The 144,179-nt window shown below is 37.9% G+C and overlaps 1 protein-coding gene across 1 annotated transcript; it reads right to left on the bottom strand.

The window, feature by feature from the left end:
* Positions 1–42,833: 42,833 nt before the first annotated feature.
* Itgb8 (integrin subunit beta 8) lies at positions 42,834–120,460 on the bottom strand. Its single transcript, XM_051177820.1, has 14 exons — positions 119,850–120,460; positions 85,196–85,281; positions 78,581–78,755; positions 70,059–70,305; positions 68,564–68,729; positions 67,952–68,110; positions 59,365–59,460; positions 56,125–56,214; positions 52,713–52,847; positions 50,675–51,077; positions 48,060–48,285; positions 46,995–47,101; positions 43,381–43,544; positions 42,834–43,288 (listed from the first exon to the last, which is right to left on the bottom strand). The coding sequence occupies exons 1-14, from the start codon at positions 119,974–119,976 to the stop codon at positions 43,166–43,168; spliced, it is 2,304 nt and encodes a 767-aa protein (XP_051033777.1). The 5' UTR covers positions 119,977–120,460; the 3' UTR covers positions 42,834–43,165.
* Between the last annotated feature and the right edge of the window lie 23,719 nt (positions 120,461–144,179).

Raw genomic sequence — 144,179 nt, 5'->3', positions numbered from 1 at the left:
GAGAGAGAGAGAGCATACAGAGGTAATGTTAGGTGTAGGATGAATGGAGCAAAGAATTTGCCATTTGCAAAATGTGATAAGAAATTATGATTATTTGTCTGAGTTGGATTAATCCAATGAAAAGATCAAGTGATTGAGGATCTGGAGACCCTGCATATAGAACTGGTGACCATTCTCTTCATGAGAGCATTCAGTCCCCAGGGAACCAACACCTCCTTGAGGTCTCATCTTGCCATAGTTACACTTCTGTCTCAACCTGACCATTGATCAGACATAATCACTATGCTTGCTTACTTTCCCCAGACACCACAGCAAAGATCCCAATAGAGTTAGTCCTTGAATATAGCTTCAGGAGTACATTGCATATGGTAAATCATTGTAGTTCCAGAAGCCCATTTCCACATGAACTGCTTTGCCTACACATACTGAATGGTAGTATCATGTGGAGCTATCTTTCTAATCCTCAGCTGATATTTTCCCCTCATCTTTGGGAAAGGTCGACTCTGCCCAATCAAAGAAAAATTTCTGTCCTTGGATATTATATCTTTGTCAAGAAAATTCCTGTGGTTTGGGATTTGTGTGGATTCTAATTAGACTTGCCTATGCCATACCTCCAGTCCTCAAAACAGAGGAATAGTTGAATTCAACCTCCTGCTGAATCTCAAACAAGAGCTTAAAAGACAAATGCTCATTGCCAAAACTGGGGCCTTTTGCTTTTCCCCAGAGACAACATATTAAGAAAGCGCAGTCCTCTTGTATACATGCCTTGGATAGAATTTCGGGCCTAAAAATAACTCTGGCAGAATTTGGCAGTGGAGCATCTGATTCATTTCTGGGCCTGGCTTATTTCAGAAGTCACCTCAGTATCCTTGCTCAGCTGTGTCTCAGCCATCCCATTGATGGTACCAGCTGGACTTAGGTTACTTTTATGTTTCTGATTAACATGCTTTAATTACAAATATCACAGAACAGAAGACTAGCTCTAACAGATGGTTGTTCCTTCACCATCCTGATCTAGCAGTTCTTTCAGTTTGCACTTTTTAACTGAAAAGTTATAGACAGGGCTGAAGAAACCTCCATCCCTAATCTTTGGTCTTCCTCAGGGCCAGCAATGACCAATATCCCAAATATGTTGGGTGTATACAGCTTATTACTGTTATTACATGTACTTTGTGTCCATAAGCACCCAGGATTTTTCTTAATGTTTATATAAACAATATGAATGGATATTAAATTTAATTATCTCTCCATGAACTGTGTGGATATTTATAATCATAATATTCAATTAAAAATGAAAATCTTTCTTAATGGAAAGAAGTAAAGGAAAAGCAATCTTACTTTTACCATTATCTAGCAAACAGTACATCTAGTTAAATGAGACCAAACCATGTTGATACTGTCTTTGAAAATAAATGAAAACAGACATGAGATTACATTTGCAAATTTTGAAAACTTGAATGTGAAGGGAAAGCAAATATTTCTTCAAGAAACTCCAAGAAGGTTGGAGAGATGTCTTAGTGGTCAATGTGCAGACTTCTCTTGTAGAAGAATGGGGTTTGGTTCTTAACACTCTTATCTGGTGATCACATCTGCTTGTAACTCCAGCTCCAGGGGGTATCTGATGCCTCTGACCTCTGCTGGCACCAGAACTCACGTGAATATATTCCTGTCTCATGTTCAAATTATTAAAAATAATGCAAATAAATAAATACCAAGAAATAGTATAAAAACAAAATGCAGGTTTTCCTTGTTATGAAAGCCGATAGTTAACACATGATGACAGCTGTGTCATGGAAGCATTTCCCTAAATTAGCAAATATGGATTTGGGTTTGGGAAGGCCAAAAGCCATATTTAGAATGCTCAACACCATGTACCTATTTTGCTACTAGTGATATTTCATTACTTCAAACATATGAGCATTTTGATAACTCTGAAGTAATTTTCCATGTTGTCTTGGCATGAGCAAGCATCTTATGTTGGCCAGTGGGCACCAGCTAGGTTCTTACAATCATAGGTTTGATATGAATGTAAAACTGTGACATAAGTTAAGGTGGTCTAGACTTTGGGTGAGGAGAATCTGCCTGGAAGAGAACTGAAGTTGCATTACATCACAGTCACCTGATAAATTGAGTCAGATCTTTAGAGTTTGTGTTCCAGGCCAGCTGCCAGTTAAATTAACCACTCAACCAACACCCCAAGGAGTGTCAGTCTAGAGAGTCTGGAGACATGATAAAGAATGGCCTTAAACTGAAGTGTCCTGTTACTTATATGACAATTGATATTTGAAGCAATGCTATCACTTGTGTTTATATACTTCTCATTAATTTTAGTTTAGTGTTAAGTTTTATAAATATGCAACCATTTATTAAATTATTTCACCTTTGTGAATATTTTTATCTATTTGTGTCAATAATTTTGAAATGGACAGTATACTTAGCAACACTATTAAACATCTCAATTCATATCTTCTATATCTCTGAGTATTTCTTTTTTTAAAAAAAAGATCTTAATTTTATTTTATGTGTATGGGAATTATGCCTACATGTGTATCTATGCACCTCTTACGTGCTATGTGGATGCTGGGAACTGAATCCAGGTCCTCTGGAAGAACAGTGGGTACTCTTTTAACAACTGAGCTCTAATCCCCCTGACAATTTCTTAAACCAAGTATTTAAAAATATCTTTGCATTAAAGCTAGGCAATTTTGGTGGTGACTGATAGACACTGCTAAATTTACCCTAAGAGTAGGTAAAATATCTTAATTCTTCATGGTGAGTTCTCTAGTTTACATCTCTGTTGCTGTTCTAACACCATGACCAAACACAATTTAGGGATATAAGACAAATAATCCACTTTTATCTTATGGCTTGTAGTTTCTTGTTGAGGGATTCCAAAGCAGGAACTGAAGTCAGAAACTTGGAGCAGAATTCAAGAAGGAACACCATTTACTGGCTTGCTCAGCTAGCTATTTTAAATATTCCAAGCCCACCTGCTCAGGGATAGCACTGCTTGCAGTGGTCTTGGCTCTCTTACACCAATTAGCAATTCAGAGAATGCTTCACAGGCATGGCCACAGGCTAGTCTACTCTGGGCAGTACTTCAGTTGGGATTCTCTTTTCCTAGGTGACTTTAGGTTTGTGTCAAGTTGACAGCTAAAGCTAACTATGACAATGATTACTTGCATGTGTGTGTGTGTGTGTGTGTGTGTGTGTGCGTGTGTGCATACACATACAGAGACACAGACAGACGGGCACATATGCACGCATGTATGTGCACGTGTGCATGCTCATACACGCGCACGCGCACGCGCACACACACACACACACACACACACACACACACACACACTCACCCTTTAGTGGCTCTGGGAAGTGTGCAACAGCTGTGCTTCCTCTATGGCATAGTGTTTCCTGATGTTGAGCAGTGGGAAATAAAGCTGGTGTCTGGGGAATCCTCTGTCGTATATACAAGAAATTCTTTGGTATCTGGGCACGAATGACTAGTTATGGAATTCCCAATATTATGGAAATATTTAGAACATCAAGAAAGTTTTGTAGTGTTTTGGGCCCTTTCTTATTTTCTTTAAAGTACTTCCTAATATTATTGAATAACCAAGATACTTTTATGGACTACTTAAAAAAAAAAAAAAAGTTCATGACTTATGTCTCCGCCAGCTGAATAGTTAACCCTTTGCAAAGAAGGAAATGGTAGAGGTGTAGTAGTCAGAAGATGAGTTATGAATTGGAATCATCTTAGAATAAGTTTAAGCATCTTGGTTAAGGGGTATGTTATTTAACTTTTCTCACTTGTTATGAAAATCAAGTGAGATGCCTTTTATACAGCACCTGGCACACAGAGACTCATATCCTATTTTGTTTACTTCTGTAATTTCTATATGACCTTAATGAAATATATAATCATAGAAATAAATAATTGCATATACAAACAGATTTAAAGTCAAACATAAAAACAAAACCAAGTACGGGCAAGATTCTGTTCCTGGCTAATTATGAAAATACTATTTGGTAAAGCTAGTTAGCTCATTCACAGGACCCTAACCCTAACCTTCGCCAGGAGCCATTATTTATCAAGGCCAAATAAAGACCTTTCTGTAACTGTATGGTTAGTGGTTCTCCCTTTCTATTGCAACGGAAGCCAGTACATGTCTTGGAATCTTTGACTTTTGTTTGCAAATTACTGTTAATGATTATTTCCATTTATGATAAAACTGGAAACATTTCATTTGTAGGAGGTTTAGACTTTTATGGGTTTTAGAGATGATTTCTAAACCCATCTGTGCTACTGGATTTGGAGAACTAGTCCCTGAAGCTTACTTCATAAAGAAGCTGCACTGATTCTTTGTGAATCACCCCCTTCCCTGCCATCATTCGCTCATAAACACTTTATTCTTTAGCCATTTCACTTTCCTTAGCCCTCCTTAATTTTCAGTGGTCTTAAAGTTTGCAGTGGGAACCACTGGGGAAATACTTAAGACATTCAGGCTTGCCATTACAGAGGCCCCGGTATTGTTGTTATAGTATAGTCCTTGGTCCCTCTCTACACTGCCATTTTGCTTTTATTATACTCATCACAAATGCTTGACTTTAGTTAGTTGCCTCCTGACAGAAATCATGGCTAAATAAAAGTTTATGTACTTTAAACTGGTCAGTGAAGCAGGTAGGTTGACTGTAGATATTCACCTCTCCCTCCATTCTTCAAAGTACAATTTCCCAGTCTCATTGCCACCTTTGTTGACTACCTGTTGCAGCCTCTCCTCATTCTCTGACCTCATTCCCAGGTGACTAAACAGATTCCGGTGGAACACTGTGATGTCTTCCCTCCTGTGGACCCCTTCAGCTGCCACTCCTAGCCCATCCACACTCCAGGGTATCAGCTCAGTTCTCAAAACCTAGAAACACATTTTACCTGGAACCCCTACTGGCCACACTTATCAAGATCCCAGAAAGCTATCCTATCAATCCTACCAGGCAACACACTCTCCTAAGTACCAGAGACAGCAACAGAAACCAAAACACAAAACACCCACCCAACAAAGATAAGACCAGATGCTACACACTAGTGTAAAAACAAAATCAGGAATATTGAGGACAATATGTCTGCACTAAAGCCCAGCAAGCACACCATATCAGGCCCTGAGTATTCTAACATAGCTGAAGCACAAGTTAAAAAAAAAAAAGCCTTTATGAATATGATAGAGGTCCTTAAAGAGAAAATAAATAAATCTCTAAATGAATCAATGGAAATGCAAACAATGGAAGAAAATGAGTAAGACAGTTCAAGACATGAAAGTGGAAATAGAATAATAGAAAGTGGAACTCAATAGCCCACAGACAAAACGCAAACTGAGGGAAATATGGAAATGAAAAATTTAGGCACTTGAACAGGAACCTCAGAATCAAGTCTCATGAACAGAATACAAGAGATGGAATGAAAATATCAGGCATCTCAGTCAAAGAGAATATTAAATCTTAAAAAATTTTGACAAAACAACCATAAAATCTGGGACATTATGAAAAGGCCAAATCTAAAAGTAATAAGAGTAGAAGAAAAATAAAAAAATATGTGAAAGGCACAGAAGATATTTTCACCAAATTGTAGAAGAAAATTTCGCTAACCTAAAGAAGGAGATGCCTACCAAGGTACAAGAAACATGTAGAACACCAAATAAATGGACAAGAAAAAGTAATTGAAACGCTAAACATACACAACAACAAAGAATATTAAAATCTGCAAGGGAAAATGAGCAAGTGACATATAAGGACAAACCTATTACAATTACACCTCTCAATAGAGACTCTAAAAGCCAGAAGGGCCTGGACAGATAGATGTTCTACAGACTTTTAGAAACCACCTATTCTAGCCCAACTTAGTATATCCAGTAAAAATTCCAATCACAACACATGGAGAAATTAAGACATTCTACAATAAAACCAAATTCAAACAGTATCTTTCTACAAACCCAGCCCTACAAGAAAGCTTAAGAAAGGAACTCCAAAGAGTTTGATCACATTCAAATAAACACAAGAAATAAGTAAACCCAGACAAGCAAATCAAGAGAGGAACATTCCCCCAATATATGCACATCACCACCACCACAGTAAAATAACAGGAAGCAACAACACTGCTCATTGATATCTCTCAACATCAGTGGTCTCAATTCACCAATAAAAACACACACACCAACAGAGTGGATGAGAAAAATAGGATCCATCCTGCTGAATCCAAGAAATACACTTTACTATCAAGGATAGATGTCACTTAAGGGTAGAAGGGTGGAAAAGGTATTCCAAGCAAATGGACTTAAGAAGCAAGCTGCTGTAGCCAGTTTAATATCTGACAAAATAGAATTTGAACCAAAACTAATCAGAAGAAACAGGGCAAGACATTGCATACTCATCAAAGTACAAATCCACCAAGAGGACATTGGAATTCGTAAAACCTATGTCCCAAACACAGGGGCACCCAAGTTTGTAAAAGAAATGCTACAACAGTTAAATCATTTATTGATCCTCAAATACTGAGATTTCAATACCCCAGCTTCACCAATAAACAGATAGTCCAGACAAAAACTAGTCACGGAAATACTGGGGCTAACAGACATTATATACCTAAATTGACCTAACAGATATTTACAGAACATTTCACCCCAACACAAAATAAAGTATCTTCTTCTCAGTACCTCATGGTCCAAAAATGACCATATACTCAGGCACAAACCAAGTCTTAACATACAAGAAAAATGAAATGACACCCTCTATCCTATCTGACCACCATGTTTGATATCAACAACAATAACAACAGAAACAACAGAAAGCTTACAAACACAGAAAAATGCACTACTGAATGAAAAAAAAAAATGAGCCAAGACAGAAATAAAGAAGGAAATTAAAGACTTTCTGGAATTCAGTGAAAATGAATATTCAACATACCCAAACTTCTGAGCCACACTGAAGGTAGTTCTAAGGCAAGTTCATAAGTGCCTACATAAAACAACAACAGCAACAACAAAAAATAAAACAAAATAAAACTAACAAGCAAATGAGTATGAGAATACTAGTAACAGCACACCTGGAAAGTTTAGAACAAAAAGAAGAAATCACATCTCAAAAGAGTAGATGTGAGAAATAATTAAACGTAGGGCTCAAATAAATAAGACAGAAACAAAGAGAACAAGTCAAAGGATCAATGAAATAAAAAGTTGGTGTTTTGAGAAAATAAGTAAGCTTAATTAATCCTTATCCAAACTAAAAGATGGAGAGAGAATATCCAAATTAACAAAATCAGAAATGAAAAAAGAGGAAATAACAATAGACAAGGAGGAAATCCAGAGAATCAGAAGAACATACTTTAAAAACCCATACTCCATCAAATTGGAAAATATAAAAGAAATGGATAATTTTCTCCATGCATAGTATTTACCAAAGTTAAATAAAGATCAGATAAGTAATTTAAACAGACCCAAAACCTTTAATGAAATAGAAGCAATCATTAAAAGTTTCCAAACCAAAAAGCCCAGGGTTTTAGTGAAGAATTCTACCAGACTTTCAGAGAAAAGGTAATGTTAATACTCCTCAAATTATTTCACAAAATGAAAACAAGAGAAACAATGACCAACTAATTTTAGAAACCACAGTTGCTTCATATCAAAAATTCATAAAGACTAAGCAAAAATAGATTTTTTCCTTATGAACACAGATATATAAATTATCAATAAAGTATTTACAATCAAGTCCAAGAACACATCAAAGAGATTGTCCACCATGATCAAGTAGGCTTCATCCCAGGGATACACGAAAGGTTCAGTATACAAAAATCAATAGATTTAACCATATAAACAAATAGAAAAAATATTCACATGATCAATTTTTAAAAATGCATTTGTCATTTTTTTCTTTTAAAATTGATTCTTCTATCATGCAATATAACTGAAACATAGTTTCCCCTCCCTTCACTCCTCCATCCCCCTACTGCTGATCTACTCCCTTTCCTCCTTTCCAAAAAGAGCAGGTCTCCAAGAGGCAACAACCAAACAGGGCAAAACAAAATATAGTAAGACAAGGAAAAAACCCTTACACTGAAGCTGGATAAGACAAACCAACAGAAGGAAAAGAGTCCCAAGAACAGGCAAAGGAGACAAAGACACACCCAGTCCAACTGTTAGGAGTCCCACAAAACCCCCAAGCTAACCGCTACAGCTTATTTGCAGAGGGCATGGTATAATCCTATGCAGGCACCCTGCTTACAGCGTTAGTCTCTGTGAGCCCATGTGTGACCTGCTTAGTTGTTTCAGTAAGCTGTGTTCTAATGTACTTCATCCTCTCTTATAATCTTTCTACCTCTCTTCCACAGGATTCCCAAGCTCTGAGGGGAGGGACCTTATAGAAACCTCCAATTTAGACTCTGAGTAATGTCTGGCTCTGGCCCTTGGTCTCAGCATCTACTCCCATCTACTGCTGGAGGAATCCTCTCTGATGATGGCCAAGGCACCAATATGAGTATTGGAGAATATCATTAGGAATCATTTAATTTTTTTTTTTTTTTTTTTTTTTTTTTTGAGCAGCCATGTTGACGCTATCTTGGGTTTCTGAGCCATCCAGTCTTTGATTTCTGGCCATCCAAACAGTGTCAGTCATGGGCTCCCTCTCTGGAGTGGTCCTCAAGTTAAATGACACATTGGTTGGTCACTCCCACAAAGTTCTGTGCCACCATTGCCCAAGTACATTTTGTAGGCAGGACATATTTTAAGTCAATGGTTTATTATTGTCTGGGTTGGTGTCTAAATTTCTTTTTCTGTAACCTACAGACTACCTTTCCATGACAAAAAGACTAGAATGCAGGAGTGAAGGCTCCATGTAGGCACAGCTCTACCTCTTCACATTTAATGAGCTGAGTGAATATGGTATTGTCCTAGGCATTGGGGTCCCCACTGTCAGTTTGTGGAGAGCAACTGTTTGTCATAACATCAACCTGCATTGTTTAGGGATCTCAACAGGACCCTGCCAGCCAATTACTAAACTGAATGCCCCACTGGAAGCCTTGAATGGCTACAGAAGATGACCAGTTCAAATTCCATATCCTCCATTACTAGGAATCTGGGGTCACCCTCATAGTCTCCAGTAAGTTTCCACAGTACTAGGTTTCCACACTACTCGTGAAAGACCTCCAGTTCCAGCTATTTCTCCTCACACTCACCCTCTCTCCCTCTATTCCTTCTGATCTCTCCTGCTCCTGTCTCCAAATATCTCCAAATATCTATTCTATATGTCCTTCCTAGGGAGATCTATGTGTCCTCCCTAGAGCTCTCTTTATATAACCTCTCTGGGTATGTGGATTATAGCTTGGTTATCATTTACTTTAATGGCTAATATTAACTTATAAGTGAATAGATACCATACTTGTGTTCCTGATTCTGTCTTACCTAATTTAGGATGATTTTTTTTGCTCCATCCATTTTCCTGCAAATTTTATGATATCATAAATGTACTGCATTGTTTTCTTTATCCATTCTTTGGTCGAGGAACATCTAAGTTGTTTCCAATTTTTGGCTATTATGAATAAAGTCACTATGAACATAGTTGAACAGGTATCTTTATGGTAGGGTGGAAGTATCCTTTGGGAATATGCCCAAGAGTGGTGTAGCTGTGTCTTTTAGTTCTTAAGAATTTTATACATGAGTGTGATATTTATTTCATTTCTACTTCTTCCTTTCCCCCCTCTATTTCACCTATGTAGTGTAAATGTCATAATTTAGTTCAGATTAGCCTATGTAATTTTTCACAAACAACTTAATTCTCAAGAAAGACTTGCCAGAGCATTAAGAAGACTGTGCAAGGTAGCCAAATTCTTGGGAATGAAGGGTTTTTTGTGCTTTCATTATGAGTCTATCTCCAAGTTTGGCAACTGAATCTTTCTGAACTCGAGAGTTGACTTTCTGAAGTTTTTTTGTTTTAATTTAACTCATTAATTGAGGTACAGAGCTTGAACCCATGGCTTTGTACATGTTAGGGTATGGATATAGGATATGCTGATATTGGGTCTACATTATCAGCTCATTTTTTTTGTCTTTCCAGAGTGGGCATTTTCCTAAGTTTAGACTTTAAGAATAAGAAAGCAACAAAAATAATACTAGTTGAAATAGAAATAGTTATAATTGGTAAAACTCACATACAAGTTCATGATCTTTTATTGTCAGAATATTTAATGTATTTCTTAATTTGTAACTGGATGATATTTTTAAAACAGAAACAGTGACATATTGGAAACTAATCCAATACCTAATTTGATGGTTAGGGAATAAGTCAGGCAGCATTAAAGCCAAGCATTCAATAATTGAGAAGATGCCTTGTTCCTGGGGAACAATATTTTATAGTTCCCCAGGAATTTTCACCTGATCTTATGATGAAAAGGATTTGAAAATTTCTAATCAAAAAGACCACACATAAAAGCAGATTGGTCCTATATGGTACAAAACACTTCCTCTAAAATGAAAATTCTCTAAAGTTTAAGGTAAAGCTCCTTAGTTAAACACCCAAAGGAATCTCTTCTCTGCAACCTTTCTAATATTCCCATGCAATATCCAGAATCACAAGACTCTTGGAAAAATGAAGAACTTCTGCCTTGACTCTCTGCCTCATTATGGCTCAGAAACATGGAGCCATTTGGTTGTGAACTCACACTCTGAAGTTGTGCTAAAATAGATTCTTGCTCCTTGTTTTCTTATATTGTCACAGTCTAACACATATGACACAGTACACTTAAGACTGTTAATCAGCTGGTTAAGGAGTGTGTCCTGTATTAATTGAACTTGTGGGGCTGTGTGGGTGAGACATGCAGAAGTGTTGCTATGACACAACATAAGACTTGACCATCCATCACTGGCTTTGAAGATGGCTGAAGGCCATGAGCCACCCCCCCCCCCAAAAAAAATGTGAGTAGCTTCTTGAGACCAGAAAGCACAAGAGAATAGATTCTGTACTTGAACTTCCTGAGAGAAATACTCCAACTAGCTACTGAAATTTAGACCATTAGGAACTTCTGAATCATATAATATATGGTCCTCTTTTGGAGGTTGGGATTGCAGATGGATACCAGCATAGCCAGCATACGAAAATGGTAAGATAATAAATTTAAATGCTTTTAAGTCAATTCATGTGTGGCACTTTTTTTTCACAGTAGCCATAGAATACTAATATAGTTTCTAAATGGATCTTACTGTCAATAGCTCCCTAGAGACATCTTCTTTATAATATAGTTGAAAGATTTTATTACTACTTTTAAGACAAAGACAATATCCTTAATACGTTTTTCTAAGTCTGCCCATCCTTAGCTCTCTAACTTTCCATGTACCCTTCAGTGTTTGGCATAGCAGCCTTCTTAATTTAATTAACTATTTCATGTTTTGAGAATTTCTTACATGATACTATATTGTTTCCACTTGTCTCTCTCCAAACTCCAACATCTACACTTATTCCTATTTCCTCTTAAAGACCTCTTTTTCTTTAATCATTATTTTTACATATATACAACCTTTGACTCCACTTAGTGCTACTTATGTGTGTGTACAGCTGACCAATATGAATTAGATAAGCTATTGGAAGCTTATTCCCAGAAAAAAACAAATAAAGCTTTATCTTCACTCCCGAAGCCATTGCTTGCCTGGAACTCTTTACCTAGGGGTAAGGCCTTGTAAAATGCCTCCCATTTACATCGGCTGGTCAACTGGTATTATAATTCAGGTCTTATTTAGATAACTGTCTTGTTAAGATTTCATGAGCTATCACCCTTATCATGTCTGGCTGTTGTCTTTGTTCTTTGGCTCTTACAATCTTTATGAGACTTAGGTATAGGGGTTGTTTTGTATTTGCATCAGTTGTAACTGTGGTTATTGATTTTTGACTCTCTTCCTACCAGCCCAGTCTATCCTTGCTCCTGACACACTATTGGCTGTTAAGCTCTTTATTAGACCATCAGGTGTTTCAGACAGGCAAGGAGGTAAGGAATGACAGCTTCACAGAGTTAAACAAATACAACACAAACAAAAGACACATCTTAAAATAATATTCTACCACGTTTGTTTTCATTCTATTAATCATTTTTTAAAGTACTTAGTAATGAAAAATAATTGATTTTCATCCTGTTTTGGGATACCTTTGGTTTCATAGAGTCTCTTACTTTCTGTTTTGTAGTGCACACTGGGGGAATCTGCCTGAATCTATCACAGCCATCAGGACCAATCACACACACTACCTCCTTACCACTTGCAACTAAGGCTCCCTTCCACCCACTCTTCCTCATCTTCTGTGGAAACTAACATGTCCCAACACCATTCTACTTCTAGGAACAGCCTGCCTCTCATAATGACCTACCTGAGTCTGGGGTGATGGAATAAATATTTGTGTTCTCCAACTAAAAACACTTGGCAGAGCCACTTTCAACTTCAGCTCACCTCATAGAGAAGCCTTTGTTTCCTGTGCTCATTGCCTCTTTGCCCACCTGGCTGTCCATCCCACTCTATGTGCTAAGCCCAAGAAACCTTGGCAGGAAACCCCCCAACATTATCTCTGCTTATACATATGATTATGACATGCTTCTACATAAACAAACATTGAGCGATTATATCCCTTTTTATTCTATCTGAAGCTAAAGAAGCCCATGGAATGGATTCCATTATTTGCTTACCCGTAGATTTGGTATGCATTTCTCATTTGTATATTTACCTGTCTGGGTGCCTTTTTTTATATTGTAATATTATCTTATCAACATATTCTTACTTTAATGTGCCTCAGCCTCTTTGCAGAAGATGGAAGGATTTCAGAGAAAAAACAGCAAATACTTAGGAATATACTCTTGGATATATCACTAAACACAGACTTAAGATTACCCAGGGAATGCTGAAATTCCTTGCACTAGGAGAAGATAAATGTGTCCCAATATTGAACATTTCAATCATCCCTCTCCAGAGTTCCATTGTGTGTGTGTGTGTGTGTGTGTGTGTGTGTGTGTGTGCGTGCACACACTCCTGAAATTTCCTGCTGCTTAAAGTGAAGTTGAGAGCACTTGCCTTTTCCTTTGAATTCACCCCCTGACTAAGAACAAGCAGGGAGAATAACAAAGCTAGCTGGGTAATGGGAAATTCAGGAGGCAGATGGTTTCGCACATTAGTCGTCCCTCTCTGAGACAGTGGTCTGTAAATTACCTTCATGATGGTTTGCTTCTCAGCACCGCACGACAGTTGTCTCCTAAGAAATGAAGCATACAGCGGTAAATTGCTCCTGTGAAGTGGCTATGACTCTTCTTTTCAGTTCCTTATTTTTAAACTCTTGTAACTGACGTTACCAGGCACGAAAGTAGCATCAGAATTGGGTAAGAGAACATTTCAGTTCATTTACATGCATCTGATAGGTTATCATTTTTGGCAAAGAGCTTAGGGAATTATGTTTGTGCTATCATTTCTGATAAATGGTTCCTTGATCCCATATCAAAGGCATTTACAACGTCTGAACTTATCGCCTCATTTGAAATTTCATTTCAAAAACTAAAATCAGAAGCATAAGCTTCCTTGATAATGTTGGGGCAAATGCCAGGTTATCTCTTTTCCTGAAGTTAAAGTCTTTTTCAGAGAACACTAAATCCCTTGAGAAGAAAACTCTTGCATAGCTAGAGGCATAAGTGATCTGGCACCCTTTCAATCAATGAAAAACAACTTCTCACACTGAAGAGCCACACATGATATAATGTGGATTTCAGAAAACATTATAACAAGTATATTTACCTGAGCAGTGTTTGAGCATTGTAGCAGAGAAGAAAGAGATGGAGTGAGGCTAGAGCATCAGTAGATGACTTACTATCTTTTTGTTACTCTCTATTATGAGTGCAAATACAATTTCTTAAAAATAGCTACTTTTCTGTTGCTGTGATAAAACACCATTACCAACACAAACTTAGAAAAGGAAGTTTATAAAGTTATAAAAGTTTATTTGGGCTTCTGATTAGGGCCAAATAAGAGTCCATCATGGTTGAGGAGGTTTGGGGTTCTGAGCTCCCACCCTCAACTGTAAGCTAGATGAAAAGACAGTAGTCTGGAAATTGGGTGAGGTGATAACCACTCAGAGCCTCAAACCTCTGGGGACCACTTTTTCAAATATCAGCCTATGGGTAAGCTCTCATTCAAACTACTACAAATAGAAAATATAGGAAAAAAACGGTTTTCTTTTTTTCAGTCAGCAACTTACATATGTAAAAATATCCTCAAAACAGAGCAAACACAGTAAAAGAGCTAAGATATGCTAATAATTGCTTTAAATCAGTCTATCCCAGTAGTCATCTTGAGGAAGGTAACTTTCCCCAGAAGTCTAGGAGATTAAGGGAGCTGCTTAGAAGAGTTAGGGTGGGACTTAGAACATGGGCAACAAACACAAATCCTGATCACAGCACCAGATAGCTTCCTGGGAAGATGACAGGAAGAATAATGCAAGACAAGCACTTGGCCTATAGGAAAGCAAGATAGGCAAGACAAAGACAAGGAGGATTCTGGGAGATGTAGTAGAGAGGAGTCAAGATGTAGGACATGAGAGGAGTAAGAGGTCCTGATCCTCTCTCTGGTAATACCACATGGAAACACTTAGATTGATAGAAATTAGTTAATTTTTAAGAAAGAGCTAGCCAATAAGAAGCTCTAGCCTTTGGCCAACAGCTTTACAACTAGTAGAATCTCTCTCTCTCTCTCTCTCTCTCTCTCTCTCTCTCTCTCTGTGTGTGTGTGTGTGTGTGTGTGTGTTTTGGGACTGACACAGCTCTGGGACCAAGCTGGCAGAAAAGTGCACATAACAAAATGGCACCTACAATGTGTGTACTAAGAACTTCCACTTAAAACTTGACAAAGGCTTAAAAAGGGATTTTAGAAATAAAAGAATAGAAAGAAGCAAGGCTTCTTGGGAGCAGATTTTTTTCTCAGAGGGGCTCTGTTTTGCTAGAGATAAGCAGAGACTCACTCGGCTCCTTTAAGGTAGGTTTCCTGACTCAGCATAATTAGAAAAAAACAAAGGGCTCTTTTAAGAGGCCCTGCTAACAACTGAATGGTGTACACAAAAAAGCTAGCTAAAACAGCTGCTGCTTTAATTTTAACAAGTTGTTGTTTAACAGATAAAAGGCTCATGACTAGAAAAAGAAAGATTTCACTTGTTATTCACTGTTTTGTATATAGTTTTGTATTAAGCCTAAATCTTTTCTTTAGACTAAAAGGGGAATTGTAGTGAGGTAGTCCTTCTGTAGCACTGACCACGCCCATTGGGGGGTGGAGCTATGGGCGGAGGTGACCTGAGGAAGGAGGTCGGAGGGGGCCAGGAAGGCGCTCTCTTTCTGGCGTGACTCGGACAGGAGAGGATTGGGTTGAATTTCCTGGTGTTCATCTGTCTAGGTTGTAAGTTATTTCTCCCTGAATAAACATCTATTCGGCTTATTTGTTTATCCTGATCCTTATTTACCGCAATAGATTTCAGTAAAGACAGATTAAGATGAGGAACCTCTAAAGGTTTACAGTATGTTTTAAAATATATGTAGGTTTGGGAGAGGAAAAGATGCAGGATCACTACATTCAGTAGCAGAGGCTGGAATGGGAAAAAAACTTAGAAAAAGTTTGAAGATTGTCATCGATAGGTATGTGATTTCTGTGAATAAGAGTTCTTGGAAAGAGACCATGTCTACAAAGGCTGGTTGACTGACCAGAAGATCTCCAATGATGGGAAGAAGTTTGAATATTGCCAGACTTTAGCCCCATTCAAAACATTTACTACCCTCCTCTGTACATGACCTAACATCTTTTGTGATCAATTAGAGAAATCCTTTGCAATGTATGAACAGCCACATGCCTAGCAATACTGTGAGATGCTTAAGGCCTATAATTGATGTCCTGTGTTGCTGTAACCTGTTTGCCTTATATAACTACTCATATGTGATTTTTTATGAACTTTTCTCTTTGGTTATTATAAAATGTTGATGAAATTACTACCCCTCTGGAACATAGTATTTGCGGAAACCTGAGTCTGTGTTTCCAAGCCATGGGCACTTATATTTGGCTCTAGAATTACCCTTCTCTTGTATGCCTTTGAGGTAAAACCTGTTTCTGTTGCCAGCATTTCCATGGGTGAGGGCAATACAATGGATTCTGGTATAATTAGGTTGAACTCCATCAACTAATGACACAGCTCTGTATATGCACCATTCTCATTTCAAACGTGAGCTACAGTTCATGAGAATCCAGGCCCTCCAACTTCTGACCAACTGGCTGCAAACCCAGGAGTGTTAGAATGACTCAGGGAGGGCAATATATTTATGATTGTGGTTTTATTATAGTAACAAGGCACACAGTAATGTCAGCCAAAACGAAAGGTGCATAGGGCAGTGTTGGTTCCGAGTCCCCACCCCACAGAACAAGACATTCCCTCACAGCTCAACTGTATGTGGCTGCGGCTATCGTAAGTTAAAGCTCTATTGTGCAGATGTGTAGATAGCCTCCCATCACAGAGGCTTGATTGGTTGAATTAATATCTGTTTAGTTGAGCTTAAAGTTTAGTTTCTTTTCTCTAGAAATTGTGTTCTCTCCAAGCTCAAAGCCACAACTCTATAATCACATGGCTAGTCTTTCCATTTGAGTAGCAAGATTCCCCACTCCCATCCCAAACCACCAGATATAATGACTTAATCAGTCACTTAGCATAAGCTATCAAAGAACCAGGTCATCTCATAGGCATAAACAGGGCTAAGCCTGGGATTCACTGTCAGTGACACATGCATCTGATCATTCTGGAAATTTCAAGAAGTCACCCCAGTAACCTGGGACTAAGGCCAAGTCAAATTCTTTTGTACATAAAAGGGAGCCAAAATAGTCTCTGTTACATAAAAGGGCACCATAATTTACAGGTAAATAAAAGAATGTAGAGGTCTGATACATTTTAAATTTAGGTTATTTTAATAATTATATAAATAACATAGTTTATATATAAATTATATTACATCATATAATTTATACAAAGAATACAATGCTCTTCGTATATAATGAAACTTTGAGGCAAAGAACTGTTAAGTGTTTATTTCCCTTGTAACAAAAGTACATGATGGAGAATTTTGTGCTTTGTAGAGTTTCAAGTATCCAATATCAACTTTCATTACAAAGCATTGCTTGAATTAACAGGTTAGTATAAGATGTGGGAGGTACTGGATAGCTTTGTATTCTAGAGAGAGTTAGTTTATCAAGTTTAAGTTCTGATTTATTTTATAGTAATATCTTTCTGAAGATCTTCATTCCATTGAAAGATATTTAAAGATTAGTATTTTAAAACTATTATTAAGACAGTGATATTCACAGAGTTTGTATTTTAGTTTTAATTTTGAAAAAAGAAAACAAATGACAATTCTAGATGAAGCCTTAAATTAAAAGCTATACAAGAGTCCTTTCCACTTCCCCCTTCTTTCCTTTTTCCCTCCCCCACCCCCATTTTCTTTACTTTATTTCAACTCTGTTGTTGGTAAGAGATAAAATTTTGTGTGTGCAGACATATTTTCTTCCTGATTGACATTTACACTTACTTAAAAATCTTTTGGTCTTGTACCCAGAGTTATCTTGTTGTGCTTAGTTCAAGCATGTTTTGAGAAAGCATTTCATACATGATTCTAATAGGACAGAGACTACTGAAGATATTAGTACATGCATGAGTTGAATGCTAAGTTTTAGAAGCTTGAAAGTACTTCATGGTGTACTTGTCTAATAATCAAGTCAAGAATCTTTTACTATTCAAACCCCATGTATGAAGCTCTGGGTAATTCAGGAAGACTGAGTACTGAGCCAAGCTCCTGGTCCAAGAATGTCTTACTCCATTCTGTCTTGTCATCAAGTACAGTGAGAGCAGTAGCCAGATTAAGACCTGGGAAAGGGCCAGCTAGATAAATGGAAAGATCAGAAGATCAGGGCCTTACCTCATCCCCACTACCCACAGAGGACATTTCATTTTGGCAGTTCCCCAGCAAGCTTAGCAGTTTTGTTTCTGTCCTACCTTCAGAGCTCAGGGAGAAGCCTGAACCTTTTCTTTCTTAGAATCTTACTTTTCCTTCTCTGCTTTCTAAAATGATCTAATGAGTAAGTTTTCAGTGATAAGCTAAGAATGACCAAGAGAACCAAGTGTACACTTATGTCCACCCCTCCCTGCAAAGGATATTGAGGAGATAGTTTGGTTCCTATGAATAACTGCTTAATGATAGGATTATATGCATCAGTTTTGAAGATGATTCAATTATAATATAGTTAGCACAAGAAAAGAGTAACATAGTTAGACTTCTAAAAATATATTGGTTTTAGTAAGAAATTATAAAAATAAATTACTTTCTGAAATCCATATTATAACTAGATAGAAGATAGGATGATAAGAGTTTTGGGTCAAGCTCCTGGTCAAAGAATGCCTTATTCAATTCTGTATTGTCATCAAGCATACATAGTTTTTGGTTGAAAAGCTAAAAGGAAAGCTTACAGTGTAGCTATACAGTGAGACTTTTTTTACAGAGAGAAGAGAGGAAGGGGAAAAGAAAGGGGGGAGGAGAGACATGATGTTCACTTGGTTTCAGGTAAGTACTATGTACTTCAGATCTATAATCTATTATAGCTTATGAATTTTCACTTTCTGCCTCAAGAGTGATTCTTAGGACAGACACCCTATGGATCAGGTTTCATTACCGTAACAAAGGGAACATTGACTAGGTAAAGAACATAACTCATGCAGGAAACACTATCATGTTTTCATAGATCAGTTGTTGCTAAATTATTTTTTAAATCCTGGTATGTTGCCAGTTGGACTCTGTGTATGTGCACACACACACTGTCATGCTTGCATGAGCCCACCTGTTAAATAATGAATGTCTGTAATCCCAGATGAGCTCTTCTGTTTAGGCAAATGTGAAGGGCAGATATCTTCCTTTATTGTTCTATTTGTTTTTGTTTTGAGGTAGTGTCTCTCACTGACTCTGGAGCTCACCATTGTGGTTGCTGGTTGAGCTCCAGAATCTGCCAGTCTTTGCCTTCCCAGCCCTGGGATTACAGACATGCACTGTATAACAGATCCCCTAGGTGTTGGGATCTGAATGCAGAACTCTATAGTTTCACAGCAAGCACTTTTGTCACTGAGACACCTTCCCAGCTCTGCAATAGGACTTTAGACTTGTTGCACAACTCTGAACTTCACCTTGAAGAAGGAGGACAACTAAACACACTTTGAGGAAAAATGAAAAGAGTTTTTCCTTCAGATGCTTAACTGCCTTTATGGAAATGCCGCAGTTGTATGAGAGTAGACTGACAGAGGGACATGTTGAGTCAACAACAGAAAAATCATCCCAGTAAGTGTTGACATTTCACACATGGCAATTTGACTCATTCCGAAGACTTCCCACAACCCAATAATTCATTCATCCTCCAGGGCATTTACTTTTGCCAACTGGAGTAGAAACTGTCAATTTCCACACCCCTATGCGGTCTTGGTTCTTTCTGATGGGAGTTGCTTCCTGTAGTCTCCACTTCCCTCCCCTCTTTTGTGAATAGCTGTGGAGAGTCAGGTCTACACTGATTGCAGGAGCTCCCAGCAGGCAGGAGTCCCAGTTACCCCTCTTCACTATAAAATCTTAGTGTTGTTGCTAATGTAAGAAAACAAGAAGTTAATTATAGGGAGGAGAAATGTTTTTAGAAGTGTTGACAAAAGGGTACAAAACATAATATTAACATTTGGGCTTTAGACATACTTGATGATTATGAATTATTGAATTATGATCTGACTTTATTTTCTAGGTTTTCTTAGGGAAAAAAATCTATTATTCAAGATAAGTCTTCATTCCTTATCTGTTATATGATATATATTTGTGAGGTTGTTTGAAGTATTAAATGAGATTTAATAGATAAGTACATAATTCTTGAAATGCAGAAAGATTTTATAAAGTCTAATTTAAGATACTATTATTTCAAGTACTAACTTTAATAAGTGGTGGATGCTTTTAACATTATTTTGTTTTAGATTTTTTTTTATGTTTTGTGTATGAGTGTATCACATGCATGTATGAACATGGATCATGTCCATGACAGGACCCAGGGAAGTTAGAAGGAGCAGTATTCCTTGGAACTAGAGTTATAGGTGGTTGTGAACCATCATGTAGGTGCTGGGAGGCAACCCTGGTTCCTCTATAAGAACAACTGGTGCTCTTAATTACAGAACTGTCTCTTAACTCCTAGCATCACTACTTTCTAAAGGTTGAACATGTCATAGAAATATGTAAAGAAATCTTGAGTAAGGTCCAAGTGAAGAGAGGCAAATGGTTAAGTGACAGGTATTTATTCTAGGTATCTCATATACACCTGAAATGTTAAGCATTTCAATCATTACTTAATATATATAGCTTATTTTAATTTTTATGTGATGAAACAAATGCATAGAGAGACTAAGGGATTTGGTAATCACACGACTAATATTATAAATTTTATTTCTCAAGGAGTTCCAGTGAGCACCAAGAATGTATTTTGAAAATTACTTTGAGTATGATTCAGTACCAAAATAATTTGAACTTCTGTGATTACTTTGTATTAATAAAAATATTAAAATGATTTTGGTATAAAGTGATAACTTCTTTTATGCTTATTAGACTTAGTAATAGTGTACAAATTAACTTTGGTCACTGAAGTAAGTCATTCTGTTTTATCTAATTTCTGTGCTATCAAGAAACTACAAATAAGTGTTTAATGAGAAGGCACCTAAATGACAGGTGCATGGATTAAAAGAGCAGAATTATTTATGATAAAAGTAGTAAGCTGTCAGTAAAGAGGAAAGATTTGGGATCCATCATGAGTTTATTTCATGCAAGAAGTTTTAAGTTGGTATACACAGGAAGGACTCTGTAGTTACATTTATTGTTCAGATGGGCAGAGCATTTACTCCTCTAAGTCAGTGGGTCTTAATTTGCCTAATGCTGCAACCATTTAATACAGTTCCTCATGTTGTGGTGACTCCCTGACCATAAATTATTTTCATTGCTACTTCATAGCTGTAATTTTGCTACTGTAATGAATAATAGTGTAAATAGCTGATACACAGGATATCTGATATTTGACCCCTGTGAAAGGGTCATGTAACCCTAACCTCCCACAAAGGAATTGCACCCCACAGGGTGAGGACTGATGCTTTATGCCCAGAGTTCATGTTTTATATATCTACCACATTAAAAAGAAACCTGTAAAACAAGCCTACCTGTGACTGTAATTGTCTCTTTTTCCTAACAGAGAAATTTTTTTCTCAATCGAGGTTTACTTAGAAAAATTAAGTATGCCAGAATCACCTGCTTTGTGTGGCTTCCCTTTGCTGAGCTCATGCATTTCCTTCTGATAAACTACTTGAATCCAATAAGTGATATTGATTAAAATATAGAATGAAGATAATTGTGCATTTTTGTTGTATTACTTCATTTCAGGGCTAACGAATTCTAATAACAATTTTATAACTGCAAAACAAGTAAAAAGATGGACAAAAATAATTCTGCATAAACAAGATAGTAAAATGAAAGGTTCATAGCCAAAGAGCATCAAAACCTGATGGATTCTGTAAGAAAATTGGCCTCTTTATAAAAAAAAAAAGTCACATATGTAGGTGGTGTTTTCTTGCCCTGGGAGCTGATATCAAATTACCACATAGAGGCTTATGTTAATTATAAATGCTCAGCCAATTGCTTAGACTTTTTACTTGCTAACTCTCATACTTAAATTAACCCATATTTCTTATCTATGCTTTGCAACTTGGCTCATGGCTTGTTACCTCATTTTCTATATATCCTGCATCCTTGATGGCTGCCTGGTATCTCCTGACTCCACCCTTTCCTTTCCATCCTCCTCAGTTTCATTGTCCCATCCAACTTTATCCTACCTTGCTATAGGTCAGTCAGCTTCGTTATTAACCAATGAAAGTAATACATATTCACAGTATGTAGAAGGATTATTTCACAGTAAAGAAATGCAGGTAAATAGTCACCTATTACAATCAAACTTGTAGTCACATTATGTTTGTTTCCAAGGTCAAACAAATACATAGTTTAGATAGACAGGTAGTCTTCAAAAACATCAGAGATCTACAGTAAGATGCTTTAATAATGTATTTTTTATGACAATGAGACATGTCTGCTCCTAGCTGCACCATTCTACTTCAGAGAAGATGATGGGTATTAAAGAAGATACACATGAAGTTTAATTCTTTGTGGCAAAAGTTAGCTATTGGGAAGAAACTGCCTTTGCCTCAACTGCTGACAAAATGCTGTTCAAATTGGACAAGCAGAACACAAAAGAAAGTGACTGTCAAACTTTGCCAAGGCAAGATGCTTCTCAAGAAAGTCTGTCAGATATGGTAGACCAGTAGGCCAGAGTTGGATGTCCCAACATTACAGCAGAATGCTGGGTGTCTGTCCCGGAAGCCTGGTATCCTTGTCATTAGGTAACATTTTATCCTTCTGGGGTCTTTGATACATTGAAGACTAAGATAGTTATAGTTTTCCTTAGTTATGATAAATGGTAAATTACGTATAAAACTTTAGACTCACAACGATAAATAATAGAATATTTTCTCTAATTATGTCAAATATAAATGGACTGGATATTGCATCTGTAATTATTACTTAATAACTATTTTGTTATATATAATTTTACTGTGTTAAGGTTAAAACCTTCCTTTTTAATTATACAAAAAAGAGAGAAATGCATTGGAATAATTCTTCTGTACACTGTGTATATGTGATCTCCAGCAAGTCAGGATAAAGTTAGGTGCAACAATCAAGCTGAGGAGAATGGGAAGGAGAAGGGTTGAGTCAGGAGATGCCAGGAGCTACAGAGGGAGCAGGACATACTGGAGGACAGGTAAAGCCATGATCCACATGGCAGAATGTAGACTAATAGACATGGGTTAATTTAAGTTGTAAGAACTAGTTAGTAATAAGCCTGAGCTATTGACTGAACATTTGTAATTAATATTTAGTTTCTCTGTGGTAATTTGGGAAGTGGCTGCTTGTTTTTTGGGAGCAGGCAGTTAGGGCAGGAAAATTCCACCTACACACAGATGTGGGGAGGTACTTTGGCTTAGATTTTGAGTGAGAGGTCCCAAGTATGTGTATAGTGATTTTAAAAAAAATGCTCCCCAAAGGAAGTGGTACTGTTAAAAGGTATGACCTTGTTGGAGGAGGAGTGTCACTTGGTGGTGGCCTTTAAGGTCTCCTTTCCTCAAGTTTCTCTCAGGGTCACATTCAGACAACTTCCTGTTGCCTGTAAATCAGGATGTAAGAACACTCAGTTCCTTCTGCAGTACTTCTGTCTGCATGCTTCCTGCCATGACAACAATGGACTAAACCTATGAACTGTAATCAAGCCACTGCAGTTAAATGTTTATAAGAGTTGCCATGGCCATGGTATTTCTTCACAATAACTAAGATAGTGTGACAGTCAGTAGCAGCATCTGGGGATTGCAGGAATTCCAACACATCAGCCATTTTTCTGCTGCAACAAGAGCATCAAGGCAGAGTTGACACTTTGGATGCATAGGGGCAACACAGGGAAATGACCTTGATGGAAAGGTAGTCTCTAAGTGTACAACCAGGTGAGCTATCCATGAAGTCACAGAGCAGAACAATGCAGAGAGTAAACTAAAATCTTTGAAGTGCATTGAGCCAGTGTAAAACAGTGAGATCAAGATCGATACAAAGGGTGGATGAAGACAGAATGTAGGGTTAGAAGGACCACACTAAAATAATTCTCTCACATAATGTTTCTGTGTCTTATCTTCATCTCTGAATTTTACCTCTTCCAGTTTTCTGTATGATTATATAGACAGAACTGAGGGTGACCAAGGAACCCAAAAATATGGGAAGCACCAGAACCAATGGATTTTGGAGTTTTGGAGGAAATACAGAATCAGACTGGGATCTCCCTTTTAGCTTATTGGGAAGCTGTGGATTCTATGGATGTAACACATAGGTGGGAACAATCTAATATCTCACAAATACTCAGTTTTTCAGAGATATTGTCTTTGGATCTCGTGTCTCATTAACATTTACTATGTCTTTTGCACTGTGCATCCCCATCTTTGTTTAAAACTTAGGTCTGACATATCTCACAGACCACTAACTTGCATCTGTGTTTAACACTGTTTCTCCTGTGTCTCACAAGACACTTTCATACTTACTATTTATACTTGATGTTTCTTGTGAGTGTTTTCAAGTCTATTTGTTCTCCCCATTTTTATGATGAGGACTGAATCCTCTCAGGTAATAAATATAGCAAACACCTCAGAAAGAGGAGGATATAGACAGAGACCATGCTGAACCTAGCCTTCTGTGTGTGGTGGAGACTAATTCTAAAGTGTGCTAAAGCAAGGGGGGCTTAGCAGAGATGGCAAGGCTATCCTCTTCTGTAGGGTTTTTCTCATATATACTATTGGCTCCAATGCTATGGATTGTCCTTACTGTTTTTTAGGGATGATTTATAAGTGGTCACCGAAGGAAGCCCTACACACAGCTGTATGCTTTAAAAGCATCCCTATTGTAAACTGTATTATGGTGTTTATTCTTCTACCACCATATCGTCCCCAGGACTGATAAATTATTTACTTAATGTTGACAAGGATAAACTAAGAAAACATGCCAAAATTCAGATACTCGGAGGACTGAGGAAAAGGGAACACACAGGTTTGTTTTTCTTCAGGCAGATGGCTCCAGAATCTCTCAAGGTAGAATTAAGACTCACAAAAATTTTGATTGCAAGTAGTATAAAATTGGGATTCATAATGTATCCTATCCTATAATCCCTGTTGCAACTAACCCACATTTTCTGTTCAAGGTATACACTTGATTCTGGGTATTCAGTGTTGTTAAATTCCAGCTGAACTTGAGTTTGCTGAGTTCCATAACAAGAGAGAAAAATCCCCATTCTTACTTACAGTATAAGACTTTATTATTTGTTTTTCATCTTGGATCATGGAAATCACCAAAGTTTTACCGCTGTGACTTAAGATGCTGATTGGAGGGTTGAAATTGTTCTGAATCAACATTGGGCAAGTTTTGCTCTCCCAGGCGGTAACTCTAGTATATCTACACACTACAACAAACAAATTTTGAAAGGAGCTACTTAGATATTTGAAGTTTTATATCCAGGAGGCTGTTATTAAGGCAAAAGCCCAAAAGCATAGGTTACAGGACACCTCCTAAGCACTGCCAGCTTCACTACAGGAAACCCCCGCTGTGCCAAAGCTGTCCTGATCAGTTTTGCATATTGTTTTAATTCTCAGAGCTTGCTTGACCAAGGTGCTTTTTATTTTTAAGTTTTAATGAAAACTGGTTTGTTGTGTTTTAGGGGGATCTTCTCAACAAGCAGTAGGAGAAAATGTGCAAAATGATTTTAACAAACTGTGGGCTATACTTAATGATATTTATGTATTTATAGACCAAACATTTTAGTACTTAACTGAGTAGCATGTTTCCATGGATAGACAGAGTGAGTGTGGTTTTGGAGCAGAAGACTACAAAGGAATGGATTCAACACAAGTATAAAAGTATTTGGAACACTGTAAATAACTGAAATTCAGAGACAACAAATAGATTTTATTTTAAATCTTGCTTATGCTTAGCAAAGATCTCTATACAAGAGGCTGCAGAGTATTTGAAGTAAATAATTGTAACATTTTAACTTATTTTCAAATACATATTTTTGTAAATGATTTTGGAACAAACAGGAGATTCTTTTTATCTTTTGCAGTAAAACAGAAAGAAAAAAAATAATGATCACAGTGTTTCAGAATTGTCCTTGAACAGGAAGAGTGGGAGGAGGCTCCTCCGTGATTATAAATAAAATGCAACTGTAATCCCCTTACAACTGTAGAAAGCTGTCCCCTATACTGTTCTGGGAGAAAATGTCCACTGTGGCACCAAATATTCTCCCCTGCCTCTGTAGTCCTCTCATTTTGGGCGGATGGGTGTTTGTTTTATCCACCCTCTGTCAATTTCTGCTCAAAGTAGATTAGGAGACCATTTATGTCTAAAATATCAGGAGATAAGAGAAGAAGCTCCATAGAGGAGATGGAAGTAAAACCGGATGGACCTCAAAAGGAGAGAGCCTCCCTGGAAGTGAGTGGAAAAGAGCCTTGCATGTCAGTGGGCAAGCCTCAGCCAGAAGAAGAGTACAGAACCTGGAAATGGAAGGCAAAATTCTGCTGTGGAGAAGTTTCAAGACAGGTGGGTCACTAGAGTCCAAAACAAACAAACAAACAAACAAACAAACAAGCATCAATTCAAGTTCCTAAATCAAGAATACCAAACACAATCAGAATACTATCCAGTGATTACATTCAGTAAAGGAATGAAATAAAATTGAGCATTTGTTCTGAAAGAGTTCTCAGTACATTAGGTACAGAAGGAATTTTCCTCTCTACCTGTGGAGAGCCTACAGCTAAGAACTTAATGGTCAAAGTCTGATGCCTACATCTGAAGGTAAAGACAATTTGCAGATGTTTGCTTGCCATGTTTACTTTAACACTGTCCTGGCTGCCATGGCCACAGATGATGCTTCTTTTCACACTAAAAGCAAAACAAAGCAAAACAAACAAACAAACAAACAAACAAACAAAAATGGGAGGAAATCAAGAGCACAGAAAGAAAATAAAAGTTACACTTTTGAGTTAGATCTCAGAAAGAAGCAGTCATGCTTAGTGGTGAAGATTCACAAGCAATTGCCCGGGGAGGGACTGTTGGAGGTGCAAGCACTTGTCTCTTTAAGGAGATAATTACTTACCCTATCTCATTAGCCTGTTTCCAGGTGAATCATGGTTCCAGTGGGATGGTCTCCTAGATGGGAGATTGACAGACTCAGTTGCATTAACTCTTAAGGAGGGAGATTGTATGCAACAGTATGTATGTATGTAACATTTTAAGTTTTGGAGCATGTAGTGGTTTGAATGAAAATAGGCTCATAGGGAGTGGCACTGCTGGAAACTGTGGCCTTGTTAGAGTAGGTGTGGCCTTGTTTATTGAAGTGTGTCACTTCAGAAGCCCAAGCCAGGCCCAGTTCCCTCTCTCCTCCTGTTGCCTGCTGATCCAGAGGTAGAACTCTCAGCTACCTCTCCAACGCCATGTCTACCCGAATGCCACCATGCTGATAGCATGATGATAGCAACTGACTTAACCTCTGAACTGTAGCCAGCCCCAATTAAACATTTTCCTTTCTAAGAGTTACTGTGGTTATGGTGTTTCTTCAAGGCAATAGAAATCCTAACTAAGATAGAACAGATCAGAATGTTGTTTCCCTCTAGGGCCAGAAGTAAAGCTCAGATTTCAGATTCCAGAAGGAAGTAAGTACCTTTCCCTTAATGGGCTTCCACAAAGCTTTTTTATATAATATTTTAAATCTTAAGGAGGGTGAATTTTAAAACTTCCCTTTGAAGGGGAAACAAGATAAGCGGTAAAGCCAAGTAAGAGGCAGGGGTTCACACTGTGATCTCTAAAGCTTCTAGTAAGTCTGTCTACCTAACAAAAACAAATAGCTTAAGGAATGAAGAGTTTATTTTGTCTGATGATTCCAGGTTACAGTCTATTGTGATAGAGACAGCATTGTGGTCATAGGCAGCTGGTCATGTTGTCCTTGTTCAGGAAACACAGGCATGTGATGGAAAGGAGCTTGCCCTCGCTTCATTTACTTTAGAAAGGACCCACGGACCCCATAGGATGGTGCTGTACATACTCAAGGTGGGTCTTTCCTTCTCAGTTAAATTTTTCTAGAAACACCTTCATAAACATGCTCAGAAGTTTGTTTCCATAGTGATTCTAAAACAAGTCTCATTGACAAGATTTTATTTGAACAATTTCCAGAAGAGAATATATGGATTTTGTGTTGTCTATTATTACATAATAATCTTTTTTTTTTCTTGAGACAGGGGTTCTCTGTGGTTTTGGAGGCTGTCCTGGAACTAGCTTTTGTAGACCAGGCTGGCCTCGAACTCACAGAGATCCACCTGCCTCTGTCTCCTGAGTGCTGGCTATTACATAGTACTCTAACCATAAAAGTTGCCCAGAATAACTGTAACTACACACACTTATTATCTCATACTATTCATAGCTCAGGCCTCAAGAACATCTTAGTTGAGTGATCCTGGTTTCCATTGAAGATGTAGTCAAGAAGGTGATCAAGGCTAAAGACTCCGAACTAGTAGTTGGAACTTCAGGATTTGACTTCCAGACTATTCACTCACATGCCTACACAAGCCAGTATTGGCTAATGTTGGAGGCCAGCATTCTTCAGTTCCCCTATGGGGTTATGGGAATGTCTTCATAGCATGGCAGCTACCATCAAAATGAGCAAGCCAAGAGAGATTAGGGAGACAACAGTAATACTTTCATGACTTAATCTCGGAAAATTTCTATGATATCCTAATAGTTATAATTTCAGAGGGAACCACATAGGGGTGTGAATCATGGGATCACTTGGGGTTTATCTTGGAGGCTAGCCACCTTGGTATCAGAAAATACACAAAAAAGACCTCAGTGTTTTAGCTGAATGTAACCTTTAGATATGTGTGTGTGTGCCTGTCTAAGTGTCTGTTTGTGCACAACTGTCTGCACACAGAAGTCAGTAGTTGATGTTAGGTGTTTCCCTCAGTTGCTACCCACCTCATTTTTTGAGGCAGCGTCTTTCACCTTTCACTGTCTCTGGAGTTTACTGATCTGGCTGGACTCTTAGCCAGAAAGCCCCTTCTGTTTCTGCCTCCATACAATTGGGATCACAGATGCACTGTAGCATGCCTGACATCTTACAAAGGTGTTGGGGACCCAAATAATTCAGATGGTCATTTTTGCATGACAAACGCTTTACTCACTGAGCACCACCCTGAATCTATAGGGATGGCTCTTAAAACTGTGGCACTACTTGGCTCTACTAAGGATGCCAAGCACCTGGGGCACTCATACTTTGCTACTAAAAATGGAAAATGGCATTGCCATTTGCAGTGTAGTTTGATCATGTCTTACGTAGTGATGTTTATGCTTACTCTACTCCCAGGCATTTAAACAAACCAGATGGAAACCCATCTCTAAAAAAAAAAAAAAAAAAAAGAGTTTCGCTCATAATTAATTACCCCAGATAGAAATATTTCAAATACCTCAAACTTATTAGGCAGGGCCAGTGAAATAACTGGGATGGTAAGCCTGATGACTTGAGTTTAATCTCCAGCCTCTCCAAGTTGTTCTCTCTCCTCCATACTTACACCCTGGCAGCTTCCCCCTGTACTAAGTAAAACATTAAAATAAGATGAAATAAAATAAGATGTTAGGCACAAGTGGAAAATCAATCTGGTGTTATCTATAAGGTGGGATTTTTGGCAGTTCATAAGTAGAAAGGAGGTGTGTACACCTGTGATCACAGTTAAATTTCAAAATCAGTATGCTAAGTGAAAGGAATAAAAAAGCCAATGGAAAGGGCTGTACAGGACACAAGGGCACAATTCCATACTACATTCTGGAAAAGAGGCTATAGGATCATTGGTGGTTGTCAGGGACTGAAAGCAAGTAGGAAGAGAAGATTGACCACAAAGACCCTCATAAACTCTTGGAGCTGTTGGAAATACCTTTTGCATTGCTCATAGTAAGGAGTTCAGTGCAATATATGTTTTAACAGAAGATCTATCTAACCATATCCCTGAAGTAGTGATTTTTCCTGTAAAATACTCTCATAAACCTGAGTTTAAAGACAGCAAATGTAATTTAAATATCACAACAGAGTCAGTATTCCAGTGATTTTTTTTTTGAAACACATTTTAGCATTAGGTGAGATGATACTATTTTTAAGGGAAATTATAATAAGAAAGCTATTTGGCAGTGGTGTATTAGATTAACCAGAGGTTGTAGAATGGGAGGGTTTCTTTAGAGAAACAGAACCTATGGCATCTGCTTTTCTTAAGCCAGAAGCCAGTTGCTTAAAATGCAGTTAATATGGAGGTCTGGCAAGTCAAAAATCTGATGGGAAGAAAGATGTAGCCAAAGTCCAATGGCAGTTGTTGGCCAGTTGTTGGCAGAAACAGGATGAGCCCTGCAGAAGGTAGTATATTAAAAGTATTTATGTCTCTGTGAAGTCACACTTTTGATCTGGTCAGGCCTTCATTTCACATTAAGAACAATCTGGAAGCGAAATTCTCACCTAAAAGCACCTTCACAGAAGTATCCACAATAATCTTTGGCTAGAGATAGGGGTGCTGTGTCATGCGATTAACTACTATAGGAGGGTACTGATTGACAGCGGGAGGAGCTAAAAAACTTCTGAAGTATCAGAAATGTTCTGAATATGAGTTAGGATGTTGCTGTCCTGGGTGCAAACATTTCTCAAAACTCATTCAGCAGTAAACTTCATTTTTGCACTCTGTGATAAGTTAATGATATATATATTTTTTAAAATCCGGGAGATGCTCTGTGAAGTTGTCCTAAGATGGGTGTGACAGCCCACCTATCATACAGAGTGTGTATGTGTGCATTTGCTTGTGTGTTCATGTATGTGTACGTGTGTGCATACATTTATGTGTATACGTGTTAGTAAGTGTGTACATATATGTGTATCTGTATGGTGGTGGGTTTGGTAATAAGTGTTGATGATTTCACTTGAATCATTTTTTCTCTACTTGTCTCTCCCCTTTTCTTGAACCACCCACACCAGTATCAAACTCTGAAAGTCACCTTTACTCACCACCACTTTTAAGAATCCGTTTATTTTCTGCAGTTCTTTGGAAGTATGTGGGTTTCTTCTATTCTGCTCTTTTCAAATTACTAATTAGACCATCATTGCTCCCTTTACCAAAATAGAGAGACAGAAATGTATGATCTGTCTTACTAAATGACTCAGGAGGTAGGAAGAAATTTAAATGACATTTTTTATCTTTTGTTAATGGAGGAAATAGAAAGGAAGGCACATACAGGTATTATTCTAGTCATCTAATTTTACTCAGCGTTCCACATAATTTTTCTAGATGAAAATAGTGTCATGGGAGGACAAAGCAGTAGCATCTTTAAGCATGCTAGCAGGTCTTTTCACAGTTTACCCAAAGACAAATTCATAGCATGGTGCTTATTTTAAAAATTGAAAGCATAGAATTTGTCTAAAAATACTACAATTTTCAGTCTAGAAAAAAGAATCTAGGAAATAACAAGCGAGAGGAAACTGATATTTGAAGAATCAATTTGCAAACCAAGGCAAATTGAAATGTACAGAAATATAAATTCTAATGAAGTAGAAAGGATAATTTTATTAATTTTTAATTTTTTAAATATTTTTTTGGTCAGGTAATAGAGGGTTGTGAATCATGTCCAAATTATTACTGAGAAGATTCTGATTATTATTTCCAATTATATAGCAAGCTATACAGTGAGCATAGACATCTAATAAGAGTTAGGAAGAACATACTCAACTTTGTCCCATTTTTTTTTTCCATGGGACCTGACAGGATTTAGGCTATAATGGCTTTGTGTGTATTTAGAACTGATTGATGGCCAAGACTTCTGGAATGAATCAGGCATAGGATTTCTCCGTATCCTAAATGTTAGGAATCTATTGATGATCCATTTGCAGCTTGATGCTGGTAGTGATTTATCCTATTTTATAAACAGAGAACAGTAGAGGTGGATTTCTAAAATAAATAAATGGATGAATAAACTTGTCTTTTTTTCTTTGTTTTTCTCTTCTCCCCTACTCCCCTTCCCTACACACTTCTCCCCTCTGCCCTCCTTTCTCTCCCCTCCCCCTCTCTCTAGGTCCAAAGGGAGGGAGCTAGGATTTCAATACCCTTTATTCTGAAAAATCTGTGTATGACAGTTGGGGATCTTCTTAGTCTGGCACCCTGATAGCTATGAGCAGTGCTCCAGGTCAGACTAACATGTGGATGCCAATGCCGTGTGTCCTTATTTATCTGTTTGGCTCCTGATTCATTCAGAGATGCAGAGTGAACTTTTATGACAACTTTCTCTGTTCCAAACTTTTCCTGAGGCATTAAACACTAATACGTATCAAGAATAATTAAGGTATTATTTCCTCAAAAAAAAAAAAAAAAAAAAAAAAAAAAAGACCTTTGTGAGAAACTTAGATTAATGCTCATTCCTTGGAAACTCATAGTTTAAACAAAACAAACGAATAATGAAAGAGTAAGGGAGGAAAGTCAGTCCATTATACTTGGTTGAACTCAACAACTGTGAAAAAGGGCAGAGAACATGTCTGGTAGTTTGAATAAGAATAGCCCTTATAGGCTCATAAAGAGTGGCATTATTGAAAGGATTAGGATTTATGATCTTGTTGGAGTGGTTATGGTCTTATTGGAGAAAGTGTGTCACTGGGGGTGGGCTTTGAGGTTTCAGAAGCCAGGCCAAGTAACTCTCTCTCTTCCTACTGACTGAACTCTGAACTCCCAGCCCCTCTTCCAGCACCATATCTGCCTGTGTGCCACCATGCTTCATGTCATGATGATAATGGGCTAAACTTCTGTGAACCTGTAAGCCAGCCCCAGTGAAATGTTTTTCTTTGTAAGAGTTTCCCTGTTCATCATGTCTCTCTATAGCAATTGAGACCCTACCAGGAACTGGAGTATTGCTGTGATAGACCTGCCCCCCCCCTTTTTTTTGTAAGAAGGTAGACTTTGGGATGTATGCAGATCTATACTGAAAAGGAACAAGCAAGCTGAGAAAGGAAAAACACAAAATATACAGTTTGAGAAGGAAAGGAATACCAAGAAGTGAAGTTCGGTGCTCAAGGAGATACAATAGATTTAAAGCAAAGAGTAAGTATGAATGGAATGGAATGGAATAGTGACCTCATAGCAAGACCCTGAAAAAGAATTAAAGAAAAGTTTAGGCCTGGATGTGGTGGCACATGCCTTTAATCCTAGGAGAAGAGGCAAGCAGACCTCTGAGTTCAAGGTCAGTCTGGTTTATGGAGAGCCAAATTTAGACAGTGAAGGAAATCATTGAAAGTATAACGCTAATGAAGATGTAATTGAAAGAAGGGGCTATGTTGCAGCTCTAAAAAGAGAAAAACTTGTCAGTTTTGGCCATGTGTTCTGATTTTAGAATGAAGGATAGACAAAAAGAATTATGGAATCCCTCTCTATGACTGAGGAAAGCCCCTGAGGTCAGGAGTGTGTCTGTGGTGTCCTGGATTGGAGGGCTACAGGGGCCATTGCCTGAAGCTGTGAAGCTGAAGCCTTGATTACCTCGGAAATCCCAAAATGTTGGAGACGCCGGAGTTGTGAGATACTTGCCAAGGAAAGATGCTAATAGTGAGTGGAACCAGCCCTTGAGAAAGAAGTATGTTTCAGAATCCAGAGTGACCTCAACTAACAATCTAAGCAATAGTGGAGAGAGAGGCTACCTTAAATGTCCTTCCCAGATAATCAGATTGATGACTACCTTGTATGCCATGTTTTAGTCTTCATCTAGTAGCTGATGGAAACAGAAGCAGACACTCACAGCTAAATACTCCTGGAATCCAGTTACAGAGAGGGAGGAGTGATGAGCAAACGGATCAACAAGAAACCCACAGAATCAGCTGACCTGAACAAGGGGGAGCTCATGGACCCTAGTCTGATAGCTGAGAAACCAGCCTAGGACTGACCCAGACCCTCTGAATGTGGGTGTTCATTAGGAGGACTGGGCAGCCTATGGGGCCTCTGGTAGTGGATCAGTATTTATCCCTAATATGTGAATGGACTTTGGGAGCCCATCCCACATAGAGGAATACTCCCTCAACCTAGACACATGGGTGAGAGCCTGGGCCCTGATCCAAGTGTTATGACAAACTTTGAAGATTCCCCATGGAAGGCCTCATCCTCCCTGGGGAGCAGAAAGGGGATGGGATGGGGGTTGGTAGGAGTCAGGGAAGGAGTAGAGGGTGAAGGAACTGGAATTGGCATGTAAAACAAGCTTGTTTCAAATTTAAATAAAAAAAATTATAAAGAAAAATAAAAGAAGAAGTATGTTTCAGTCAATAAAGCTGAAAGGATTTGGAGATCTGAAGAGCACTGAGTTTGGAGTTTGCCCAGCTGGGTTTTGGTTTTGCTTTGGTTCAGTATTTTTTTCACTATGCTCTCTTTCCTTCCTTTTGGAAATTTAATGTATAGTTTGTGTCATTATATGTGATCTGCCTTTTGATATTGATTGAATCCCAGAAGGTACTTTTAACTTTTAAATAATGCTGAGACTGTGAATAGACAATGAGGATGTGTGAAGTTAGACTGAATGCATTTTTTTGCATTGTAATATGGCTGCAAGCCTGTGGGGGCCAAGGAGTTGAATTTGGTGGGTTGAATAGGAAATGGCCCCCATAAACTCAGAGGGAGTGGCTTATTTGAAAGGATTAGGACATGTGACTCTGTTGGAGTAGTGTGACCTTATTGGAAGTGTGTCACTTGTGGGGTGGGCTTTGAGGTTTCAAGGGCCCAACCCAGGCCCATTGTCTCTCTTCCTATTGCCTGCTGATCCAGATGTAGCTCCCTCTTCAGCACCGTGTCTGCTTGCATGCCACCATGGTTCATGCCATGATGATGACAATGGGCTAAATCTCTGAACTATAAGCCAGCCTCAATGAAGTGTTTTCATTTATAAGAGCAGCCATGGCCATGGTGTCTCTTCGTAGCAATAGAACACTGACTGAGACAACTAGATACCAAAAATTTGTGTTATGGACTGGTTTCCTGGTGATGCTACTACTGGCTCAGGGGCTCCTTGGTGAAAGCCGGGGCTCATAGATGATAATGAAATTAATATGGGAAAACATTGGCAAATTAAAAGTTTTTCTTAAATGGGTTATTCTCATTTTAGTGGTGGTCACAGTGAATTTTATAGGCACAACAACAGTGTAGCACATAACATGAAAAAACCTAATAAAAGAAGAGTTTCTCTCTTCCCAGTATGGTCTGAGAGCTTGTGCAATTAAGGCCAGAAGTTTCAATGTCATTGATTCTCAGTGCAGCAACTTCAATGTGCTTCAGGGAATACAGAGCAGAACACAGGTGACTTCTGCTTTTCTCATGCAGTGCACAATGGCCTATAAATATGACTAATATGTCCACACTAAACACATATTGTTGCTCTTTTCAATTGTATTTATTTTACCAATCATTGAAAGTATGATCATTGACGTGGTTTAAAAAATTCCCTGCTTTAGTTTGGTCTGGCCAAATATTTTGATAATGTGAGAATTTAGTCTACAAGTCAAGGATTGGCAAGAATAATGTGGTTTGTGAGACCAGTCTGGGAGTTTGATCCCGTCTGGACAGATGCCAGGAGTAACTATTGGACCTGGCATTAGAATTCTCATGGAGCAACTTCTTTATCGCCTACATCAACTCAGTTCCCAAGCTTCCTTGAAATTCTCCTCAGGCAGTAGCCAATAGTCCCTCTCTGTGCTTTTATCTGGATCTTTACTTTCTCATGGAAAAACCCTGTGCTCTTTTTTTAATGGACTCCACTTTGTCACAGTTTGAAATGGCCATCCTTGTATCTTCAATTCACGGGAACCTTCCCAATATGAATGTTTATCCCCTCTGTCTTCTTTTCATCTTTGTTAAAAGTGGACAAATCTTTCCCATTAAATACATATGTTTTGTTTTCTGAATCCTGAGGCTAATAATGCTTGATATTTGATATCTTATTCTGCTTATTTTTCCTTAATGACCATCATTATGGCAGACTTATGGGTAGAATACAATTTATCTCTGAGTGCAGCATTTTAAGCTGGGGCAATACAGTCAGTAAAGTGCTTGTCTTGCAAACATGAGGATCTGAGTTCAACTACCAGAAAGCAACTTAAGGAGAAGCTGGTGTGGTTGCATGTACTCTGTTATCCCAGGGTGGGAGAGGTGGAGACAGGCAGATCCTGGAGGCTTGCCTATCTAGTTATTTGGTGAGTTACAGGCCAGTGGAAGACCCTTTCTCAAAAGTAAGATAGATAGCACTAGTGGAATGACACCTGAGGCATCTGAAGTTGTCCTTTGGTCTTTATGCATGAATGCACTCTCACACACACACACACACACACACACACACACACACACACACACGCCAGCAACATCTACTCCAAATTTAGTTTTAAATCTTTCTAGGCAGAATGTTTGCTATATGTTTTGAAGAAAACGGTGCTTCTTAATACATATAACACCAGGAAGAATAACAAATACCTAGTATTTATCATGTGTTTCTTAGCTACAGATGTTTTCTGAAAAAAAAAAAAGCCAGTAGTGAACTGGGTAGTTGTTTTGGAAAATTTATTTCCATGTCTAGGGAGTTTTGAGCTCCTATAATACATATGTACTACTTTCATAGTAATAGTTTTAAATCACACAGAATACAAAATGAAAATATAAATATGCTTACATGTGAAAGTGATTGCCATTCAGAGGTTAGAATTTGAATTCTGTTTTGAGTTTGTATGCTTTTTTAAACATTAGTATTAAACAGTACTTGCATTTAGTAGCAAAGGGAATTCATGAGAATTAAATACTTGATAGTACTAAATAATAAGCATTTACTTTTAGTATTTGTACCTTTATAGTTTGTGCAATTATATTCCAACCATGATTTTTCCAATAATTCCACTTGGCTCCAAGTTCTTCATAGCCTGGGACTGGGAGGTCACTGCCTTTCTTTATCCTATATGGTCTCTGAATGCAATTATTACTCTCTCTGCCTTGTGGCATCTTAGTATACATAACATTTTAATTGCCTTTTATTTCCATGTAGCATTTTTGTACACCTAGCAGCTCCTCTACTTTAGTCATTGAACATGTCTTCTGGCGAGCAGGAACAAAATAACCTCTGATAGCTGAACTGGTTTAATTATCCTCAGAATACATGTGATCACTTGCGAAAAGAAAAGTAGACCTGAGTATGGTGGACACTGGCCTGGCCATTTGTTGGCTCGATGCATTTTTGTAAGTTCCTGAACCTTTGTGTAACTCAGTTTTCTTCTTTGAACAATTAGGGGTAAAGGTATCTATATCAGTGAATATTCATTGAGACAGCTATATAGTAAGTCAGTTATTTGAACACAGGTTATCTGCTGTCAAGTCAAATGGTTATAACTACACTGCTGACCTGCTGGGGATCATCTGCTGAGGTGAGCACAGTCAGGTAAAGAGGAAGCTATCCATCAGTATCAGGACAGGGTTTCTTATGCCAACGGTATTTCTCTAGTTGTCCTAGACAATGCAAAGGGGAAAGAGAAAGGGAAACCAGATTTAAACCCATCACTTCCTCTTTCCTTCACTGTTTCGACTTTTGGCTATAAAGGAGTCTGGAAATTGAAATGTACTCTATTGAAACACAGGAGGAAGGTTCTGTGACTACAACAGGGTGGGAAGCACTCTGACCCCCAAAGACTGGGTGTAGTTCAAACACAACTGGCCTGTGAGATTGACTTTCTAGTACCTTCTCTCTGAACTTTCCAATGTGTCTCCTATCTAATGGTGCATTACGCAACTTCCTCAAATTATTAAGAGTTCCTTAAAGATTGTCTTTAGTGTTTAATACATCCTCCACCTTTCTGTTTTATTCTTTCCCTTAGGTTAAACAAAAGAAAGCCACTACACCTTTAAATAAATTTAGATTGCTTAGTGGTGACAGTCTAGAATGAACAATCAGACATTAGTACTGTGGCATTTGTGTTAAATGTGTTCTGTAGCTGATGGTAACAATTTCTTAAAGGTAGAGAATGCCAGTTTTAAAATGGACTAATTTTTTTTTATACTCTGTCATTAGGACATTCCTTCTGTTTCCATCGTTAGGCACCACTCCTCAGTGATCCTCATAGCCTAAAAACAGTAGCTTTTAAAAATTATTCAGTGTCCTCTGTCAGTGACAGTATGTGACTATTGCCACAATTTCTCCCTTGTCAGTGGTGTTTCCCGAGGCTTAGAGGGTTGTTAAGCACATGGAAAATGAAGTACAATTTTATATATTCTTTATGATTTTATTAGAGCTTTACAACTTTATTTTAAAACATAAAAAAAGTATATCGATTAACACCTACATTTAAACAGACTGGTTTATCAATTAAATTCCTTGTCACAACTGTTATAAGCTCTGTTAGAAAAATAAACATCTCACAACAATCTACAGTGTCAGCTTTTAATAAATACATAAAAGAGAAGTTAGTAGTCAACCAGTTATGTGAAGAAATTCATAGTATAGTACACAAAATTGCCATGTTTATCAGTCTTTTGTATCATTTAAGGCGATTTCACCTTCCATATAATTCAAAGCCAGAAACAGCACAAAATGTGTTCATGAAGAATTTGTTTTTTCTTTGAGCTATTTTATATTCAAATATTTTGATTTAAAAATACATTCTATATTAAATTTCTTTTTACAAAGGCAGTATTTGTTAAGTGAAACAAAGATTATGTTATTGATAATTTAAAAACATGTCTCATTATTTTTGCCAAGATTTACAAACCTTAATAAAGTAGCTAGCACATGTAAAATAGCTTTAAAGGTATGTTAAAATACACAACATGAACTTCTATATTAATATGTGCAAATTTATACTTTCTTATAATTTTAGAATGAAAATAATTTTACTCAATATTTTAATAAAAAAAAATCTATGTACCATAGCTGTCATTGTTCAGACTTGCTATCAAAATCACATTTGTCTGTGTAAAGTCAGTAAAAGTTCTTTACACAAATCACATGATTTCCATCCTTGATGATTGCAGTTTCTTTTTTCTTTTATGCTGATGTGTTAGACAATTGTACTGAAATTGGTTGTGAAGAAATATAGACACCTGGTTGAAAGAGTTCGCTTACAAGGATACATTTTGTGCAGGTAGACACAGGATAGTGTTATTTCTCTCACATATTTGATCAAAAGCTGCCGGGTTGACAATTGTTTCACATAAGTACTATATTTTGGCTATGCAGTTTTATAACAGTCATTACAGGGGCTAGAGAGGAAAGTTACTAAAGCCAAAGAAAAACATCAAAAGAACAGAAAGGATAAAGAAAAATAAGACAGTTGGGGGACTCGAGAGGAAATCTTTTCCACGAGACCGATTAGTTGCATCATTTATTCTCTTGCAGCTGATATCAAGTATACAAATTGCTGTGAAAACGATGATGTTTCCAGTTAACTTATTTAAAAGTGAGATGATTTCAAACAATCCCTTCAAAGAATTGAAAAGTCTAAAGATACTTAAATGAAAGGTTGAGAAACCTCTGTATTTCATTAGTTAACTTAGGATTGCCTAAGTCACTGCTATTATTATAATGCATAAATGGGAGCCTAAAAGAGCTTTTGTAACTTGGAGGTTCAATGATCTGGGCTGATAGCCAGTGTGGCCTGCCTTGAGTGGTAGGTGGTTCAGTTGTATTGTAAACGGCTTTACATGTTTGAATTCATAAACACGTATAATGAAAGGAATATCCTTGTCTGTACCGCTGAATATTTAATTAAGTTGAAGTAGTGTAGTGTTTATTCCGACACAACTTTAAACACTGCGTTGCACATGACAGTTTCAAGAGACATAACAATTTTGGAGATGTTAAATTGAAAAAGTGTGTGTCCTAGAATCAGCTAGACACACAGTTGGTATGTTCAGTCAGTTATCATAACTAATTTGCCATGTAGGGATTATGGAATATGAAAAGAGAAGGATTTTAAGGATCATTAGTTCTAGATATCTTTGAAAATGTTTGCATCACATGAAATGAAATGACGTTTTAATGTTTGTGAGCACATAAGGATAGCTGAAGACTACGTATCAAGAGTAAACAAAGAGGATACAATATTCATACGGTTGAACTTCCTAGTGAGTTGCTACCTTTAAAAGAACACAAATCACTAGTTGTGAAAATTTAAAATTCTTTGTTTTTTTTTTATCAGCTGCCTTTGTCCAAATGAGGGTTAAAATTAATAGGTCTTTGGAAATAAAGAACTTAATTACTAAACAGTTATTTTTCACAACTTGGCTTATTGGCTTGAAGCTTATGACCAGTTTCTAGAGAATGGGACAATCAGGAGCCAGGAAAGGAGGAAAAGCCATTGAGTATAATCTATTCTACCAAGTAACAGGACAAATATAATTCTATAGAGAAAGATATTCATAATCTGTCAATAATAAATGATTTCAGTGTCTCGTGGATGTCTGTTGATATATACAATAATATAGTTAATGGAGATTAAGTAAATAAAATATTTGAAATTTATTCTTTGGTGGAGTTTTGCATCTGATGTATACACAATTTTAACTTTTTGAGTTTTGGAAAATTTGCCTCTAGAGATATCTATTTTCTGTTATTTTTATAAACTCAGTTAAATTGAACATTTGGAACATAATTAGATTTTTAGTGACTCTTTAAGTCTTTAGAGAATGTCTATGGCTTAATAAATAGTAGAAAATATCTAAAAATCATCAAATGTCTATAAATACATGTATACTGCAGTGTAAAAATGTCTTAGAAGAAACAACTTGTATATGTAGTGGATGTATGGAACATTTCTGAATAATTACACATCAGGGCACAAAATGCTGCCATGCCAAAAATATCATTCAAGGTATTAATTTTTGCTAGCGATTTAAAGTTCTATTAATTGCATTTACTATCATCAACTCTCAAAAGACTCTTGCGGTCATAGAATTTGAAAATAGTCTCTAAATACATAAATTATGTAATCTGAGAATACCCTGTTTCCCCTTATCTATTAATTAATTCTATCTAGTCAAATATTAATTTTCTTCTCACAAACTATTAAACAGAAGAACATCAATTATTCAAGTAAAATATGAGCCCTACAATCTTTTAAGAATTAGTTCTTTAAGTTAACAAAAAAAGAAGAGAAAAAAAAAAAAAAAAACCACAAGACATTCCATGTGTTACGTGGGTATTATCACCTGGCACTGAATTCCTGGGAAGGAAGTTTGTCTTTCCTGTGGCAACAACCTTGCTCCATCTTAAAATTAGTGCAAACTAATGAGGGCCTAAAAGAGTATAAATCCTTGCTTTTCAAGGATTCCCTTTAAGAATGTTGTTTTGCTCATTACACCTGAAAATAATCTATTGTTCATAAACACTGCTCAATTTGAAGTTGTCAGCATTTGAATAATGGATATCTTCCAACTTTTGTGTGTGTGTGTTTGTGTGTGTGTGTGAACTGCCAAGCATCTGTTAATTTATACATTTATAAAAGGATACTGTATGTTATGGGCAGCAAAATATGATTTTTCACACCAGGTTTAGTGACTACACTTTCTGACACACACCGTCATGATATGCAATATTTTGGCAATGCCCTCCCCAATTGAAGAAGAAAAAACAGTTCAAGTCAGCAGCATCACTTGTCATGTTTGCTGGCTAGAGAATAACAAATAGGCTTTCCAGGCCCTTAGGGTGCAATACCTAATGGAAGTTACTCTTCATAAAAAAATGCAAATATCTAGAACTTTCAAGTGCTAAGAAGAAGCAAACTTGGGAGAGATACTATTTTAGATTCCTCTGCTGTCACAGGTAAAACATGTTAGAATTCAAGTACCAAGCCTCTACATCAAGGCTTTAAGTTGAGCCATGCACAGTCCCAGGAGGCTTGTTCTTGTAGGCCACTGTGTGGAGGGAAGGGCTGCACCAAAGACTTATCAGAAGATGGCTAATGAGAAAAATAAGCTGCTTACACACAAATTTGTTTAGAGTACCCTTTTCTACTTTGCTTTGAAATCTTCTCATGAAAATACACCCAGGATTTCAGTAAATCCTATTTTAAGTTTTGCCATGGACATTTCGCAGATTGAAGAGGTAGTGTGCTATTGTGCAATGCTGGCCTGTAATTACATGGCAGATCTTCTCTAATACTGCCACTTCACTGCTTCTGTGTTTTCGTGAAATCACTGAAATTTCCCTAGACTCAGTTTCCTGGCTAACAAAAAGGGGGTGTTAGCTTATTTCCAAGATATTACTCAACCTTCCCCAACTTTGTGCCTTTGTGGATTCTCATGGGTAGGACTGGGATGAGTCAAAGAATGCCCTTAGATGGCACAGAAGGACAAAAATAGTACAGCTTTTCATTTGGAAAATGTTGACATCAACTTGGAGTGAAAATCAAGACAGCATCCTCAGGAAAGAGGGTACTCACTCCACATGAAGCAGTTTCGTAGACACCTTGTAGATTTCAGGCTACAGGTCAGATCAATGAGAGAGTGAAACAATACATCCAGTTTGACAGGTAAGAAAATACAAAATTCTCTCTTCCAACAGAGAAGCTGTGGACTTAGATGACACTTTACAGTGGCCCCTATTAACATTCAGCTTTTAAAAACCAGTATTCTAATAAAGTGACATTGTCCTATAGATTTCTACGGCAGTAGTAACTTAGCACTTATTTAATCCAGTCATCTATGACATTATTAACTTATTCCAGAAGGAAGATTAAAAACAGAATATAAATGCAAAATAGAGAAGATGTTGGAGTCAATATTCATTTTGCAAAAGAGGAGAAAACAGAAACATACATGCACCAAACCACACAGTTTCAAAAGCAACATGTCTTAGGGTTAAGGTTTTACCTATTCACCTCCAGCTGAAGTGAGATACTAACCATTATTCAGTTGGTTGTGAACATGAAGACAATGCCAATTGATGTGGTTGACTGCTTTCAGTGACTCCTGGATGTTCTCCATCAGTAGGTTGTGTGCAAGAATCACTGTATAGTGGTAGCAACACCATGCCAACCTGTTTCACAGCACTGTGGGAAGTGCAGGGATGACAGGTACCTGTAAAGTGTAATCAGTGCTTTCCAGATGATCTACATTCTACGCTGATCTAAATAAGTTATATATTACAGTAAAGTGCTACAACACTAGTATCCAACAGTAGTAAGACACATAGTTCTCTGAAAAGTTCAGCAGCTGTGTGAGTCACACGGTTATGAAGACACTTGCCAGTCTTCATGGCACAATCTTAAACAACTTGTCTCTTCCTGTGACCTTATATATTATACTTTTTTTTTTTTTGGAGCAATTGTGTAAAAAAAAAAAGAATCCAGTTTCCAACAGTGTTGTTTTGTTATTGTTATTTTTTAAAAATCTTTCTTTAGAAGTTGCACCTGAATGTCTCATGAGCATTTAGTTTGCTGATATCCATTTTTATTTCCTCAGGCTTTTCCCTTCTGTAGGTTACAGTTCTTGTGCAAACACTTTGCAGAATCAGTTTATCCTTGGTGAAGAAAAAATATTAGCATTAGTGAAGAAGCTGAGTATTGGACCAGGACAGTAACATACTGACAGCTATACTTTGAATTCACTAACCTTTTTAGAAGCAGACATTCTGTAATCTGATGAAGATTTTATCTTATTACTATTCCATTGTAGTATCACCTGTCTAATGATAAGGACTTTAAGCAACCCAATCAAGAATGTGACTATGAATATGATGAAAAATATTCGCAGATAGCTTGGGCCAGATAAACATTCTGCAAGAAAGAAAACAAGTTGATGGGATACAAAAGAGTTTAGAAAAATAAATCAAAGTTTTCTGTCAAATAAATGATGTTTACATTCCTATAACAGAAACAGAGTTATTTACAAGTCTTTATTTTCAAAACAGGAGGCTGACATTACTGCTTACTCAAAACAGTAAACTCATCTTTGGACAATATCCACAGTTAAAGTTTTTTATATATACATAAATTATTTGAGGCTTGCTATGTCCAAGTCTCTTACCTGCATTTAAGTTTGTTTACAACTGTAACAGCTGTAGTGGTGTGTAATGTTCAGCACTTTGGGGAAAACATGATTAAAAAAATATTGAGTAGCCCCAAGCATTTAGCATGTGTTTCTCTTTTTATGCTTTCTCCTACTTTGTTGTTCAGCAGTAATGGAAAATAAAGTAAACAGTTGAAGAAGCTAAACTCAATACCAGTCTAATAGGAAAATAAATATTTCCTCTAAACCCTGGTGTGAGATTTCATTATTATTATACATCATGGCTCCAAGAAGTAGGAGTGTTGGATCTTGGACAATACCCAAATATCTTGTCTCACTTTTTACTAATTAATTTTACTAATCTAGTCTCTTTGCCTGCACAAATGCATTATGTGTTCCTCCAAGAACAAATAAACACTAGCTGAAGAAAGAAAAGCCGTGTTAGGAGAGCGAGCATGCTAGACCTTTGTTTTAGCATCAGATCTCTGGCAAACTCTCACTGGAAAATTTGCAGGCTCTATGCTTGCCCAGAGTCCACTTTAATCTCTGAGGAACATGGTTGCACAATAGTGGGTATTCCACAGAACTCACAAGCTGCCCTAGATTCATAAAATCACTTCCTGGACTAAAGCATGTGTTTCTCCACCCCATTCACCAGGCTTCAGGAACCTTGTCTGAATGAAGCAGTTGCCTCTGAAAAAGCCTCCAGGGAGAGGACTGCCAAGGCTGTGAGCAGAATAGCATTCAGGTATGGCTACTTCAGGCCTGAATGTCTAATGATAACTCAGTATTCCTGTGTGAGGTTTCAGTAATGGAGACAAGAGGTCTTTTCCAACTAGGTTGACTTAATAGAGACCATTCCTTGTGATTCGTGACTAAAAACCCTGAGGAGGTAAAGACACACCTATTCTTACTTATTGGAATGGAAACAACAGATGCTAGTACAGTATAATGCTTCCTTATTAGAGATGTCATGGGGACACAATACAAAATGTGTGTTCAAAGGTGGTGCTATTTGATCTACAGTTTCCTTCAGGTTAATGACCTTCATGGTTTATGTTCTGACAGACTAATGTCCCTTGGCTGACTTAGTCTACTCTGTCAGCTAAGCTGATCCTCAGAGGGGCAAGTGGCTTGATCCCACTCCTGGCTTTTTGCCTGATTGGAGCTTAGCCAGAGAGACTGAAAGAAGACCCTGTAAGTGTGATTGAGTGGACAGTTAATTGAGGTGCCTAACAAATGCCCCTTTCCTCTCCTTGCACAATAGTTGTCAAGGGGAGGGAAGCCCTGTAGCTACTGATACATTTCAGAAATATTACTAATGTGTTATCCAGAAGACCCTTTGAGGGTTCAATCTGCATGCATTTCCCTATGTTGTTATGGTTGGTTCAACATTTACCCCTGGTCATGCTTTTCTTAGCTGAGGTCAGGCAGGGCCTTTTTCTAAGGAGTTATAAGGGAATACTGTTTGCAACAACACTTAAGTCAGAATAGTGTTTACTTAACATAATTAATGACATGTAGGGCCCTTCTTTATTAGAAGGCACTTGGCTTTCTGCAGAGATTTCTGCAGCCTCAGCTGGCAGCACATGGGACTCTTTTCTGAGCCAAATTCACTGTGGGCTAAGATCAACATGAATGGGAATGAAATATGGGAAACTAAGATGTGCAGGAAATTTCTACTCTGCTGTTCCTCTGAAGGCTGTTTTTTTCTATTTCATGAAATAGTAGAAGCAATTGGTATGTTTATAAAGATCTGACTGCATGATAGCTTCAATTTCATGGGTGGTTCTACACCTTAGACCTGTGCAAAGTGGGCTTTGGGTTTTCTTTGTGGGGGGAGGGGGCATCCTAATAAACTTGTTTAAAAGTATTTTTTTTAATGTAACTCACATCTTTTCCATTTATACACTACCTTTGACTTGGGGTACTGCTTTTATGCTCATTGGCTCATTTTCTATCACATAACCTTTCAATGTAGTTTATTTTATAGATGAGGTTTTGTCTCAGGGAAGTTTCACAGATGGGATGGTGTTTCTTATTAAGCTTTAGTCCAAGATCTTGAGCCTAAAACTAACACATTCTTTCCATTTTGTCAAATTTAGAATAATTGAAGTTATATCATTTTTCTTTTCATCTATCTATCTATCTATCTATCTATCTATCTCAAGGTCTCCCATGGCCTGTGTGTGTGTGTGTGTGTGTGTGTGTGTGTGTGTGTGTGTGTGTGTGTGTATAACAGAACTTGGTTATATACCAAGTTCTGTTATTTACCAGGGTGCCTAGTTATAGTGGTACTAGATTGGACATGGGGTTTTGCCCATGCCAGCCATGTACTCTACCAACATAGCTACATGTCCAGCCTCATAACCTGTGGAAGTTAGGTATGATGCAACAGCAGATGATCACTTAAAATCTTAGGGTTTCACCTGAAACAGGAAAATAAAGTTTTGATAGATATGAGGAGGGTCAGCAGGAAATTTATGTTATGAAGAAAAACCAAGGCTCCTGACCTCTTAGAGAAATTATTCTACATGGGGAACCCATATTTTGACTCATGGAAGTCTGTCTAGATAATTGGCATGCTCCTTGGTGGAGGTAGGCAGCACAGAAACAGAGCTATGAGAATAAGAAGGGAATTCTGACTACTTTAGGTATTTCATCTTTGGGAGATTAAAAAAAATGGATCACCAACTCAATTCAATATTATATACACAAATAAGTAGGGTTTTTTTTTTTTTTTATATCTGTGGCACGGTGATAAAAGTTGTTTTAAAAAAATGTTTATAATGGCTGGAGATTTCTTGTCCCACCAGGACTCACCACCCTTCTCAGCCCCAAATTAACACATGGATACTATATTAATTTTAAAACTGTTGACCGATGGCTAGGGCTTCTTATTGGCTAGCTTTGTCTTAATTATTAACCCATAACTACTAATCTAGGTATTTCTACATGGCTTTATCTTACCAGAGAATGCCTGGCACATCCTGTCCTCCTGGTCTCTACATCGCATCTCTCTGCTCACCTTTCCCAGAATTCTCCTAGTCCCACCTTTCTCCCTGACTCTGTTGGCCATAGTGTTTTATTCATCAACCAATAATAGAAACATATATACAGAAGGACATCCCCCATCATATAATGAAATTAAAATGAAGCCATTGCTTCCTTCAGGAAGTAAATGATACTTGGCAGACCCAGGATCCTATACGACTTACCTGATGCTTGGTCCACACGATGCTGCTGCATGACAGCACAGGAAGTTTTACACTGATGGAGTACAGCCTGAGACAGATTGTGAGGGTGAAGGCACTGCATACAGTTCCTGTGAAAAAGAAAATAACAAAACAGCAATCATTGAACAAATTCTGATTAGGTCCATTAGGAACTAATTTCATTAGCAAGGCCTGGTGGCCCAAGCCAGTAATCCCAGCAACATGGAAGGCTGAAGCAGGAAGATTATATGTTCTGAGGATGCCTGAGCTACTGCATAAATTCAAGGCCAGGCAGGGTGAACACTGTCTCAAAAGTTAAAAAAATAAATAAATAAAAAATAAAAGCAGGATATGGTGCTTGTTGAGAATAATGTGTGAGACCTGGATTCAATCCCCAGTAGCAAATAACTCAACACCATATATTAAAAAACTGTATTTCTAAATGTTTTAAATAAATTACTATGTATATTTCTAAAATTCTTATTTGCATTACTAATCTGAGAAAGTACATGTATTAAAAACTTGAACAAGCAAACTGGAAGTGCAGTGACATTTACACAGGTTTTCCTTGAGCAGGTCTCAGATTGCTATTGGAAAATATTTTTAGGACAAAATAATAATGTCACTGTCATATAACACAGGGCTTTCCATTTATGCATCCCAAGTGCTTCATAGCAACATTAATTCTTTTACAAAGGTATTGTTATTAGTCTTATTTTTAACCAGAGGCACAGAGAGTTTTATCAACTTATTGCACATCACACAGCTAAATAGCAATCACTAGGTTAGCTGGCAGCATCTACTTTCAGAAAATTATTTTTCAAAAACAAAGTAGTGACTTTATCCAGATTTGTCCTAGTTTTTGCAATGCGACTTACTCGACAAAGATGGGAATTTCAGTATCCCAATTCTTAAAATTTCCCACTTAGTTTATTATTGTTGTTGTTGTTATCATCTTTGTATAACAGTAACTAAGGATCCAGCAACTCAGATTAAAGAAGGCAAAATAAAGAACCAGAACACCTTTCAGCAAGGATTGCTTTGTTCATGTTGCAGACTGAATCGTACCAGTTTCCATGGCAGGGTAGATGGCAGGTTGGGCAGTGCTCACAGAGGCGGCCCATGCTCCTGGGGTCCGTGCACTCACACCTGCCACACACACAGGTGCCTCTCCCACTGCAAACTTGGCCCTTGGAATTGACACAGTGCTGTGCTAAGGCCGATGAACACTGGCACCGATCGCCTTCCCAGCCATTAAAGCATTGGCATCTGCCACCTTCACACTCTCCATGGCCTGCAACAAAGACACACCAGAAGCTCTGTAAGGTCTCTTCTGTTTTTCATGGAAACATGTAATAGTCTGATGAATAAACGGCATCAGCTTTCTACTTGCTTTGTTAAAAATATATTTATTACTTTTTCTTAGTTTACATATTGATCTCAGTTCCCTCTCCCATGCCCCCCAGCCGCCCATCCTGTCCCATTCCCCACCAAAGCAGTGCCAAGATTTAGGAATGTCTGTTCTAAAAGCTGTTCTATTGTAGGTATTTTCCCCCTACCAATATATTATGTTAACATGTGTGGAGAAAGCCCCAACTTTGGTGGCTGTCCAACTTCTTGAATGCTTTTTAATTAAAAGCATAAATATAATGAAGCCATAAAGGCTGACTGGAAATCATCAAGTCAGTGTTTGGTCAATGGATTCTATGGTCTACCCTTGTCACTGTTGCTAGGCTCTCAGGAAAGCTTTGCAGGATGGCAGGGTGGCCATGCTAGTGCTTCTGTGTGTTCAGGTGTGGCTAAAGGTAGGTCTTCTGAGAAGCTGAAATGTGTGTGTGTGTGGGGGGGCATTTATGCAGACAATTAACTTGAGAAAGTCTTGACTACACATTATTAAATGGATTTTAGACTATAGAAAGTGTCCAAAATTTAATATGCCAATTTGCAATAGAAGTCTCAAAAGGAGAGGTATATTTTATGTTTTATATAGTATTTCTCAAGCTTATTTGACTATAAAACACCCTTCTTTTTCGTTTGCTCCTTTTACCCTCTTTATCTCCTTGTACACACTCTCTTTTTCTTCTCTCCTTCCTTCTCTCTTCCCTTCTTTTCTCGTCTCTCTCCCTTCTCTTATTGCTGGATACCTCATAGGTAAATTGTTCCATAGAGCCTAGTGCTGGATCAGTTCAATTTGCTAAGTGTAATAAAAAAAAATGAGGTCCAGGCAACAAATGTCCACTGATGTAGCTAGTATGCTGAATCGTAGCCAGTTGACCTGTGAACATGAGCTTTCATTCCCAAGGGAAAGTGGTAGGGAAAATGCATGTCAGCTTTGTTGCTTGCACTCACACAAGCAATTCAAAGCAGATTTTCAGTTGCCTCTGTGTGTGAGGTATGTGGTCACAATATAGGCAGGGCCAATACATTGACTTTTTGAGATTGTATAGCGGAACTTCAGATTCCCATTGTATGTGAAACCACTTTCAGAGACAGTTCTATTGAATGATGCTGGAAACTTCATTCTCTTGTTCCCTGTAAAATATTTCTTGTCCCTAAGACAACTTCTAGTTTATTCCGAAGTCATCTTCCTTCCTACCACTATTCTAGTTACAGCTGAATAAATGTATGTAGCACAGAGAATTCTGTGTATATAATAGAATAAAAAGACTGCATATAATAGTGTTTTTCTGCCTATATAAGATTACTGCCTATATAATAATAGAGTTAAATTGTTTAGCTTTTGATTTTCATTTTCCAATAATTTAATACATATTTCCTAGCTAAGTGCACATACAAAAAAGGAATCTTTATGATAAGCAAACTTACCCTTTAACAGAAAAAACAATCAAGGAATTCAAATGACAGGTAGTTTATTTTAAAATATTATTTTGTTTTAATTTTTAAATGCTGCTTAGGGTTTTGTGTGTGTGTGTGTGTGTGTGTGTGTGTGTGTGTGTGTGTGTGTGTGTGTGTGTGTGTGTTTTGTTTTTGGTTTTTCTTCTTCTTCTTCTGGACTTTAACCAGTAGGTGGCAGTGAACTGAATTAGCCCAAAAGTAATCTTGACATTTTTATCTTATCCTATTTCATTGCAAAATCTGGTCTGTGTGTGGCCAGAGGGAATCTGCTGGATTACTTAGCAATCCAGCACTCTGTGAAGAATGCTGTCCTTTGTCTATTCTGTTGCTGGTGGTTTTCCAAAAATAAATTGGCGAGGTTTGAATGACTGCAAACTTAAAATACCATATACAATGATGCTTTAAGAATTTTCCAGTGAGTGGAATTATGTTTTGTATAGCTCACTTCCCTTCATCCTGACAGAAATAAACTCCTCTGAGCAAGCAGGAGGGGGACTACTTGTTGGGATGAATACCGCCCCCCCCCCCCAGTTCTTCTAGAAAAAGTGTCAGCCACCAAAAGTAACTACTTTTCTGGTGTAAATCTTTCCAAGATCAAGAGATACATGAGATTCATATTTACTTTTAGGTTTTGATTTTAAAACAGTTGCTGTACTCAAGCTGAAAATATAAACATGATCTTGCATGACCTAATTTCATAGATTATGAGGCTTTGAACTTTGATTTGGCTTGAGTGGTAGCATCTCATCACATCAGATTTAAAGATATACAGTGTATATGCCAATATAGTTGTGACTAATTCAAACTGCCCATGTGTATAAACTCACCAGCACACACATTTCCATGGTGATACGGACAAGAAAAGTCATCCTTCTCGCAGTATCTGCCATACACTCTCCCAAGCTTGGTTTTGTGGCATGAACATTTCCCACAGATACAAACTCCTCGGCCACTACAGACAGGCTGATCCTCCTGCAACTTGCAAGTTTCAGACGGAAACTGGCCTTCATCAAAATGACATTTGCTGTCATCACACTGGGGACACTTGGGATCCAGGGCTGATTCCGCACACCGCCCTTTGCGCCCTCTGCGGTCCCCACACTGACACTTGCAGCTTCTATGTATGTGGACTTTCATGGTTTCATTGAAACCAATAGGTTTGATTATTGCATAGTTTTTTCCTCCTGTGACATCACATGTTTTCATCACAGCTGTTACATTGAAAAGAACCTAAAAAAGGAAATATATTTATACCCTCTTATACTGATAATTCTGTATGTCGTAATGATATCTGAATTGACAATGAACATCTCAGAGACACAAATTTTACAAATCACACATGAATTTCTTTCATGTGTAGGTGCAGAACCTTCTTTTAATTCATTTTTTACCTAACTGATTAATTAGAATTAAAGGAAGCAACAGTTGCTAGTAGCCTGAAAAATCACCATGTGTCCATTTGTCCTCAAGTGTTTGTGCCCCCTTAGACTTCTGGAAAAGTCATTACAGAACTAAAGAATGTATAGGCACGAATTAATAATTAGTTTTTTTTCCTCCTAGAACTACAGTTTATTTTCCTGACATTTTTCCTTGTTCTCTATTTCCCTGTTTTTCCATAACATGACTGATTTAATATCTCTATTTTCTGACTCCATATTCAGGTGCTTTGGAAAATCAGAAAGTTCACACACACACACACCCATGACATTCATTACAATAATTAAATTCCAACACTGAAAACAATGTATTCTTGGCTTTTCAATTGGAAATTATGTAATATGAAATAAAAGACTTATATTTAGGCTTTCATGTGTAAGGCATTTGAGTTGGATTTATCACATCAGAATCAGTGCAGTTGGTGTTGGTTTCTACTCAAATTGTTTTTACCTCTAAGAATTTTAAGGATTCACAGATGTGTAGAATAATGTGGTCACTGCTATTACGACTAGTAAAAGAAAATTGCTCCCAGGAGTGAAACTGTTTATACTACGTAGTTAAAGGGGATATGGTCAAAGAAAGAAAAACATGTAAGAAGGAAGGTAAATCATTGCTATAAACTTGAGTCTTGAAAGACTTTGTTTTTCAGCAGTTAGCTTCTTATTAGATTGCTACAAAACTTTTCTCGAGCAGAAATCAAGTGTGTATTATATGAACCAGTATATTATGTCTTTTGAACAATATCCAAGGGATAATTATAGAGGAAACTACAGAATTAGAAGCTTACAATAATTAAAGATACGTGGCTTGTGGGCACAATCACCCTACCCACAGCTTATAATGTTGCCATGAGGAAAAATTTATTCTAAACAAAGAGGAAGAAGTGTTCTCTTAGACCTTAAGGACTTTGAAAACTACTTCCCACCACAGGATGGAATTAAAAAAAAATTACATAATCTTAGCGCAAGAAGGAAGAAAGATTTGAAATTTTCTCACCCTTCTTGAGGCCATCACAAAGTGAAAGATTTTGGAATGCTTAGCTTTCATCAACTTTCCCATTCTTCCTATGGCTACATTCTATTTCATACTTTGGAAATGAGAAGATTTGAAATTAAAAACACTTTGTCACCAGTATAACTACAGATACTTCTCGAAACTGGTTATTTGACCAATTGTGACACAAAATGTATTACTGCTAATATTTAATAACTATTTAATACAATATATATTTATGTTAACTTGAAAATTTGAGAGAATAGTCAATTGAGTTAAAAAAGAAGTTTGAGATGAGACAACAAGGTTACTTTAAAGTTGAAACAAGACTCTTGTAGTTAGTAGTAAATTCTTTTTGTAGTGTTTTGATTTTTTTTCATGTGAAAATACACCAAAGAATTTATCTTAAACAAGAAAAAACACAGCGCCACCTACTTCATCATTGCTTGTCACATTTCCACATCCAATTGCACCTGGCTTTCTGGCCCCATCTGGACAGATTGCAGTGATGTTAAAATAGACACCATGTACCTGGTTTTCCACCTGCACTTTTACTTCTGAAATGAGTTTCTGCAGAGACATTGGTTTTTAATTACATAGTGCAGAAGTTTCTAGTATAAGCAACAAAACAAACTAGTGCATAATGTCATTCTAGATTTAATATTTAACTTAATCAAAGCTTATCTCTGAAAAAAGTAATAAATGGTGTTTTCTCGTAACAACCCAATTATATTTAAAACATGTAAGAAATACTGAATGATCAGCTGTGTTTAAATGGCTTGATTTTCCACATGTCTATGACAACACATTTTAATCACTTACAGAAATATCTCTCTTATCCAATATTGAAATGATAATTTTTAAAAAATTATTCTGCTGGTATTTAATGATGAAATTTAAAGAAACATCCTCATAACAAGTGAATTTTGACAATTTACATGGTTTTGACAAAAAAATTTCAGATTCTTTTGATTATCATGAAAAGTGTTTTACAATAGTTTTGTGGGGGTGGCATTGTAGCTCATAGGCTCATTCAGTAAATATCTACTGCATGATTCATGTATTGGGTGCACATAACTTTCTTCCATTACAATCTTTACTTTACAGTAAAGGATACAGCTACTTTAAATATACCCTTTAGATATATATACATTCGGTCGCATAAATATGAGGTTGGTACAGAATCCTGCATTTATTCTTATAAACAAAAATTACAGAAATGTGGAATATGCCACTGTGCAAAGAGAATGGGTTGTAGTATCACGTGGATGAAAAAAAAACTTCCAGTGGCTTCTAATTCTTTAGTTAAGTAATTTTTACTTCTTCAACAGTATCTTAATAAGGAGATAGAAACCCATTGATGAGTAATTGACCATGGAATTCTGATAACATGTTCTCTAAAGAAGATGCTTTCTTCAAGTTCATGAATATTATTTGTGTAGACAAGACTACTTCAAACACACATATGCACAATTTTCTCTATACAAGAACTCATATACTGGAATTCCAATAATTCTGGAAAACTAAGAGAAACTTTCAATGGTGTAAAATAACATATTGATTGCCAGGTCAGGACATGACTCCCATAGTAGCTTGCTCAGCATGCCATGCTTGCTGTTCCTGTAAGATCTCAAACCATTTGGGTCAATGTCTTTGAAGTATTGGATGAAGACAATTTTCTACAATATTTTCCATTCTTGTGCTTTGTAAATCAAGGTTCTGATGAAAAGGTAAACTTCATCATTCCTGTCTAAAAGGTGTTAGGATAGAAGCTATTTCATATGTAAGAGATGTTGGGAGAGACACTATTTTTTTCTGATGTATATTTCAATGAATTGTGGATTGTTTCTGTTGGACTCTGAAAACATAAAATTCTAAAAGAATTTTGAAAACATACACACATAAAAGATAGACTCATAAGGAGATTAGCTTAGTGAAAATTTTCTTTGAGCCACTAATATTTCTTTTATTTCAAGGTTATACAGAACCACGGTGGGCTAAGGTAGTCATATACCTGCACAAGACAAAGAATGTAAGGTCAAACAGTGCTGTATGTGTTTACTATTTGATTTGAGACAATGTCTCACTCCTAACTTCCTATCTCATTTTTCCTAAGTCTGATACAAAGGTTTAAGAAAGCAAGGTATGGTGGTATGTTCTTATAATCTTGGGACTCAAGAGAAAGCTAATGCAGCAGGATTAGTAGTCCAAGGCTGTACTGGGCTTGCCCAACAAAGAAACAGAAAAAAAAAAAACAATTTACTTATTTTGGGATAATATAATGGAGGTATACTTTAGTAATTGAAAGGACTAATTGCATAAACTGCTGTTTCATTTGGATGATGTTTTGCATTGCTTTTTTCTTGATACAAAATTCCATGGACTTAACAGTTTTTAAAAATGTGTGTGAATGTTTTGCCTTCATGTATGTAAGTGTGCAGTGGTGACAGAGGACAGAAAGGGGCAATGATGGATCTCCTGGAATATAGTTAGAGATTGTTGTGAGCTGTGGCTGAGAACTGAGAAGCAGCAAGTGTTCTTAACCACTAAGCCATTTCTTCAGCCCTAGATTCTTACATGTTTTAAATGATAGTGAGAGATGTATTTCAGGATATATGTATTCATTTCATTCTATGCAGTTTTAAGACATTGAAAGAAATCCTCTGGCGGGGGGTGAGGGTGGGGGAGGTACTTAGGAAGATTTATTTTCTTTAAAGAAGAATATGTTTAACCAGTTTCTTTATTTTTCTGCCCTGTGTCTGCCTCCCACCTCCCTGCTTTGAACCCAAGTTGCAAGCAGGTGCTGCCTGAAGACAATTAACAAAGCAGCCTGAGGTTTTCCACAGCTCTCTCAACACTCTGATTCTACATGTCAGTCAAGCAGGCAGCCAGAAAATCTGGAGAAGTGAGACTTTATAACTGGCCCATAAATCCATGGAAGAATAAAGCATAGTTTTTGACACCCTGTTAAAAAATCAAAGAAAGATAAACAGGCCATATCACACAGCTGGGAGCAGCTGAGGCATAGTGTAAGTAACATCTGGAATGTCATCCTGATGCCTCTACTGATTGGCTGTGTGAACTATGGTTAATTTCCTTACTTCTTTGTTCCTATGAATATACAAATGGAACTGGTGCCTGATAGGTCAGGTGTGCGGATTAAGTAAAGTTATATATAGAAATTGACAGATATGAAAAGAAAAGTCAGTATTAGCACATTTTAGTAGAGATTTTTTAATGCAGGATTGATCTAGTTTGAGAGACCAGATATTCCCTTAAAACTTCATGCATCTATTCTTTACTGGACTGATGGATGACAACATACAACCAATGATCCAAGAGGACAACTGGGAAAGGAAACTTTGGCCTGTTTTGATAAGAATGGTAATTGACTGACTGAACAACACTACAACCAAGGATCATGGAGACCCTTACAACGCCTTCTTAGTAATCTCTATATCCTAGAGAGACCATTTACCACTGAACATTGTTCTTTAAATAACAGCATAGTGGTTTTTGTTTTGTTTTGTTATTGGATTTATGAATTTAGGAAACTATCCAAATTTTTGTGACAAGCTGGTGACTCACTGAATTTCCAATTTGGAAGGAAACTTGGATGGCTGAACTAATCTTGGTCAAGTAAGGAACAGAGAACAGAACTGACTTCCAGGCATCAAACATTATTGCTGGTTTGTGGTCCATTCAGGGATAACCCCAGCTCTAAATTCCCAGTTTTACATATTTTCTGTTACTTCTTGCAAGATGCGGCGGTATTGCTTTGTACCTTGCTATAAAGATGGTAGTAAAAGTTGACTTGGAGAAAATTGTATAGGCTGTACATACTTACCTTGTAGGCTTCTACTACTAAATTGTTGAGATTTGTAGCTTTGGATTCTATCTCACCAGCAATGGCACCAGGCAATAGGGGTAGAAGGTCCTGTAAAAACATGTGAGTCACAGGTGCATAATATGAAAGTAGCTTGGAAACAGTGAACAACCAAGACATTAAAAATTTTGGTGCTCTCTGGAAGGCAAGCCATTATATAAATGAAAATAATGACAAAAACCTCAAGCAAGCTAAGAGAGTTTCCAATTGAGAGAACCTAGAAGCACCAGTGTGTGTGGTCTTGTGTGTAAATGAGTATGTGTGTGTACCATGAATTATATGACCTCAAATCTAATTAAAGTTATCTTAGCATTTCCTAAACCATTTTTAACTTGAGAATAGTTATGGGGGCAAATGAGTTGATAAAGTTCTATGGAGAATAAAAATGCACATTTACAAATTTTTCAGAATGGACCTACACTCTGCAAATACTTTAATATTTATAATTGGCATTCCCAATTCTCCTTTAGTTACAAAAACTCTGTTCCCTTGTGACACAGGTAAATGTTTAATATAAATACTATTCTGTGGAGTGATAGTTTGGGACATGCTGGGCCAGGTGGAAGGTTATAGTTAGTGTGAGCTTCATGGAGCTGATGAGTAAGATTCTGTGTGTCTCTTGAGAGAACTTTAGAATGAGCAGTGACTTCAAGGTCTGAGAGGAAGCCCATCTAACTAGAGTAAAGAGTGATAGGTGCATCAAATTTAACGTTCCTTAGTCATTTTTCTTCTTATAATCATCACCAAGTTCTTATGTGTGTTAGCCAGATTTTGTCAGGATGTATTCATTATCTCAAGTCATAGGGAAATGTATCACTGATTGACTTTAAATTTTCTGTATTGAACTCTCACTGAACACGATCATAAATTGTTTTTGAGATCATTTCAATCCTTAAGGAACAATTTCACAAAGCACCATAAACATGACACAATGCCTAGCTACTGTGAGGAGGGACACCCAGCAAAGATTTCACTCTAGGGAATATTGTCATGGATTATTTATCTAAGAACATGACTTAAAAGTTTGCTTAGAGGATAAGTGATAGCTAAGCAAGTAATGAGGGAGAATGGCTTTTTTGGGGGTGGGAGCAGAGTAGGAACCAGGCCATCTGGGAAAAGTACAGCCTGATGAGTGTATGTACACAAACAAGTAGAAGCATTGGTGTAATGGCAAGTACAAAGCAGGAAACAGTCTAAGGAATGAGGCTGGAGAGATGGACAGAGGCCTCGTGATTTCCTGTGTCCTATGAGATAGCTCACAGTGCCATTTTTAACCCAGATATAAACATGACTTAAAAAATGACACCTGTCAGAGTAGCTGACAATAGTGGTACTTGGAACTCTGAGCAGAGCTTGTCAGGCTTGGATAGCCCAGTGATTCTTACTTTGTACACAATTCAGTTAATAATAAACCCGACTTGGTATTTTATCAGTCAATGGAAGATTTACAAAGGGAGGGAGAAATGATGGTGTCAATAACACACAAAGAAACAATAAGCAGTAGAGAAGCAGGAGGGAAAAGAGAGAAAATGTTGCATACAATTTAAAGGTCAGCTGTTAACCTTAAAGGTTAATAGCCCAGGATCTGAGTCATTAGAAAACCAGGCAAACTTTTAACCTCTCTAAATGTTTGCTCATTGTGTTCCTTGTAAGTAAGAGGACTGGAAGAATCACTATTTCTACACTCAGCATCTTAAAGTTGGTATGTACTCAGCAAACAGAAGCTGTTTGTGCTATTATCCCAGTGGTTTGCACCGTTTAGTTTGGGTCAGAACTAACTCAAGTGAATGTCAATTTGCTATTATGTTAAAAGAATATTCCATGTTGTGTGTATATATACACTTGGTAAATCAAGGAATTGAAATTTCATCATAAATTTCAAACAGAATTAATAATACACTTAAAGTAGCATTTTCACATGATAACACTGTCATCAGGTATGAGGCAAACAGTAGCTTTGTGGAAGATGAAATTGAGGTTTCTGCACTTTTTTTAAGTCAGAAAATGTGACTGCTCAAAGGGTTTTAAATAAATAATTAAAGGCAAAGAAGATGGTCCACTGCAAGAAGTTTAGAATAGAGTTGAGGGAAGTAGCAAAAATCATAAAATAGATGAAGCCTGACTGGAGAGCATAATTGTGGTATGATGGAATCATGGAAGGAAGTAGCAGAGTATCTTGGAAGAGACACTCTGAGAAGACTGTGAAAGAAAGCAGTACTACAGGCACAGCACACTTCTCTGCTGGGAGCTACAGGGCACCTCCAGACTGGTTTTGCTGCATAATGTTTTCTTTGCTTGTGAGACTCATATATACCAAAGGGTTCTGGGAAACACAGAGATATTTTTTATGTACAAGGTATTGGCTGGCTTATCCATTTCCACGGCTTCTGCTGGTCCTTTGCTTCATAATCTAGCCCAAAGCTAGGTGTGGTGGTGCTGTTGAAAAATCAGTACATCTACAATATAATTCGTACACACAAGGCTTCTAGAAATCATGGAAGAAGGGCCACAAAGATTGTAAGGAAGGAGGACCAAGATGTCTGCTTCAGATGTCTTCTAGACATGGCTGTGAAGCTTCGCCTCAACAGTATGGCTGCTTCAACAAGACCTGCATAATGATTATACCAGTCAACATACCAACATGTATGGAAACATTTTCATATGGATCCACCCTTAGATGAAAAGCTACCAATAATCACTATTTCTACACTCAGCATCTTAAAGTTGGTAGGTACTCAGCAAACAGAAGCTGTTTGTGCTATTATCCCAGTGGTTTGCACTATTTAGTTTGGGTCAGAAGTAACTCAAGTGAATGTCAATTTGCTATTATGTTAAAAAGTTTTAGCCTATTTTAAAGACATGGCCATGAACAGTGGTATAAGCAGAACTTCAGACATGAAAAGGCCGTCTTGAAGTATGAAATACTTCTCTTGTGATGTAAATTTCCCATTACTGTTATATTCAGTACCAGCTTTTCATACATCTTTCAATGCCCACATATCATGGTCCTAGAGTGTCACAGACTTAGACAGAATTTTCACCTAAATGCTAACATAAGATACTATAAAGTTTACCTTGAGACACTTTTAAGTTTACATAGTTTATCAGAATTCTAGAATGCCCATCCCTGCTTCTGAAAACTGCCTCACTTCAACTACCAATCCAAGCATTTTAACATTAATGTTTCAGGCATGAACCTACCTTGTACCAATGAAACTGCTTTCCTTGAACTGCAAAAATGACATTTATGTTGTTGTCTATTAATTTTTCAGAAAGTTGGCCCAGTGATGGATGTTCCTGTAATGGGCAATCAAACAAAGAAGATAGTGAAGTTCAGCAGCTCAGCCTCACTCATCTCCAGACTTTCAGTATGAAGAAAGCATGCAACTTAGACACTAACAGTGAGTTTACTCATTTATGACAGTCAAGGAACATTTAAACTCTTTGCAAATGCCACACCAATGGCAGTGAAATCAGGGTGTCTTGCAAGCAGAGCTCCATCGAAGTCTACAGCTTAGAAAATTAAAGAGGATCAAATTCACACAATAAAGGGAGGATCACAGCCTTGTTATGTTAATGGTGACATAACTGAAAGGTATCATAATACTGAGACGTAGAGACACACAGTGATAGTGCATTCTGAGGTGAAACTCAGCAGATTTTGAAGCATAAAACTATATATATATATATATATATATATAGTTTTATATATATATATATATATAGTGTGTGTGTGTGTATATATATATATATGTGTGTGTGTTTATATGTATACACATATACATATATGCACACATTTGTGTATGCATGCAAACATTTGATTTGACTTGTGACATAGCATATATAAACTCTTTAGATGTAGATGCCCCTGTGGCTTTCACTTGGATAACAGAAGCTCTCAGCTCTATCCTCTAACATGTTCATGAAATCCACCTTTGGCAGTCTCTGGTTAATTAGAGAGATGACAATAGTGCATTAAATTAGAAAGATATATTCAGTAGGTATTCAGAACTAATAGCACTCCAGTATTTCTATTTGAACGTCTTAGGCAGAGAAAAGATTACTGACCTTTTATTATTACACTTTTTTTTGGTTGTATGTACTGTGAGCCATTTTACTTTGCTAAATAAAATGAAAAAAGCTAAATGTAGCTTTTTTTTTTTTTTTTTTTTTTTTTGTGCGTGGTCGTTGTTAGAAAGCTAGCTAGGTATGAGTTAGAAAAGAAAATACAGTTTAGTTCAAGGATGATAATGCAGTTCTAGAGCACAAAAGATCCCAGGTCCTGGCTTCAATCTCAGCAATGCTCTTCTACCTCCTGACGGACAGCTTCAGAAGTTGCTATTGTTTCCTTCCATAAATGCTCATCTAGGAATTAATTGATTGTTTCAAACAACAGGTTCATAATTAGACATCCCCAGAGGGATGATGTAAGATTCCACTTGCTGTGGCCTCTTGCTATTCATTGGTGCCTAAATGTAGGAGCAAAAGTGTTGTATGACTGAGCCTATCTAGCTTCATGGAGATCAAGGTCAAGTTTTTCTGCAGTTCACCAGGTGTCTTAGGGCTTTTATTGCTGTGAAGAGACAACATGACTACAGCAACTCTTATAAAGGAAAAACGTTCAATTGATGGCATGCAGGCAGACATTGTGCTGGGGAAGTGGCTGAGTGTCCTACATCTTGACTTGCAGATAACAGGAAATGGACTGTCTTATTGGGCGTAGCTTGAGCATATATGAGGCCTCAAAGTACACCTCCACAGTGACACACTTCCTCCAACAAGACTACATCTACTCCAACAAGGCCACACCTGCTAATAGTGCCACTCCTTTGGTGGGCCATTCTTTCAAACCACCATACCAGGTTACACCAGGTTAAAGTCCCCAATGCTAACCTAACTTAGTTAACATATCTGTAATATGAGAACTATGTGAATTTACTAATAAACCTGCACTAACTAGCCTTACTTTTGGATGATGTTCTGTGGCCTTCACTTTAAATTTATGCATATGGACAGATACAGCCTCGCTTGTTAAAATTCTACTAGGGCAGCAGGTGTGCTTGCTGTTATGCTTAGCATACACGAGGCCCTGGGTTCAACCTGTAGGAGACATCATAGTAAAAGTCTGTCTGCATTTGTTTCTATTAGTTGCATGTAGATGTGATATAAAACCAATTCATGAAAAGGCCCAAAAAGTGTTAACACACGGGTTTGCATAAGAAAAAATTCTGCCCAGAGCAATTCTTAGGAATGTAATTTTAAAGTAATAGAAAAAAAAAATCTTCCCTAAGTATAAATTCTTCCAGCCAAATTCCTATTCCTGTTCCTAATAAAGTACATGACCTTAAAATAGATTTGTGGCAGTTTGTGTAAAACCAGTTAAGCTACAGGGATTAAGTAAAAAAGGCAAATATAGATACATTGGTAATATTATTTTAATGGCAACAGTTACTTTTAAAATATTTTTTGACAAAAATTAGTAACAGCTTGCCAAGAAGCACTCACTCTTCTTACTTTTAAAAAACATTTCATTTAAAATGAAAAAAAAAAAAACCCATGTGTTTTTAACCAGCTTGTACTTAATCCACACAGTCAGTCTTTAAAGAACAGTCGACAATAAGAGCAGGCTTAGGAGTCTTTTAAGTTTCTTGTCCACAAACAGGAAGTCATGTTAGCCAAAATCATACAAAATCCAAGTCTAGAACATTCATTCTAGCTGGTCAGAAGCACATTGAAAAGCTTCATCAGACATCTAAGTTTAAAAGAACATATTTTGCCCCTAGAAAGAAATCTGTTTTAAAAAGAAAAATCTCAAGTACCTTAAGGCAGATTTTTTTTAGATTATAAATGTCTAACACATGTTTAAACAAACCACTGTTGACAAGTGGCTATGGATTAATGGCTGTTCCTGAAGCCTCCTCACCTCTCCTCCATGAAGCACATTATCTCTTAAGCATTTTATCTTATAAGCCCTTTTTTTTTTTTTTTTTTTTTTTTTGTGCTAGCAGGAGAATGAACTCCCTCCCAGCCAGCTGCCCAGTCCTGGTCATGTCATGACTCCTCAAATCTAACACATATTTTCTCCTCCCCCCAACTAACCCATTATATTGCTTCTCTAAACTCTGAAAATAATTAATGGAGATAAGGTACATTTCAGAGGCAAAAGGGAGAAGGGAAGGAGCATGCCAGGAGCACAGCTAAGTGATTAAGCTTGTGGGGAGTGACTTATAAATGTCAGGAGAGAAGAATGCTTTCAGTCAAAGAGAGTACTGTTTGGAAAGGACAAACACAGTTGAATTACAGTAATATGCATTGCCCAGGAACAAAGAGAGTGCTAAAGAGTCTCTTATTTTAAGTAAAATTAATTGAAAAGGTTATGGTAAGTTAGAGTTTGTAGTACCGTAGCACTGAGAACTGTAATAAGATATTGAAACCTTCCGTTTTTAGTGAGTTTATGTCTTAATGGAATGAAACAGACTAAGTGGGAATAGTGTGACAGTGAAAATTTGTTTGGAGATCAAAACTTGAAAGACACATTGTCTGTCTACTTCTTTCTCAACAGCCTGACTTTTAAGAACATGGTAGATCCTGGTAATGACATAGGGCAAGTTGGGCAGCAGTAGGCCTGCCAACATTTGGAGCTGAATATCAGATTCTTTCGAGAGTGTCTGTACAGGGTAACTTATGCAACACAGGATGTGAAACATAGTATTTGAGTACCCACTAAATGGTAGCACCCCTCTCTCCTGCCATGATAGCTAAAATGTCTTTGGCATAGAAATGTCCTCTTCAAAGTGAAATATCCCAAAGAGAATCAAGAACAGGAGCTCTGGATAGAGCAGTGGTATTGGAGCTACATCTCCCAGCTCTGCAACTTCCAACTTTGCCCTTCATATGAATCTTAAATGTCTTTCAGTAGCCCAAATGGTGGAAGCCTGGTCCACACAACGTGAGTCTAGGGGTGACAGTGGAACCTTTGTCTGGTGGGGTTTTATTAGAAGTATGCAGGTCACTGGGACATGCCCTGGGAGGAGACTCTGGGCCCCTGGCTTCTTAAGCAGTTTTGCCACCACAGTCTAAATGTGATGGGGACAAACGTTCATGGGTCACGACCTCCCAAATTGTAATTAAAAAATAAACCCTATCTCTCTATAAGCTGACCTTCTCAGGTAGATGTTCTAGAGAGGGGGTGTTGATCAGCACACTGTGTGACCAGGACACAGTTTTAAGCTATCTGAGGTCCTATTTCCAAATGATTAAGTCATATAGAAATACCAGTTAAATTTCTGAGAATTAGAGAGGTAACCTCTCACATAAATGGACTACTAAATAAAAAGTCTTTGCTCCAGGATTCTGTAATTACTAAGCCCATACCAATAGTGAAAAGTGGTCCAGGTCTTGATGTCCCACTGACTGACACCGACCACAGGCTCTGCCATGGAGTAGAGTGGGATTATATTCAGCTACTGACGACTAACCTTACTTCATCCCTACCTCTAGGCTATGAGGTTGTACTTCCAGTAAGTAAAAGGAAATCCACCAAAGGACTACTTCGTAAAAGACCATTTCAAATAAAAGACCGCTGCCAATGACCACTGTAGGCATGCTCTTACATGTGCTTTGTTGGATCTGCCTCACTCATTAACCTGTTCCCCTGGCTCCTGGGGTGTTTGAATTTGTTTCCTGTGACCCAAATGGTGTCAACTATAATCATGAAACTCTACGTGGTGAAGAAGGGCAAAGATAACAGTCTGTAAGCTTTTAAAAAAGAATGGGAATGGATGTTTTCTGCTTAAATGTTTTAACACAAACATTTAACTTAAGCAAGATAGTTTGTCCCATAAAGTTGTAAATGAAAGTTAAATGTTCATGAGCTTAGTTTTTAGACGTTAGTTGAATTCCTTCTCAGAGGTTCTATGGAAACAGAGGCTCCTGTGACCTTGGGGTAGGTGATTTCTGCATGTAGCATTTGCTTCCAATTACTTGTAAGTTCAGTTAGGTATTGTTGGTAAATATCATTACCTGGCTACTTTTCTGAGAACACATAGAGCATCAAATTGGGTTTCATAAAATAACTGAAGAAATATTCTCAGCATACTTGCAATTTAAAGGAAATAATAGTCAGCTGCTATCAAGTGTTTTGTTAGTTAAAAAAAAAACACAAGATACAACAATATTTGTTAAAACTGCGTACAGGCTTCCAACTTTCTAGAAGCATTTAAGAGTGCTAAAGCATAAGTATATTTATTAATGCATCCAGGACACATGATGAAAAGTGAAAAGATGCTTAACTCTTTCTAACATTGAAGATTCCATTTCTTAATCAAAAGTGGCAAAATAATTAACAAATCTTTACTAAAATATTACAAGTCTTTGCTTAAATGGAATTGTCTGATGTCAACATTAGATATAATTCCCTTCGTGACTTGGAAATTGCTAAAGAAACTCTATTTTAGTAAAAAGAAAAAAAAAGAAATAAGTGCAATAATTCATAAAATCTTGTTAATTCATGTAGCTAAGTTATGAATTAAAATAATCTAGTATGATCTTAGCCTTGCTTTCTTCATTGGCAGTTATAGAAAAAGTACTTTCATGGCCAATGGAAAGCTTCACAGACATCATCTTAGGAGGGAAGTAAATGTTAAGTAAAACTGTGAGCGGAAGAACAAGAGTGTTGAATATCTTTCTCCGAAAGGAAGCGAAAGTCTGCAGTAATACTGAATCGCTTTTAGCACTTGTACACTAGTATCTACGATACTTCACTTGTACACTAGTATCCAAGATACTTCACATAGTCAGCAACTGCTCTATCCCACTGGGGATCTAGGGAGAGAAGCAACAAATGAACCAGTGGTAAGCTGTTCTGCAGAGGCATGTGAAAGAAAAGTGAAGGATCACGGACTAATAAAATCCGTGAGGGGCATGGAACAAGTCTGAACAGGAGACACTAGTAAGCCTATTTGCATTTGTGTATTCAGGACTGAGAGTTTGAACTGCCCATTGGCCAGGTTCACTCAATGCCTCTATACATGTCTCCTTTGTCTCCTTTCATTTTAGTGGAAGATCTTTGTATAATTCTTGGCCTTTGCTAAGGGTAGGATGAATGGGAAGGCTCTGAATGAGGTTGACTAATTTGATGAAGCTGGGTGGAGAAACAGAATAGACTTCTAGGTTTTAAGTATTATATCTTTTCCATCACCAACAATTTCATGTGAACCCCTATCTTTTTGGATAGAATGCCATACTTTAAGTTGATATTGTTGCTGGGCAGACTTATGCACTGAGAGACTACTCATGTTTTATTATGGCATTTGGTGTAATGGAAAAAACACTAGAAAATAGATTTATTTAATAGTGTACTATCAATGCCAACAGCCTAGAAAGAAGTTATCTTAAAACTTCTTTTATAATTCAGATAAAACCAAAGTCTCTAGTTTTATTCTTCTGTAGGTAAAGGCTACAGTGTAAACATTTAGAACTGAAAACACACCAGGGAAACCATTTCAGTATTTCTTTACTTTTTGGTTGAGACACTTTGACAAAATGATTACGAATACAGATAGAAATGCAGTGGGTCCCAGATCTAAAGTTCATTAGTTTAGTAGCTTCCAGTCTTCATACAGATTTAATTTAGCTTTTCTAACCTTTAGTATTTTTGCTAGTAAAAGGATGATAATGGCAACTACTGTACAGAGTTGTTGTAATGACAAATTCCATACAATATGCAAAGTGTTTGCAAAGATACTTTCAGCCAATGGATTCTCATTGTGATTAGCGTGGAGCTACACTGATCTTGAAATTGTTGTAACTCAATAAATAAATAAATAAATAAATAAATAAATAAATAAGTCTGATCCCTGTGATTTAGACACACAAGAGACATTTAATCATTCATCTCCCTTTAAATACAAAGACCAAAGTCTTGGGCCATGAAGCCTTGTATCATTACTGGCACTGATTTCTGGCGATGAGGCTAGGAAACAGTGATTTCTTGCTTAACTGAAACATATTTAGGATTCCATCATAGTAACAATTAAGGAATGGAGAGTGTTTAAAATGGGGTCAAGGTAGCCTGAGACACGCCAGGCTTCAGCGTCCTTCATTGCACATTTTACATGTAGCCATATAAACAGAGAGTCACTACAGTGCACTAGTTTCTTTTATTTCTGGAGATTGTTGCTAGCAAGAAGAAGAGGATCCTTTAAAATACAGACCTGGTATAACAGGAATAAAGGTGTTCTTTAAGTTATTATCAAAGTGAACTTCTCTTTGATTGGCCCAATAAATCACAGGAATGACATGTGCAAAAGTCATTCCTCTAAATAGATGGAATAATGGCCAGAAACACAAAAGAAGCACATGATATGTTGCTTGTTTTCCTCACATTACAACAACTCAAATTGGTTTAAATTTTTACAAAACTTATGAACAAAAATTATAACTTATCAACAGAAATTTTTATATATAAGATTTTAAATATAACCTAGATCTAATATTGTGACATTTTATTTTCACCCAAAGGCTCATCCCTGGATGAGCCACAGCATCCTTCAAAATATACTGATGAAGAGATGATGTCAGTAACTTGGCAAAACTTCAAAAGAATAACAGGACTTGGGAATCGTACCATTGTCATTTCTCCTTTAAAAAGCTTCTCTCTGTCTCAAAATAGAGTAGCTCCTCTTGTATCCTCTTTCATTGCCAAGGAACACATTAGACCTCTATCCTAGATTAAATGAGGCTAAGTAGAAAGAAAGCCAGATAAGAAATGAGTAACTAGAAGTGAAATGTAGCTACATAGGAGAGAATTAGCAAAGAGAAAGATGCCCCTGGAGTTACTCCAAAGCCTTAATTTTAAATATGCCAATGATTGGATTTATTTATTACAGTTTATTATTTCATTTTATTATTTGAAACAGTCTGATGTGCCCAGGTTGGCCTTGAACTTGCTATATAGCTGAGGATTATATTGAATTTCTGATTCCCTTGTCTCCATTTCCAGAATGCTGGAATTTCAAGCAGGTACCACCATGCCTAGTTTATGTGGTACTGTACAATGGGGCTTGTGAACAGAGAAATTTGCCAGCTTTGTTCAAAACATTTGCAAGTAAATGTCGGTAAACATCACGCTCAAATGATACTTTGTTGTTTATTTTTTTTAAAAAATATACATAATTAGCTAATGATAGGGAAGATGTAGTGATAAAAGGTATTTAAATACAGATTCAAATCTTATGCTAACCTCGGGAGCAATTCAGACAGGCTTCATCTAACAAGTAGCTCTACACAAAAAATGTATGGCAGAGGGAGAATGAGTGATCTGGGTACACAAAGCTTGCTTTGTTTTATGCTTTTCTTCATGTTCTCTATTTAGCTTATTTAGTACTATATTCTGAAGATTCCTTAGACAAATTCCATTTTTTCTTATCATTTCTTATTCTGTTTATATGTACCAACCTCATAGAAGTAGTGTACAAAACAAAGACATGTTTTCCTTTCTTTTCAAGATCTGAATCACATGAAAATAAGATCTTGTATCACTTTATTTAAAAAATTCTATCATTCATAGTAGCTTGTCTAAGAGTCAGCTACTAGAAAATGTCAATATCTTTTAGCTATCAACTTTCTTGAGCAGCAACCATACTGTACTGCTCCATAGTGGCCCATCTTGATTCTGCATATTGCCTTTTCGGTTATATCCTGGGACAAGAATTACTGAATTGACAATTTAAACTTTATTTTAGCTCAAGGAGTCATCATAGCTAGGAAGGAGCTGTTGCTACATTACCATGGTTGTAGATTTGACGTAGACATTGTTTTTCAGATGGCAGTTTCCGTCATTTGGCACCACTATGCCTGCCAATTTGCTATCAAGAGCAAGATGTGATGTCTGGTCTGTCATCACCAGCAGCAATCTTTTAGCTTCTTTTCGCCATCCAATATGACTCTTAAAATAAACATGTAATTAGACCTTGTACAATGACATGGATCTCACTGTGGTCTTTGCCTCAAGTAAACGATATATTCCAGTTGACAAACATTAAATCAGGCTTGAATGATGTGCTGTCTCTAAAATAGCATGGCCATGTATTTGTTTATCCTTTACTCCCTCACTGGAGGAAGAATAAGGCAGATAACATGATGGGAATGAGACAACAGGCTCTTTCTGACTTTTTCTTGCATCCCCTTTGTTAAACCTCGTCTAACCCTTTCCCAGCTTGGGCCCATATCCCAGCATATACAAAAATAGTGATGAGAAATGAGATTCTTTTTTTTTTTCTTTTAAAATGTATTCTTCTATGCTCTTTCCATGAACCAACCAGAACATACCAGGATATAAAAGTCTTACACCCTCTGCTACATCTGAGAACCCAAACACACAGCATGCACAATTTCTTACCTCACAGACAGCAGCCTGGAGCATGGCATCAAAGCCTCCTTCAGGAGTGTCTATGTTTCCAGAGATCTTTTGTCTGTGGACTGCTTTTTCAAATTCAGTGATGTTTTCTGTCAGAGACAGCACATGGATGTATCCGTGGGGAGGCATACAGTCTAAATTGTAGTCACTGTGTGGAAGAAAGGAGTGCAAAATCTAATTTTCTATGCTTCCTTAAATTTTTCAAAGTGCCATTAATAGTCAAATTATGTAGTTGCTATAAGAAAGAGGGGATTTTTTTTGGGGGGGGAGGGTTAGGAAATTTTTTACAACATAAAAATCTGTAATATTAGAGAGTTTAATGTTGGTGAAGTTTGTCTGTGAGGAGAAAATAGAAATGTAAGGTTGATGGTCAAAAATGAAGAAGATTCCATGTGTTTCATGAATACTGGAGAATGAAACACTTTGATATGCTAATGAACAATGAATTTTTAATAGGAACATAACAATTTGTAGTAATTTCCTATTACAATTAGCCCTGGAGCTGACGAGAAACACATCCAGGAAGATAGTTTGTGAATTCAGCTCAAATAACATTTTACTTTTATTTTTTCTAATTTTGAAAATGATACTTGATATGGAATTATTAGTGAACAGTAACATGTATGAAAACTACTTCAGATAGCGCTCTTGTGTCTCAGTAAGAGATTCATTTCATAGGTGGACTCTCCTATGATTTTTCAAGGTGGGAGTAATGTAACCCAAGCACCCAGAAAGCACCCAGGATCAGTGTGAGCTCAGAAAACCACAGGGAATGATAAATAGCAATGAAGAGAAGACTTCACAAAGTCTTGTAAAATATAAACCAATCCCACTTTGTTCAATTAATAGTAACTATTTCTGCAAGTTAGAATGTGCAGAGTGAAATGACTTGAGCAGTTTATGGAAGTAGAATATATCTTTATAAAGAAAATGATTTATGGAACAAGAGATTTACTAAGACATTTCTCTGAAAATTCAACAGGTAACACTATATGAAAACTTGCATGCTTGAAGGCAAATGCTATTTAGAATCAAATTTTTACTTTTTGATCCTCAGTCTTTGAGGCATTTAGGTACATAATTAACAACATAAATATATACCATCACAATAAAGTAAGGTATCAGTGTAGCATTGAGGTGATACTCTAAAATGTGACAAACCTAAATTCAATAAATTTCTAGAGGTATTTATATTCATGTGAGCCTCATTGTTGGAAATTCATACAGGGTTACTAGTAATAGGTAAGGGGTTTTTTGTATTATAAAAAATAAACAAACATTATTTGAAGGAATGTGACTTAAAATCCAAGCTACAGGCAAACATTTCCATAGAGGAACAAGGATCCTCCTCAAATATTTTTAACTTTTATTTTATAAAACAATGTTTTGAAACATGGTAAGTCTATAAGAACAAACAACATGAGATTTTTTATAAGAGAGATTCTTTTAGTAACTATCCACATGAAACATTAGCTACCTGCACTGATTGTGGATCCTTTCTGGGTGGATGCTAATGTAAGGTGAAACAGTTTTATCCACGTATGAGCCAAAACCAAGACGGAAGTCACGGGAGAAAAATGCCATTTTTTTAGATAAATCATTTCCAATGTAATTCAATTTTTCTATATTATTGTGCATTGATGCCGACACATCAACCAGGTAGTAAAGATCCACAGGATATTTCTTCAGAGGACGGATTTTTAACATAAAATTAGCTTCAGCTCCTAATTCAAAGAAAGAAAAACATCATATAGTCTTCATTTACACATCTTAGAGGTCAATAAGTAAGTGACATTTTCAATTGCATTTGGCATGCTCATGTATATGTGTAAGCACACTTGTCACAATGTATGTGTTGAGGTCATGTGACAACTTGTAGGAACCAGAAACAGTACTGAGCCTCTTGCCTGTGGATCTCTGAGATTGAACTTGGGATGGCAAGCCCCTGTAGTCACTGAGCCATCTTACTTTTCTTGTCACTAAGATCCGATCCTGGATAGAGGCAACTTAAGCAAAAAAGTATTGTTTGGGCTCACAGATCAGAGGGTGTTCATTCACTTCCAGTTTCCTGCTTGAGTTGGAAGCCCCGTGAATGCAATGCTCTGAGTTCTGCATCCCAGAAGTTTGGAATGAAAAGTGGGGCAAGCATGACCCAGCCCCACCCATTCTCTACTCCTCTTTATGAGCTCGTCTGCTCTGTTCACCTTTTGGCTCTGTACTGAAAAGTACCAGTAGAGAATCATTCTGTAATTAAAGTGAAGAATTAAATGGAGGAGAATATCAGAAAATAGTATGCAGGGCCAGATAAAAAAGAAAAAGAGCATAGTTCATGTACAAGGGCTTGACACATGGGTCAGCATTTAAGGAATATATAAATTATATAGCTGATTTTTTTTTTGACTGTTGACTTGGGCATATTGCTAAAGGCTTTAGGCATTAGACACATGGTATTTCTAACTTGGTGAATAATTGCAGTTTATGGTGACTCTTTCTGACACTGAATGACTGTTTTTATAGGTGGTGCTAGATGTAGCAGTTATTCAGCAGATTGTGCATAGAACTCAGCAAAGGTGCAGGGTGCTGACCTCAGTGAAAGGCACAGTTTGTGCAGCATCTGCAAACTAAGCTACTGGGGGGGGACTAAGCTACTGAAGGCACTCCAGACAAATGCCAGCCACACACACAGGAGACCTGTGCTGACAATTATTCCCAGCCTAGCCAGCAAAATCTCCTTTCACAGAGGAGAGGTGATGAGAAAGCCCTGGAGGTTACTGTGTCAGGATCCTGGGTTACCTAGATCCTGGCCTTAGCACAGGTACCTGGGTCAGTCTTCAACATGGGCTAAGACCTCCACTGGACAAGTTGTCATTTTAAAATAAATATTTCTGTATTTGGACCTTTTAGTCATTGTACAAGAGAACAGTAATTGCTGCTTTTACATTTCAAGATCCAGTAATGTTTTGCCAGTTCAGGGTAGCTAGCCCCAAATCACACTTTGCTTTTTAAGATGGGATCAAATTTGATTATCATGCCTTGCTTGCCTGTGAGTTTGAGGCAATTTGCATGGTGTGCTCTCAAGATGCCTTTGGATCAGACAATTATATATGTGGGATAAAGAGTTAGCTATGTGTTTTGTAATATTCCATAGGTAAAGGCATTAGAGATACGGTCTCATGGCTATGTAAATACTGTGTCCCCCTGTAAACCTCTATTTAGTTTATATTAGAGTGTAGTCAACACAGGCCAATAACCAGAAGACACTAAAAAGGGTTTGGTTAAGCTGACTCAGAGAGAAATATGTACAGATACATGGCTTTAGACCTGGTTGCTAACACAAGCAGCAGTGTCTTGATGTTAGAGGAATTTTTTGAGATGGGATAGTCTGAGATAGATGTACTACATTCATATACTCCATACAGCTGGTATACATTAGCTGATCAAACCATTCTTTAATTAAATGTTGCTGATGTCACTCTTAAGTCCATTAATCATACTCAGCCCAGACTATGTCCTTTGTGCATTTATAAGTGATTCTATAATGTGATTACAGGAAAACTTTAGAATATACAAATAATAAAATTCTAAAATGTCCCATTTTAATTAAAGAGTGGCCACAGCCTAGTTTGGTGTACTCAGTCTTGCCTTGCTTCCCAGGGTTGTCACAGGAACTGCAAAAGTAACAGCAGAACTGTGCTGATGGAGCATAGAACTTGGGAATGAAGTGGCAACACCAGGATCATAAAGCATTTGTTGGTTCTATACAATGGTTTGAAACTAAAAGATGGACAGTAGTGGGTAAGGAAGAGAAGTGAGAGCTCATCACTCTTGACCTTTCCTCCTACAAGAATAGACTATTGGACTCAGTAGTTAAGGGCATTAGCTACTTTTCCAGAGGACCCAGATTTGATTTCCAGAACTTACATGCTACTCAAAACCATCTGTAACTCCAGTCCCAGGAATTCTAAAGCCCTCTTCTGGCATCTGAGGGTGCTGTGCACAAGTGGTGCACAAACATATATGTGGGCAAAATACCCATAAACATAAAAATAATGGAATTAAAGAGAATAACCTCATGCATTTCTATTAGTCATAAAATATGATTTGCAAGTTAATTATTTTCAGAAAAATATTACTTTTTCAGGGTTAGGGTAGTTTGCACGAGAATGGCCCCCATGGTCTCATATGTTTGAGTACTTGAATGACTACTCAGTAGAACTGTTTGGGAAGAATTAAAAGGTGTGGCCCTTTAATACGTCACTGAGGGTGGGCTTTGTAGTTGACCATAGTCATTCTGGTCTCTCTGCCTTGAGTGTTAAGGAAAAGAACAATGCCTGATTATGTTGTTGGCATCTTTCTTTACCAATCTCACAGACAGGAAATCTTGGGCAATGAGAAGTGAGTTTCTAACTGTGCTGCCTCAGTTTCATTCAAGTCCCTGCTGCTGTGGCACATATTCTTCCTTGTCTTCACCAGCTTCTCTTTGTGGAGTGCAGGTGAGTGTGAAGAGCAGTCTGGGGTGTGGGTTTATATGAGTAAGCCTTAAAATATTGTCAAATTCTCATGGATGGAGGTCCCCCTTTTTTGTGTGTGATTTAAACCACATTTTCTAACTAATTTTAGATCACATCCCCCATATTAAACTGTCTAACCACAACATAGCTGATAGTCAAGGTCAACTATGTGGAAAATGGTTATAAATGACCACAATCGGGGCTGACCATAACATTTCCTCCTTGGTATTTTTTCTTTATGAATCTCTCCCTTCACCTCTTATCTTATCTCCTCGTCTACCAGCTTTTCCTTTTTTTGTCGTTTCAGACAGGATGCCACCATGTAGCTCAGGTTGGCCTCAAACTGTATTCTTTCCCACTCTCCCCTTCTTTTCTCAGCATTTGCTGCATTTTTCCTTCTTACTTCACCATCCTTTGCTGCGCTGCTTTCCCATAGTCACTATACCATGGACTCTGTCTTTTTAAAACTCAAAGTTAAAAAAAAATAAAATAAAACTCAAGGTTATATTTGACACTGTCTACTTAAGGTGCTCAAGTAGCTAAAGGTGGTGATTAAAGCACCTCATCATCTTGATTCCATCTTCATATTAAGCCTAACAAGACAATACTGCTTGTAAGTCCTGAGTACTCTGCAAACACACACTTTCATGCTATGTTTATGTTCCTTTTGCCTGTGGTAAGCTAACCTCCCTTTCTTCATGTAATTACTGCTTTAAGACACTCTTCAGTAAGCTACTCCCCTTGGATCAGGCTGAGCCTCCCTGCCTGGTTTCCCTAGCAACTGGATCATACCATCATTTTAATGTTTACTATATAATTATGAAGTACCAGACATAGTATCTCTATCTTCTTTCAATTTCTAAAAGCTACTGTGAGATAGCTTTACACAGAATACCTAGTTCCATATTTGGCACACAGTAAATACATATATGTTAATAATTATTGCCATTATTTCTACTGGAGTCTAAGTAACCTTAGGATAAGGACTGCTTTTCTTCTCTGAAACCTCTGGTATTGACTTATAATTTCAGAAGACCTAAATCATTAATGTAGCTACAAAAGGAGAAAACTGTAATTATTGATGTATATGAATTGAACACATAAGCAGAAAGGTGTAATTTATATGTTCTTCCATCAAATATTTTCTAAAGAGTAGGGCATTTAAAGGATATAGCTGCATTTATTAGCAATAAATAATATATAAAATAGGATAACCTGCTGAAAATTAGTATTTAATTATAAAAATAGGGTCCTTACATCTGTTCACCTATGTTCATAGCATTATTTGTAATAGCCAGAACCTGGAAGCAACCTAAATGTCCCTAAACTGAAGAGTGGATGGAGAAAATGTGGTACATTTACATAATGGAGTACTACTCATTGGGGAAAAAAAAATCAATGGAATCTTGAAATTCACTGGCAAATGGATGGACTAGAAGAAACCATCCTGGGGGAGGTAATTAAGTCACAAAAGACAAACATAGTATGTACTCACTCATATATGACTTTTAGACATAGATCAAAGGCTTACCAGCCTACAACCCACACCAGAAATCTAGGAAACAAGCAGGACCCGCAGAGAGACATACATGGTACCCTGGAGAAGGGGAAAGGGACAACATCTCCCAAGCAAATTGTGAGCATGGGGTTAGGGGAGGGAGAAGAGGAGGGCAGAGGTGGGCATGATGGAGCAGGAAGATTGAGTAAGGCAAAGAGAGCAAGAAAAGAGATACCATAATACAGGGAGCCATTATAGGTTTAAAGAAAAATCTGGCACTAGGAAAATGTTCAGAGATCTAAAAGGATGACCCTAAATAACAATCTAAACAATAGTGAAGAGGCTACTTTAATGCCCTTTATATGCCATCCTAGAGCCTTCACCCAGTAGCTGATGGAAGCAGAAGCAGAGACCCACAGCTAAACACTGAGCCAAGGTCTTAGAATCCAGTTGTCGAGAGGGAGGAGTGATGAGCAAAGGGGTCAAGACCAGGCTACAGAAACCCACAGAGACAGCTGACCTGAACAAGGGGGAGCTCATGGACCCTAGTCTGATAGTTGGGAAACCAGCATAGGACCAATCCAGATCCCCTGAATGTGGGTGTTAGTTAGGAGAACTGGGCAGTCTATGGGGCCTCTGGTAGTGGATCAATATTTATCCCTAGTATATGAATGGACTTTGGGAACCCATTCCACATAGATGGATATTCTCTCAGCCAAGACACATGGGGGAGGGCCTGGGCCCTGCTCCAAATGATATGACAGACTTTGAAGACTCCCCATGGAAGTTCACACCCTCGGGAGCAACAAGGGAATGGGATGGGGGTTGGTGGGGGCAACAGGGGAGGATATTGGGACCCCTGTCTCTTTCTCATTGTCCCTGAGATAAACAGGACTCATCTTCCTGCCATGATGAAGTGTCTCACATGCCCTAAAACAATGGGGCCATATTCTCAGGTATTTTGTCTCAGCAACAGAAAACAAATTTGCCTAGCAAATTCACTTTTAGCAGCATATTCTAAAGAAATGTGCTGCGTTGTGTAGAGAAACTATATTTGAATTTAATTGAGATTATCTCACCTTTGCTAAATGTCTTTAACAGTGTTTATGGAGACTTGTAATTGTCACAAAAACATCTTCTTATTTGGGAACATCATACTCTTTTATCTGGACACAGTGGTTCTTAGCAAATGTAGTCTGCTTTGATTTGCTACAGTTTTTATTAAGGCTTTGACAGGTTATACTGACTCAACCAAGTAGCTTGCAGGCCTACTGTAAATCTTTCTAAGAGTTTATATGACGCAGGTATAATGTGTTCCTTGAAAGTTTGAATGAATGCAAAGTACTTCTTACCATGTGTTAGTGAATATTATTCAACTAGCAATTTTTTTGTCTTCATTTCTTAGATTTACTAAATTTATTATTGTATTTACATTTTATTTTAATTCTATATTTCATTAATTTTATTCATTTAAATTTATTTCCTTTTTATTTTATGATTGCTTTTTTTGCTATTCTTTTATTTAGATGCTCAGTCCATTATTATTCATTTTTTTTCAAAATAAAAGCAAACCTTTCAATTTTTAGAACAATTCATGCTATAACCTATATATTTGAATGTCTTTTGTTACTGTTACTATTTGTTTATGACTAGAATTTTTATTATATCTTTTGACTTAATTTAAAATTTTATGGCACTGTGCTTAAAGATAATGGGGACATAATTTTTTTTTTTTTTACTTTTTGTAACTGGGTTCTCTGTGGTTGATTTCTTAATATAGTATACGGACTTTAAAAATAACAATTTACTTACCAAGTATTATAGGCTGAATAGAGTTTGGAGACAGGACCTTGTGTTATAGTTAGGTTTAGATGAGATCATGGTGGGTGGCACTTCATAACAGGATTAATGGTCCTCTGAGACACTGGAGATTTTCACTTCACACCATTCCCATTCCTTCCCCCCTCAACTCTGCCATGGGAGGACTCATCAGGAAGTAGACACCTGTAAGCCTGGAGAACCTTCACTGGACACCAAATCTGCCAATACCTCATTCTTGAGCATACCTGACCTTTGAATTCTGTAACTGTGAGAAAAGACAATTCTGCCATTTATGTCACCAAATGTAAGGCATTGTGTGGTGGCAGCTAAACAGACTGAAGCATCAAATTTACTAATTAAGCTCAGCAGTTTTGTTTTATAATCCCCTTATGTCCTCTGAAGATATTGAAAGGGAGGGTTTTAAGCTCTCCTATGATGAAGAACTTGTTGAAGTTGAGTGCAGAGTGGTGATGAGGGAATCTGTAGGATTTGAAGAGAGGCTTGAGGTAAAGACCATGATAACAAAGTACCTTAAAATTCATGTGTGCTCTGGGAGTTAACTCAGACACAGGAGTCAGAAGGCCAAGATGTAATGGAGGGTCATGTATGTTACTATTTAATGTTAACACAGACAACACACAAACAAACCCACTCCATAAAGTCTCTGGAGGCCCAGGGAATATGTGGATGAGAATGCTGGCAAGTCATGGACACTGATAAAATATGGAGACTGTGAATTATAGAAGTAGTTTAGGAGAGATTAGAAAACCTGAGATCAGATCATGAACCTGCTGTAAAACCAGGTCGAGAAAAAAGTCATTAGAGGTGGTGGGCAATTATAACTTTAGAAGGCTGTGTGGAAGCAAGATGTGTAATTACTGGAATATTAAGGGCAGATTTTAGTGAATATACTGGATTGGGTAAACATTGCCTTTTATTTCAATAGTAGGTGGTAAAGCCATGCTCTTTACCAACTGAATTAGAATTCCTGTACTGGCTATGCATCCCTTTCCTGCTTGCCCTCATATACTTCCATATCAATCTGTATCATTATTTTTTACAGTGGAGAACTAAGTTTTAACTGGAAGCTAGGAACATGTCCAGGGAAAGAAATAGACTTTGTTTTTATGGTAACTAATTAGTCTGGAAAAAATAGTTTGAGTTGGATGAGAAGTGTAGCAAGAATTTTATTATTATTATTTTATTACTATTATTATTTTAAAAACTAATGACAAGACATGACCACCTACGGCGAACTAATGAAGAGTTGAAAACAATTTAATATTATTTTAAACCAGTCTTCTAGCTCTGTGGCACATATCTGTGTACTTTGACATCTTGTATATAGTTCATACATTGGAATTCTATGTCCCTGGGGGAATGGATGTTTTCCAGAGCTACAACACGTGTCAGACTATGGAGCACACTGCTACAGAAGGGAAGATAACAGAGAAATGCATTAGGGAAAGTACACACTAATCTCAAATACCATCACAAAGCTGTTTAAGTTAATTATGGTAATAATGAATGGTAGTTTTGTCTTTAAAAGTTCATTGCAAAGACTAAGTACTTAAGTAATTTGTATTTTCCACTAATGAATGAATGAATCAAAGCATATATAAGTACATATGGAGAATTTACTCTATTCTAGCACTCTGCAAAATGGAGAAAGAAAACAAAAAAAAAATGTATGCCCCTTTTTTGGGGCTTAGCAGGTATCAGCACTTGCTACCAGCTTGACAGCAGTCATGCGATCATCAGAACAGACATGACTGAAAGAGAGAATTGATTTTTGCAAGTTGTTCTCTGACCTCTATGTGCACTGAGGCATGTGCGCTCCTCTTCACCCTCTACCAACTCAATAACTAACTGTAAGAAAAAGTTCTCTTCCCCCAGAGTTTCATTGAATTCAGAGCACAATTACATCACAGTGTGACTGCCCTGTGTGATCAGAACAGTTATAGTAGGCTGTAGTGAGGTTTATAGAGTGGCCTAGGCCACCCAGCTTAGCTATGGACTTGACAGGGACTAGATTTGGTTCTTTGATCTGATCTCAGTAAGATGTCAATTACAGTACTGCCTGCTGCATCAGATCAACTGTGAGCAAGTCACGATGAGCTCTCATCACAAATTAATGTCCTTCACAGATTTCTTTGAAAATCACCAAACCTGGATGCAGCTGGATCGAGACTTCTCCTGGTGTCACTTGGGTATTGATTTCATTCTCATTTGGTGTGACTATGCGCACTGACAGGTATTCTACCGAGTCAGCTGGACAGCCTTTGTTTATCAGATTGGAAATGGTATCACAACGTTCACTTCTTGATCCACCTGAAACAAAATCCTGTTTAAAAAAAGGAAAATCACTGATGTTTTTAGCAAATCATTTCAGTGACAACTTAAGAAACCCATACAATACAAATATTACAAAGGAGATGTTTCCTGTGTAGAACAAATTAGTTCATTGCATAAATTAGCTGCATGCTTTCAAATAAAAGTATGGGCAAATTTGTCAGGAATGAAAGTTTTACTTCTATATTTCATTTGAAAATAAGAAAACAAGGTAATAAAGAGAGGAAGTTTAATCAAGCACTTTAATTGTTGTTGACTGAGCACTGTAAAATTATACCAGCTTCATTCTTTCTAAACATCTGACTTTGGCAATTCATATATAAAAAAGAATTAAGTCAAAGTAGACAATTTATTGTTTCCACATGTATGCCTCTTGTTTCAAGGAACACAGCTGGCATGTCTACTGTGTGCTGTTGTGTTAAGGAGATGAGAACACTTCTTCAAAATCGCATGCCTAAGTGTGTTGACAACTCATAAAGAAGGAATTGGAATTCTAGCTTCTCAGACCATCAATCTCTGGATCTTCTTATATACAAATCAGCCTGTGAATAATTGGATAAACCAAGGAAGATGCTTGTGATGACACAGTGGTAGAAGATTCCAATTCAGACTCTCCTGATTTTTGCATCTAAGCTAACCTTTCACAATCATTCAGCATAAAAGAGTAGCTTATTGTTTAAGAGACATCTCATATGTTTAGGATTAATGGAATATGATTTAAAGTTAATTTGTTCTGGCTGAGATAAAAAAAAATCGATACTTTTATTTTTCACATGGCCATTCAGGTATTATTTTCAAAAGTATGGAAAATCTTTGCTATGGATAATATTGGTATAAATTATTTAAGATAGTTACATGTGAGATGAATATTTGCTTAGCAATCTTCCTGGCAGGGCTATTTTGGTTCAGCATTCAATCATTTTACCTTTAATTCATATGATTCAGGGAATCTGATCTTTACATAATCAGTCAGTGAAAGACTGTTGAGCAGATACTTACTACAGTACAAAAGTTTTCAAAAGGTTAAGAATGCAGATAAAGGCAGCTAGAGTCTTCACTACAAAAATCAGCAGATAATGGGTGAATTCTATCACTAAGCAAGGAAATATAATTTATTATGGGAGTAAAGCTTAGTGGCAAGAGAATGTCATAGGTTAAAGGGAAAAGGAATTATAACGTTTAAATGCCAGGTGAGGTCATTAATTGTGAAGAATGATATTCCCAGCATCAGAAAATGATTAGGCAAATTCATAGTGGGAAATATAAAATATTTAAAAGATTTTATTCTTTCTCAATTTAGATTATGGCTTGGAAAATTAAAGCCAGTAGGACAAATGTGACTTTTGTCTGCTTTTACATGGTTTGTATTTCAAAATGTCCCATTTTTAGACGATGGTAATAGAACAAGACAAGAAGAATCTGCTGTAGAGACTGTGTTTGCCTGCAAGTGCTGTTGATTTACTATCTGGTCTTCACCGTGCTTATCCCTAAACAGCTCTTGCTGGTGATCCTAACACTATGAAAAGGGAAAAGGCAATGTACCTTTCTTTCTAATTGAACTTTCCAGGTGTTTGTTAAGTGGTATTGTGGACATTTAAATTTGCCTTACACTTAACCGTCACCTAGATTTTAACCAGAAGTTTAAAGGTCAGAGCCTTTACTTATATCTAAATTTATCATATCAACTGGTAACACCTACAACTACCAGCCAGATGTAGCTTACACATTTCTTGGAGTTCCAGTTTCTCCCATTGTGGGGACCCTGAGAGTATACAAGGCTTGGTACTTGTTGCATTGTGGGTACCCTGAGAGTATACAAGGCTTGGTACTTGTTGCATTCCCAACTCACATGTCATGTGGAGGGCCACATGCATTTCCCAGATATAAAGTCCCCAAGATTTCAGATCAAGCAATGGAAAAAATATAAACAACTCGAACCTTCCTTTTCAGCATACTGGAGTTTCTGAACTGCATGTAGAGAATGGAGAAAGAAAGGGTAGCTACTTTTCTGTAACTATACATCAAGCTATATGCTATGTGACCTTTAAATGTCAAATGGTTTTGCTAAAATAGCAAAATCTTCTCAATTATTTTGCAATGTCTGAATCAGAATGTCTGTTTTAGCCCACAGTAAGCACTAAGTCAAGTCAAAAAAGCATTGCCAATTGGCCAATTAGGTTTGAAAAGGAAAGAAAAGGTTCTTGCCCATTGTGGCTTACTTTCCATTTGAAAGGAAAGCAATTTGAAACCACACCCTTTTAATTTCTTGGCAGATTTTGTCATTTTAATTTCTTCTAACCCTTTTAGATTTTCTTAAAGAAAAATACTGGGGAAATCAGACTTCACATTTCTGTAACTAAGATCAGTTGAGAATGAGTGGCTCAGGCTGATGTCACTGGCTTTTCACAAGTTGTCACTTCTGTGCATTAGCATAATACTCTGGGTATAAAAACAAAATGCATTTTCCTCCTAATATTGTTTGGGTCCTTTGGTTTCCAAAACCAGCAATCTGCTTGGACATGGAAGGGTCTTATCATCTCCCTTTGAATAGAAAATGCCCTTCACATCCTATTCTTGAAACCACCGTTTCAAGTCAGGCCCATACCATGACACTGTGATGTCAGCCAAGACAGAAGAGAATTGCTCAAAACAATGTGGGTGTTAACAGTGTTAACTAGAATCACTGGTGGTATTAATAAAGTCCTTTCTATCTCAATTGTTTTCTAGTAGTTTTATTGAGGGAAAACAGAGATTATGGGATGACAGATGGAAATGCCACTTAAGAATACAAGCAGGAGATCTAGCCTAGACACAGAGGGGAGTGCCTGGTCTTGCCCCAAATGATGTGACAGACTTTGATGATTCCCCATGGGAGATATTACCCTCTCTGAGGAGTGGAGGATGGCAGGTGGAATGGGGAGTGGGAGGATGGGAGAGAGAGGGAACTAGAATTGGTATGTAAAATAAGATTGTTTTTAAGTTTTTAAAAATTTAAATAATAAAAAAGTTAAAAAAAAATACAAGCAGATTGACTTATACTGTCTACATTCATAGTGATTTTTGAGGCAGGATTTTTATTAATATTTTGACAACTTTACACATCCATATAATACTTTCTGATGAATATTATTAACCAACCCTTTATCTCCCTGAACCAATAATGACTCCTCCTCCCAACAAAGCTCAAAGCTCCCCACCCCCTGCATTCAAGTTTATTTATTTTGCTTTGTTTTTTGACCTACTGTTTACCCAGGGTTATCTGTGTGTTCATATGTTTGGAATTATCTACTAAAGCCTGGTAGACTCACCATTCAGTTCACAACTAAAGACAATGACTACACCTCTCCCAGGATGTTTCAGTTGCTAATATTTTGGTAGGGAGGGAAGGGTTCTTTGAACCTCTCTTCCATCCATAACCAATCGTTGACAAGACCAGTTTTATGCAGGCCCAGTGCAGGTAGCCACAGCTTCTGTGAGTCTAAGAGTTCAATGGCTTCATCATTCCTAGCAGATACATTTCTTAGCCTTACCTTCCAGTTCTTACATCTTTTCCACCATCCATTCTGGGGTACTTACTCCCTGAGTCTTGGGGGTGGTGGTACTTTGAACAGCTTTGAAAATTATACAAGCCAGGTTTGTTAAGCTGTTTTTCATTTTTTATCGTCATGATCAGGAAAAACCTCCTATACCCTTCTCTTGCCCCCTTCTTTTCTGATTGAGAAACCAGGGTCACCATCTGTATCTGTGTCTATGTGATGGGTGATCTTACCTTTTGATGATATCAGGCCAGCCTACAGGGATTGCATGGTTCCTTCTCTTAATAATATGAACAATGGGAAAGATTGTATCCTGAGAGATTGTGTGTTTTTATAAATTTTGTTTTATTAGTGTGTGTGTGGTGTATACATGTGTATGTAACTGTGTTTGCTCACACAAGTACATGTAGAGACCAGAAGTTGATGTTTAGATGTTTTTTTTTTTCCCCCATTATGTCTCCACCTCAGTTTTTGAGATATGGTCTTTTACTGAATCTGGTGATTGCCATTTCAACTAGACTGTCTTGCCAGAAGCCTTAGGGATATGTCTGTCTTCACTTCCCAATATTGGGGTTACATATGTGTGCCACTATACCTGGCTTTGATATGGGTAATGGGGGTTCTAACTGAGGTCCTTGTGCTTGTACAGCAAGCACTTTGCCATCTCCCTAGCTCCTTAAACGTAAGTGAAGTACCTACAGAAACAACTCCTATGTCTCAAGCAATGCCCTATATTATATGTTACTTTATTTTATATATATATATATATATATACATATATATATAATGTGTGTATGTATATATATATAATATATATACATATATATAATGTGTGTGTATGTATGTATATATAATATATATTTTATATATATATTAGTTAAAGTATGGGTGGATACAATCAGTATTTCCATTTTAGAGATAGGAAAAGTGATTTAAAGGGATGATACAACATGGTTTACATAGTTCACATAGATTATATAGTTTATAGTTAGAAACTGTTGGAACTAGGGTTTAAATTCAACTTGGTGTCCCTTCAGAGCCTGATCTTCCTAAACTGTATATACTATCTTATACTGTGGTATGTAGACAAGAATAACTTTGCAAATTTTAAATATTTTCCTCAAGGTCCATCTCTGTTTGCAAGTGCAATAGTTGATATAGATTTCCTTTGTCTCATCAGCACCTCACCTGCATTGGCTTTCTTCCTTCTGAATCCCCATACCTTGGCACAACCCCCAAGTCCCTGCTTCTGTGACCAGACAGATGGATATTTTCAGAGGTGTCTTTTTTCTCCCCTTTTGTGCCAATCACAGCTGTGAGAGGAGTAGTCTCTCTGGGACCCAACTTCACACTTGATTGACAACTAGGCTTTGAAGCATATTTCAGAAAGCTCCCCACAACAACTCCCACTGAAGCACTCAGCAGCTGAAGTTGACTTGGCACAAAGAGCAGGGCTCTAAGTGTCTTCTTTAGTGATGAGTGGATTACTGGCTTAGGGTCAGGAAAACCAGGCCACAAAACATCCCTGATAGAGAACCCTACAAGTCATCTCCACATTCAAGGCTGTAGAGATGAGTGAGATAAAGGGTTGTTCAGAGAATGGCAAGAATTCTGTCTTGTCTTTAGATGATAGAGCTTGAACTAAGAAATTCTGGAATCTTCCTTTTTGTGACATTGCCTGACTTGATGAGTTGTGACAAAGTACTTCCTTGTTAATTAATGATGTCTGATTTTTTTTCCCCCGTGATGTTAGCCCAGAACACACAGAACATGAGACTGTCAGCAGGAGAGGTAACTTTCAGATGAGGCTCCTGTATCTGAACCCTTTCTGTGCTTGTGCCCTGATTGTTTCATAGAAAAGAGCTGTGTCCATCCTCCCAGCTCCTTTTCAACTGTCTTTGTCTTCCTGCTTCATGCATGAAGAGCGGGGAATAAGAAGAGGTGACAGTATTATGGAGTTTCGTTGTTGAGCTAAATTAGAGGAAGTAAAACTAGAGATTCATGTCCATGCCAGACAGAAGTCTGAAAGCCTATTAATTACAATTCCCAGGAGTTGCATAAGTAACTACAAAGCTACCCAGGCATTCTCACAAAGAGATTCCATTTTAGCAGATGACACCTTAGGAAAAAAATCATATGTAAGTACCTCTCTCTGATTTAAGATGACTGATTTTAAAAAACCTCATAAAACAACTTTAGAGCAGGACAAAAAGAAGTCATTGTAATTTTTTCTAAGAATTTTGTTGGAATTTGTTTCTCTACACAGAATAAAAAACATTAACTTTTAACAATAGCATTGAATTATTTTCCACTGTACAGGATTTAAATATACATAGTACTTCAGTAACAATAAAGGCATCACATTTTCCATAAGAAAGCAAAAGTTGCTATACAATGTTAGGAAATCACTGAGTTCTTAGTAGTTCATATAAAAACAAGTAAAACATACCAATGAATTATTCTGCTTTTCTTTGATAAGAAAGTATTAAGAAAGCAATCAAACTTGGATATATAACTTTGTGCTGCAAGTTGCAGCAAGAATCTTATATCAAAGTCTACTGAACTATCAAAATTTATTATATATATTTGCCAACTTTTTTCACAGAACAGATGGAAAACATAAAATGGTTTGCAGTTCATGTCAAAATTCTCACACTTTTTCTAATAAAAATGCTATACTTGATTTTATATTCATTCAAATAAGCTGCTTTTCCACAGAAAACCAAATAAAATTTTCCTGATGCTCAGGGTTATCTTTCTTGTTCCTGATGCATCTTTAAAGTGTAAAATATTGAGAGAATGAAGTCAGGCTAGAGAGAAAGTTAAGGATGAGAAAATCTCAAAAGGCAGCAGCAGCAGCAACAAACAAAAACAACAAAAACAAAAAAAAGCACACCTCGTGAACACACCATCCGCACTCTGGACCCAGCTGGAGGCACTTGGTACAGGAGATCACATCTGAAGAGCCACATCTATTGTGTTCTGAAATTCAAGTTAAGAGGAACCATTAGGCATTTCTTTCAAGGTGGGAAGAGTACACAATTCGAAATGCAGTTGGAAAAGTCAAATACAGTCATCTTTTGTTAAAAACAGATGGCATCACACAATGAATAGTTTCTTTAGGAAGCATTAACCTGCTCACTCTCATCAACAGGCACCTGGATAGGCTAGCATCTGATATTCTAAGATCAGGAGAAAGGAGAAGGGTAGAAATGTGACCTTGGTTATATCTGGGGCTTTAGCTTTATTATAGATTGCACTGCACTGCGGGGGATCCTCTAAAGTTGTAGTTCATTGAAGTCATAGTTTGTAATCTCTGAACCAAGCAGGTGCTTTTCCTTCTGATGTTTTTCCTGTAAAAATTAGCATATCAACATGTGAAGCCATGCTGAATCACAGTGATGGAAATTTCTGAGAAGTAATCTTGAAGGGCATTTAAAGTTGTTCCAGTAGAAGGTCTGATTGCGTTAATATTGATTATTTTGTGTAACGCAGATCTAGACACTGTGGCATGATTCAGCATTTTAGACACAGAGTGGTTAAAGTGAGTGAGACCTTTTAGCTAATTCAATGTGGCTTTTACAGACTGGATCACATTAAGATCATTGATTCTTGTGCTGAGCTATATCTGACTAGATAGCTATAACTGGAAATTGGCTTTATTCCTCTATGTACTTAGTTCTTAAAGATAAAAACATAGACACATAGACTCTAATACAGAATGAGAATGTATCCTTTTTTTCTTGTGTTGATTGGGTCAGTCTTCTTATATTTTATCCTTTAACCTAAGGTTGCCTACAGCCATTGGGAATCATGTATTTCCCCACTTACTCACAGGCACACAGTGAATGGGGTGGACATCAAGGCTACAAGTCACTTACATCCTGGGTGGGAGAGGATATGCTGAGTGTGCAACAAACGCAGGAGAGATGTCGCCAAATTGCTATGATGTGGGGCTCTCTCTACTTTAAAGCCATGAACAGGGATGAGGGTGGGGCTCTTTAATCATTACTCCATAGATATTGTGTCCTCTGGTACTCTCTTTGTTTTAATCTGTATTTCTCTGATTAAAATGTGTGTTGCTATGGACATAATCACATATAACGTAAGAGTTTACAGGCACATGGCCCATCAGATTCCCATTGCTGTTTTCTTCTCTTTCAACTTTCCTAAATGCTCTGGAATCCAGGGTGAAACAGTTCTGACTTGGATGTGTCAAAGCACAGGTGTTGGAGTGGGCAGAGCGAGGGTGGCGACTACAGTAGAGAGGCACTAACTATAGCAGAGTGTCAGGCTGGTGTGCTTTGCTTTAAACCTCATATACTCTTCTCTAACACCCTCTCTCATGGTCTATTATTTTACTGTCTGAACTTCCTCCTACCCTTCAACTTTGGCTTTAGAGAAACTTTATGTGTGTGTGTGTGTGTGCGCGCACACGTGCGTGTGTGTGATATACTGTGATACACATAATATACATATATATTAATAATATGTATGTTCCAAGAATTCCTCGCTGAGCTGCCCAGATCTAGTCTAGAATTCCAAGAACTAAAAATAACTTATGTTTTGGGCTCCCTTCACTACCAGCTTGGCCATCTAAATATGGAGACTCCCTATTCCAAATCATCCATCTGGCTTAGTCTGCAAAATGTGAAAAACTGCTTATTCTTAAAATATTCAGAAGACGGAGTGACCTTTACAGTTTTATTTCCAGAAAGGAAACCAAAATGGGTCTAGAAATCAGGCACATTGGCAAACTCCTGTGGTCTGAGTGTATTCATCTCCAGTGCAGTGTTTGAGGTGGAACCTTTGTGGTATGACTGTCTGAGGCTCCTCCCCTGTGAGTGAGACAATAGCTCTTACAGAAGAGGCTTCTCTGTGGTTTCTCCCTTTTGCCCTTTTGGTCTGTGTCATGTGCAGCTAGAAGACGCTCCCTTGGCATGGGATACCTGCTCCTTTATGGTGGATTTACCAGCCTCCAGATCTATGAGAAACAAGTCTCTTATAAACTAAATATAAGATATACTGTTACATCAATAAGAAATAAGTAAGATTAAAAACCTGACTTGACCTTTGCTAATGCTGGCTTTGACCTTACTGGAACATGGAGTGACATCTATTTCAGTGTAGATTTGAATGGGCCTCTGACTCAACAGGTAGAACTTTACATTGCCAGTCAAAAAGATGCAGAGCCTTGGGCCCTGGACCTTATTACTAATGTTTGTCCAGTTCTGACCTAAGTCTCCCTAGGTTAAAGCTTATGTTAGGCTCCTACTTCCACATATAAGAAGCACAGCAAATTTATAAGGAAAAATCTTTTTATTTTCTTTTATCTTGCCCAAAACTTTATATAGCCCAGGATAGCCTTGAAGTAGCAGCCATCTTCTTGCCCATGTGCTAGACTATCCAAATGAGCAGCCATGAAGAACTGCAAAAATTTTCTTAGTATTCTCCTATTTTAAAAAATTCCAGGGCCAACTTCTATTCTCCAACTTTAGATACCTAAAGATGGTAGTCAAGATTGATAGCGACATTGACCTTGTCAGTTCATCGAAGATTCCAGGCTGACATTGCTCAGAGTCTACATGACTATAGACAATGAAAAAGACCAGAAATGAATCAAGAGGAGACAGGCCTGATGGTTCTGCAGACCTGTCTGCGAGAAGACAGGGAAATGAACTCCATGGGAACAGTGTCAAATGTTATTTCTGGACAGTGTCATGGTTACACTTCACAGATAGGCTTTGACAGAATTTTAAGAAATCATTCTCTAATTCAAAAGTATGTAAGTTAGAAAAATACCTAATATTTAAATAGCAAGTTAGTTATGGCAATTATTATCACTGAGTGGTCAAATTATTCTAAGAATTGTTAGTCAGCATGTAATATAATGTGATACAAATTCTCTCTCTCACACACATATATAGACACATTTCTGTGAGAGGAGATAGATACCCTTACAAAGCACATATATCAACACACAAGTGCTGTTTACAGACTCTGGTATTTGTCATCAGCCTCTGGATCTGCTTGGCTCATTGGCTTTCTCATTCCTAATGCAAGAATGAGGTGGTTTCCTAGCAGCCTGGGGCCCTTCCCTGACACCTCATTAGAGTGTGGGCTTGAGTAGTTCTTCTGCCATCTGTGATTGCAGTGTCTGCTTGCTCAGTCTTTTGTCCAGTGCTGTTGCCTTACACACACTATTCTTTATATTCTAGGCTTGTGTTCATAATGACTCTTAAGCTACAGGACAGTGACAATGTTTTAAGCTGCACAATTCCAGGTTCACCTTTTGTGCCTTTTTAGTCCCCCTGAGCTGTGTCATTTTTTTCTTTTTCTTTCTTTTTTTTTTTTTTTGTGACAGAAATTGGTAAAGGTTCAGTGACTTATTGTCTTTCTAAATAATTTTATTCCTTGACCTATGAACAAGTTTTCACATTATGTTATGAGACTGGAAGGGGCAAATGTGTTGGGATCACATTGATAAATGATAATGGGGAGAAAACACCAGACTTAATGAAGCTTCCACTTATGAACATGTACCTAAAACCTCTATTAACTCATTTTCCCCCTCTCATGAGTACCTAATCAATAGCCAACTGTTTCTACAATGATGCCAGAAGGCAAAGCATGCAAACATAGTAAGCACATAGTAGGGAGGGGGCCTGTGATATTAACATTACTAATTATGTGTGGATATTCATATTGACATGTGTACATATATATCTTTATATGTAGGTGTGTTTATGTGTTTAGTTGTGTGTTCCCAAAAAGGATGGTGATGTGTGTTTAAATCTGTAGTAAATGTACCTTGCTGTCTGTCCTTAACATGAAAGTCACAAGTTGTAAGACAAAAATTTAAACTGTAGCTAACCTAGAAATATAAGTAAATAAAATGTTAGTGTTCTCAGCTTACTTGTTTGAAATGGTTATTAAGAACAAGGGAGTTAAAGAAACATGTACCAATTCAGTCCTGTGAGCAACATACAGGCCCAACTGGTGACCAAATCACAGAAGCTCTCCAAGAACACAATCACTTTATTTACGGTGTTACTTACTAATTATTTTGAGATTAGTTAGTTGGTAGAAGGTAGGAAACTCAAGCAGACGACAAAAACCCCAAGCAAATTATAACAACCATACCACAATACCCCTCCCAACCAAAATACACTAGATATTTTGGTGTTTAGACTCAGAGATTTCCCCAAATGAAAGGATCAGGCTAAGTGAAGGCTGGGAACAAGATTTTTCAATGTTCTTTTCTTACTGTAAGGACTGACTGTACACAATTTTTTTCATGTGATTTACATGAAAGATATCAACATATTGTTATTATCTGTCTTATTAAACAAATAAGATTGGCAGGCATTGTAGACTCTGATAATTAGAAGCACTTCTTCCAGATTCTTCTATTAACTCTATCTAGATAGAATGATTTGTAAGAAAGTGCATTTTTCCAGGTAGTATCCCTTTCCTTCTTCTATTTACTATACAAATCAAATTATGCTTGGGTAGTTTCATAAAGCTACTTCCTTAAATAAAAGTAAAGTCAGCACTGTATTTTGATAACAGTCAAACCAGGCACAAAGAGTATGTGTAATTTTCAAGGGTAACTCCAGAGTCTCCATGATACTCAGTCTCATCCTATGTCTTGTTGCAGTTATCCTCAAGATACTGAACCTGTTTACTGAAGCTTTTTTAAAACAGAGATTCAATATATGTTTCTAGTTGGTATACAAATAGAAATAAAGAACAACACTGATGCTTCAGTTATTAGAATCAAGTCACTCCAAGATTTGAGCTGAAGTTTCCTAAAGGCCCCTATAAAACAGGAGGATAGAACTACTTCTCTGAAAACTGGGTATGGTAAACAAAAGTCAGCCAGTAGTAGGGATCAGGGGAGGCAGGAGGGCCTCTGAAGGGGGATCTGAGAAGGGAATTTCTGAAGGCTAAAAAGATGAAACCAAACGAGTGAGTTCCTGGGATCAAGACTCCAAACAAGGGTGATGAGAAAATGGCATGGGTCTTCCATTTTCATTTCTTCCTCTGCGTCTACCCTTGGATTTCATATGTACAGCATTCAAACAGTGTAAGATACCTGTTTTTCATTTGCTGTTCTATTTATTGCTTACACTATAGGAAACAATTCTACTCTTGGAATCAACAAGGAAGCAGATAAAATGATTACAATACATATGTCAACACTTTAGCTATTAAAATAAGTTATGGAACAAATACATATCTAAGTTATGATTTATAAATAGTTAAAATGTTTTCTTACATATGTCTTTTACTTGTAAGTTATGGAATCAGAAGCCACTAGTTTCTAACATACATAGTAAATAGTATTGGCTATCAGACTTATCTTTTTATCCTCTACCATACTGTTTAATTTGTTTCAAACCTGTAGTAAATAAGCATTTAACTCAAAGCAATGAAGATGAGTCTGTCTTTGGGAAAAGCAATCTTGTCTAAAGGGTTCATCTGCTTCTCTTGATGTGTGTGTGTGTGTGTATGTGTGTGTGTGTGTGTGTGTGTGTGTAGAAAATCACACACCATCATGTATTTAGTGAGAGTGCAAATTGCACTTATGTTTGCCTTCTTGTTTTGCTTTTGGGGGTCAAGAACTCTAAAGGGGTTTTAAAAGAAGAGAAGGTGGTATGATAATGTTTAATTCTTAGTAGTAATTGAAGAAAAATTGAAGGAATTGGGTCAGTGGAAGGCACAGTAGTAGACCCGAGAGCACAAATGGTATCACAATCTTGTCCCACCTTGAGGCAATACCTAACTTTAAATTCAGATAAAAGAGGCACAGGTTGTAGGCAGGCCAGTTCAGGGTAGAGTTGGGTTGCATTGGCTTGAGCATGACATCAAAACACAGCTCCTTGGAAGGAGAGCAGTTCTTCTGAGCAGGGAGCTGTTATTGACCCTCAAACAATAGAACTGAAAACAGAAGGCAAGGGGATTGACAGCCATAAAAGAAGTCTAGCTGGAATACCACCAACATCTGAAATGGTCAAACCCAGTTAGTGATAAACCATTATAGTACTGTGGCTAGTGGCCTGCCTGTTCCTTTTTAAATTTTTATCCCCAGCATTTTTAAAGCAAAATTGACAGGAACTGAGATGTCACAATTCCCAGCCTCTCTTGCAGTGATGGTGATTGAATGAATTGTTCTGATGACACATTTATCCCAAAGTTGCTTAATGGGTCCTCTGTGAAAGATTTCACCCCCACCACAAAAAGCACCTTTTGCGTATCCTGCTTCTTTCTTCCTGCCACATCAATATTATGTCTCTCATGTCCACCACCATCTTCAGACCAGAGGGAGGTTGTCTCATAAAAGTTAATGCTAAAGATTCAGTGAATGGGCCCATGCAGTTCTGAGTCTGTCTGTATGTGACACTCAGTGACACTCAAGCTGTGTCTGAGGATCTGAGGATGAGGATAGCTATACCCCGATCTTAACTAACCCACTTTTAAAAAGATTAAATTAATTTATTTATTATATTATTGCTATTTTGTATTTGTGTGTGTGTGTGTGTGTGTGTGTGTGTGTGTGTGAGAGAGTGAGTAAGTGAGAGAGAGAGGGAGAGAGAGGTGTATGTGTCTGCACTTGTCATGGTGAGCATGGAGGTAAGAGGACAATTCTATGGAGTTGGTTCTCTCCTACCTGTACATGGTTTCCAGTGATCCAACTCAGGCTGTGGCAAGTGCTGTTGCCCTCTGAGCTCTCTTGAATGCCTATAATGGATTTTCTTTACATCCTTAATATAGGGATCCAGTACCCATGTCACACTCAGTAAAGGTGTAATAAATAAACAGAATTTTATGTTAAGCTTAACTTGGAAATTTAATCCCTAGAGTTTATAATAGCTCTTGGATGCTTACATTTTAAAATAGCCTTCATTTCCAAATGTATTTATTTTAAAAAGCAACATAACTGTTTGCTTCTAGTTCCACATCTGGGTAAAGCATATGATTTTCCAAATTCATGAAAATTTACATACCCTAGTGATATTATTCATTTTGAAAATACAACTTTTATTTTGAAAGTAATTTGAAAATATAATTTATTTTGAAAATTAATTTTTTCATAAGAATTCTGACTATATGATGATACAATTAAAATAGTACTTTTTAATCTTATTCTCATCAGATGCAAAACCACTGAATCCATTTGCATTCTTTGATTTCTCAGACCAAAGGGAAGCTTGCATACAATGGAATACTTCTTCAGTGGAATGTCTTTATGGGTGTTAGGACAGAACCTCTACATTTGCTCCTTTAAGCCAGGTGGGGCTTTGGGGGTGAGGAGGCCCCAACCTTCCCATTATTCAGGAAACATTTTATGCAATAATATTATAAAAGCAAAGTGAGGAAAGGCCATTTTAACTTTGGGCAGGCTCATGAATATTGGAGTGACACCACACATCCTAGTCCTTGGCCCTGTCCTCTTTGGGGCAGTCCAAAGTGAGTCAGTTATACTGGGCTAGGATGGTATAAGTTTGAATTCCAGTTTACAAGAAGAGCCAGTATATAGCTACACGTAATCTTCATTTGTGTTGAGACTGGTGGTCACAGGAGGCCTTGTCAGAGAATACCATTGCAGAAATTTTCATCATAATTTATTTTTATACATAATAATCAGCTTGAAGGGCTCTGTCTTGTGTACCCATTGGGTGACTATAACTTATGCTTTATCTTCAGTCACTTTTTACATTGAATGGGGCACTGGTATAATTAATTACATTTATAGTTATTTATTGGTATAAATTGGAATTCCCCAGGGAGGCCAAAGATCAAGATCAGTCTTAATCAGCAGTTCTCAATCCTTGGGTCATGACCATGGTAAACAATTATTTCTGATGGTCTTAGGAACTGAGACACTACTCAGTAGCAAAATTATAACTATGAAGTAGCAACAAAACTGCAACATGAGGAACTATATTAAAGTTTGTAACATTAGGAATATTGAGAACAACTTGTCCTAAACGCTGTTTCAGTAGTAAGCAATCAGAAGTAACAACAACAACAAAGCAATCAGGCAGTATTTGGAAGATATGTGACTCTCTACTCCCCCAGTCAATGATAAAGGATTCCATCCTCCCAGGCTAGCCTGGAGTAAGGATTGGAGGCAAGGTAAATGTAGAAATCAGATTAAAAGTAGATTATGTTTAGATCTCATTCCATGTACATCTTGATACATATTGTTTGATGTGTGAAGCAGATGAATACACAAAATGAATATTTGTTTGCTTGATGAGTGCTGTTCTTATTTATTCCTAGGCCATGAAATTTCTTGAGTAGGTCATGTTGTCATTCAACAAGAAGATTATCTCCAAAAAGGATGTGATTTGGTTGTTCATCTGACAAGTCACTCACTTGGTAGGAAAGTGAGACAAACTCAGGAAAAAGGGTAGGGTCATGACCACTCATCTTCCAGTCAGCCTTTCTACTGAAGCCTCAGAACTTCAAAAACCATTAAGAGCTCAGGACTCAAGGAAGGTTCCAGAGGCCCCTCTGAGGTAAATCCTAGTCAAAGCTGCATTTGTCTACCTTGGAAAGGCAATATTAGTCATGTGCTTTGTGTCTTGTTTTAACTGGAGCATTTCCATACATTCCAACTATCCTGTTTATGAGGCACACTCCCTTTCTATAAAAGCCAAATATTCACCAGCTTTCCACCCTACAAGGTTTGAAATTAACATACTGGATCAAATGAGTTCCAGGGGCTTTTCCTATTTTCCTTTCCAATTCTTGGTAGTTAGGAATTTTCATTCTCCAATTTAAAAATAAAACAAAATAAACAATAACCAAAAAACCCAAACACAGTTTTTCATGCCGGAAAAATGACTCAGTTACAGAGGCAAAAGAAAAATACCCTCTGGTAAGAGGAATGCCTTGTCTGCTTCGAATCCTCCCAACCTGAAGTCATACTGCAGGTGTGTACATGACTAAAACCACGTAACAACACCTGAATTGTAAGGAATTAGTTTGCTTTTCTGTACACCTTATTTGTTTGTCTGTCTGTGTTTATGATGACAACTCCAATCTGCATGGGGTTTTTTTTTGGGGGGGTTGTTGTTTTTTTTAATAGGTCTCTTAACCACCACAGCAAGTACCTCATTCAAGTCAAATGCCAATGAAATTGTGAGCATTCTCCTGTCTCTGCCTCCAAGTGCCATGAGATCACAGACACACATTCTTATACATGACTTTTTGTGAATTCTGAACTCAGGTCCATGTGCTATTGTGGCCATTCCTCTCCTTCTTAGTCCAGGAATTTAGTTTTAAGTAAAATAAACAAATGATAAAGGGCCTAAGTGGATGAGGCCTACTTAGAAATTGGTTTTCTTCACACTTCACTTCAAAGTTCTAGATACTGCCACTTGAAAAGTCAAATCTATAGTCATCATTAGACACACTTATGGGAAATTAAAACAGTAATGATTCATCCTTCAATGACCCCAAGTTGGGCTCTATAGTGAGACTCACTGATACTATAAATGCCTTTGAGGGTGGCATTACTGTCCCTCTGTTTTGGATGGTGAACTAGAGCCTAAAGAAGCTAAGTCTCAACGCAAAGCCATCCAGCTACTATGCCTAGGGACAGGCATTGTGGGCAGTTGTGACTACAGAGCACTTCCTGGTGAAGACTGCTGCACATGTAATTGAGAGTAACATAAAGACAGTTGACCCAAAGTAGCACTGAAAGCTCTTGGGTATTAAAGTTATCAATGTTAGTCCTTAAGTGGTAACTCAGTAACCCCATGTACCTGAAGAAGACATGGCTTAAGTACAAGCACTATGTCATTACTTTTCCTATCACCCACCCTAAGGTTGACTTATTTATTATCTCACTCTAAATGTAAAGATGGTACATTCCACAGCAGGTGCTTAGTATTCTCAATGCCATAGAACCCCCTAAATGCTTCAGCCCTTTTCAAGATTCATTTTCTTCTTTCTGTACCCAAGGTGACTATGATTTGTTAGCTTGAAAATGCTCTTGCTGAGGCATGAATCAGGTCTGCTGGCCAGTGCTCAGAGTAGGGGAGGGCAGGATACTCTTTTCAACTGTTTCCCCAATCTCTTGCCAGGAGATGCTCTGAGCTGCTTACTAATTAGGCAGAAGCATAAAGTGCCATTCACAGTGGCCTTTCACTCGCCAACTTCCAGTTACGCTCTGGCAGCCAAATCAGGACCAGGAAGGGTTGGTCTTTTGATACTACTGCTCTGACCTTAGCTCTGTTAATGAATTTTGCTGTGGCAGATGAGGGATGCTACTCCTCACATCACAGGCTTTAAAAGTTGTAAAAACCTTTTAAAGCAAAGTATGAGTTAGCAGGACATGAGTGTGAAGATCATTCATCTAGCCTATACTGTTGTCTTAGCACATGGGGTGGTTTTAAGACACAGTTTATAACAAGAAAGATTTATTTTAAAGAACAACAAAATCCTCATGCTTTAGCTACAACACCTGGCCATAATGTTGAATGAGCATTCACTGTTTCCTTGCAGATAATGAAAGGGCTCTGCATATGGGCACAGACTCCACAGGTCTGTGCACTCACACTCTAAATGTGCTATCAGTAAAATTTACAATTAACATTGTAAATTAGAATATTGTTTGCCAAGACAACTTTCTCCTGACAGTATACAGAAAAACATGAAATTACAAGATATGGCTTTAAAAAAGTAAACTAAGGACATTTTAAACACATCTTTTGGCCTCAGCTCCCTTGGTGGCCAACTCAGGTTTTTTTGAAAAGCTTAAATAGTATTTGGTTAATTTGTATATCTTCTTCAATTCAGGTTAAGAGGTAAATTATTGTAATGCCCTTCATATTAACTGAACCCACAAGTAAGAAAAAATGTTATAGCATTTAATTGGGATCTTGCTTACAGTTTTAGAGGGTTAAGTTATGGCCAGCCTGGTGTGAGCTCTTGAAACCCCAAAGCTTAGCCCGAGTAACACACCTTCTCCAAAAGGCCACAAGCACTCTGGGGTGGTTTGAATAGGTATGACCGCCATAGACTCATGCATTTGAATGCTTGGCCTGTAGGGAGTGGCACTGTTAGGAGTTGTGGCCTTGTTGGAGTAGGTGTGTTACTGTGGAGATAGGCTGTGAAGTGGCCTATGCTCAAACTAGGCTCACTGATAGGCTTAACTAGGCTTATAACTAGGCTTATTTCTTGTTTCCTGTGGATGAAGATGTAGAATGCTCAGCTACTCCAGCACCATGTCTGCCTGCAAGCCACCATGAAGATAGTGGACTAATCTCTGAAACTGTTATCCAGCCTCAGTTCATGTTTTCCTTTATAAGAGTTGCCATGGTCATGGTGTCTATTTATAGCAATAGAAACACTAAGACATTCCATCAAGGCCACACATTCTAATCCTTTCTAAAAAGTTTCATTAACTTAGGACCAAGAATTAAAACATATGAGCCTATAGGGACCATTCTCATCAAATCACTGTATCAGTATTTTAAGCTATAAAGAAATGGTTAGGGCAGTTACATCAGTCCAGGATTTCTTCAGTACTTAATACTGTTGCTATTCCCAGTATACTAATAAAGCCTGAATTCCATGTCAATAATGTATTTTATATTCTATTCTATATATTAAACTCTCTTCCATCCTCAACACCAATGACAGTTCTAGACATTTTTGTGTCTTTTCTAAAGTTCATTTTATTTACAGGATCATACCAGAGGAAATCTTGAATTATAGTCAGATGTCTGGAAATGAAGTGTATCTTATACAATGGGTATGTAAATATATACTCTTCTGTAATACCGCAGTTGCCTTTCACTTTTGAAACTAGTGTTCATCTAATTTCATTGGTCACAATTTGAAATATATATATATGTATAAATATATATATTTATATATATGTCACAATAGAGTTGGTATATTCAGGAAAGTTAACATTAATGTCGTTATTTTTATTATTTATTTATTTTTCTTATTTTACATATTGATCCCAGTTCTCTCTCCCTTCCTCCCTGTCTCCCACCCTCCCAAGCCCCCCAACCAACCTCCCATCTCATTCCCCACCCACTCCACAGTTAGGGTGATACCTTCCATGAGGGGTCAACAAAATCTGTCAAGTCATTTGGAGTAGGGACTAGGCCCTCCCTTCTGTCTCTAGATTAAGGGAGTATTCCTCCATGGGGAATGTGCTCCCAAAGTCCTTTTGTGCACAAGGGGTACATCCTGGTTCCACTGTTAGAGGTCCCTTAGACTGCCCAGGCCTTCTAACTGAGACCCATGTTCAGGAGGGCTGAGTCCGTCCAATGCTGGTTTCATAGCTATCAGTCTGGGGGCCCATTAGCTCCTCCTTTTTCAGGTCAGCTGACTCTGTGGGTTTCTGTAGCTTGGTCTTGTCCTCCCCCTCTGCATCTGGATTCCAGTTCGGCTCAGTGTTTAGTTGTGGGTGTGTGCTTCTGTTTCCATCAGCTACTAGATGAGGGCTCTATTATGGTGGATAAGTTAGTCATTAATCTCATTATCAGGGAAGGGCATTTATGGTAGACTTTCCACTGTTGCTCAAATTGTTAGTTGGGGTCAGTTTTCTCTAGAGTCAATTTTCTCTTCAAACCTATGATACTATAATAGTTCCCTCTTTTATGGTTTCTCTCTCTCTCTCTCTCTCTCTCTCTCTCTCTCTCTCTCTTTCTCTCTCTCTCTCTCTCCTCTCTTCTCGTCTATTGCTTCCCTGACTCAATCTTCCTAGTCCCACGTGCTTTCCTGTCCTCCCCTTCTCTTTCTCCTAGCTCCCTCTCCACTTACTGCCCCCCACCCAATATGCTCAGGAGATCTTGTTCCTTTCCCCTTCTGTGAGGGACCTTGTATGAATCTCTTAGATTCCTCCTTGTAATCTAGTTTCTCTGGCAGTGTGAGTTATAGGCTGGTGATCCTTTGCTTTATGTCTAAAATCCATATATGAGTGAGAACATACCATGTTCCTCTTTTTGTGAATGGGTTACCTCATTCAGGATGGTTTCTTTAAGTGCCATCCACTTGCCTGCAAATTTCAAGATTCCATTGTTTTTTTTTTTTTTTTTTTCTGCAGAGTAGTATTCCATTGTGTAAATGTGCCACATCTTCAGTTTAGGGGCATCTAGGTTGCTTCCAGTTTCTTGCTATTACAAATAGTGCTGCTGCGAACATAGTTGAACAGATGTCTTTGTTGCATGTATGTGGATCATTTGGGTATATGCCTAAGAGTGGGATTGTTGGGTCCTGTGGTAGACTGATTCCCATTTTCACCATCCCCAACTTCAAGCTTTACTATAGACCTATAGTCCTGAAAACAGCTTGGTATTGGCAAAAAGATAGATAGGTAGACCAATTGAATTGAATAAAAAATCTCAATATTAACCCACATACCTATGAACACCTGATTTTTGACAAAACAGCTAAAAGTATACAATTGAAGGAGGAAAGCATCTTCAATAAATGGTGCTGGAACAACAGGATGATAATGTGTAGAAGACTGCAGATATACCCATGTCTATCGCCATACACAAAACTCAAGTCCAGATGGATCAAAGGCCTCAACATAAATCCAGCTACACTGAACTTCTTAGAAGAGAAAGTGAGAGGTACCCTTGAACAAATTGGTACAGGAGACCATTTCCTGAACATAACTCCAGTAGCACAGACATTGAGATCGACAATTAATAAATGGGACCTCCTCAAACTGGGAAGCTTCTGTAAGGTAAAGGACACAGTTGACAAGACCAAACAGCAGCCCACAGACTGGGAAAAGATCTTCACCAATCCTACATCTGACAGAGAGCTGATCTCCAAAATATACACAGAACTCAAGAAACGAGTCACCAAAACACCAAATAATCCTATGAAATAATGGGGTACAGAACTGAAGAGAGAATTCTCAATAGAGGAAATCAAAAAGGCTGAAAGACACTTAAGAAAGTGTTCAACATCCTTAGCTATCAGGGAAATGCAAATCAAAACAACTCTGAAAAACCATCTTACTCCTGCCAGAATGGCAAAATTAGAAACACCAATGACAACTTATACTAGAGAAGATGTGGAGAAAGGGGAACACTCCTCCACTGATAGTGGGAATGCAAACTTGTACAGCCATTTTGGAGATCAGTATGGCAGTTCTTCAGGAAAATATTAATGCTGTTAAAAAGCTGTCATAATCCTTTGCTTTAAAATTCTTTGAAATTTTGCTTTATTATAACCTCACATGTCTCCAAATAATTAAGCTACTTTCCCTTCATTATAATTCAGCTTCCCCAGAGTTCATAATTCCCTGGGATGGTTTCATAACAGAGTTTTAATGTTCTTCTTGCTCTCCGTGTATTCTTGTAGGATTGTGTTCTAATCCTACCTCCCAACAATTCTCATCAGTCCTTGACATACTAGACTGCACCAGGCTCCATGTTCATCATCATATATCCCATAGACTGCACCAGGCAGGCCCCATTTTCATCACCAAACACATATTAGACTGTTCCAGAATATCTTCTAAATTTGACAATATGTTCATCACCCTGCTCAAATACTTCTGCCACCATGGACAGAGCCATTAGAATTCCCTGAAGATGCTGACTGTGATAGGGTGGTATCCCTTTTAGGCTATAACAGCACTTTAATGTAAATACAATGGTTCTTAGACTCAAAATAACCAAAGAGAAGTAGAGTAAGGGGAAAGTTCAAGACAAGCCAGAAAATGGGACAGAAGGCTGACCCCAAGCTTCGCATGTTAATGCATGGAGTTGAAAGTGAACACAACAGGCCAACAACAGTGTGTGATGAACCCTGGATAACAGTTTGAATATTAGGGTCTGGAGCTGATTCATGGCTTATGGTGATGGTCATGATTCTGCTAGACAGTTCCCTTCACAATTCTTTGCCCTGCACCTCACTCCTACACCTGGATTTTGTCCATGGCTAGTTAATTTCCATTGGAACTTTTTTTTTTTTGCTTTTTAAACACTTGTCGTTTGTGATTCTTTCTTCTTAAACCCATATTTTTTTCTAAGTCTTCCCACTAAGACATGATTCTAACTTCATCTTCACATGGCAGGGACATAGGAGTGGCTCTGTACCCACCTTGTTTTTTATCCTTTCTGTGGGACAATTCTCCTCCTAAATGATCATCTTCTCTATCTGCTTAGTGAATGATTCATTCAAAACCAAATGGCTATTTTCTAATTAAATTTAGCAACTGATATTCAGTGATGATTGTCTGTCCTGTGCCTTTAACAATGAATGTCACTCTACTCCTTCTCCTCCTGACAATTTTTTTTCATATCTCTCAGTAGACTCTACACATAAGCTTTCATGAGTTAATAAACTTTCAGATTCCCCTCTTCGACCCTTAATTTTTACCTTAATTTCCAATTTCTTCCCCATATTTCTGTCTTGCATTGCAACAACCTGCTGGGCATCTGGTTAATTCCCTGATGCATCCTCAAAATCCACAATGAGGAAGAGTCCTCATGCAAATGGGTTCCATTAATGACCTTATTTTCCAATTCATTTCAGTTTAAATATTTGTGATCAACACAATTTCCAACAGCCACTAAAGAGGAGAGAAGGTAGAGTGAATCTCCCATACCTGAGTGAGACCAGGCTTCCTCCGGCCTCTTCCTTTTCTTCTGCAACAATCAAATGCAAGCCCTGACCCCCTGACTCCCTTTCCCCGTTCACCACAGCAGCCACAGAACCAAGTACAGGACAATTTACCTTGAGCTCCTCAGGGATGATCTCACTTTTCTTTGGTTGAATCAATTACTATATGATGCTCACAACTGCCAAGTCCTCACTCATCCCTCTTTCTAATTTCCCCAAGCTCTGTGGGATCTGTCACTCTTCATCTTCATTCTCCCAGCCATCACAGCCTGGTGGCTCCCATTCAGTCCTTGGTATACTATGGAAGGGTGGTATGTCAGTCTCTTCTCTAGTTGTCCTTTCATTTTCCAGTCCTCACAGAGTGCTTCCATGAGGACTGTGCTTCCACCAGTGACTTAAGAGAGGTAATGATTTAAACCTATCCTGGACCTCATGGCTGGGCCTGGAGGTGGACACGGTGCCTTCCTTATTACCATTTGCAGAGTTTTCTCTAGGTGCCCTACTCAGCTTTGACTCTCCCAACCAGAGGTGTTTCAGTAGTAAGTTGTCAGGGATTTAGTGCCCCTAGGTTGAACTCCCATCTCATCTCTAGAAATCTGTGACTGCTTGATTACAACCAATGGATCATGCTGTCAGATGTTCCTTCTATTTAATATGCACAGACCACCTCTGCAATGCCTGCATATTCAGGATCCCTGTTCTTTTCGCAAATTATTTCAGTCGCTGCCATAATACTGCCACTCTCCCCCATAAACATAGCTTCAGAGCATGTCATTAGTATACATGGCAACCCCACTGGGACATTGATACCACATTTTCTTCTTTGATCATAGTCTCTTTCCTTTTAGTCTACTTAGTCTTTTAAAGTTCTGGACAATGAGCCCCTATCTGTGCTTGAATCCTATTACTGAGATATAATCTATCTCCCATATCACTTGCCATGCCCTCAGTTGCCTCTCCTTTAGCAACTTATCTACAAACTGATTTTCATACTACCTCCAAATTCTTGTTCAAATGTCACATTTCTTAACTACCATGGGCCCTGCTACTGCTCTCAAGATGGAAATTTCTGACTATCTCCCCTTTCTGCTTTTTCACAACTACACATTATATACATTATTACAGATAATATGTGAAGTTCTGAGTGAATTATGCAATTGGTGTGGGCATATGGGCACAGCCATGTCAATTACCAATGCCCCAGCACTATGGTCATGGCAAAGATTCGCTGGGCGATGATCAGAGGGATGGCAAATCCTTCCTTTGGTCTAAGTGTGAGTGTTGACAGGATGTACAGAAAATCACCATAGCTTTCCCCCCACCCTTGAATGTTTATTGCCAGAAGTCTCTTCTTCTACAGAGACTTCACCTACCAAGATTAGCCAAGCCTGCCCCCTTGTTCAGTTTATATAATAACCTGACTTTTCTTTCTTTTTTTTTTTTCTGAATGAAATAACCTTGCCTCTTGTTCAGCTGTATTCAATAACCCCACCTCCCCCTCAACTGTATAAAAAAAAGCATGTGGGCTTCTACTGTGCTGGCTTTTCCACCACATAGACCAGCTCACTGGATCCTATCTTTTCTGTGTCTATGCACCTGTCTTTTCTTCCTTCATTTTCTTTCACTGGAGCCCGGCAGAACACAGCCATTTATTGTTTATTTTGTTTTCTGCTACAAAAATTACAAACTCATAAATAAAAGGCCTTGTGTTTGTGCTGGGAGGGGCGGGGAGAGATGTGTATGTGTTTTTCTGTACACGTGTTCCTGGGTGCATGTGTGTAGGCAAGAGATTAATGCTAGGTGTCTTCCTCTGTCATTCTCCACCTTGGGTTTTAAGAAAGCCTTTCACAACCTAGACCTCACCATTTCAGCAACTGATTGACAAGACTTTCCCAAGGTTCTGCCTGTCATTGTCCTTCCACCACCAGGGCTACAGGTGTGTGCCACCATGCTTGGCTGGGAAATGGTGCTGGGAAATGGAGTTCACGTCCTAATGCTTGCACAGGAACACTTTACCCATTGAGCCTTTGCTCCATCCCTCCATCCCTTTCTTTTGTCTATTGTTCTCTTGCCATATTATTGTAATCTCCAAAGGGACAGATAATTTTTGTTCATTTTGCTCTTTGCCATCTCCTCTGGGTTTAGAGATAGACCAGGCATGCTCTAAAACAGTACATATTTGTGGAGTGAGTGTATGAATGGGCATCTTCTTTTCATGGATCAAAATGCGCTGTGTGTATTCATTCCCTCTCACCCTTCCCCCATTTCTGACGTGTGTTTATTTCTGTGTCATTCATGTAGCTTTTCCCAATCTCTGTCCCCTTTTCTCAATCCACTCAGCAGCTCAGCATGCCCACCTTGGAGGAGCTTAGCCTGGACACTGTGCTTATCTGTTATGCTCTGCATGACTCCCTAGCACACATATACTAATATTTTCTTTCAGGGGCCATCCCTGAATTTGAGTTCTTTGATATCCTAAGTCTACTCACTTGCTTAATTAATTCTCATGCTTTCCCATTTTACATACATATTTCACAGTTTAAACATGGTGCAAGCAGACCATGCTCTTGGGGTATGGTGTGCACAATCTGGATGGATGGCACTTTCTGATGACACACTTCCTGATAGTCTGGGGACATACTGGGCCCATGTGTATTGAGAAATGGAAATCCTTGAAATCTTCCATTAACCAGGGTTGCACACTGTAACACTCAGTTAAGGAGAGGAAGCACTAAAACTAAGTCTTAATATTTGTAAAGACACTGAGGCTCCGTTTTCTGCCAGAGCACATTTGCCATGGATCCTGTCTAAAACTCTGAGGCCCCAAGAGCAAAGGGACTCCTGCAGCTCCATACCACTGCCTTATGTGCTCACTCAAATCCTCAGGAGCAGTTACCCTGTCTGCAGGCAATGTCAGTAGCAGCCAGAACAAACTCCCATGAATCTGATAAAATGATAACTGTAAGGCTTTCTTCTCTTAACAAAGAGCACTTAAATAAGGCCATTTCCAATAGCGGGAAGCATGCACTTCTTAGTTTAAAAGGGAATCAGGATATGAACGACCATGGAATTTGATTAAAACATCTTTTACCTATAGCACATGGAATCAGTTTAACTATTTTTCTGCTCATGAGAACTCTGCTAGTGTTAGTAAGTTGGTTGCTTAGAATGAAGAAGTAGTTAAGGATTTAGTCCAAAGAAGAACATCATATCATTGTGGAGTAGAGGAAGAGTCCACTTCAGGATTTTAGAGTAGTAATGATTTTGATGGAATTTCTTTATCTATGAATTTTCTGGTAATACCTGCTACCATGCCGGCTTTTTAAGGCTACAGTATTGCCTGTGTGAAGTTGATGGCATCACAGTCAAACCTGAGACAAAACAGAACCTTTACAAGCATGCCACAAAAAGGACCAGACAGGGTGCCAATGGCATCAGATAACAGGAACCTGTCACCTCAAATGGAGACAAAGAGGGACTAAGCACACTTCCTTGAGGAAGTTCCTGGGCCTTTTTTTATTGCATGATTGCACCTCTATAAGATCTGGTTCCCAACTACATGCTGCCTGTGAAAAATCACACCCTATTGCTAGAGCTGGCCCAGGATTGATAACAGCTTTGCAACATCAGCTGTCTGTTCAGAGACATGAAATGATTCCCTATAACAGAACATCACATTTAATCTGATTGCTGAGTCCCCTCATTCCTATCCAGCTTCCCCTCAAACTTCAGGTCTTTTCTGTTTTTGAACACCTACTGGTCTCTTTCAAGATTCAAACCTAATGCTTCTGCTAAATGTTCCAAGCTTCCTGTAACACTACAACAAAATCATATTTGAATAGGCACTGTAGCAACTACTTGCTCAGTATGACGCAGGGTATACATTGTTTTCCCACATACTCAGACTCATAGGTCCATGCAGATATAGCTGTTTTTATTTACTCATTTGGTCTGGAACACTCTACTATATTACCAAATAAATGACACACAAAATGAAAACCTGGAGTTTATAGCATTCTATATTTTCACATGTAAATAGAGAATGCCTACAGCCACTTAATTCTTGCCTCGTGGACAATCAGAGGCATTTTACTTTGGTATGAAAGCAGTTCAGAAAGGAAATGGATAAAGGCCTCTTATGACACGAGTTTGTATGTGATAGGTAAATTCCCCTTGATTATAGAATATCCTGCTAGTTTCCAGTGCTGTTGCTCCATTACCTGTGAAAGTCACTGGTTCACAAGGCAGTATCCGGGAACCTGGATGTCTATGCAGAGCTCATTTGCACCATCCTGTATCACTTAATGCACAGCATCATCAAAGCTCTACAAACGTGAGTATGCACTATTGGAGGTGAAATTATTGTGACCCAGACTTTTTATAAGATAGCCATGTATAAGAGTGAAGAAGGCCTCTAAAAATTGAAATACTTTGTTATTTCTTGTGATTTTCAGGACATTTCATTCCCTGCTTGCCAATAAATATCTTTAGTAAAGAGTATCACATAGACTGATGAGTTATAGGCTCTCTGAAATTATAGCAGCTTTATACAATCTGGCATTTGTTGCTAAATATTTCTTAACAGAGAAATGCCTAGTAACCATGAAGGATCAAGGACATCCATGTTCTCTACATGGGAACTGTGTTGAAAAAAAAAAAAGTTAAATCTAAAGAATTATAATTTTGTAGTGTGGAAAGAAAAGTTTGTGGCTTCTAGACAATAGTTAAGATGTCCATCTGTGAGGGAGTATGTAAAGTGCAGGGATAGTTCTGACCAGAAATATCCTCCCTGCTCAGGACATCAGTCAGAAGCAGCACTTGTCTGCTTATTCCTCAAAGCTAAACTCATCTCTGGGAGGCAGAATTTCTCTCCAAAGCCCTGATGTCTGCTTTTTCCATAATGTTCATATATCACCCTCTGTCTTACCAAGTCTGTACCAGATAATACAATCTCAGACAGCAGTAGACTCGGGCATTGGTGTTGAGCTGACTGCCAAGAGGACTAGATCAGTTCTGGACTTGTATATTGCCACGTTGGGAACTTAGCCAGCAAATGGTGGAATTCATGCTCCAGATGCCCTAGTCTGGCTTCAGAAAAGCATACCCAACCCTCACGAACCCCTTCCTCTTATCCCACATGCTTGCAGTCCCAGAAAATGGCACTACAGAGAATCATATGTACAGCACCCCATGAACTGATGATGATAATAATATTTAATATTTAATCCTTATGTTTCTATCACCAACTCAGAGATCTGGGTTTGTGACCATTTATGTTAGACTTTTCCTCTGGACTGTCACTACAGCTGGCTGGAATTGAAATGCTCATTGAAAGAGCATTTTTGTTGTTTGTTTGGTAAGTTTTCTAGCTTTTTATGAGACAGTGTCTCGCTGTGTAGCTTTGGCTGACCTGGAGCTTGCTTTGCAGACCTAACTGTCTTGAATTCATAGAGATACTCAAGCCTCTGCTTCCTCAGTGCTGGGATTACACACCTATAAAGTGACATTTAAAAACCAAACTCAGGATTCCTGGAACTGACTTCTATCTCAAATGTGCGATGGTCTGCTTTGTTGTTCTCAGTGTTAACCTTCCTGATGAAGTTTTCTTTGATGGTACAGGGTTATCTTTTGCAAATTATAATCTCCTTGTTCTAAATACATTACAAAAATTCAAACCAAATGTACAAAAAGACAGCAGAGAAATACCTTGGAAGGTATGTCATGTATTGAGAGAGACTTGCTCCATCTTTTCTCTGCCAACAATAAAGTTTGCTACAATGACTTCTTTGTTTCTAACTAGAACAGCCAGTTCTACAGCAATCCCTACTACTTTCTTGTATTCTTTGTTCTCCAGTAGTCAATGAATACCTTACATGACTAGGCAAAGCCAGCCTGGCTTCTTAGCCATCTCTCTAGCAGTCACTTAGGAAAGGCACCCCCAGTTTGGCACTCCACTCCACACAGTACATCCTGTCAACCTTCTTTTAAAGAAACTAGAGTTTTTACTTTAATTACTTTCATTTTTTTCAATCCTTAAATATTCAAAAGACCCCTTGTAAGATAGAGGTAATCACTCATTCCACAGGAAGCTTCCCCTTTCCCCAGTACTCACACTTGCCAGAGGTACTGAGGAGTGATACTGAGTATATAGTTCTCTTTGAGATCAGGCAAAAGGCTCCTATCTGGAAAGACACTGCATTCAATTCTGAGGCAAGGACTATGGAACTATGCATGTAACCACATGAAATATCAGTGTAAATCCAAAATGTCCAAAGCTGTTCAAAACATGAAAATATTCCAGTGTACATCTGCTACACCTAGCAAGACACATTGGACACAGGTCTGCAGGTTGAACTGTGTCTAATGTCCTATCCTTCTGTCTTTATTATTATCCTTCCTCCCCACACACCTGAGTTTACAGCGGGTACAGGGCCTTTGGTTTAACCCAGCCCTCCCAAACTATTTCTGTTTCATGTTTCATTATTGGGCATGGGGTGTATTTGACAACACACTGGGCCAATCACACTGCCCCAATACTCACTTAGAATGACAACAGACTCTGAAAAATTCAATAACAATACAATTCAAAACAAAATAACAATGAAACAGTTTACAAAAGGAAGTCACATTTCTAAACTACTTACAGTAATGATAGGTGGCTCATTGCTAAGGTCACAATGAAAGGCTACTTCTTAAAAGCTTATATCCTGTTCTAGAATGTTAACTTTAAATATTTCAAAACTACATTCAAAATAAACACCATTTAAAGTTATCTTAAGAATATATGCGTGGGTTAGGGAAGCCTGAAAACCTGAATTTAATACTTGGGACCCATATGGTGGAAGGGAAGAATGGACCTGCTCAAGTGGTCCTCTGACTTCCACACTCACACTATGGCATGGGTGACCATACATACACACATATACACCCACATTAAATAGGTGCAAAATCTCTTTAAATTAATACAAAATTGAAGAATCAATTAATAAGACAATTATAATTTGTTTTGTAATTTTCTGCCAATGGTTTTCATTTTAATTACTAAGTGAATTGGGGAACTTTAAAAATAAGTCAGTGAGATAATTTGAATATGTCTGTTTAGTATCATAGTTTTCTAGCAAGAGCTGATTCTTGCTCTTGTTGAAGGGTGGAATCACTTTAATGTATAAAATCCCACTAAAGGCCACTATTTTGTTTGGCTGTAAATCCTGCTGATTTACCAATTGTGAAAGTCGAAATAAGGTGACATCAACGCTGATTTTTTTAAGTGAAAAATAGTTCCTTTACTCCATGAAAGTAGTATGGCATTTACTATACATTCATTTTCTTATGGATATTAATTATGGATATGGATATGAAGTTGGATAATTTAGCTTATTCATGTGAGTGAAAGGATCTTTCTTGTGATGTTTTGAATTAATAACAGGAAATAAGCAAAACTAATTTAAGAATATACATAGTGTTGGTTCTCACAGACATACTATTTGCAAGAGGATAAAACTTAGTTCACATTTTAAAGTTTACTGAAAATAGGGAAATATAAAACCCTTTGATGTGAAGGAGTCCTTCTGGACTTTACTCTGGTACTATTCTTGTCTGTCTCATTCTCTGATAATATTTAAACTATTAGCCAAGTCTGCTCTAACTTTTCAAGGCCAAGGCCAGAGTACAAACAGCAATGGGTATAACAAGGCCAAGTATTTCATACTTGCAAAGTCGAATAAGAAATAATTAAGTCCAATATGTTCATTGTGATTTGGATGTGAATTGTCCCTTTAAGACTCATATGCTAAAGGCTTGGTCCTTAATTGAATAATTCAGAGGCCAGAGTCTGAGTAATGATTTGGTCAAGAGGGTTCTAATTTTATTTACAGGCTAATCTTTTGAAGTATTCCTATCTGAATGGACCATTAGGAGGAAGAGCCTATGATGGGAGATGTCATTCTGTAAATATGTTTCTCTTATTGGTTAATGAATAAGCCCTGTTGGCCAATAGGAAAGCAAGATAGGTGGGACTAGGAGACAAGGAGGATTCGGGGAGAGGTAGGAAGGGATTCACAATGTAGATACTTGAGAGAACAGAGGTTCTTACCCTCTCTCCAGTAAGATAAGATCACATGGAAATACTTAGATGAATAGAAATGGGTTAATATTTAAGACAGAGTTAGCAGATAAGTAACACTAGTAACAGGCCAACAGCTTTGTATCTAATACAGCATCTCTGTGTGTTATTTGGGGCTGAGGTGGCTCTGGGACCAGGATGGTGGGAAAACTGCTTGTAACAAGCCTATTGGAAGGAAGTAGGTCCTTGAAGGTCACTTGTCCTTGAAGAAAGGTAGATCTTGTTCCTGTCCTTGTTCAAGACCATGCCTTCTCCTCTTTCCCACTCTCACCCTGCATCACGGCTACCACTAGGTGAGCACTTTCCCTTGCTGCAGACTTCCACTGCTGTGGTAGCCTGCCTAGCTGTCTGAAGAGTTGAAGACAATCAACTCCCAACTGAAACTTCTGAAACCTTAAGGAAAATTAAATCTTTCCTCCTGGAAGGTTATTTCTCCTAGGTGTTTTGTCAAAGTGACTCACAGTTAACATAGACTTTTGTCTTCTGGTTGAGAACTTGGCAGTGTATGATGTTCATAAACCTCCAGTCCAGGATCCATCTCCCCCCGCCCCCAGCCCTAGAATCATTCTGCAATGCAGAGAGGCAGCCATTTACCTGAATGGAAACCACAGCCTGTGTGTCTAAGCTCTGTCTTGTTCCTCTGGAATCAGCCACAAATTATCTATGTTTGTCTTCAGTTTGACACAGAAGCAGTTGCTCATAGAAAGAAGGCCCAGAAATCAGCTTGTGATTATTAGGTCAAAAATTTTAGAAATAATCTAGAAGTGACTGACAGACAGAGGGACACCCTCCATAAACTAATTATGCCTGCTTGAGGCATAACCAGAAGAGGCTAGGTCTCACAAGGTCAGAAGGAGGAACCCCACTCCCCGTAGATGGCAGTCTGTGATGGTGATTCACAGTGCTGAGTCAAAACCAGCTCTAAATTCTGTTTCCATTACTTATTAGCTAAGAGAACTTTCAGAAATTATTGGGTAACTTCTGACAACTCAGAAATCTGTAACATTAAGAAGATAGTGAATTTTCCCATCACATGCATAGGAAGCCTCCTGGCCTGTAGAAATCCTCCACAAACCATACCTTTACTCAACTCTAAAGTTCAGTGTAATGCTTGTCATGACATTAGAGGCTTAATAAAAGCCTGCATGATGGTCAAGGGGATGAGAATACTTTATATACTTATTACTTTTTGTACTCATCTCTTCCATACTCATCTTACCAACAATGCAAAGAAAGTGTGAGAGACGTTATTTAAAAAGAGCAAACTTAAGTAGTTAAGATTCAAGAATACAGAGGCTTAGCTTTTGATGTTGGTAAAGATCTATCCCAAAGGCCCAGAGACTGCTTTTTGAGGTGGACTGGGAATGCCGACCAAGCAAGGCAACTTTTAGAAGAAGCTCTCAATCTGTAGGTTCATGTAAGGGTTGGAACTTAGTGGAGATCCGTTGCTTGGGTGCCTTATTTCAAAACTGCTCAGAATTGTTACATTATTCAATGCGATTTATTTCAAATGATTTTATTGAATCTACTGTGTGCCAGGCTCGGGTTACAGCATGATCAGGCACAATGTAACCTATCAAGGAGGTCATGGATGAGGGTGGAGGTAGAACATAAACAAGGCAGAGCACATTGAACTTTATTCTTCTAGAGAAGATCTGTATGTCACCCACCTGAGGAGCCTGAAGGAAGTAGAAAACCATGGTAGATCCTGAGTAGAATATGTATATAAAGGTCATAAAGAATAACATTGCTTCAGGAGCTCTTGTAGTGAAGACCCATCCAGGCTTTCTCTACTGACTGAGGAAGGCAGGGCCACTTCTGAGAGATCATTATGAACAAAAATCTTCATGTTGAGAAACATGTTAAGAATCCCCATTGTCATTTAATCATTTTATTCAGTATCAATTGTCATTTTGTTTTTATCTTATCTGGTATCAGCCTCTCATTTGCTGCCTTTTTGCCCTTTTATTCATTCAAAATATTTTTTTTCAAAAAAGGAAAAATTCCTATTATAGTTTTCAACTTGAAAATCCTAACATATACTCCCTTTCACATTTTCCCCAAGAAGCTAAATTGCATATTGTATTGAGTGAATATTAAAAAATACAAAGAAACTTAATGCTACAGAATAAGAAAAGATTGTGTGTGTGTGTGTGTGTGTGTGTGTGTGTGTGTGTGTGTGTGTTGTGTTGATACTTTACAGTTTATGGGTTAGTATGTTTGCAGGATATAGAACTATGCTAAAATCTTTTCTCCCCCAATCATCTCTTCTAATACCTAGACTTCTAATACCAGTCATTGAAACATTTACTGTTTTTGTAACACAGAAGTAGCCTTGTCAAAGTTACAGATTCATAACTAGTCTTAACCAGATTTCTTTCAAGACCTTTGCTAGCTTGAAGTATTCAGTGTAGTTCTTGGATACTGTTTACCCAAGATTGGAGTTGTTCTAAGACTCCTTCAAACACTGGAATTCTGTAGAAATACAATCTCCTTTATTAACGTAAAAGCCCAACCCATAATCTTGGGCTAGCTCCGTTGAGTCAGGACTTACTGATAGATTCCTGAATTTATACAGAGCTTAAATGTTGTAGTTCAAGTGCCCCTTGATCCCAGGGAAATCAGGGAGTGAGCTAATAAAACTCCCATAACATTTAATGAGGAACCTTGCATAGGATTTTAAAAACTTTCCATTCGAAAATATGTCCTGCTCCTAAATAATACAGAAGACATCCATAAACAAATAGGGGTGAGAAGGAAGTAAGGCTTGTGAATTGTGTTTATGCTGCATTCCCAAACATAGGAAAATGGAATTTAAGAAGTCCAGAGGGAAGGGAAAATGTCAAGTTTATTCAATCTTAGCTTCTCTACAAAATTGATGTCTGAAAAATAGATTTTTTTTTTTGTCATATCTCAAACCAGTCATTGTGCTTCAAACTTTATAGGTCTAAGAAAGTATTTGCTCATGAAAAATAACTTCAAATGTTGTTCTAATGATAATATGTCTACGCCAAGATTTTAACACTTCTAAGAAACAAGTACAGGAAGAAGCAGAGAAGGAGAAATGGGAGGATAAAGAGAAAGAAAATGATAGCTGATGAACATGACACTCTGGAGACAGATATAGTCAAGAGTCAGGAGTGTCGGCTGCCTTACAAGTCTACCCTGTGCTATGTGAAACTCTCTTCTCTCATGCACATTCATACACACATGTAACACTTTACTACACTTGATACTTCAGTTTATTTGGATCACCTGTTACACATATGGTGTCTAACTTGGCACAGATTATGTTTCACAAATTGTAACTAAAGTACTTGCCATTTTCGTTTCTTTTCCTGCCTCTGTAATAAAATACTTACTTAAGGAGAAAGAGTATATTTTAGTCACAGCTCCAGGTACAGACGATCATGGCCAAGAAATCAAGAATCTGGAGGCTAAAGAAGCTGGTCACATCACATCCACAACCAGAAAATGAGAAAGGGATGGATGCAAACTCAACCCCCATTCTCCATTTTATACATTTCAGGATCCCTACCAGGGAATGATACCACCTGAATTGGGTGGGTTTTCTCATGTCAAGGTAGTAACTCACAAGCATGTTCAGAGGCCCATTTCTCAGGTGATTCTAGATTCTGTCAAATAACAACACTGACCACTACAGTTAGTAAATGTAAAATGCATGTTAATTCCTACATAATCCTGAAAAGAATTTCTTAAAACCCATATAAATCTCTCCCTCCCTCCCTCCCTCCCTCTCTCTCTCTCTCTCTCTCTCTCTCTCTCTCTCTCTCTCTCTCTCTCTCTGTTATACATACATACTCCTGAAGCAGACCTTTGTTCTCTGTGTTCCCAGTGCTTAAGACAGAGCCCTGGTTCTCTCAGTATTGAACCTGTCTGAAGAGACCAGGAAAGCATGTGTCTTGAGCCTAGAATAGACCGAAATGCCAAGCTCTAAGTGATCCCTCTTGACAGACATGAAGGATTGCTGAAAATTCAAGTTAGTGAGTGTGCATGAGGTTAAAATTGATATGAATATATAAAATGATGTAGAACTTCAGCCACACTGTAATACACTGGCTGCAAGCAGTTAGAAGTATAATCAGATCTGAGTTGGTCAATAATCTGACCTGGAAGTACTTCTGTTTGACCTGAAATGCCTTTCTCCCCCCCCCCCCCAGTAGCAACTCTTATAAATTAGTGACACACTGGAAAGTCAAGGGACTGCAAGGAAGCTGACTTTACCACAGTGTTCCCCACTAAGCTGGCTGTCCCCCCCACCCCGACTTCATGATGCATACACAAAAACCCTTCCCATGGTGAGATATACATGAGGCGACCTGCATAATTGGGAGCTTCTCCTGGATGCATGTTTTGAAGATGCTGTGATTCTAAATTCAAAATCCTCTCACTATGATTACTCTGCACAGGCAGCAGAGTCCTATATTACTCACACTATGGAGGTGCCCAGGAACTCACCAGGTGGGGCATGTATGACAGACATGGTTATATGACACCCAGAAATTTCCTTAAGAAATTGTGAAGCCTTATAAAGCAATCCAAATCCTGGGTCTCCTCATATTGGCAATGTGTTACACGCATTGCTCATCTCTTTCTGTGTCAGTCCTGCTTTCAAAAGTAGGGATTATAAAATCTCTTTTCTCAGAGTATGTTGTGAATATTAAATGAATGCATTGAATCATTTAGAAAAAGATATGGCAGAGAACGGGAGTTCAAATGACAAGCACATTCTCCCTCCTCCCTCTTCCTCTCTCCCTCCCCAACTCCCCCCCCCCCATTATTCTTTCTTGACAGGGTTTCTCTGTGTAATCCTGACTGTCCTGCAACTCTCTCTGTAGACAGTATGGCTTCAAACTGAGAGATCTGCCTGTTTCTGTTGGGATTAAAGGTGTGCACCATCACTGCCTGGTCTTTAAGGTACCATTTTTAAAGATTTTAATTGGATAGCCCTTGAGCTCAATACTTAATATTCAGCCTCATACAAAGAAATTATTATAAAATGTTGTTTTGCTGGGCAGTGTGGTGGCACATGTCTTTAATCACAGCACTTGGAAGGAAGAAGCAGGCAGATTGCTCTGAGTTCCAGGTCAACCTGGTCTACACAGTGAGTTCCAGGATAGGCTCCAAAGCCACACAGAGAAACCCTGTGTCTCAAAAAATAAATACACAAACAAAATGTTGTAAATGTTGTTGTTTTTCCTTATGGTCTGTTTTATAATACAGTTAGTGTATAATTTTAAGAATGTGTTATAAAATTGGAGATCCTTCATGGGACCTTACAGTTGTCTGCTGACAGCACTTGACAGGCATCAGCTTGCACAGCAACAGAAGCTAGATTGAGCAAATATAGGAACATTACAGGGGCAGTTGTTTGGTTATTCAATGGATGCAAAAATTATATCTTCATGTCAGTTGGGCAAGGTAATTTTTATATCAGTTATTATATAGGCTTACCACGAGAGGAACGAGGTAAGCTGTTCAGTGACTTTAGATGCTGTAGAATGGGCACCATCAGGGAAGATGCCATGGGTATCTCTTCTTAGAAAGCCCAGATAGAGACTCACCAAAGTTTACTGAGTTGCAAGGAAACTGGCTGATGTCTGTCTATAGAGGGGTAGAAGTTATTTGTTAAAGTTTAGGAAGCTTAAGTCAAAAAGAACCTTCCACTTCAGTATTCCATAAAAGTACCCAAAGGAGCCTGTCTCTGAGCAGAGTGAGGAATTTGACACCAGACTATTTACACCTATCTACACCAGATTCCATCAGTAGAAGTCCCAAAGTCTGTAAATGTAAAGAACAAAGATCAGATTATCTCGCATGATGTGTTTTCTGCAAGACAGATTTACTTAAAATAGCAATATGCAAAAATTGAGACGTCGATATAGTGTTTTACATCATGATATTTTTTAACTCTCATGAAATATCCAATTGGAGTAAAAAAAAAAATCTTACTTATCTTTATTGCTTATCCTAATCTTATTGGAAAGTTTCCCTTTCTTTCATTAATTGTATCTGTTGACTGTTCCTGGCTTATTTCAAGGCCATTAATTTTTTTGGTTTATAATGAAGACATATTTGGCAGGCATATTTATTCACAAGTAAATAATATATCTTTCTTTCAAATTTAAACAATATCTGCTGGCAAATGTATTCTAAGAAATTCTGTTCCCTTGTCAGTTTTCCTTACTTTTAAGGCTCTATTGCCTGAACATAACCTGTGTTATTTCTCCAAAACAGAAAGTCAGGCTATGGGAGTGACTCAGTTTTTTGTTTGTTTGTTTGTTTTGTTTTTGTTTGTTTGATTGTTTTAGTGCCTCTCCCCCAGTCAGGAAACTGTATAACCTAGGACAGCTTTTCTTCCCATTTTTACAAATGTTGAAAGACCTTTTTTCTCTGGAAGATCACTGTTTTCTATTAAATATATTAGAACTTGACTTTGAAGTACATCTATTTGTTACACAAAGAGAATGTGAGTCAATCCTGCCGTGAAATAAATAAAGGTTATTGGAGACTCAATCTAGAAGAAGCATATTTCTACTTTACTCTTTTGACTTTCCTGCAAGTGTGTGTGTTGTTTTTCAGAAAAAGAACAACATTCTAGTTGTGAAATTGGAAAGAGAGGACAACAAACAAATTAAGGTATAATGTAACACAGGCTACTAAGGACTACGAATGTAAAAGACGCAGAATGCAGGAATCATAGAGATACACTCTCTGTTAGGGTGATGTTTGCTAGACACCAAGAAAAAAAGGGGGTGAAAAAGAAGTAATACAGCTAAGGCAGGAGCATTCTAGGGGTAGAGCATAGAGCACCCATGCCGTGTGTCTCCACAGACAGCGAGGGTCAGTGTTTCTAGAACTAAATCAGAAAGGAAAAGATAGATGATTAGTGTTACAGCTCTTGTAGTCTTGAAGGCCATGCTAAAACTAAAACTTGGCCTTTAATTCAAGGCAGATGAAAACTATGTTGAGTTCCAAGTGGAAGAGTAACAAGAACTGGTGTTCATCGCACTGTGAAGAAGGAAAGAAAGGATAGGCTTCCAATGTGTGAGGCAAGAAAATGTATAAACCACAGTGATGGCAGTAGTTTTTGATTGTGCAATGTGACAGGAATAGACAATCAAGGATGCTCCTAAATGCTAGTCTGAACTACCAAGATTCGGGCTCACCACTGACTGAATTGACAGAACATGAAAGGGGTAAGTTTAGGAGAAAAAATTAGGCATTTTGTTTTGAAAATATAGGGATCAATTTTGTCTTTAAATACATAATAGGGATGTTGATTAGGCAGTTTGACCCCTCCTCTGGAGATCCAAAAAGCAGTCAAGATAGGAAATAGACATCTGGGTGGTGCCATCATAGAAACACAATATAAAACCCCAAAGTTGGATCAATTCACTTGGGATTTCCATATTAATAAGAGAAATGAAGACAGAATTCTGATGCCACTGCTGTTATGGACGTTCATAGGGTGAACAAGAATCAAATCAGAGATGGAGAAAGAGATTAAACCAGGAGATCATAGGTCTAAGAAGCTAACTTACATGTGGACAGTGCCAGATTCTTAATTGATGATAGGTATAGCAGGGTGATAACCAAGGATTAGATATCAGATTTGACAACTGAGCAGCTACAAGATCTTAGCTGAGCAGAACCACAACGTAATGAATAAAGTCTTCCTACAGGGGCTCAATATGATGAGATGAAACATTGGAGAAAGAAAGCATGGCAACTCTTCCAACATTTTTGAAATCATATCAGCTACTTGTTTTCCATGTAAAGGCAATTATAGATGACTTTTAAATAGACCTCAAAATGTCTCTGTTGCCTGAAGATGAACTTAATATGGGCCCATTTTACGGAAGTGACATAGAAGACTGGACTTCTCCCAAATGAAGCCTTGTTTCCCTTAGTTAGCTTTTTCTTCCAGATTAGCTAAACTTTAGGAGCTAATGAGATGACTTGATTAACATGCTTGCATGGCAGGAGTTTAGAGCCCCAGAAATCCACAGGCAAATGTCCAGTTGGTATGTTGACCTGCTTATAACTCCAGTCTCAGAAGATGGAGACAGAGTCCCCAGAAACAAGCTGGCTAGCAAGACTAGCAATGCCAGTAAATTCTTTGTTTGACTGAAAGACTCTGCTTCAATGAGTAAGGTAAAGGAGCTATTTAGGATGGTTCTGACATCAATATCTGACTTTCACATGCATGTACACCCATTCCATGTGCATTTATACCCACACATGTGTGCCCCCACACATGCAAAAACATGGCTGTGAATCTGTGCATGTGAGTGCATGTATACACACAAAAAAACCTGGGGGAGGGAATAGTGAGGGATTACTTGATATGATTAAATCTGTTTGAGGTAAAGTCTTGCTGCTGTTACAAAGCAATGCTGTTTCTGTTGGTTGATTGTAATGGAAAAGAATAAGCACTTGATAGCCTAATAAACAGGAGATTAAATCTTATTGCAATAATAGTTACCACTTGTTAAAGAAATTCTGAGTTTTGAAATGTGCCATTTTTCTATTGCTATGTAATTGGGTAACATAAATTATCTTTAATCTTTTAAAATTAGCAAATGTAGAAATAAAGTATTGCTACAATAATTATTCAAATATTAACTAATTTTTATATTTAATGGGAAGCCATTACTAAGCAGCTTTTGTGTTGGTATTGATGACTTTTTCTCCAAACCCCATTAGTTTCTGAGAGGGACAGTTAAAAGAAACTGGAGTAATGTTTCCTACATAAGAAATCTCTGCATATCATTAATAACATGCTCCACCTACTGTACTCAGCCACCCCCAGCTCCTTCTGCTCACATTACTAAAAGTCTAATGCATTTGTATAAATTGTACTTAAAAATCAAAGTAATGTGTTTCTTGTGTAGCTTGCAGACTTTATAGTATGGCTTTATTGCCCTCACCATTTTGTTGGTAGAAACTACTGGGCATGGGGAAAAGATTCCTTTTGTAACTGATACCTAAATTTCTATCCTGCTTTAAGCATTCAATTTGCACAGTGGAGACCTGTAATTTAAGACTTGTAGCTGTATCACAAAGTACAGCTGTTTATACTGATCTCTAATTTGCTGAGTGGTACTGGCTGTAATTTAAATTTTTTTTCATGTTTTTAACTACCATGCAAGTCAGTATACATCAGAAGCCTTTGTATATTGACAGAGACTGTGGAAAGGATGCCTTGTTTTGATTTCAGATAAGCATTCACTTTTTGAGTCAACAGGTGCAACAGCCCATTTGTAGTGTTTGCTTCAAATTAATAATAGTCACTGGATGGAAATATCTTGCCATTACACAGGAACCTGATTTATCTTTTGAAGCACAATAAAAATTTAAAACATCTATTATTAGCTAATGTTAAAGGTGAGACTTTCTTTGGAACAAAATATGTTCTGTTGGCATGAGTTTTGACCATTTACTAGTGTGGATGTTTACTAAATCTATTTAAAAACACTTTACTGCTTACTGACATTGGATGGAATTATGCTAGTGGAAATTCTGCTGTGGTAATCACACGTTCCATTCAAAAGACACTTGATAATGAATGTGATTCTTTCCTTTACATTAGGTTTCACTTATTCTAAAATCAGTAAGTCTCAAAATAACAAGATAAAAATTGACTCGAATTTGTCCTGTTTCAGATAACTAGGAAAATCTTACCACAAAACAAGTTTTAGCCAACTATATATGCAACATTTAAGAGAATTAATCTGGATTTTTCTACCATAAACTTTTACATATAAGCTTTAGCTTTAGTTAACTTCAGGCACCAATTCAAAGTTCAGAAGTAAAATTTAGTTTTACAACAGAAGTATGGCTAGTAATTAAAACTCCTTTCAAGTTGAGAGTCCATAGTAGTCTCTAGTCACATTTAAAGGAGAGAAAAGTGGAAAAAAATTAAGTATGATAATGATGACTCCATTTTCAAAAATAAATATTTGACCTCTATGGTAAATTTGCTCTTTAGACTATTAATTGTTATTGTTGATTATTTTGTTTCATGGGTCACTAAGAATACAATGCTACCATGCTAAAGTCCCAAACTCCTTCTCATGCAGCATTTGACTAGAACTGTCCTTTGTGGCTTAGGAAAGGCAGTTATCTTTATCTCTTTCACAGATGAGGACAATAAAGTTTATAGAGAGGTGACCTCTCTGTATCAGAGACTGAACTTAGGGAGGGATCAGATAGCCACAAAAGTTTATCAACAGTCTTCTCCTCTACCCCACCCCCTCCAGTGGCTTAAAGCATGGATACTTCTCAAGGGCATTTAATTCATTCAGGCAGAATGTTATTGTGGAAGAAACTTGTATGTTGTTGTTCTTTCATAGACCAGTACATGGAAGACTTTGTCCCATTATTACTCGTTTTAGCCACAGCCTTCATCCAAATATTGTCAATGAATGGTGCCCCCTGCCCCTCATAAAAAAATGGGGAACACAGTTTATACAGACAGCGACATCGTTGGTAAATACTGGAACCCCAAAAATTGGTTCTATAAGTACAACAGTCTCTTTCCCAAACTTAAGAACTACTTTTTCCAGTACCATGAACTATTTATTGCTGTCACTCCAGGACAGAAATGCTTGACACTTGGCTTCTCTATAGAGGACTTTGCCACACACTGGCCCTCCTCAAGTCTCAGGAGTGACCAGGACTGACATCTGCCACTTACCTGTTAGGGATGCCCAGGCCAGAAGCTCTCAATGCCAGCCCAAGACTTTAGGAATAGGAAAGAATACAAAGCAAAATAACTTACCACTTTGGCCCAGTCCGAAAACAAGTGAAAACAGCCAGGCCGCCCGGAGAACCAAGGCAGGACCTCGCTGGCAGCTGTGCAGACAGAGCAGTGCAGCAGTCAGAAAAGCCAGGGCCAAGCCGCACATAATGCAAAGCAGCCCGCCCCGCGCCCGCTGCCTGGCCGCTTTCCTGACGTGCGCTCGCGACTTGGGGGCGCACCTTGGGGCCCGCGGGCTGAGAATCTCTAGGACCTTTTCCACAGGCCGGTCTGACCCACCCAGGGGCTCCGAGTAGACGATACAGGTACGCGGGCCTGAACAGCTCTGTGCATCTCAGGGCCCCTGCGGCCCTCCCAGCTCCGCACAGCCGGCTCGGCGTTCTCAACCAAATGCACCTCCTCGGACAAGCCGATGGCCCGAGGCAGCGAAGCGAGTAAGAGCTCCACAGTCCGCTCAGGACAAAGAAAAGAGCTTTTGTTTCTCTCCAGCGGATGGGGCTCTGCTGCATAAATCAGCTTAGCGAAGAGCCAAACACAATCAAACCCAAACAAAGCCCGAGGCTGGGGGGAAAACCACCCTAATGTAATTCACAGGGTGATGCTGCATTAGTGGGAGGGGACGGCTAGAAGGCCAAGGGGGTGGGAGGGAGGGGAGTCGCTGGCGCATCAGTCGGTGCGAGCTTCTTCCACAGGTGGGCTGGGAGGCCAACTCCACACAGTCTCAGCAAGCCAAGGGCGTCAGCGTCCCGATTGGCGGGAGAGGAGGCTCGGGTGCCAGCAGCTGGGGGAATGGCTCGGCGGGCGTCTTGGAAGCCCTGGTCTGCGCCCGCAGGCACCTAACAAGGCATCGCTGCTGCCTACCGGGCTGGGAGGGGACGTTCCACTCGCCTTGTCGGGAGAGAGTTGCGTACCCTTGTCCTTTCGGACTCAGTCGGCTCAGGAGTCTGGCCGCCCAGCACCCTGGCAGCTGATGCTCTCTGGGCTGTACCAGGAGAGTATGAGAGGAAGGCCAGGCAGGCGATGGTCAGGGATGGGGTGCTCTAGGTCTCTGGATCCCCACGGGGGGGGGGCAGCCTTGGGAGGCTGGGTGTGCTCGGAGCTGAGAGTTGCTAGGAAACCACCCCACGCTACAGTGCTCCTTGCTCTGGTAGCCAGCAAGCACCGCAGCGGCCCAGGGCAGGAGCAGCAGCAGAAGCAGCAACAGCTCCAGCTCCGAGTAGCGTGGGCGGGACATTGGTGAGGCATGAAGTCACTGCGGCCCACACTCGCTCTTTGTTTTGCTCACTCCAGCTCTTTTTCTCCCCCTCGAATCTGATAACTGCCATTCCCATCGTTCTCAAGAATTCCTGGTGTGTAGAGGCGCGACAGGAATAGCTCTCTGAGTTCTCTTTTCCCTCATTTCCCCAGAATCCTGAATCCCATTGCTCCTGTAACCGGTGCAGTGGGGGACTTTGCTTAGCCTGAGCAGCAGCTGTGAACCCCAACATTTCATCCTTGCACTGCATGCTTCTTTGTTCAGCTTGCAGCTGCTGCATATAAAGTGTAGTTCAGGGTCCTCTCCCCACACTCAATATGCTGCTCTTGGAGTGTGTGCACTGCCCACTTTCCCTGAAGCCTTAAGAGCCCTGTGTCTGATCTCAAATCTGCCAGGGGTCTCCCCAGCCCTTGGAGTTAGACAAGACCTATTCTAGTAGCAGAGATGTTTCACTGTTCCTTTTTGTGGACCTCAGCCCTGAGAGGGGCAGCTTAGCCTTTTTCCCAGGGTCCCTTGGCTATTTGGCCTTTTGGTTATGGTGGATTTTTTGACCTATTGCCTTCCTGGTTAAGGGAATCAAGAAGTTGTAGATAGGAGCAGTGAAGTGAGAGAGAAGCTAAGAGAGGTGATGGATGGGAGGCCCTTTGTGCAGGCTTGCAGTTCAGACTTTTGTGTGAGGCTAGAGCACTGCTAAACTTCACAGACAATGAAACAGAGCTGCCTCCTCAGGTCCTGGCAGCTACCTTAATCAGAAGGAAAGGAACCCAGATCTCTGGTTTCGAAAGAGCACATTTTACAGTATGATACTGGGCGATGGAAGCTCTCAATTTCCCCTAGGGCAGAAGTTATTTCAGCATTTTGAAGTTTGATTTTTTTTTTCCTGGCTTACAGAGCACTGCTTACACTTCTTCTTACAGGTATCAGACCAGTCCAGCCAGGTCAAGGTGAACTGTAGGGGGGTTTCCCTCCTTATTTAATTGTTTCCTTCTTATTTGGAGTAAAGAAAACAAGTAGGAGGCTCCCCCTTCTTAAAAATTTCTTCTTTCTGTTTTCTAATTGTTAACAGTGAATGGAAAGTACCTGGTTAATAAACCACAGCATTGAAAACTCCCCTTTCTCCAGGTGTGGACTGCATGTTGGGCTGGCAATAAAGCCAGGAACCTAGATAGAAAAGTGCCCTAGATCTGTTAAGGAGATCCCTTGGAGAAGCTAAAGGGGCAGTCTAAACCTTAAAGACTGCTGTCAGTCAACACAACTCTAAGCCACTGTTCTCTTAGCAAATAAGACACACCCCAGCCTCATTTCATTTTTCAAGTTCTCATTATTTGATTTTTTCAAATTTCCTCATAGTGGAAATGTCCATGAAGGACCTGTGAAGTGGCTGAAGTAGGGCAGAACACAAAGCCAGAATAGTCAAGATATGGTTAGAGACTACTCAGCTGGGAAGTGTGTTTATTTTCTTGAGATTATGTGACAAACCTAGGCAATGCAGCAACCCTTGAGGCAGTACAACATTCCAATGAAGAAAATGAGTTAATCTCAATTGTGTGTGTCCAGTCTGCATTGTAATGCTACTGATAGATTAATATTTTAGTCCCATGGTTTTCACATCTAACTGGTAATACTGAATCAGAAAAGGCAGTTACAGTATAAATGAGTCAGAAGCTCACATAGTAAGAATGGATGTAACACTGTGAAAGTGCTGAGGTATGTAATTTTATATTGTTAGGTGTTGATATACTTTATATATGAATCCAAACCAACTGTGTAGAAAGATGGAAAAAACAAAAAAAGGAAACAAATCTGTTTTGGGAAAGTTTGAAAGTCATTCAAAAGAAAGCCATTTCTGGCCATGAAGTCAATGGAAATGAATGCCAGGGTTTGAGGTAGAATGCGCAGTTGGTAATGTCCATATTGCATAACATGAGGTCCTTAGTTTGAATCCCCAGAACATACCTAAAAAGCCTGGCATGGAGCCCTTCCCTCCAGTCTCAGGAGGAAGGGGTCAGACAGATCACTGTTGGCCAGCCATTCTAGCGGAATCTAAGAGCGCCAGGTTCAATGAGACCTTGTTTTAAAAAATAAAAGATGGTGAGAAACTGAGAAAGCACCCAATGTCAACCCCCATCCACTGTTAACAAGAATGCACAAATATATGCATATATATATATATATATATATATATATATATATATATATATGCCAAGGTACATGCACCCACACTAACAAGTTATCTCAACTGTTTCTTGTTGATGTGATATAAATCCTCTCACAAAACAACCTAAGAAAGAGCTTGGTAAGCTCTCAATTCCAGGGGACAGTCCTTTATTTCACAAGGAGTCAAGGTGGCAGACTTGAAACAATGAATCATCCAGGACAGGCTTATATACTGATAACATGCTCTTTTAATTCAGTTCAGGGCTAGTACATGATACGGTGCTGCCTACGTCCAGGTTGAGTCCAGAGAATCCAACTAAGAAAATTCCTCATAGGCACAGCCATAGACATACCTAAAACAAACAATTCCTCATTGTGACTCCCTTCTCATGTGACTCCAGATTGTGTCAAGTTGACAAAACTAACCACACAAGTACATACATTACACAGGTACCACCCATACATACACCCAAAATTCCCTAATGCCAATTTTTATAAAGTTATTGAATTAGCGCAGTATTGCTTGTCACTACTTCCTAGCTGGGAGGAGGCTATAACGCTGGTTATCAAAATAAAATAAGATGGTAGACATTAGACTGTGAGTCTACAGGTTATTTATGAGGAAGTTATCTGAACATTTTTGGCTTTGAAGATATAATTAACTACTTCTGAAATTCTGCAGCTCATCCTTGGGTTTTCTTACAATAAATTTAACAAGTAACATAGGAACAATGTTTACTTGTATTCAATAAATGTCACTGGCCATACAACTTATAATTTCTCTTGTAAAAGAAATGGACATGATACTGTAAAGAAATTCAGTATTATCTCCATTCTGTTACCTGAAGAGTTTTAACACAGAAAAAGGTTCAAAATGATGACTAATTTCTGTTTTCTATCATGTTCCTCAGTCTTGCTTTGAAATTTCTGACAGCTAATTTTTCATCATTTGTGGTAATGAGAGCAAATGAAATTCACAGATAGTCTAAAATAACATTCTAACTATTCATTCCAGCCTTTGAATCATTAGTTAATAAGTCATAAAATTAGATGACTTAAGCTTCTACCCTACTCCTTTAACCTTAGTTTCTTGGCAGTGTGGTTTATGGAGAGAATGAATAATCTATGTGGGTAGTAGTAGGAGTGACAGACACATCTGAGAGACTTTTATTCAGTATGTAAACGTGATACTGATTTTCCCGAGATGATTGACTTTGTACTTTCATCTAAAGCCATATTAACACTTCAATATTATGTCTTTTGAAGTTGAGGCTAAAACTACCTGGTAGCTTTTCATTGTGTGGTCACAAATTGTCTCTAAGCTATTCTCATCTATGGCTCAGAAGAGATGAAAAGTGATCTGAAAATTAGACTATTGTGTGCTTCTGATGAAGCACACAAACCAATGTAAAGCATTCCTCTCTAGACTGTTTTGTAGACTGCAGACTACCCACCACATAATATCACAGAGTGTTTAAGAACTCTGATTATTCATCTGTTCTAGAAGGTTTTGAATTAGTAGGTTTTATATACAGCCCAGAAACTGTCCAGGTATGCTCTTAGAGTAGTTTTTATATACTCATGACTATTGAAGCCCCTTGATAATGTCTAAATAGGGAGTTCTCAAAATCTTCGATTCTTAGAAACAAAATCTGTAAGATGCAGTTTTAAAAATGAATGAATGTGTAGAGTAGAACCAGTGTCTCTTACAGAGATAGATAATGGTTGACTAAAGCCATGATCAGTTAATGTTTTCCGAAACAGGATTCTATGATAAAACCTGGAAAACTTTGAGTTAAAAGTTAAACCCTTCCTAGAGAAATTCCTAAAAACTTGAGTGGTCCAACATGCTTTTGGTTTTGAAAACTATTCTGGGACCATCATTCAATACGCACTGCTCACTTCCCCTTGTACATGTGTAGAAACTGAGACCCAAGAAGGCAAAGAGAATAGCTTCATTTATTTTAGAGAATTCTTAGACATGCATGAATCAGAACTCTAATATTATTGAACAACTGTAAATCAGTGAAAACTTTTGGTTTCAAGTAATAGACTCATATTGTGAATGTTATAAGTTATTATTGTTTAATGAGAGGAAGGTGGGAGTTCACAGACTTAGTATCAGGCTGGGAGATCAGGATTGAATGAGGCCATGAAACAAAGGAGACATTTGCTTAGTATCTTAATTGGAGCTCACTTACAGTTCAGAGGATTAATTCATTGTCCTTGTGAGGAGTTTGGTGGCATGCAGGTAGACATGGTGCTAGAGATGTAGCTGAGATTCCTACATCTGGATCTCTAGGCAGCAGGAAGTAAGGGTGAGTCACTGGGCCTGGCTTGAGCATCTGAAACTTCAAAGCCTACACCCAGTGACATACTTCTTTCAACAAGGCCACACCTCCTAATAGTACCACTCCCTGTGAGTATTTGGGGGGGGGCATTTTCATTCAAACCACACCACTTAACACTTTGTAACTCACAATAGTTTGAATCACTATCATCTGTAGAACATTTGCTAAAGATTCAGAGTCAAATATCTAACTTTCAAAATTTCTGTCACAGGGAATGGAGAAGAAAAAGGAAATTCTTGCCTTTAGCTTTCTTTGTGAAAACTATAAGTTGTTTTGAAACATTTTGTCTATACACAGTCTGATTCCAGCTTTCTCTTATCTATTTTTAGCATGCAACAAACTGATGCTTACTTTGCCTCCAATTCATCTTTATGGGGATTATAGAAATGGGAAATGTTTGCATTCATCTAAAAAAATTGGGAAATTCTGTATGGGCTTTATGCCTATGCAGGTGCTATCAGGTTGTCTCTTGTCTGGTCTGGCTAACTGTATAGCTTGAATTGCCAGTAAATGGATACTGTCTTAACTGCATCTGATCAGATGGGGAATGAGGTATAAATACCTTAGTTCCCTGTCCCTTGAATGAAATCATTTGAGACCTTGTGTTCTACAGTGGTTTTGGAATAGTTTTAAAAAAGAATTTTCTATGCAATGTAGGTTAATGTTAATAAAATAAGACAAATTATTAGAATAATGGAAGTCACTAAAATGTCAATTTGCTACATAAGTTTCTGAAAAAATTTCTGTTCTCCTTGCACCAGGAAGAATGGTCTCTCAAGCCAATCTGAAACAGTAGAAGGAACACAGATCATATCACAGTTTGAACTGCACAGTACATTTTCCTAAACTCCCCCCATGAAAATAGACACATGCATGTCAGTAATTGTCTCTCTCATTTTCCACTTCTCTCTGGTATTTCCTTGTCTCAAGGGGAAACTAAAATAACATGAGTGATGAATCTAATTGAGATTAACCTTTGGTGTCCTGAATATGAACATTTGAATTTTATTCTTGCCTATCTATAAAACAACCACATGGGGGGAAAATCACAAGAATTTTGGGCTATAAAATGCCTAATTTGAACCTGTTACTTACTAGCCATTGAGTCATAGGCAAGTCATTTATTTTCCCTATGCCTCAGTTTATTCATTTTTGCAATGATGACATTAAAGTAACTACAAGAATTTCAAATGAAAATGATACATCATGACATTTCTATTATGATGGCTAAAAGCCCTAACACTTACAGCACCAAATTCTGGTGAGGATGTGAAGCACCATCCATTGCCACTTAAGACCCAAAGTTCCATGACTACTCCTTAAAGACAGTTTGGCTGGCGTTTCTTATAAACCAAATGAACCAGTAATTATATTCATTGCTATTTATCCAAATAAGTTGAAAGCTTTGTCTACACAGAACCAACACATGGATGTTTACATCTCCTTTAATCACAATTTCCCAAACTTGGAAGCATTCAGGATGTCCTTCAAAGGCTGTGAAATGCTGTCTTCTAGATTTAAAACAACCAACGTAGCAATGAGCTTGTAGCATATGTGACTGCTTGCCATGAGCCTAAACAAACCTGAGCTATCAACAGTCAATCATATATTAGGGAGGAACTCATGAGTACTCCTCCTCCTTGCTGAATGATTGGCTACACATATTAAGGAACAGATATTGTTTTAAGTTGTGAACCTATTAAAGAACCTACAGGTCACCAGTGGATAATTCCAAACCAATGGTCACACAGATGGTCCTGGTCAAATTAAGGGGGTATCAAAAAAGGGAAAGAAAAGACCAAAAAAAGGAAAGAAAATAAAATAGATAGAAACAAACAAAACATGAATTGTAGGGAAGAGGGCAGGAGGAAAATGCAATATCACACAGTTACAGCAGTCAGCTCTTTATACATATATGGAATTGTCAAGCAATATAAATTCAATAAAGTTTTAAGAAGTTGTCTTCTAATCACTTAGTAGATAAGTAAAGTATAATATATCATGACTATGGAATATTTATTAGCACTAAAATGAAGTACATTATTAAGCCACAAAAGAGCCATGAAGACTCTTAGGTGCATCTTGCTACATGAAAGAAGGCAATTTACAAAAGCTCTGTACTATCTAATTCCAAATACATGACATTCTGGATAAGGAAGATCTTTGGAGACAGTTTGTAGATCAGTGATTGGTAGAGGCCATTTTGGATATAAAGATGAATAGTGAGCAGAGGGTTTTTATTGCTGTGAAAATATATCACCTGTACAACTGTGAACAAATGCCATGCCCAGTTGTCACAGCCCACAGGATGTAGACAGCAAGAGTGAATACTAATGTAAACTGTGGGCTACAGGTAGCACGTGGTATCACTCTATCCAAAACATCACTGTGGTGTGAGGTTGGCAGTAGAGGAGGTTATATACATGTGGGAGCAGAGGTACATGGATGTTCTTTGTAAATGTTCCTTAATTGTGGTATGAACCTAAAGCTGTTATAAAAATAGTTCATAAACACACAACCTTATCCACATGTATTCACAACACATACCACACATGAAGCTATACAGTAAGATAATTGTTAAAATGAAAAGACAGATCATAAACAAAACACACTAGAATTCATCATGTATTAATCCCATAGGGGTTTTAATAGTGTGATTAGAATTTTTAAATTTCATAATTTGTAAATATGAAAAAATTGTTACCAGACTCGCATTTTGTGGGAAAAAAAAAAAAGCAATGATGAATGCTTCACTTTTCCCTTCTGGGATCTGTTTGCTTCTTTACTCATACTAACATATTCAGTGAGCTTTTCTTTATTTGGAAACTGGTAACCCAAGCATCTTTAATGACAATTTAGTTGTATGCCTTCTTTGTCAGAAAAAGTTATTCCGAAATATTAGTCTCTGTCCAGTATGATATACAACTACATGATGGGCAGATTCACTTATATGTTCATGAAGGGACACATGTTCATAACATTACCTTTTATTTCTAATTTAAGATGTTTAAACTTATACGTACTTAGAAAATTAAATGAATATTTAGTAAATATTTTATGCAATTGTTTCAAATGTGTAATAATTTTAAAGGCCTGTGGCTGGGTCTCCCCAACAGAGGTATCTGTAGATATTAGAAAGACATTTCACATTGACATTTGTTGAGCCACTGTGGTATTTGGATGGAGTCACACATCATTTCACAGCTACAGACCCTTCTGAACTCCAATGAGTCAGTGAGCCCAGGACCAAAAGTTTCTCTTTAAGCATTTTCTCATGATCACATGGCCTCTGGAGAGAGAAGCCATCACAAAATTTAAATTATTCTAATTGAATTCACATGGAATGTTTAGACTTGGCATTCGGCCAACATCAGCCCCTTTCTCTAATTTCAATATTACTTCATGTTTTACCTTGAAGAATGTGACCTTTTAACATACTGAGGAAATTCTTTGTGAATTAGACACAGGATATTCAATTTAAGCATCCATTTAGTAAACATATAACTATTTATTGAACATTTACTATGTGTAAAGTGATAGGCCCTATGGAAAATACAAACATTGAAAGTGAATCTTTATTTTCAGATATATTTAAATCACATTTGGGAAAAAAGATGACTCAGTTGATAAATTTTTAAATAGGATAGATGAGAAACCAATCCTAATATCAGTAATCAATTTAATATAACATAAAGCACAGTTCATAGACTAATTGAGAAGATAATTTTTTTACTCAATAAATGTCAGCTATTTGGAAAAGATATTTAATCTAGATGCTTTTACCAGAATGTTTGTGGTAGATTAAATGCTGTAGTGTATATAACCTTGAGGCTGTATATTTCATTTCTTTCTGACATTAGCAATAATTGAACAAATAATTTCTTTAGTCCATATTATAAGGATGAGTAATAGAATTAATGAGTTTTTAAATTTTTGTGTTTATAAATTTTGCATGAAAAGGTAAAATTACAAACCATAGGGCATATAAGCAGATTATAAAACACTTAGTCTAGAGTAGATAAGAAGAAATACAAAGGCTTAAAGTAACATGGCAATTGTTCAGCATCACTGGTTGTAAAATGGCAATGGCCAGTGGTGGTGCACAGCTTTCTTTAATCCCAGCATTCAGGAAGTTCAGACAGGTAGATCTCTGTGAGATGGAGGCCAGCCTCATCTACAGAATGAGTTTCACAACTGCCAGGGCTACAAAGAGAAACACTGTCTATAGAAACAAAAACAAAAAGATGTGTGATGAAATTCTTATGCAACAAATACCCAATAACTTCAACATTTAGAGGATTGAAATTAAACAACTCATTTATGGAAGAATTTTAAATTATATCTTTTTGCACTCAGTGACATCTAATAAAAATCTCCAAAATATTTGAATCACTAACCCCACATATATGGAGTGAAACTTTTGAAGATTCAGAAATGTAAGACATTTATATATAAATGTATGAGTTTCAGCATAACACCCAATTAGAGCTAAAGATGGGAACAGTATTTTGGGTTACTAGAACCCTATATAAGTTAAAGCAGCCGAAGAGATGAACGGGTTTTCAGGTACATCTGTGTTTTGCTTTTCTTTTTTATAGGTGGATGCTGGATAACCCCATCCCTTAGTCTTTTGTCAGCTGTAGTAGTAGTGAAGATCTCCCTGCCTCCATAAGGAACATCACGGGTTATCAGAAGTATGCCTTGCTTTCTCCATTGATTTCTCTTGTTTGCTCTTTCCTTTAGATGGCTCTAAATATTATTAATTTATCATTAATGTAAATCATGATCTGATTGTACTGTTTTCCTATACCATTTAGCACCATGTCCTTAGGAAGACCCTTTAGGTAAGGCTTTGTCGGATTTCGCTGAAATCTTCAGCTGTCTCTTCTCTACAGTGTTTAAATGTCTTCCTTCTGAAACACAAATCTGAACCACCTATCCTCTTCTACAATTCATTACACAACAGAATGCCTCTCTCTCAGGCCATGAAAGGGACATTCAGCACCAGCATTGAAACCTCGAACTTTTTGGCCCCAAATCATATTCCCAGTGCCCTTTTCTATGAAATTCCCCTACTCCTTTCCAACTTCATCTACCCAGCACTTTACACACAGGATCCTGGGTTTCTGCTGCTACTTTCACTTGCCTTTTTGTAAGCTTCATTCTTGGCCATACATGTTTTTTCCCCTTTCCTTCTTTCTTTCTTTTTGTGTTTCACTTGCAAAATATCCCTGATATACATTTTTTACCATCATAGTGTGCCAAACTAGGCCTGAAGTCCTATCCTTTGTCCCATTGACTTTATGCCCTGCAAGTAAGTAATACTATGGTTTTCCATGATGGACACAAGGAGAGAGTCAAAAGGTGATGAATGTACAGCCAGACAACCTCAGGTTTTTAATATTTATGCAGTGTTCATAACAAGACTCTTCAAAAAACCTTTGAAAATATTCTTAGAAATGTAAAATGCTAAAAATTAGTAAGGGTTAGAAGTCAAACGAAATACTGTAGACATTTTTTTGCTATCAAACAAAGTGTCTGTAAAGAAGGAAGGACAGTGGTAACTGAAAGTATTATTGATGCATGGCCCATATTTAAAAGGATGAAAGGTCACCTTTCTCAGTCTCAGTAAAGTGACATTGATTATTAGTTGTGAAGCATTCACAATATGGGAAGATCATTTAGAATGTATAATTTCTTATGGAAATCTCCAGAAGTCACCTAGAAATGCACATCTGAAGCTTAAAAGAGAAGTGTAAAGTTTCATTATAGACTTTGGAGTGAAAATACACTCACTTATCATGCCTGTCTTCTGTACTGGGGCTACCCTAATTGTGTTCTGTTCATCCTCATTCCATAGAGGCAATTGTTATTGTCATCATTTCAGAAGAAGAAACTAGGTCACAAGAGATAACTGCCCAAAACCACTACTGAGGATGGTGGAGTTAAGTTCAATTTAGTTGATTAAACTAAATACCCATGCCCTTAATCATGAGTTACTTTTGACAATTATTACTAATAGCTACTATAGACATGTAGTGAGCATAAATGTCATGCTAAAGACTTTCTGATTTTGGCTTTAATGGGAGAGAAAATAACAGAAAAGTTACAATTTGGTAATTACTGAGCAATTGATTAAATTGATGTTTTGCCTTGATGAATAAATTTTGAAAAAAGAAAACAATTTTGACTCTTCTTTTTACCACAAGCATAATGTAATAACATGCTTAGAAAAGCTCATTGCCATGACAAAATCACACATTTTGCTGAGGTAATTATTCTAATCACAGGCTATTTCACATTTTCCCATTGTTCAACCCATCAGTTTTTAGACTTTCATCTGCTTAGCATCTGAGGCAAATGTGACATATCTGTAATGGCAGAGGGCAAGGTATATTCTGTTCATAAAAGGATGGACTGAGCTTTAGAATAACATTCTGTCACCTACTTTTGTCATCATTTGAACTATGTAAATAATTATTTGATTTTGCTTGGCACTCTATTTGCAAAACTCTCAGATAGTGACTGATACTTTTATATACTTCTTAGGTAATTAATGGGCTATATGGTAAGAAAAACTGGCTGTATGTATTGAAGAGAGGTAGACAGCACCCTAAACACATGCTGGAGTCAGTTGTTCAGCATCTGCTGAATGGTACTGCCTCCCAGCTTAAAAAGAACCAATTAGCTTGTTGTTATGAGCAGGTTTTCCTGCCAGTCTGGTCCCATAGCAGTGCCAGTCCCAAATAACACACAGAGACGCTGTATTAGATATAAAGATGTTGGCCTATTACTAGTGTTTCTTATTGGCTAGCTCTGTCTTAAATATTAACCCATTTCTATTAATCTAAGTGTTTCCATGTGGTCTTATATTACTGGAGAAAGGGTCCAATGTTCTGATCTCTTGGTCTAATATGTTGACTCTTCTACCTCTCTCTGAAACCTCCTTGTCTCCTAGTATCACCTATCTTGCTTTCCTATGGGCTAACAATGCTTTATTCATCAACAAATACGAGAAACATATGTACAGAATGACATCTCCCATCATCTCCTCTTTTCTGTCTAAAATTAAAAAATGGGTTTTAACTTTAACATAGTAAAATATATAACAAAACAGTTATCAAATAAGAACCACAGTTAACAATATATAGTCCATTAACATTTAGCAAGATTTAAAGAAAATATTTCATCATCTATCCTATCTTTGTGAGTCTCAAGTCCTATATGTAACTTATATTTAATCCTAGCTAAGGAAAACTATAACCATAACTATCTGTCTTCAACTCCTTCAAAGACCACAGAAGGATAAAATATAAACTCTAGAAATGACAGAGACATCTTGTTACCTGATCAGTCACCTTAACTTCTTTCGTAATGTTCCATCTTTAGCCTACGGGCCATAATTTGTCTGCCAGACTCCTTAGCAAAGCAGGAAACTTTAAACTATCCACCTGTATTGGCAGTTTGTCAGTCACTTTCTCTGTGTCCTGCAGACTGTCTGGCAGACTCTTCCATGAACCAGGAACCCTGTAGTACTGTTCATCTTGTATCAGCAGTCACTTTCCTGTGTGTCAAGTTTATACAGCATAAAGTCAAACAGTCCAGACAAGAGCAGTATCTTTCCCAAATGGCCAGTCTCTGTCTCTCAAGTGCTGGAAGTAAAGGCATGTGCCATCAGTGCCCCTGCTACTCTCTATTTTTTTTTTAAACCAACTGCTCATACACACCATTAATTCAATGGTTATTAGCTACTAACAATTGCTAGTAGTGCTTCTTAAAAGCCATTTGCTTCCCTTCCAGACATACGCAGAGAAATAAAGGCTGAGGTTCCCTCATGTCTTCTCTTTACTAGTGTAGAGCAAGATAAGTACACATCATAGAAGCCAAAGATGCTCAACTGGGGAAGAGAAAAGATGACAATATTACTCATTGGGATTCTGCAGTGTAACCTTCTCTTCTCTAGGTTAGGAGTCATTTTCCAGGTCAAAAACCCTATCTTTTCAATAATGCTTGGCTACCATTAGAAGTGAGTAAGAGTTGTTAATAGCCAGTGTTTTTGAAACATCAGTCTCTAGAATGAGGGATTGATAGCTCAGATTTGTTGTTAATAGCCAGTGTTTTTGAAACATCAGTCTCTAGAATGAGGGATTGATAGCTCAGATTTGGAAAAAAAGGTTTTCTAACCTGTGATCATAGTTGAGCACCATATGTTTGCATGCCTTCTTGGTCTATTCCTCTTCTATAACAAAGTGACAGACTGAGTAATTTAGAAGGAACAGAAATATACTGTTCATAGTCCTGAACCCTGAAAAGCATTGGATTAATATACCAGCAGATTCTGTGTCTGGTGAGGAACACTTTCTCAAAGATAGCACTTTCTTGCTGAAATGACACATCCTGGTGTGGCACCTCTTTTAATGGCTGCTCTTTTAAAATGGCCCAAACCCTACTTAATAGGAGTCATGGGAACTTATCACCTCCCACGTGGCCCACCCCTCAATAGCATCACATTGGAATTAAATGTCAACACATGCACTTACAAGGGCATAAACATCTATACTATAGTGTTGAATGGATTAAAAATGGATACACCTGATATTCTAAGTTTCTGCTTCATGCCCAGTACAAACAGTCTCTTTAGGTCTTATCTGGAGAACCCAGGTGGTAGTGCAGAGAATCTTGCATAAGAATTCAATAGCTTAAAGGCATGGGCCAAATCCAGCTCAGAATTCTTCAACTTTAGCACTCTTTATGGGATTATAGAAGCTTTAGCAGCATTCCTAGCTTCCACCTCCTCAATGCCAGGGATGCCAATCTCGAACATTTCCAGACATTGGAAATGTTTTTTGGGGGGTGCAAAACTCACTCCTGGTTACGAATGGTAGACATTGATAATTGCCTAGGGCAGGGATTGTCAAGTTGATCTGGACCAGATATAGTTGATCAGTGATGAAATAGACATTATATGAAATTCCTTAATCCAAGCTGGAGCACATGACAATTTACCCAAGAAATACATGTTCACATGTTCTCTAAAGAAATTGCAGAAGTATTCAGAGATTTTTTATTTTTGGTTAGTTTGTTTAACTGATTTCATTTATAAACCTAAAATTTGGCCCAGGGTAGGTGAGATAATTCATCATCATTCTACTGGGGTAACCTAATGCTGGAATCCTGAGTCATCCAAGACTGCTCACACTCACATGCTTGGTGGCAGAAGAGCTGCCTGTAGGGATTTAAAGGGAGTTTTGTAAGAAAGGCCCACACATGGTTTTTCTATGTCGCTGTTTAACTTTCTCAAAATATGGTGACTTTCTCACAATATGCATTCCTAAAACAAGGGTTCAAGAGAGAACCAAGTAAAAACAGAATTGAATAAGTGGTCTTAGGACTCACTGAATTCTGCTCAGATCTAGCAGAAGTAACATAAACTCCACTATTTAATGGCATGATGGCAATGCCACTTTTGAGAACACATAGGATGGCAGATTGAATATTGGCACAGTCACCTTTAGAAAATAAAACCTACCCACAAGTTGAGAAGCAAAACCAGAGGATTTCTTATGCTGTTTCTACCACAGTAATACTAAGGGTTCTTCTGAGAGACATGTCAATCAGCTAGGGAATATGTACATTGCATGCTAATTTCTGGACTTTTCTCTAAAACATTTCCAGTTGGTAGGTCAGCCACGGCATCTGGAATCTGATGTTTCATTAGAATCCCGAGAAGACTTTTTTACGCTTCAAGAATGTTCTCTGTTTGTACTGGTGCTTTCATCAGTTACACATTTCCATTACACACTTGTTCATTTTCTTTTATGAAGCAAGGCACTGACACAGAGACGGCTCTGAGGAATGCGGCTATTTTGAAGAGCCACTTTAAAAATCTGTCTTTGGGTTTGAAATCAGCACATGTTACTTGTCAAAAGACACTTTGAAGGTAGTGTTGCCGATTGGGATTTTGTGAACATTTGATTTATTTGAGTTTCCATGCACTGTCAGAATGAAAGAGAGAGAGAGAGAGAGAGAGAGAAAAAAGATAGCATTATAGGACCAGCCAAGCAAGACATTTGGAATTATTTTTATAGTCTACTTTCATGGTAAATTTTTGCATTCTTTTATGTTTCATTTGAAAAGTATACTTTAGGCATCCATTGAAAAACTAACATGTATGATGAGGTATTTTAAATTGTCTTGGACGGAGCCTTTGTAGAAACTTAAAATGATGTGCATTTTAATATGAATTTCATTTTAGGGAGAGTTATAAGTGTGGGAAATAAAATGCAAATACAGGGGCATTTTCCTGAGATGAATATTGCTGCTCATAGAACTTCATAGACTTGAAATATATTTAAGAAATTTAAAAACATCAGGACAGTCAAACTAGAAAACAAGCTTATATCCTTTACTCAGAGCCTGTTATTACCCACTTGCACAAAGAAATGGGGTATCAGGGTCCTGGCTTATGGGGCAGGGAACACAGATTAGTTAGGTAGAAGCTGAAGGCTGCTGCTAAACACAAAGAGTGTTAAGGCAAAAGAATGAGAATTTAATTATCTCAAAACATAGTTGTCTTCAGTTATTCACATTCACAAAAAGAACCATGTTTTATATGTCACTGTCATGGTTAAAATACATATTTATTATGGTTAATATTTATATTTATCATAGTTAAAATAATCTTTGATGCTTTTAATAAGCTTCCACTATTTATAAAATTGTCTTTATAGACTCATTTGCAATTATTATTTCTTGCTGTATAATTGGTCAGTCAATTAATATAATATCTCTGAGAGATTTAAATTCAAACTTAGGTGTGGCATACATATAATATGGAAATCTAAACCTGGTTTGGGGAATGGGATCAGACTTTGAAAGTTACAGCAGGAAAGTTAGCAAGCTGGGAATGAACAAAAGGATCATGTGGTCTGTTACAAAGTCCTTCTGAGTCCAGCACCCAAATCCATCTCACATGTGTCCACTTCTCTTGGTCAAAACTACCTTTACCACAGTCACCACTGAAATCATCAGTGATCTTTCACCTGTTTTTCAGATTGTATTTGTGTTGGTTTGAATAAGAATGGTCCCATAGACTCATGTATTTGATTGCTTAATTGCCAGAGAGCAGTAATCCTGTCTCAACTTGAAAGGATTACAAGGTTTAGAAGGTGTGGCCTTGTTGGAGTGGATGTGGCCTTGTTGGAGGAAGTGTGTCCTTGAGGGTGGGCTTTTAGGTTTCAAAAGCCCATGTTAGGCCCAGTTTCTCTCTCTCTCTCCTGTCCCCATCCCCCTGTCTGTGTGTGTCTCTGTCTACCCCTCTCTCTCCTGTCTCTCCTCTGCTGCCTGCTGGTCACTATGCATGTAGAACCCTCAGCTACTTCTTATGGCACCATGTCTCTCTGCATGGCACCATGTTCCCCATCATGATGATAATGGACTAAACTCCTGAAACTGTAAGAATTTCTCAGTTAAGTGTTGCCATGGCATGGTGTCTCTTTACAGCAGTAGAAGAGTAACTAAGCCTGGGTTCCATCTCCCTATTTTCTTAGTGGCCTCCAGTCCCTTCTCTGCAAAGCCATCTGTTCAAGTTACTTCTTCTTTAACTGCCCACTGTGGCTTTCCATTATCTTTCAGATAAAACCCCAAGTCCTTACTGTGGCTTTTGGGGCCCTGCCTGATTCAGATCTGCATACTTCCCCAAATCCATCTCTTACACTCCTTTTTGCTCACTCTGCCTTCTTCCCTCTGCCCTTTCTTAGCACTTTGGACTTTGCATGAATGACCCCCCTGCTTCTTTCTATTCTTGCTAAGGACTTGTTCCTTAGTCTTCATGACCCAAGGAAAATAATGTCTTCTCAGAAGGTCTTCCCCAAATGTAATTTTTTTAGCACATTATGCATTAGCTCCTTTGAGCCACATGATTATGTGTTTTGCTTATTTATTTACTATGTCCTTCACAAGCTCTCTCTGAATACAAAGACTCATTTTCTTTTTTAAGTGATGACAGTGGTGGACAGTAGGTACCTCTTTATGATATTCTAGAAATAAAATGAGCTAAATAAGTCAAATGTAAAATGGCAAGGTTACTTACCACAGAACATGTGTACATGGATACTAAATGATTTATAGATGATCTAGCCATGTGGATTTTAAAATCGAAAATTTGAAAAGTTTCTAATCCCAACTGCCTCTAACTCTAGTCTTCAAATATTTTTAATCTTTTTCAGAATGTTAGCAATAGTGTGGAGATACTTAACAAACCAAGTATTTTTTAAGAGTTGAATAGAAGAAGCAACGATGTTTTGATATTTCATTTACACTCAAGCATAATTAAGAGATTATATGTGTTACTAACACTGTATGAAATGGGTGGGGTTCAGGGAATAGGATAAGAGTTTACCTTAGGAAATTGTAAATGAAAAATCTTTTTTATTTTTCTTTATTTAAATTTGAAACAAGTTTCTTTTACACGTCAATCCCAGTTCCCTCACACTCCCCTCCTCCCCTGTTTCCCCCACCAACTCCCATCCCAACCTCTTTCTGCTCCCCAGGAAGGGTGAGGCCTTCCACAGGGAGTCCTCAAAGTCTGTCATATCATTTGAAGCAGGGCTCAGGCCCTCCACTATGTGTCTAGGCTGAGGGAGTATCCCTCTATGTGAAATGAGTTCCCAAAGTCTATTCATATACTAGGAATAAATACTGTTCCACTACCAGAAGCCCCATAAAATCTTTGTTTTGGTCAGTCTTTTTATAGATTTATTCAGTGGTATCCAATTCATGGTGATTTTAATGTAATGTATGAAAGACTAAAAGCTAGTTTCTATAGAGGTGACTCATGCAAACTTCTTGCTTCTAGAAACCATGACTTAAATGACTTTCTTTTTCCAAGGAAGCTCTATGAAATGGGATGATACTTGATATAATTGGAAAATTCTCAAACCACACCAAGGGCTAGTTTTAATAGACTTTTAATAATAAATGAATGTATTAGTATTTTATTCATTTAGGAATGAATAAAATAATTATCTGTAGTCTTCAATTCATAAAACCAAATAATGCACTAAAATCCAACTCTAACCCATACTTGCATGGAAACCTGTGATGACATCGTTAGCAATTTTGTTTGAAAAGGAATGCACAGTAGGTCTTATGTGAAATAAAACAAAAAAGAAGAAACCTTTAGGTGGCGACCAAGAGCTGTGATTATGAATTCTCTGGTTTGCTTTTATGGGAGTTTATGGGCTATTTGAAAGTGGCCATGTTAAAGGGGCCCATTTAAGCCTAATTGTTTAAGTACAAAGCAAATATACAGTTAGGCAACAGAAGTTTTTGGGAAAGGAATGAGCTAGTAGGAATGGAAATGTAGAAGCAGGACAGGGAGCATGGTGTGAATATGGAAAAATTAGATGATGCACATGCATAAGTTGTCTTTATGCACATAATGTCCTTATTAAGCATCAGTACTGGTGACTTTAAAAATATAAATAAACAAAATCTTTACAATCCTAGAGAAGAAGGAAAAGATAAAATATTTAAAAATAGGTATCCTGAGCTGGCTCTGCTCCTCACCTGAGTGGGCCCAGTGACTCAGACCAATCAGTTCATCCTGGGCCTTGTGTTGGCCCACCCTAACAGCTACCCCATCTATGACCTGTTGAAGTGTGTAAAGGAACTGGTCCTGTAGAGCAATAACTTCAGAATCTCCATGATTCTAGGTAACAGTAGGATATCCAAGAGGAGTTTCATTGAGGGTCCAGTGATGATGGGGAGCCAAAGGCCTTGTGGATGGGGCTGAAAGGACAAAAATTGTATACTGCATGACATGGGATGGGATACATGATGTAAAATTCCAGAAATTATTAAATAATTATGTTAAAAAGATAAGTATCCTGAGTTTTTAGTGGCCAACACTAACACACACACACACACACACACACACACACACACATAATTTCAGCATTAATCTGCTGAATGTAACTGTTTGAGGCACCATCATTAACTTTGCTCTATAGTAATTTTCCATTTAAGTTTTCCAATCTGTAATCAACTTTGCCAGAGTTTAGACCATGTCAACACCCTTTTCCTTCCTGAACCTTCATCTCTTTGTAAAATACCCAGGTAATTTAGCGCAAACTGAAGTTCAGGCCAGCTCACACTGAAACTCTCCTTTATAATGGTAACTTCCACTATTATACCAGTGTGCCTCTAATGGGCATGGAAATCCATGGCTGTAGGCCCAGCATATAGGAGGCCGAATAGTGAATTTGAGGTCTGTTTGCTACAGAGAAAGACATTATCTGGAAAAATTTTACCCATTAAAATCTGTCGTTGCCACATTGGTGTCCAGCTTCATCTCTAACAGCACTGTTCCTGTTTCTAAGTGTCTGTATTCAAGTTGCTCAACCAACCATCATTCTCATTCACTGCACTGTGCTCAGTTTCATGCCCTAAGAATCCTTATTAGTAGAGCTGTGTATATTAGAAGTGGCTAACATTCTATTTACTTACCAATGTTTTTCCAACAAATAGTATCCACTACTAACTTCAGGGACCCGCATATGACTGGAGACAATTTTATCCTCTCAGATCAGACTCCTCATCTTTCCACAAATTTCTTAAGAATTATGCTATTTCTCTCTTTAATGCAAAGCCTGTGCTCTATAGTGAAGCATTGTTATGAGCACTTTCCTGCCAGCCTGGTCCCAGAGCCACTTCAGCCCCAAAATAACACACAGAGACTTGCATTAATGATAATGCTGTTGGCCAGTGCCTAGAGCTTCTTATTGGCTAGCTGTGTCTTAATTATTAACCCATAATTACTAGTATATGTATTTCTACATGGTGTTATCTAACATGAATGCCAGTTCTGTCCTCCTGAGATCACATTGTGACTCTTTTCTACATTTCCCAGAATCCTCCACCTCTCCTAGTCCCACCTATCTTGCTTCCCTATTGCCTAACAGTGCTTTTTTCATTAACCAATAAGAGAAACATATTTACAGAATGTAATCTCCCATCATAGCATTCTCAATAGATAGTGCCAAAGTCACTCTGTTAGACTATGTTTAGTTCTTGAGGTAGCAGCTTGAGTGTGGCAATTTGTGGGGTATGTGAGATTGGGAAATGTACATGGGTTTTTTGATTATCCTACAAGTCTAAATTCATAAAAAACAGTACCTTTTTAAAGATGGACCCTCGTCCCTGAAAACGCCATGAGTTGTAATGAATCCCTTTCTCAAAGCCAGACTTTAGTGTAGGCATCATGCTTCTCATCTGTTTAGACAGCAGACCCATGAAGGCCACAAAACTTGAAACTTGTAGTAGTTCCAACATCTAGACAGAGTTTGCTGCTGGTCTCTCTTTCATACGCACCCCTTTGAATGGGTGAATCTTCTTTCTTGTAGGTGATTAGATGTTTTGTCTAGCCTCTATACAGCTATCTCAGGTCTCTGGACTTTATAGAGTTTTCATTTTTTCAGTCTTGATTTCTAGTGCTCTACTGTGGTCACTCACCTCAATAGGAAGTTTTCTTGTTGTTACTCTGTGAAGAGTATGTGAATCCTGGGAGCTTCTATGCAGCCATTTTTTCTGACCTGTATTTTTCTTCTTAGCTTTGAAATAACTAATTTCAGCATTCCTGTTAAACCATATGCCTTCTACTTTCAGGTTACTACTTACTATTAAAGACATAATTGACAATTTTCATTTGAGAATTTCATGAACACAGTGTGTTTTGATCATGTCCCTCCAATTCCTCCCATACTTCTAGTTGTTATTCTTTCCCAATTTCATGTATTGTTTTTTAAACTCACAGAGTCCGAAGAGTACTGGTAGTATGTCTATGGGTATAGAGCCATCTGCTGGAGCGTGAGTATCTTCCCAGGGGCTGCATTCTTGAAGAAGACTCCTAGGAGTCTAAAGTAGCATAGCTCCTCAGCTAGTGATGGGACTTCATGACCATCTTAGCCCTTCGTGCAAGGATTTTGTCTAGCTTTACTTATGCAGGTCTTGTGCATACAGTCACAACTGCTGTGAGTTTTATGTGTAACTTCCCTGCTATATCCAGAAAGCAGTTTCCATGTAGTTATCCACAATCTTTCTGCCCCCTTTCCTTTATGATCCCTGAGCTTTGGAAGGAAAAAGTGTAATATAGAAGTCCCATTTAGAAGTAGCCAAGAATTCTATAACCTCTTATTTCCTGTATATTGAGCAGTTGTGGGTCTCTTTCTTAATCATGTTTATTGAAAAAAAGAAACATTACTGGTATGGATTGAGAGGGGCACTAATCCATGGGTATAATGGTTAACTCCTTAGGAATCAGTTTAATACTATCTTTATTAGCAGAGTAACAGCACGTTCTCCCATGGGGCTTACAATATGCCTGACTTCAGGTTCTTGGCTCCATTAATGTCACCAAACAGGTATGAATTTGATTTTGTGGAGCACGGCCTTAAACCCAATCATGAAGTGATTGGCTACTCCCAGAGCATTCATGCTGCTATTGTATCAGTGACAATATTTTGCCAGGCTGTACATTACTATAGTTTGCAGGATTCATTGGATAGACTGATTAATTTCTCATGGTCAGCACCTTCCAGTACTATGAAACCTAGCCAGAAGAGATAAAGCTTCCATGTTGGTACCAGCTTGATTTTTCTATGTTCTAGGAATCAACTATTTGGTGTCTTCAATAATAGGGTCTCACCACCAAATTCTAGAGGATAACCAAGAGCACTGTATTTTTATTGATAGTATTTTGGAGAGGCATTATCTGCCATTACAGGGTAGCTCCATTAAAAGTGGTGTGTGTGTGTGTGTGTGTGTGTGTGTGTGTGTGTGTGTGTGTGTGTTAGAAAGCCACTACAGTAATAAATTTCTATATGACCTTTTCAAATATCTTTATTGTTAGTTATTTGTCTCTATATTTTCCTCTCTATCCTGTCTTCCCATCATATATCCCACTTTGTAAAAAGCATGTCTATAATTTTAACAGGAATTTACATAGTCATTACAGGAAAGATTACATTTAAATTCCAAAACAGACTGGATTTTATTTACTTCCAACAGAGGTGAAAATGCTCCTCTAAGTGGGGAACTCCTACCTACACCATCAAATTACATCAACTCTCACCCAAAAGACACCAGTTCTGAAGTCATATCATTTCTGTAAGGCGAGGCATTGCCAGGCTGTTGACCTCAGACTTCATGAGCCAGTTCTGTTCAAAATGTTTACCAGCTAAGGTGTCTGATAAACAACTGCTTCTACTCCATGAGAAACACAAGAGTGTGACATGTAGTCACATCTTTAATATGGTTAGCTTTGTGTGGGTGTGTTTGTATATGTATGTGAGAGTGTTTGTGTTAGAGGGTGTGTGTGACAGAGTGAGTGTGTGTATGTGAGAGTGTGTGTGAGACAGGGAGTGTGTGTGTGTGTGTGTGTGTGTGTGTGTGTGTGTGTGTGTGGAGAGAGAGAGAGGGAGGGAGAGAGAGAGAGAGAGAGTACAGCTGCTGTAAAGAGGATAGAAAAGGGTGTTGGTTTCCATGGAATTGAAGGCAGTTGTGTATGTGCATGCTGACATGGATTCTAGGAATTGATCTCTGGTCCTCTAGAAGAACAGAAAGTGTTCCTAACTCTTGAGACATCTCCTCAGCCCGACCATTAGATCTTTTACTGAAGTTTATGCCATTGCTTTTATTAAAGAACCTGGCATTATATTTGAAATTTTCTAGTTGAAAGTATCAAGCTGTAATTTCTAGCATGCATGTTATTGCTATTGAGAACTTAAAACTCTTCTTGGGCATGAGTGGAAACAATTGCAAATGTTTCTCCTTATGTATAAGCATGTGAACATTAAACAGTAGATATGGAATTCTTGTTGTGGGGTGATGGTTAAATTAGGTCTGCTTGTATTTAGCATCATGCAAATGCCTAAAACCTTGTTTTATTCTTCTTGCGTACAACTTTTGAACCTGTCCTAATTCAGCCAGACAAATGCTAAGAGCTCCACCAAGTTACTAAGTAGAGTTTGGAACTAACTATGCGTTCCTATGCTTAATATCCAGACTTCCTGTGGAGTGCCTGGCAAGCTGGTAGTCTCTATCACACCCAAAGATGTTGTGGCTTAAAAATCACTGCTGGGTGCCCATTTTTGCAGACATCCTTTATTTTTGGTGTTACAACTAGTGTCCTAGACTAAATATTCACTTCTTTAATAGGGGGCTTGATTCTTGACTAGTATTTGCATTAAACTTGACATTCTGTTTCCAAGTTATTAGTTGGAGTTGTGCTTCCAAATTAATAGGTCTTCTTTCTTCCTTTTGGATCCCAAACCTAATACTTTCTGGAATTTAGAGGTGCTTCATCTTCTTCACTAGATTATATTCACATAAAATTATTCCTCGCTCAGAACCCAGCTCCACGACCCTCTCATACTGTGATTCATAATGCTGGTGATTTATCTCATTTTAGACCCCTGGTTCTCACCCATCACCAAGGGACTACACACATCAGAAAGCACATACAATGGTGTGAATGGCAATCTCAATATAGAAAGACCACTCATTATGTAAAGGATATCTTGAATATAT

Source organism: Phodopus roborovskii, unplaced genomic scaffold, assembly GCF_943737965.1.
Source record: "Phodopus roborovskii unplaced genomic scaffold, PHOROB, whole genome shotgun sequence".
NCBI classification, from domain to species: domain Eukaryota; kingdom Metazoa; phylum Chordata; class Mammalia; order Rodentia; family Cricetidae; genus Phodopus; species Phodopus roborovskii.
The sequence above is the reverse complement of the archived record's forward strand: the minus strand, read 5'-3'. Positions and strand labels throughout refer to the sequence as shown.

Excerpts from the sequence above, each read along its gene's own strand:
- Itgb8 (XM_051177820.1), bottom strand. The coding sequence starts at position 119,976 with ATGTGCGGCTTGGCCCTGGCTTTTCTGACTGCTGCACTGCTCTGTCTG. Across the intron at positions 59,461-67,951 it reads ACGTCAAATCTACAACCATG|GAACATCCATCACTGGGCCA; the intron begins GTAATGTAGCAA and ends TGCCCATTACAG. Across the intron at positions 43,289-43,380 it reads GAATGTCTGCTTCTAAAAAG|GATAAACTGATTCTGCAAAG; the intron begins GTTAGTGAATTC and ends TTCTTCACCAAG.